The sequence below is a fragment of the Emydura macquarii genome, unplaced genomic scaffold (genome assembly GCF_026122565.2).
Source record: "Emydura macquarii macquarii isolate MOO-44397 ecotype Brisbane River unplaced genomic scaffold, CSIRO-AGI_Emac_v2 contig_2676, whole genome shotgun sequence".
NCBI classification, from domain to species: domain Eukaryota; kingdom Metazoa; phylum Chordata; order Testudines; family Chelidae; genus Emydura; species Emydura macquarii.
Genome location: NW_027132813.1, coordinates 12430830 through 12559138, shown reverse-complemented (window position 1 = coordinate 12559138; position 128309 = coordinate 12430830). Strand labels below are relative to the sequence as shown.

Genomic DNA, 128309 nt, shown 5'->3' with positions numbered 1-128309 from the left:
CAGGTGCCATTCCCTACCCCTGCTGGACCCAGTACAGAGGAGAAGATGCAGGATCAGAAATAGAGCTTCCCAGAGGTTTTGAAGCATCCTCTCCTTTGCCTTTCTCCCTGACAGGAAAATACAAGCACCTTGTTTTGGATTAAACCCATTTTCTCCTCCAATAATGTGTGCTTATCAATGTTTAGCACTCTGGCGAAAAAACTGTTCCCCCTCCTTAAACTCTAGGGAGTTCTGCTGATTATTCTCATTGGAAATTGGATTCTAACCATTACAGAACAGAAATATACCATATGACCCACAGTATGTTCCCTGTCAAGAGTAACGAAGACAGGCTGAATTTTGGAGTATTAAATTATTTCTGTGTGCTGTTAGGGAATGATATACACCTTGAGAATTATCCACAGAAATTATCCTGCAAATAATTTTGAACAACAAATAAACTCAGAAAAATTGTAAGGTGTTGGGGGACAATTTGTGAACAGAGAAAGAGGTGAAATTAAATTGTCTGCTGTTCAGAGCTGAGACTGTCCTTCCACTCTCTTTGTACAGCACCTGGTACAACGGGGCCCTGATCCTGACTGAGGTCTCTAGAAATTTCTGTAATACAAATAATACACACATTATACAAATTGTGACAAAAATTACTACAAATTAGTCACCTTACTCTACATTTGCTCCCACAGCCAAGTTTTGCATAGCTGGCCTAGTAAATTATAAACTACAACTATCCTTTGTATTCCTATATGGTTTATAACCTTAACTGTTGCAAAACCATGCTCTGAGCTATCCCTAGCCTCTGTTTGCCAGAAGCTGGGAATGGGCAACAGGGAATGGATTATTTGATGATTATCTGTTCTGTTCATTCCCTCTGAAGCATTGGCCACTGTTGGAAGACAGGATACTGGGCTAGATGGACCATTGGTCTGAACCAGTATGGTCATTCTTATGCTCTTATGTTATGTTTAAAAGGGAGATCTTAAGAAAATGGAAAAGCTTTGCATGTCCAATAGATACAGAATGGACGTCTGTACTAATTAGCACCTCTTTAATGAAGAAACTTTCCTTTGCTGCAGGGAATAATAAAAATATGTGCACTAAAGCTGGTTTCATTGTGCCTAGTTAATTGGGGCCATTATATAAGTTTGTGTCCTCTGCTGCATTCCACAGAATGAGGATTTTTTTATTTTAATATAGTTAGATATTTAAATTTCACTTAATCAGGTTTTCACATGTCAGGCAACTTCTGTCTTTTGTAGGGTCCATGGTATTGTTTGTCCTCTTGTCTTTGATGTTTAAATCAAAACATTCTTTAATGAAAATTATTGAAAACTTTTTAAGGAGTCAAATTCTATGGAAGTCAGTCTTGGCATTGAGAAGTCATGCAGTGTAACTGGTGAGCAGAATCTGGTTTTTAAAAAATATATTTAATGTTGCTGAGTTGAGCTCTCTGGGCTTCAAACCTTGTATATAGTTAGCCTCGCCTTTTTGTTTAGGGTACTAAGGCCCTCCCCTCTGGATAGTTAAATGCAATCACAACTTATTTGGTTAGAGATAGCAGGCCAGATTCTGCACACAGTGTAAACCCACAGAAATTCCATTTATTTGACTCAAGTAAATGAGATCAGAGTTTGGGCCAAAGACCTTTATACCACTACAGGAAAAATTGAAAAGCTCACTCAGAAAAACATTTCCCAAACCATGGATTTCATTTTCCCAAATTAACTAACTGAAAAATATTCCAAACCCCAGAACTGTAATAATGGTATCTGATAAGTTTAAATCCTCCCTTGAGGTAAATAAAGTAAATTTTAAAAAAGTTTCTTTCTGTTCAACTGTTTGGATGTCTCCTTTGCCAGAGGAAACGTTTCTCTGTATAAAAGCACTTTAATGCTTCTCCCTGTCACTAGTGCGTTCCCTTTCCTGCTTCAGCCAACTGCTCTGATATTCCAGTCTCTTTGCTTACCTCTTTGATCAGTGCACAATTAAATTAGTTTTTGATAAAAGCAATGACTTGCTTTAAAGAAGCTCATTTCATTCATAAGGAATAAGAGTTCAGTATCCACAGATGTCTCTCTGGTAAATTTTCACCATCATAGATGGTGAAAAATATATTTACCTGGAATTCTCATTTGGAGGTCAGATTTTTGAAATCAGGCCCCTCTCTCTTTCCACACAAATCTGCAACCACAAATAAAAGCAGGTGCAATTTTGTGGGAGCAAATAAAGCCGTGCCTAGATTTCTATACAGCCCCTGGGGGCAGAGAGGCCCCTAAGAATGGGATCCAAAAAGCCAGCATGCAATCAGAGATCCTCCTAAAATGGCCAATGGTAGATGCCAAAGAGGTGACTGTGTCCTAAGCTCTGCCCCTGTCATAGAGTTCAGTACCTAAATCCAGGGTGCAGGGAGGCACCTATCATCTCTGCTTGCAATCCATAGCCAGGAACCCATCTCCTGGAATCAGGTGATTTAGGCACCTGTGGAGGAGGTATAGGTGATGCCCACCTTATTACTTTTAGTTTAGTGGCTAGAGCACTCACATAGGATGTGGGAGACCTGAATTAATTCCCCCCACTTTGGATAAACAATTGAATAGTCATTGGAGCAGAGGGACTGGACACTGTATCTCCCACCTCCCTGACTATAGAGCCACTCTCGGTCTCAATCTCTTTGGCCCAATGACTCTTTATGTATTTATCCAAAGTGGAACAACTTCAACAGCAGAGACTGAGGAAAACCTACATCAGAATATCCCGTAGTCTACTAGTTAGGGCACTCACCTAAGAGATGGGAGATCCCTGTTCAAATTCTCATTCCCACTCATGCAGAGAGGGGAATTGAACCCAGGTCTTTGACATCACAGATGAGTGTGATAACCCCTGGGCTAAAAGTTATAAGGCACCATCAACACCACTTCTGGACAGATTTTGAACGGGACCTGATCCAAGAGGCCTGCTATGAGTCTATGTACCAGCTTGGGCCCCAAGCTGGGTATTAGCCCACATCTTCCCCTGGTTTGTGGATCATGCAAGAGTGAGGTGTCTCAATGCCTAGAGGGAGGCAGCAGTGTGCACACCCCAAGAAAAGAACTTAGGTGCCAAGGAAACTTAATAGTGAAAGTTTAGGTGCCAAGTGGATCGATCCACCTACAGAGTTAGGCAGCAACCAAGCAGGGGTTTTGTGGATCACAACGAGCCTAACACTGGGACTTAGTCATCTAAATCCCTCTGTGGAGCTAGGCATAGGTGTCTATTGTACATAACTCCTTTTGCATCAACAATTTTTGCTTGGACAAAAAGGAATACAGATTACGTTTCCTTTAAAAACCAAGTCATTAATGGTAAATTACTCTCAGTTCTGCTGACAACAGGCAATACTTAATGTTTGTCAGCACTAATAAATCTATCCAAGACCCTTTATTTCACTGTGATAACAAGCATAGCCTTCTAACCCAGCTTTTAGGACATGTGTTTGGATCCCTACCACTTTAGGCTCTAACTGAAGTTTCCTTTAACTTTTCATAGAATCACAGAGATGACAAATCCCTACAAACGCATAATTATTTCATCCTGCACCTCATAGTATCTTCCTCTTCAGGTCTTGATCCTCCACCATTAAAGTCAATAGAAGTTTCACCAATAATTGCAATGGGAGCAGGAACAGGCCCTAGGATGAGGAGAACTGATTCAGTTAAAAAAAGAACCTGAACCTTCACCCAAAAATCAAAATGAACCAAAGCAAATTCTTTCACTGTGGTTTGAAATAATTTCCTTATTTCTTGTTGCTTAGCAGAGATGGCCCCAAACAGCAAAATTCATATCTGTATTTTAGTTACTACATTTTATTAATGATAAGCACAATTGTTGAAACAACTTAAATTTAAAGGGTGTTGAAATCAGTTCTTCTGGGGCCACTGACAAATTCAGATCGAGGTTCGGACCCAAATCACACAGTTTACGTATGTTTAATTGTGACTCTTCATTCATTCTAATTTCATTAGATTAATTTCTAACCTCTACCCTATATCTGCACTTTCTGGTTTCTGCTGAGAAATGGCAGGAAATAATAAGCTTTATACTGTGCTATACATTTATCCAATACAACAGGAATAGAGAATCCCACACACTGGTATGTACAATAGGGATGAATTAGCACTGAGATTGGAACCTTAGCTTTTGTATTGCCTGACTTTTTGCTATTTTAAATGTACAATCTTAATGTTGCCTTAACACAGGATTTTGCATGTATAATATAAAATGTTCACTTAGCCCCTCAGTGATGTATTTTTCAGATGACGCGTAAGGAAGTGAGAGCCTTCCTCTAGTCTTCATATTACATGCCCATATCCCTTATTAACTATGACAGCAAGGTTTCAGCACAAGCTAATGCAGCTCAGTAACAGTTTGGTTGAGGATTAACTATGTACTCTAAAAAAACCATAGGTGGCAGGGAAAGAAAATTAGGCATCCATCAGTTAACATCTTTTAAATAATAAATATTCCCATGGAAGCGCCTCTCCCATTTTCTCTTTATTTATTTATTTTTTTTTTAGACTGAGAACTGAAAGGCTGCCTTTTCCTCAGGGAGCTTTGCATTAATCTCATCACTAAGCAAAAGCCGGCAGGTCTCATAGCTGAAGGGAAAATCAGCAATGACAGATTTGCATCTGATGCTTGGCAAAACATTACAACACTATTTGGGAAAAATAAAACTCTTAAAAGTGCAAATTGGTGATTTGTATAAATACCAAGAAAACATTTTTGCTGTACTACTTCAGTGTCATGAGGACCATGTGATGGTTTTGGTGACCTTTAAAATCTGATGTGACACACAGCTACTGTGAGAGAAGAAAATTGGACTTATCTCCTTACTGATTATGGAATCATAGGACTTAAGGTTGGAAAAGATCTTACGTAGTCCATTCCCTTTTTGCCAGTGCAGGATTGTTCCCTGCAATGTATCCTCTGGTGCTTTGTGCAATCCACCTTTAAGGGCCCTATAGTAACTTCAATTTTAGAATAACAAAATCAAATTTGATGTCAAAGTGTCTTACCTGTCTGCATCTGGACAGTGACCAGGTGTGAAGTCTCCAAGGTTCCAGATCAGAGAATAGGCCATGGTTAGCCAGTGGGACTATGAGATAGCTTGAGCCCATTAGCTGGTACACATAAAAGGAAGCCTGAATTTGTAGGGGGGGAGGAAGTGGGAGTGACTGGATTGTAAAAAGGTCTGTTCCTCACTCAGGGTATGTCTACACTAGCTTTTTGAATGTGGCTTCATTGAATTATATTCAGCATATGGTCAACTGTATATGTTTGTGGCCCGGAACAAATGTTTGTGGACCGTTCTTCTTATTAGCATCTACAAATGTCTTAACTAGCTTGAGTTGAATGAATGAACTTGAGTTAAAAACCTCTCAGCGAGCCCAGGGGCAACACTATCAATTCCAAGTATAAGCCTCTGTGGAGCGCACCACTCCACATAGCAGCAGCAATACTCTGAAGGCTGGCCTTCTGCTCCTGGATAAAGGAGGGGAAAAGAGGAGGAGCTGCCCTTTCCGCCCCCTTGTTGCCTCAAAAGCTGGCAGAAAGTCCTATCCCTGCTTCTTGCTGCAGCTTTCCTCCCACTGGAGGATGCTACTGTAGAAGAGACTTGCCGCAGAGGTCTGTGTTGCTGCTGGGATTCAGAGGGCCCAGAACCTAAGCTCTTGTGCTGTGAGATAGGCCTAGGCTGTGGCCTGAGTACATGGCCATGAGGGGCGAGGCTTCTGCTGTATTGCATGCAAGAATTGGCCTCTGCCCAGAGGAAAGAAGCTACCCCTGGGATTAAGGGACCAAGACTGGAGGGGCTATTTGGATTGTTTGATTACCAGTGGAGTTAAAGCTCTTTTGTTCAGCATCTTGGGATATGTCTACACAGGCCAGCTGACTCAGGAGTGTGGAGCTTGGGTTAGGGCTAAGGGGCTGTTTAATTACAGTGTAGATGTTTAGGAGCCTGGGTTCAGGACCCTGTGAGGTGGGAGGGTCCCAGAGTTCAGGCTTTAGCCTGAGCCCAAACATCTACATCAAATTAAACAGCCCCACAAGCATGAGTCAGCTGGCACAGACCAGCAACAGGTTTTCAATTGCAATGTAGAAATACCCTCAGATTCATTTAATTATACTCACATTAACACTTCATTTCAGTGACACAGTCTGAGAAAGGTGTTGGAATAGAGCTTTCTGTTGGAGTGATTCCTGGGTGCATTCTTGCTTTTCCAAAGTGTAGGGTTAAACACCCCAAAATAAGGGTGGAAGTTTGGAACAACATATCTCTCAGAATGGAGCCCCCATCACAAAACTATCTTGTTTAAACATGTTATTTGCTTGCTGTCTTTTTAAGAGGATTTACTTCCTCTGTGCTCTGAAGAAGAAAGGGGCTGAAAGGTGGTGTTTAATTGCAGCCTATTTAAAGGTTGTACTTTCTCCTTATTCTAGTGAAGGAAATGATCCAAAAACTGTATTCAGCCCATTAGAAAGATTTACTCTTGTACTAGCTGTGATAAAGTCAGGCCAGAGGGCCTCAAAAGGGCATACCAGGGCTAGTATGTAAGCCCAAGCATGCCAAAAGCCCTTTTTCCTGCAAGCAGAGGAGAAAGGATTGCAGGGCAATTAGAGACACCTGGACCCAATGAAGGGCTAGTCCAGGTGTACTTAAACCCTGCCTTCCCTAAAGGGGCAGGAGGGTGGGGGAGAAGGAAGCTCTCAGAAGGCTTGTGGTGGCTGGAGGAGAAATCCCCCCTGCTAGAAGACAGTGCCCCTCTGCAGCCTGAGGGGCAGAGAAGAAGACAACCCTTTGGCCCCAGCCAGCAGGAGGAAGCCATAGTAAGGTACCTCCCCTGACCCCGTGGGCCCGCTGAGAGGAAAAGACAAAAGATTTGTTCAGCCTGGGGAGATGGGGTAACCAGTGACTCCCTGGCCCATTACAAGGGGTAGAAGTGTGAGACCCACAGGGTGAAGCTGGCTGGCTGCCACATAACCTAGAGAGGAACAGAGAAACAGACCCAGAGGGGGGAAAAGTCACCTTGGGAAGTTAGGAATATTTGGCCTAGAGTGCCCCAGACTGTAATGCCAAAGTGCAGGGAGAAAAAGAGTTCTGCTCAGCACTGAAGAACAGTTGTAAGGCTACCCTGCTGTTACAAGGCACCTATATGATACTAATGACAGAGCTTCCACCAATTCTTCTGGGATCCTCTTCCACATTAACAGGTCAATTATCAGGACAATTTTCCTGATATTCAGCTTACATTTTCTTTACTTAATTTCACATTATTTATCATAGTTATTATACCGGTTTGTGGAAATCCTAATTAATTCTTCTGCCTGCTTTCACCTTTCAAATATGTTATACATCTCCATGGGTAACCTGCATTTCAGGTCCTCACATCACATCTCTACTTACAGTTCTAGACATTATCACATTCTAGACTCCACTGAACAGGTGCAGTTGTGATAACTGGGCCTACAAATTCACTCTAATTGTGAGCTCAATTGTAAAAAGTATGTGAAAGTTCATTATGTCACATAATATCACAATAACCTATAGTAACAAATGTTGAAGGGAAAAGGTAGGAAAAGGAGACTGACTGAATTAGTCTAAACAAAAAGACCTACTAGTATAACTCAAGGACTGTGTCAAGATCATGCTTCATAAACAAGAAAATATGGGTCTGGAAATCAGTGAACCAAAATTGGTGTGTTGGAAAGTAGGTCTAACTGGTGGACAAAATGATGAGGGAATGAGCTATTCCATCCACCATTATCTTTGTGGGTCTTTAAAGAAAGAAACTTTGGGAGGAAAATGAGGAAGAATAGAGAGAGGCTACTTGAGCAAGCTTCATCATCATAGCCACCATTCCCTGGGACTCCAGGCCTTTGTCATACTGATCCTGACAGATGTTCTGACCAGACCGGGCCAAAGAGAGGGATCCAGATGACATTGCCACCTCTACTGGCTCTGGCTCAAGCCCAAACACCACCTGGGATGTGAGACTTTGTCACAAACCATCCCCCACCTTGTGTGTCATAGAATCATAGAAATGTAGGACAGGAAGGGATCTCAATAGCTCCTCTAGTCCAATCCTTTGTACTGAGGCAGGACTAAGTACTACCTAGACCATTCTGACAGCTGTTTGTCTAACCTGTTCTTAAAAGCCTTGAATAACGGAGAGTCCACAACCTCCATGCTTCCCTTACAGTTAGGAATATTTTCCTAATGTCTAAGCTAAATCTCCTTTGCTGCAATTTAAACCCCTTATTTCTGGTCCTGTCCTCAGTGGTTAGGGAGAACAATTCCTCTTTATAACAACCTTTTATGTACTTGAAGACTGTTTTCATGTCCCTCTCAGTCTTCTTTTCTCCATACTAAATAAGTCCAATTTTTTCAACCTTTCCTCATAGGTCGTATTTAATCATTTTTGTTGCTCTTCTCTGGACTTTTCCAAAGTGTGGTGCACAGAACTGGACACAATACTCTTGTTGAGGCCTTCTCTTTGCTGAATGGAGTGGAAGAATTATGTCGTGTCTTGCTTACAATACTCCTGCTAATATGTCCCAGAATGATGTACACTTTTACTTGTCCTTTTCCTTTCTCCACCTTATTTTCTCTTTCCTAGCCCTCTCCTTTTTCCTTTTGTCTAAGAGCTTGGCTTAGCCAGCCAGAACTGTATATTTTGCAACACTGCTTAAGCCTGTGACCAGAAAGGTAGCCAGTAATGTCCTAAACAGCCCAATGCTGGTACAAGCTTGCCTGGTCTCAGAGTGGCTGATAAGCCCATTTGCCATGCCTGTGTTTTTCCAGCAGTGAGGTCCAGCAAGTGAACATCTGCACCAGAGACATGAAGTGCATTTTCTATCTTTGCTGTTCTGTTCTCTCCCCTTTTGTCTGTTTGTCTTGTCTTATTTTCTAGGAAGCAGGATTGGACTCTAACAGCAGCAGCAACAAAAGCTCCTGCCCATCTTAACTAACTTCTCTCTTCCTTAAAAGGACAGTTATTGCCATCTTTAATACCATTTAAGAAACTATCAACTAAGGGGGCTTTTCCTTCTCTCCAACTAAAGGGATTAGGAATAAGAGAAGTGGTTAAAATTAAAACCTTACTTAATACTTTACATTTCCAAATGCTTTAACTGTTTTTCCTTCTTTTCTGTATCTTTAATAAAAAGTTTAAGGATTTTTAATGGTGGGTTTGCCCTTATACTAAGCAGGCTGAGATCTATGTATGTTAAAACCTTAACTTTGTTTAGAACTGTTTAATGTTGGAAAGTGACAGACTCATGTCCTTTGGCCTACTTATTCCATCTAAATTAATACAAGAGTGGCAACACACCTTGCACCCTATACTCTTTCTCCTACCCAGAAATAAATAAAAATGAGTATCACAACCTCTCAAGATATAAAGGACACTGAATGCCTAATCACTTCACCTGAAAACCTTTAGCATCAGTTTTCCACCCTGTCCAAAATTCTTCTCCACCCCAAGTGATTTCATTTCACTTAGACTGTATTGGTATCACAAGCTACACACGTAGTGCCAAAGCATAAAAAAAGAGACTCTTCAGGCATCTGTCCGGGGTGGTGATGATCTTCACAGGGTAGAGTTACACTCTGTGTTTAAGTCCTAATCCCCTATTGTCCATTTATCCTTACTGTCCACTCCAGACCCAGTGGCTATGTAACATGATGCTCTCTCTTTCCTTGCTCCCAGGGGCAGGCACACATCACTTTGCAATGAGACGTCTTTTATGATTTCATCTCACAAGGGTGACTCCGTCTATTACTTAGGAAAGACTTGAACTCATAATGCTCTCTGTCTTCTTTTTCAGTTCTGTTACCCAACAATCATGGAGTGAACGGAAGACGAGGCTTATTTTTTCTCCAATATAATCAGGGCCTTCAATGCAGGATGATTACACTTTATTTGTATCTGGATACCTTTAGTTTGTAAGAGGAAGTTTTATATTGCTGAATAAAAGACTGAAAATGTTTTCAAGCTTTTACAGCCACACCAATCCCATAGATCAGCCATTCTCAAACAAGAAAGCAGCTAGCAGGTCTGAATCACTGCCTGAATAATATTCCAATTATTCAGGGCAACTTTAGAGATCATTGGCATAGCCAAAAAGAAGCCAAGCTCAGTAGAGATGAACTGAGAAACTGCTATGGCAATTTCACTGAAGGCTTGAAACTCTTCACCCTAGTAGAAGCTGCTGATCCTTCCAGGAAAGGGTTACATGGGTTCTGTTCAGTTGAGATTAGCTACCCCACCAAAAGACTGGATCTCTTGGGAGGAGGGGGGAGAATCTGGGGGCGGGAGGTGAGCTGAGTAGGCCTGAGGCAGGAGCAGCCAAGGCTGGGGTGAAGGCTCAAGCTAATTTTTATTATCTTTGCCGGTAAAGCCACGTCCTGCAAGCAGGTGAGTTTGGACTGTGCATACTGTGTGGACTGTTTGCAAAGTAGGTTGGGACAGGCACCTGCTAAGGACAGGATTTTGATTTGGGCCCATCTCTGCTAAAATTAATGTCAAAACTTGATTTTTTTTTAAACTTATTAAAACCTATACTGTCAATGCCAACCTCCCTTTTACACATGCATTACATGTGCACTTAATAATACAGTGCTGAGAGACTGATTTAGTACTGGCTCAGGGGGAAGTGAACTGTATTATCCACTGAGTGCCCAACAGCACAGAGGCTTCCCAGCGAAGCTCTGCTCGAGTCTAACACATGAGATCACAACACATAGTCTGCCCTCTTGATTCAGCCATTGCTGTTTCCCCAGAGGTTTGTTTGTTTCCCAATATCTATTGAGGAAGTAGGCAGGGAGCCATTCAGAAAGCAGTTGTCGAATCCCATATATGCCTAGGCTGCCAATGCACTGAGGTCCAGTCCTGGAAAACATTTCCACTCACTCTAAGCTTGTCTGCTTTAAAAGACTTCCATCATTCAATAGGGTGATTTAACTGCTGAATACCTTAGACAGCACAATAACTCTAGGAATATACCACATATACATATGGACTCAGTGGAAAAAAAAACTCAGTTCTTTTATTTCTTTTCCTTTTCGGCACTGAGAGGACCATATGCTCAGTGCTCTAAAGGCTAAAAATATTCACATTATTTTCACGTCTCATTTACATAATGCGTGAGTAGTAAAAAAACAAAAACAAAAAAAGCTCAGCGATGCATTAATATCCACTTTAGAGCTTGGACAGAACACACTCTGCCATAATAGGGCAGGGAAAAAATTGCTCCAGTCCACACACGTATTCATGTACTTCTCACCAAGTCACTGGGTATGTCTGCACTGCAGAGTGAAGTTGATTTATTTTAAATTGACTTTCACCTGCCGAATTTTAGAAGTCGCAGGAGCATAATCACACCACGCTCCTTGCCTCAGGATCTTGCATCCCCACTCACCACGCTTGGGTTGACATTCAAAACAGTGCACCGTGGGTAGCTATCACACAGTGCAACTAGTGGCAGAGGCTTTTGGGAAGCTTGTCGATGCAATGTGCTCCCTCCCCCTCCGTTCTTGTCCCAAACAAACTACAAACACTTTTTCGTGCCGTTTTTCTATGCCACGTGCACACCATTGCCGGAGAGGCGTGAAGCCTGCTCAGCTCTGCATTATCATTGTGAGCATCACAAATACCTCACGGCTTATTCTGCAGTGTTTTCAAAAGCGAGACAGGAGCCGCAGCACAGAAAATAGCGATGTTACTGAGGCCGCCCTGTTACAAGCCATACAGCAAAACAATTCCCATTTGTTTCAGGCTGTCATGCATCATCTTCAGTCCGTGGAGTGCCAGTTCTGGTCCCAGGAAACAAGCACAGACTGGTGGATCCCATAGTTATGAAGGTGTGGGATGATGAGCAGTGTGGCAGCAGAACTTTCGTATTTGAAGGCCACTTTCTCTGAACTTTGCATGGAGCTGTCCCCAGCCCTGAAGCGCATGAATATTCACTTGAGACCAGCTCTGACGGTGGAGAAGTGAGTAGTCATCACTACGTGGAAGCTGGCAACCCCAGACTGCTACCGGTCAGTTGGGAATCGATTCGGAATCAGTAAATCCACTGTTGGAGCTGCTGTGATGCAAGTGTGCAGGGCCATTAATAGACTTCTGCTATGAAGGGTAGTGCGTTTGGGAAACGTGCAGGACATAGTGGACGGGTTTGCCACAATGGGGTTCCCAAACTGTGGTGGAGCAATAGATAGCATGCATATTCCTATCCTAGTACCTGACCTGCTACAGAGTACATAAATCGGAAGGGATACTTCTCAATGGTGTTGCAGGCCCTTGTAAATCACAAGGGACGTTTCACTGACATCAATGTGGGGTAGTCTGGAAAGGTGCATTATGTGCACATCTTTAGGAACTCGGGTCTCTTCAATAAGATGCAGGCGGGCATTTTCTTATCTGACCAAAAAATAAATACTGGGGATGTTGAAATGCCAATAGTGATCCAGGGGGATCCAGCCTATCCCTTGCTCCCTTGGCTAACGAAGCCCTACACCGGGCACCAGGACATCAAGAAGGAGCGTTTCAATAACAGGCTCAGCAAGTGCAGAATGGTGGTGGGATGTGCATTTTGGCATTTAAAAGCCAGATGGAGATGTCTACTCACTAGGGTTGACATCAGTGAAAAGAACATCCCATCAGTTATATCTGCATGCTGTGTGGTCCATAATTTGTGTGAAACAAAGGGTGAAAAGTTCCCCCAGATTGGGCCCTGGAGGCTGATAGGCTGGCCACAAATTTTTAGCAGCCAGATTCCAGCACTATGCTCAGAGCAAACCGCGAAGCGCTTCGCCTATGGGAAGCATTGAAAAACCAGTTTTGCAATGAACCGCAGTAATGTATGTCTCCGCTGTGCCTTTCTTTCCCATCCCCACCCCACCCTCGCACCAGCAGCCCCCTTTCCTTTCTTTCCCCGCCCAAGCTATTAATGAATAAAGATAGATTTTTTTTAAGCTGTAAAGTTTTATTTGTGACCTTTTTCAGTGGGCGGAAAGGAAGATAAGTTAACATTGTAAAGTGTCACTGTGCAAGCAACTGTGGTTGCGTGCAGTTCTTAAAGGGGCCGTCGCGTCTTTCTGCTCACCTACACCAGTGTGGAGTGCAGCACATACTGCACCCTGCTCAGCCTCCTCCTAGAGCGCTTTGGGGTGGGGGGGCTGATAACAAAGTGGTAGACGGGTGAGCATTTTGGAGGGGCTGCAGAGGGAGTCTGTCCTGCCGCTGCTCTTCCTGGAGCTCTACCAGACGCCTCAGCATGTCAGACTGATCCCTCATAATACGCAACATCTCCTGTTGCATATCACACTTCTGCTCCTGTGGTGATCTTCCGTGTTCCATGTCCATGTCTAGTTTTTCAGACAAGGACATCCTCCAGGCTCTGAGCTCCGTGTCAGCAGCCAAGGAGGCATTCATTAAGTTCACTGAACATGTCATCCTACTTTTTTTTCTGCTTCCTAATCTGGGAAAATCTTTCAGCAGGAGTTCTGCAAGATGGGCTGAAGGCCGAAGTGTCGACTGTAAGAAAAGCAAAGCACGAAGTTGCCATTGTTAGCTGGCCCAAAGTAGTAAATGAAATGTTACAATGTAAAAAGAACTTCCTTTCATGTTCACAAGGCAAAGCTAGACCTGCATTCCAATCTGTACATCTCGGACGGGTTGGAGTGGTGTTCCAGACGTGGTAAACAACGGGCCCTTGCATCCATTATAGAGAGGTCTCATTAGCACTAAACTCCACAATCCACACTTGAGCAAGGAGAGGGATCACCAAGGACTGGTTTGGGAGGAGGTGGGCGAAACAGATTAGAGGACATTGCAGGTGAAGTGTAGTGGAAGAAAACATAGGGAAACCAGTGTCCCAACTCATAACACCCATAGCAATAATGCCATGACTAGGAATTGTCTTGTGGAGGTGCCCAGGGACACCATCTACAGCAGAGGAATAACACGGAGTGACTATATTGGTCAGGTATTTTTAACTTGTGCCATCTTCCCTAAGTGACCGTGTGTGATATCAGTCTCCTGAGGATAACACAGGCATAAAGAGAAGATTTGCTGAAAACATCAGGGTACAGGCCTGGCCCTTATGCTGCTATGCTGTATCCTGTGATGATGCCTGCTCATATAATAGCAGAGTCGTGGGATAAAGTCTCCTACCATGGCGGAAGAAATAAGGCTGCCCTCCCAGAAACCTTCTGCAAAGGATTACAAATTACCTATATGAAAGTTTTCTTGAGATATCCACAGAGGATTCTTGGAGCATACCTCTGCATAGAAATAGTCTGTTCCGGGCGTAACCTGCCATTGAAGTTTGCCAACACTCAGGAAGCCCATCACCTCAAAAACACAAACTCATTTTAAGAAGCTGGACTGGGGACATAACCACAAAAATGAGATTTGCCACACACACTCACCAGATGTGCCTTCCCTGGCATCGCGATCAGTCCCACTGTCCTGTGTGTGACTGGGCTGATCTGAGGTAATGAACAGATCCTGGCTCTCAAGGAGAATGGATACCCCACTCTCCTGCACCCTGCTCCCCTCATCCTCATCCACAGAGTCCTCCTCATTCGTCCTGGACTGGGATTCTTCAGAGGTATTGATGCTGCGTGGTGGCAGAGTGGTGCGGTCACTGCTGAGAATCGTATGCAGCTCCTCGTAAAAGCGGAATGTTTTGGGTGAGGAGCCAGAATGACTGTTAGCTTCCCTAGTTTTCTGAAAAGCCTACCTCAGCTCTTTGATCTTAACGCGGCACTGTGCGCGTCCCTGTTGTGCCCCTTCTCCAACATGCCACAAGATATCTTCTCGTAGATATTCAAATTTCTTTTCCTGGCTCAGTGCTGAGCCAGAACAGACTCTTCACCCCGCAAACTGATGAGATCCAAGACTTCTGGTCGACTTCAAGCTGGAGCGCGTTTGGACCATGCAATCGCCATGAGCGGTTCAGCTACAAAGCATTCTCCACACTGACCAAACCGGAAATGGAAATTCAAAATTTCCCAGAGCTTGAGGAGCTATTTCCTGTTTATATGGCCACGGTACAGCAGAGCATGAATGTTCATAGCGGTCACAACAGAGAATTATGGGATACCTCCTGGAGGCCAATGGGGTCGATTTATGTTGCACTCTGCCTACACTGATGCTAATTTGACCCATGGAATTCAACTTCAGCGCTATGCCATTTGCAGAGGTGGTTCTATTATGTCGACTTTTACCGCGATTTAGATCAGCGGAACTTACATGCCAGGAGAAATGCTTACTTTAGGGGGTCAACGTAAGCAGCGTTACGTCGACCTCCATGCCAGTGTAGACCAGGCCCCAATCTACACTGCACTGGGAACGGTGTTTTCTGAACAGTGTCTATTGGTAAGGTCCTAAACTAAAACATTATTATTTATTTGTAAAGCACTGACAACGTGCATGGTACTGTACCACTGTACCACTGAAGAAAGAGACCCTTGCGGGAGCCTGTTTCTTTCGTTCACTGGAAAGGTCCACAACTTGATTGGAATGTAACCGCTAACTGCCAATACCAATACTGCTCCTTGTCAGTACAGCAGCCAAGTGTATCCCCCAGACTTACCTGGTGGAATCCTTCCCTGGAGAACAGGCTGTCAGGACAAAATGATGCATCTGACACCATCCCTGCACAGCAATGGCTAAAGCAGCATTTGGTCCTATGCCTACAGCACAATTGCAATTCAGCCATCCTAAAGGGGGAAGGGTGCAAACCAACCTCCACGCTGTGTAACAGTGAGGTGAAGAGGAAATTTAGACGAGGTCCCTGGGACAAATCTTTACCCTATGGAAACGCCATGGGATCCTTAATGTTCACATGACACTTTGTTTATAAAGCCTCCTCAGTAATACTTCCCAACAGTAAACAGAATGATTAACATTCAATATATCTACCTCAGAAGTATGAAGAGCTGAGTCAACCCTTCTGGAATCTGAGCCTGGATTTAAAGAAGTCTAAGAATTGCAAACCTGGGGCCCAGTCATTCCCCCAAGACATATCCACTAGAAAAGGTAGCATGCCCTTTTTCCCCAGTCTTCTGGAGGGCTAACTGAGGATGCATGCATGGGGAAGGTGTGGAAAGAACAGGGCCAGGGGGACAGGCATCATCATCATCTCTCTCCCTTATGTAAACATCTCTTTAAGGAATTATCGGCATACCTATTGGCTATGGAGGCCTTAACAGGACCTGGACTGAGCAGGAAAGAGCCCAGGAACTGGTGTGAAGGCAGGAGAACACCTCATGGCTGGCCCCATGCCACCATGGGATCTTGAGATCCACAGAGATCCTGTGGAGTCTGCATGTTACAGGGGAAGGCCCACTGCTTCTTCCATCAGGTGGGGGAGAGGTGCAAACTTCCTCCACCGCAACAGAAGAGTTTGGGAGAAACTTAATGAAAAGAGCCTCTGTTCTCAGCCCCCTCTATGGCAGTTTCTGTGGGAGAGTAAGTAAGCCCTTGATGTTTAGGGCACTAACCCATTTCCTCCCTCTCCTCATTTGAGACAATACACTGAAAGTGTTACAATTACATCATCATGAGACTAGGGAATAAACTGTAACCTTCAGAACTTGGAACAAAATGTGGGAAAATGGGATGATTTAGTTGGGGTTGGTCCTGTTTTGAGCAGGGGGTTTGACTAGATGACCTCCTGAGGTCCCTTCTAATGTTAAACTGCTATGATTCTATGAAAAAAACTAGAAAGAAAGTTCTCTGTGGGTCTCTCTCTAAGCTCAGTTAAATGGAAAATGAATATCCTTTATCCTGCTAATCTAGCAATATTATTTCTGTACTTGTTACCTTCAACTGCCTTCACAGATAAGAGCCTGGGGGGAAAAAAAAAAGAAAAAAGGAAAAGTGAAATATGGAATGACTGGAGAAAGAGAGTAGGGGCTGCTGGAAATTGTTTTAAAGTACATTATAGCCTTTGTCGCTGCATTTACATATATCTGCCTCTGAAGTTCAGTCAGCCTATGGGAAAGTGAATGTGCTGTGCACACGAGAAAACCCAGAAGGCTCATCCCTGAGCCCTGTTCTGGAACTTTTGTGCTAGTTCTGTGATGCAAAGAAGGAATATAGCTGCCTTAAACAGCCACTTGGGGATTCTCCCAGGTGTAGAGGGAATTATTGGATGGCATTAGAGCCAAAATAACCAGCTCACTTCTGCATAAGGAGTAGGTAGGGAAAGGAGAATTGTGACTGGAGTGCAGTCCTTGACTTGCAGATTGCCACTTCGATCCACTGCAGCCGAGGTATAGTTGGGAACAACCCTGAGGCTGTACTAAATTATGCCATGGGTCACACCTGCCCCTGGCTGAGCCCAGGATTGTGGAATTATAATTGGCTCCACCACCTCTGCTGAACCCAACAGACAACCAAACCGATACACAATACAAGATGTTCAATGTACAAGTTCTCAGTATAGTATGAGTGCTTTGAATTTAGACATCGCCTTTCAACCAAAGAGCCACAAAGCACTTTACAAATATTAAGTGCAAAATACTACCCTTGTGTAGCAGAGGTAGTCAGAAAATTCCTTCAGTCACAAAAAAAATTATAATCATCTGTGGCCTAAAGGAAAAGCAAAACCAATTGTAAATGACTAACTCACAAGCTTGATAAAATCCCGAGTTCTAAAGTAGAACAGGTCAACATTTTTCATTTGGACGTTATGAATGAAAAATGGCTTTTTTGCCAAAACAGAAATTTTTACGGAAATATCAAGTTTCTACAATACTTTTCAGGTTTTTGTCAAAAATCTAAAAACCAAACACCTTTTTTAGTGTTCAGCAACTGAAAGCCAAAAAAAATCTGAAAATCTGGTTTTCAGATGGAATGTTTTGGTTTTCTCATTTGGAATGTTCGGTTTTTAACAAAACCTAAAAAACATCTGAAGAAAAATTTCAACAAAAACCAAAAACTTTTCTCATTTTTTCATCAAGAAGATTTGTGGGAACAAAAGACATTTCCCAACCACCTCTGTTCCGGGGCAATTGCAGAATCCTTTCACCTCCACTCCAGCAGGTAGGTGAAGGGGAAGGTCTGCACAGAAGTGGATCCATCAATGCTGCCTTTGTCTGTGAGACCACCAATAGTTGCTGCATAGGGACATGAAGCTCAGTTCCACACTGACTTGGGCAAGGACACATCCTGCTCAAATCCTGCTGGAAGTGTTCCAGTTCTGCTGCATCAGGAACTTTCTGCTGCCACACAATAGGTGGCAGGATTTGCCCCCGAAAAAATAAGAGACCAGTTTCTGCATCATTGCAGTTAAGCGGCTCTAAGCCTCACAATATCCCAATAAAATGATGTAGGCAATTATAATTATTACAGCCATTGCACAGAAGATTGGAACAAATTTTGACCCTCATTCCAATCATTGTCCACTGCTTCATTAGCATACAGTGGCAGTAAAAGGGGCAGAGCAGCCCACAGGGAATTCCTCCACTGCAGGAGCGGCGTAAGGTCAGCATATGTGACTCTACACTGTCCTCATCATTACCCTTGCTGTCCCTGGTGTAGGGGTCTATCAACGGTTGGAAGAGCAATGGCCAGAGCATTCTGTACTCTTGCATCATAGGCAGCTGTGTAAGGCTGGTGTCAATTTGAGAAACCCCATGGGGCTGCTTTAATTTACATTATTGGCTACACTGGCCCCAGAGCAATCCAGAATCTGTGAAGAACAGAAGAACAGAGGTGGTGTAAAGTTTAACCTAGCTTTACAACAGTGTCCCAGCATTAACTTCCATGCCGTTACACCTGATTTACACTGGTGTAACTAAGAGCATGATCCAGCCCATTAACCATCATTAACTGATCTAAGCTTGAACTGTTCATCCAAAATTTTCAGTGCAATCACTGAGAGAGGAGATTGTCCCTGTTGGCCGAAAAATGCAACTTTACTCATGTTCTTTAAAAATTACGAGGGAGGTGAACCTTCTCCTCCCTCTTTAAAGAGCTAAAGAACAAAGAATTCCACTATGTCTTACAATTAATGAGTTTCATTCAAGCACTGAGCATCAACTCCTGATCAACTCCGAGTGCAATAGATTATCTTGGTTGCATAAATGAAATTGCTGTTTACTAAAAATGCGTGTCATCAATGAACAGATTTGGGTGGGGGGAGTATGGAGCAAAGGAAAAAAATCAATTATCCTGCTTTTGTACACCAAAAGATTGTACTAAGATGACTGAGGGAATATGCACAAATCTTAATGATGGTGTTCCAGTTCACTACCATTTCTATGGGTAATAGTGGTTTGTTTGTTTTTTAACATAGGAAGGGGAAAAAGTCACCAAGAAAGGACAGTCACTAGAGCACCTGGAAAATGCCAAATTTTAAGTGGAGATGATCTTCAAGATCTATTGGAATCCAAATTAAATGGAGTAGTATTTTTCTCTTCAAATCCCCTGTCTCCCTCGGACATGGTGCAGCTTGTAAATGACTTTGGGGATATAAGGGCAAAACAGTTCTCACTGATTTTTTTTTTTTTTGGCCAGGAAGGCAGCATTGTTTGAGTGGTTAGAGCATTGAACTGGATGTTAATCTATGAAAGTATTATTATTTGTATAGTGGTAGCTCCTTGATGCTCAAATGAGATCATGACTCAATTGTGCCATGCACTGTTCATACACATAGGGTATGTCAGCATTGCAATTAAAAACCCGTAGCTGGTCCGGGTCAGCTGACGTGGGCTTGCAGGGCTTGGGTTATGGGACTATACAGTGGTCCCTCGGGCTCGGGCTCAGGCTCAAAGGGCGGCCACTCCGTATTGCTGCATCAGACAACAGTCAATCAACAGTCCATGGCTCTGGAACTCTGTATGGGTCGGAGCAGGGGCAGGCTTTCACCTAGGCCTCCTGTCTAGGCAGCCAACAGACAAAAACTCTGGGCCTCTGGCCCTCTTGGTGGGGGAGAGCAGGGAGCAGTCTATGGACTTTGGCCTGGGAGCAGGGCAGAGCTAGTAAGCAGTTCAGGGCCACCATCCTTTTAGCAGGGCAGAGCCAGTTAGCAGTCCAGATCCTCTGGCCTTGTAGCAGGGCAGAGCCAAGTGTCAGGCCTCCTGGTCTAACGTGAGGTAGCTGCCACCCCAGGGGTGGGATCAGCAGCAGGGGAGGGGGATTTGGGCCCACCCTACTCCACTGGGTCCCAGCCCAGAGCCCTAACAACAGTGGAGTATTCCGCCACTGGGTCAACAGGGATATAGCCGAAACATGCCAACTTGTGCTTCGACAACCAAACTGGGTTAAAGTCTGGTTTCCCTGGGCTACTTCTTACCACAGTCTGGATTGGGGGGGGGTGGGGAGTCTGTAGTCCAAGGGTCCTCTATCTCCTCAGGGTACACTGTGATTGGCAGTCCTGGCAACTCCTCTCCAGGGTCAGCCTCCTCTGGGGGCAGGATGCAACAGAACGCAGGTTGGGATCCGGAGTTCAGCAGCAGCTGGAGACATCTGCTTCCTTCCCTGGCTCCCTGCAAATTGAATTGTCCAGTCCACCTTTTCTACTTCATGTCATGCCCCTCTGCTTCCAGTGGGGGACACAGCTGGTTCAGCTCTGCCCACCAGTGGGAGTGTAGTCGTCCCTCAGACTCAAAGGGAGGCCGCTCTGCCTCACTACAGGCTATTTCATTGTGCTGTAGACATTCAGGTTTGGGCTGGAGTCCGGACTCTGGGATTCCACAGAGCATCCCAGAGCCTAGGCTCCAGCCTGATCCAGAACATCTCCACTGCAATTAAACAGTGGTCCTGAAAGTTAGTGTGAAATGGCTGTAGATTGTAATTGTAACTGTTCCCTAGCTCCCCCTCTTTCCCTTTAGCATCGGACACCCTCCCTGTGCTGAATGTAGAGCATTACATGTGAAGATTGATGAACCTGGTGATGCCTATCATGGATCATGAGCCAGAATCGTTTGGTCTGGCCAACACTCTGACACACTAACTATGTGGAGATGGGTCTGTAATAATCTTTTCATTGAAAAGGCAGGATTTTAGAAACTATTCAGCAACTAGCTCACTATTCTATGAACAAAATGACCTTGTGGAATTTGATCCTATATTATTAAAACATTATTTATGGACATCTGTTTGCAAAAGAAAGCTGGAATGCATTAACTAGCAGACCTTGAGAGGGGTAATATCTGGCATATAACTCATAAATGTGACAGACAGATAAAGGAGCTAGAAAGAGAGGAGAGATGGTCCAGCCTGGACTTCCAGAGACCTTGGTCTGATTCCTACCTGTGTCACAGATTTCCTGTGTGACTTCATCTCTCCATACTTCGGGTCCCCCATCTGTGAAATGTGGATAATAGCTCTTCCCTACCTCATAGGGATTGTGAGGATAGATGCAGTAGAGATTGTAAAGACTCAGATATTACAATAATGGAAGCCTAATACACAGATAGAACTTCTGTCCCAAAAGCAGAGAGGACTTTAAGGAAACCCCTTTGTTTCCTAATAACTACTGTAAAAAGAAAATAATACCCTGACTGATTTATTTTTTTTAGAACATAAGAATGGCCATACTGGATCAGACCAATGGTCCATCTAGCCCAGTATCCTGTCTTCCAATAGTGGCCAATGCCAAATGCTTCAGAGGGAATGAACAGAACAGGTAATCATCAAGTGATCCATCCCCTGTCGCCCATTCCCAGCTTCTGGCAAACAGAAGCTAGGGACACTTCAGAGCATGGTTTTGCATCCCTGCCCATCCTGGCTAATAGCCATTGATGGACCTATCCTCCATGAGCTTATCTAATTCTTTTTTGAACCCTGTTATAGTGTTGGCCACCTTCACAACATCCTCTGGCAAAGAGTTCCACAGGTTAGCTGTGCATTGTGTGAAGAAATATTTCCTTTTTTTCATTTTTCATGCTGCCTATTAATTTCATTTGGTGACCTGCTAGTTCTTATGTTATGAAAAGGAGTAAGTAAGTTACTTTCTTCTCACCAGTCATAATTTTATAGACCTCTATCATATCCATCCTTAGGCATCTCTTTTCCAAGCTGTAAAAGTCCCAGTCTTATTAATCTCTCCTCATATGGAAGCTATTCCATACCCCTAATCATTTTTGTTGCTCTTTTCTGTATCTTTTTCAATTCCAATATATCTTCTTTTTTTTTTTTTTTGGCCAAGCAAAAATGTTACAAATATGGCAAGAAAGTTGTTATATTTTTAGCCTCATTAATCAAAACTAATGAGTCCTTAGTACCTTATGTTTCTCTCAATCCGAGTATTATCATCAGTGACACTACACTAGCCCTTTTCCATCAAAGAGCAGCCAAGGGCCCCTCAAATGAAACTCCAGAGCGATTGCCTTGGAGTTTCTGTGTAAAGTAAAGCTTGCCTAAATTTGCAGAACAGATGGCTGAACTGTGAGACAATCCTTCAGATGGCTCTGAAGAGTTTAATACAATTAAGGATATGCAATCTGGATATGCTCCGGGCACAGACAATTTGTCCAATGATTTCAGCAAAGCTTTCAAAAACAAATCTGCACAGCCCTCTTTTTGCATAAGCTTAGTGATTTCTTGCTAACAGCAAGAGATTCACCCATTAAGGGAAGCAAATAAAGCTCCTTAACTTCTTCACTGCTATGTGGTGTGCAGGAAATGGAGAAGACAGAACAATAACTGTTTTAATAAATATTAATGAAATATGATCAATTATTATTAATTTTGATAATAAATAAATTAATTTAATAATAAATTAATTATTATTAATTTGCAGTTATAATACCTTTTATCCAAGAAACTCAAACATTAATTCTTACAACACCCCAGAGTGGGCTGTAATTACACTCAATATAAAGATGGGGAAACTGAGGCACAAAGCAGTTAACTAATGGTTTTTCCTCTAAGTCACACAGTAGGTTAGCAGCAGACCTGAGACTAGAACCCAGGAGTCCTGCCTTCCTAGCTCCTGCTTGCTCACCAACTGCCATCAAGCCACTCTGTTGAGTTAGCAGTTCCAGGGTGACTGACAGCTTTCAAAACTAAACAGAACCAGCCTGCCTTTGACACCAGAAGAGATAGAAGGCTTGTTAGAAGGAGGCACGAGTATATATGCACACACACGCGCACACTTCTTATTTCTAAACAACAGTGGTAGGTGAACTAAGTGACTATGAATTGAATCATGAAAATACTGTCCTGTAGCATTATCTAACAAGAGTTCTCCAGTTTGAATAGTTCTTTAGCAGATGTCCCAAATGCATTTTGCAGTTCTGTTATGCCTGCAGCATAGTTGGGGGTCAGAAGTGAGAGGAAGAGAGAGAGAAAGACGCCCTCTTTTACCTACAAAACATCCTGTAGCATAGAGGCAGTTGCACTAACCTAAACCCCAGGCGTCATTAAGGTCATGTACTTTAATTTATTAATATTAAATGTCTGTAAACTCCACAGCTTCTAAAGGGACAGTGGAGAAGCTAGTTGCAGATCCCTAAAAAGGATGAGTTGAGTTTTACACTTAAATTAGGGAATCAACCTCTGTTATATATTCAGACAAAACCTATGTGAAGAGGGAGTTAAGGTCGAGGTAACATATCAGTAATTGAAGGTAAGTTTATATTATAAGGATGTTGTAATTATTCCAAAAACAAGCATTATAAACCCAGGAAATTCAGGGTTATGGTTAATCTTAAAAGAAATCTAAACATGTTACTGTATGAAAATGCACAGTGAGGGCACCCAAACCCTGTAATGACATTATGCAATAACCATATGCACATTAGTATGTGAAGACGCAGATTAAAATGATTTTAAAAGACATTTCATTTTTAATTCCTCCCCCCCATACTATCCCCCCCAGGGCAGAGTTAAGGTTGTTTGGGTGCTCTCCCTGCACATTCCCATACCTTACTTACCAGCTGGTTTATAGGCTGGTTCACATAGAGGCTAACATCCCTTTTCTACCCCCAATCCTACAGCTCAAGTGCAAGAGGTATGTTATGTGGCTATGGTGGTCCAGAGTTTAAACACTGCTGAAGAGCCAGGTGGGGGGAAAAATAGTATCTGATCATGTAATTAAGGACTGTGTTCTAATGCATATGCACAAGGGGGATCAAATGAAGGCTATAAGAGTAACTTTAATTCTGCCATTACCTAATGCTTGAGTGCTTGACTTTGCAACCTTTCTTCTTTTCCCATCTCATTTTGTATGTAATATATAGGAAACTCTTAAATTAGTGTGAGAACTATGAAATAATCGTATTTGTATATATGATATATATTGCAAAATAGTGTATCTCAAAGTGAATTGGAATGTTAATATTTGTTTTGTTGTTGTATTTTTATCATTTGTAGTTTAGTTAATGGAAACTGTCCCTTTAAGAACACAGTGGGCCACTTGATTGTAGAATGTGTTTAAAGAGTCTGAGAGTTGTGTGAGAGAGATTTTTGTCTTTTTTGAGAGAGGGAAAGACCCCGCCTGTGTACATTACAAAGAACTTGGTTTACTAAAGGTATCTTTCCAGACATCATGTTTCCAACTGTCATGATTCTATTGTGAGTCTTGCAATGTTCAATGTTTAACTTAAAGCTCCAGCTCCTGGAGACGTGAGTATATGAGACTTTCAGCTTTTCGTTTTTTTAAAGTAAATTTTTAGCCTTCATGGTTGCAGAGGGTAGCTTGAAAACATGAGTCAAGTGTATCCTACAGGCGCAAAAACCAGAAGACAAATAAAAAAACCTCCAAATTTATTACTAATTTATAAATCTCATGATTTTTAAGCCACTTGTGATTTTGGTGGGGGTCAGGAAGAGAGTATGACTGATAAGTTTTGAACACTTTAATATCCGTAATGCATATTAGTACTTGAAGCACACCACCTCCTCAAAGATGTAACAGCAGCCCTTCCTGGGAGACCAGATGCCTTATGGCATTGCTGTTAAAGTTCAGAGCCTTTCATCTGTAGGTCTATTGGTTTGAAGCCCACTCAGCTCAATGGGGATTAAAAGTTTTTCCCCCCCAATGGCTGAATGGTATAAGTTTGGTGGCTCTCAGTTCCAGCTCCTACAGCACAAACTCATCACCACACTTTTGCACTAAATTGGTAGACTCAGCAGAGGGGTCAAGAACTGCATGAGCCATGGTGACTGAACTGCCCTTCTAACCGCTACAAGAAGTTCCCACCCTTCTGCTTGGATTGGGGTTGTGCAAGCTGGCAGGGCAGTGTAGGGGAAGCTTGTCCTGCTGCTGCCTTCTAGATAAACAGAGGAATACATTCACCAGAGCTGTCAAACAGCATGTGACGTGATTTTTATGCAAATTATTTGCAAATTAGTGCAATACATAATTTTCATAAACTGTTGCACACAGAGCTGCAGAAAAGTTGGCAGCTATGCTGTGGAGTTTGGGATCGGCTTTTCTATTTCTCACTAATGCACGTTGTCACAGGATCTCTCTCCTACACACTCCTCACATGACCAGTCTCATACACAAGCTCTGCTCACAAGACCTTTCATTTACACACCTCTACAGGGCCTCTTTCAACTTACTACATGCACCAGTACCACGGAAAACACCTGTTTGAGACCGCTGGCTCAAAAAAATTCCTGTCTACATATGTTTTGATCAACAGCCTATATTCACAGAAGTAGAATGTATCTATTAGGTGGCATAGCTGGTGTTCTGAGTCAGCATCCTTTGACACTTCCATAACATTTTTCTTACTATTATTCAACAGAACTACTGATAAAAGTCAATGGGTGATGAAGATAAACAGTAAAAAACAAACAAAATGTATTAATGCATTCTACCACAGACTTACTTCTAAAGATGTACAGCATCCTGCAAAATGCTGAGCTTCATACTGCATGTGCCCCAAAGGATTAGTGGCACCATATATTAGCAGCTACCTAGCCCTGGCTGGAATGTTAAGGAAAGACTGGAGGGATTATACAAGGAGAAGATATATGCCCCCACTGAGTAGTATGGAGGTCGGTAAATCACTTCATCCTCTAAATCGTTGAGGTCTGACATTTTGGCTGACATAGATATCTCTTTTATTTTCCTTTTGATAGCAATGTTGGACAAATTACAGTGTATGCAGATTTATGTGTTCCGATTCTGACAGCTCTGGATGATGTCTTTCCCTGCACAACAATGACATCTTCAACTTCAGTGCATAATTCAAATCTTATCATTTCATTGAACAATTGCAAATCATGACTCTGAAAAGGTCTTGCTTGTCTCTCTTTTAAAAAAAAAAAAAAAAAAAAAAAAGAAGCCTGCCCTGGAGGCAAAAATGGAAACCTGGGGGAGTATTTGATGGAGGTGTTACTGATGTGATCGGTTACAGCTCTCCCTGTTGTTTTGCTTGCATCATTTAGACTGAAACTAAAAAGAATTATTTCTAATAAATGCTTTCCCACTAGTTAAATGTTGTTTTTTTTTTGTCTACATCAACAATCAAAGAGAGAAATGGAAAAGATGTCAGACACAAGCAGCCCAGTTCCTACACATGGGCACCTTAACAGGATATCCAAATCCTGAATTACATAGCTAAAACTGTCATTCAAAAATGTAGGTCCAGATTGTAGGAGGCCCAGTGCAATTTGAGTTGCCTGACCACTGTCCTACAGGCCTAGCATAGCTTCAGTTGCTTGCTTGGCTATTCTAACCCCTGTAGCATGACATTTTTTGGTTGGCAAAGATGAGTCGGACTAATGAGTAACCTTGCAGATGTTTTAGTTTTTGCATACCATGGCACATAACAAGATGAAATACACAACATGTATGCTGGCAGCTGCACATAGATAATGGTGATGGGAACAACAAGTTATTTTTCAATGTTTGGGGGTACACTTTTTTATTGCCAAAGGGCATATTTTTACACCGCCCCTTTTATTACCAGATGTTGTTTTAACAACCCCAATTATCATGGTGAGAATGGAATGTAGTTAAGGGTAAAAACCCAATGTAGGTAATTAGCATATATAATAATAAGTAAAAAGATAATTAGGTAAAAGTTGTTTATGGAAGGGTATAAGACTTAGACAAAGAGGCGCGCTCCATCAACACCTGACTCCGCAGGAGGTGCTGCCAGTTGGACCAGAGGCCACTGACTCCCTGGCGGACCCCTGAAGAAAGTCGTTCTGTATACAGCCTTCTGAGTGACTGCTTAGCTCTCCAGGCTTAGTAAGTATAATACATTGTAGTTAATTTTAGGTTTTGTATTCAACTAGTATATCTATAAAAAACCTTGCACATTAAACCTTATTGATCTGCAAATCAGGGGTATCATGTCTCACTGGTATTCACACTAATCACTAAGTGTCCAGTATCAACAATTGGCGTCCCTGGGTGGGCTCAATCAGTTGTGAGTGAGATGATCTTTGAGGTGTACGGTGCAAGGGTTTCTCTCACTGCATGTCAGCGGGGTAGCAACCTGTCTGGCACAGTTCTCTGCGAAGCTGTATCTGTATTGGCTTCTGGAGGAGGGCATTATGTCCTCTACAGCAGTGTTTCTCAATTGGTGTTCCGCGGAACCCTGGGGTTCCGCGGGAACACTGTTAGGGTTCCGCGAGCAGCTGTTCTCCAGGCCGCCGATCAGCTGTTCTCCACCGCTGAGAGCAGCTGTTCTCCGTGCCGCCAAAAAAGGGAAGATGTCCCGGATTTTCCGGCGGAGGGTATCCAGTGTAAGTATAATTTAAGTGTAATTTAATTGAGAAATGCTGACCTTTGCTTATTTTGACATTTGAAGACTGTTAAGAGTTTGGGGGGGTTCCGCAATTATTTATGGAGTTCAAAAGGGTTCCGTGGCCAAATTTAATTGAGAAACACTGTTCTACAGGAATGGGTTGTGAGTCAGGCAGTCAAGGGGTTGCCACTCCCGCCCTCCTTTCACTAGAACCAGTCTCAGATATGGAAGCTTTTGTAGATGGCCAGGGAAAAAAAACATGGTCTGGAGGAGCATTTAAGGTTAAAACAGCATATGCAGACTTGTTGCTCCAGTGGGACCAATTCATAGACACAAAGCATTATTGTAAGAAAAAAAGCTTGGCTGCTTTACATGGGCTTGTTTTAGTATCTAAAACCCTTACTGAAGAGTTAGGGAAGTTAGCCAAAGAAAACAAGGAGCTGCATGAACAATTGATAGCATGCCAAGGTCAAGTACAGAAACTGAAAATAAAGTATGAATCGTCAGTGACCCACTGTCTCACTCAGGCTAATTTGCTCTCTAACTCTCAGCACAATGTAGAGTAATACAAAGAGGAAGCTAGACGGTGGGAGGAAACAGCTCATATCTGGGAAGCGAAATGTAAAGACGAGCAAGCTGCAATACGCATTGTCCTGGAGAAGAAAAAGAGGGAAACTGAGGGCCAGTCCCATGCAGTTTGTTGGCAACCGTTGTCTCAGTGTACAAAGCAATTGGCTGCTGCTCAGGGAATTATTACTGCCATGCAGGCATATGGAGGGTGTGATGATGCAGAGAGTGTTGGTATGCAGGACTTTGATCTGTCAGCCCTCTGTTATGCAGAGGCTGTGTGGGATAAGAATCAGTCAGATCAGAGCATAGAATGTCCTTCCCCCTATGCTTCTCTCAGGCAAATAGTAAAGCAGCTGGCTAAGGGGAATATGCCACGGGCTACTGCACCTATGGCTCCTGTGCTTGTGGAGACCAAGAAAGAGACTATTCAAAAGGGGGAGGAGGAAACCACCACCCACACTATCACCAGAGTAAATAAGATACTGAGACCTAAGCAAGTGCAGGCACTGAAAAAAACTTTAGGAAACATCACCCCTGACAATGTGGTTGCCTGCTTTGCACAGCTTACCACAGTGCCTCAGTTAAATTATAGTAATTATGCCTTGCTCTTAAGGGAATGTCTCCCATTAGACACCCTTTTGAGAATTCTCGTGGAGATACAGAGGGGAGAGAGAACACAGAGGGGTACCCTTATGAGGGATGTCTTTAAGGTAGTAGATCCTAGCAAGCACATTAAGGTGCATTTTCATTTGGAATGGCAAGCCCTAGGGAAATGCCCTGATGCTTATTTACAATGTAAAAAGATCCTATGGCAAGCTATGGGGCATTAAGAGGAAGGTCAAGACCTTATGGACACAAACTTTCCAACTCATTTCATAGATGGGCTACGTCCACAAGTAAAAGTTGCTTTGGGTACTCTAAATGTAACAGCTCTGACGTGGAGGCACTGTTACAGAGAGTTTGGCAAGCTCATTGACTAGTAAGCCAAGCTTTCCCTGATAAGCACATAGGGAAAGCTGCTGCACAGATGGAAGGAAAAGTGGCTGCTCAGATCACCTTTCAGAATCAAGGGACCAAGGAAGATGATTCAGTCCCTAAGGGAGTTAACAGAGGGTGTGGCCGAGGGCGAGGCCATGGGAGGATCTATCCCCTGCGCTGGGTACTGTGGAATTGAGCTCTGCAATTATGCCCCTAAAGCTGTAATTGATGGCAAATCAAATAATCAGCTTGCTAACTTAATTCATCAAAAGAAAAGGGAGTCTCACACTCTGGAGAAATATGCTGATGAGGGTCAATGGCCAACCCCACCTCCTGAGGGAAAGCCGTCGGAGGCATGGGGGGGCCAGGTATCCCCAAGTTCCCTGATATATGTGGCACCTTTAATATCTGATAAATGGAGATGACCCACTACCTGGATGGATTTTGAACAGGGGGCGTTCGGACAGTATATGTTTGTAGATACTGGTGCCACTATTTCATTGAGTGATGACCACTTAGTTCCTGCAACAGTCAAGTTTCTATAATGGCTGGAATGGGACTCTTTTAGTGGACTAAAAAATCCCTAAAGCAACTCAAAATACTAAAAGAGCCCTGTATATGAGTGAGGCGGCACTCTGCAATATAACCTGCCAATGAAAAAATGCTAATCATTCGAACCCCAGCTGGGGTGCCTTACGCCATAGTTGGAGGTGTGTATCAAGGAGTCGTCGTGGTGGGCTATTAAGCTATGGCAGCCACTAAGAAGAAGAATGTTGGCGGTCCAGTGCAATTTGAGTTGCCAGACCACTGTCCTACAGGCCTAGCATAGCTTTAGTTGCTTGCTTGGCCTGTAGCATGACATCTTCCAGTTGGCAAAGATGAATAGGACTACTGAGTAACCTGCAGATGTCTCAGTTTCTGCACACCATGGCACATAACAAGACAAAATACACAACTTGTATGCTTGCAGCTGCACATAGATAATGGTGATGGGAACAAGACGTTACCCTTGAACCTGGGGTACACATTTTCATTGCCAAAGGGCATATTTTTACACCGCCCCTCCTATCACCAGATGTTGTTTTAACGACCCCAATTATCATGGTGAGAATGGAATGTAGCTAAGGGTAAAAACCCAGTATAGGTAATTAGCACATATAATAATAAGTAAAAAGATAATTAGGTAAAAGTTGTTTATGGAAGGGTATAAAAAGTCACTATTTAGACAAAGGGGCATGCTCCATCAACATCTGACTCCACGGGAGGTGCTGCCGGTCAGACCAGAGACTAGTGACTCCCTGGCAGGGCCCCTGAAGAAAGTCATTCCTATATACAGCCTTCTGAGTCACAGCTTAGCTCTCCAGGTTTAGTAAGTATAATATATTGTAGTTAATTTTAGGTTTTGTATTCAACTAGCATATCTATAAGAAACCTTGCACATTAAACCTTATTGATCTGCAAATCGGGTACACCGTGTCTCACTGGTATTCACACTAATCACTAAGTGTCCAGTATCAACACAGATCCTCAGCTGGTGTAAATTAGAATAGATCAACTGAAATCAGGATCTGATCCACAAGGAGCAAATATTGTCTGGAAACTAGATCAGGGGCCTGGAAGTAAGAAATTCTAGTTTTTCTTCCCTAGTTTATCACGGACTTGCTGTGTGAAATTGGATAAGTCACTCAACCTCTCTGGGGCAATTCTCCCATTTGTAAAAGAAAGGTAATAACTATTTTATAGTCCTTAATACACAGGCTGGTTATGAGATTTAATGTTTTATACTTGTAAAGAGTTTTGAGATTCTTGGGCAAAAGTGCACAGTACATTATTTTTAATTAATAAGTTCCAGTCTCACATACCTATTTGCTATTTTGTGTGTCCCAATTTAGGATTCAAATGTCCGGAATTGGGATTTGTATATCTATGAAAGCTTCTGGAGCAGGTACTCAATTGGTATAAATTGTCATGGCATCATTGAAAGGATTTATTTGTCTTAGCATCATTGAAAGAATAAATTTACACCAGCTGAGCATGTAATCCTCATTTGAAAATTGGGCCCACATTATCTCAGGAAGAGTTTTTTCCGGCTTCCAAAGTGATATAGATTCCCTGGCCATCTCTACTCTCACTGCCACACCAAGGAGGGGTGGGGCAATGGCACAGGGAACTGGCCCTGGTACATGGGTGGGACCATGTGGGGGAGCCACTTTAGTGTGCGAAGATCCCTAAATTGTCTTAAAGTGTCCCTGAAAAGCACAGCTGCTCTGCAGCCCCAACCTTCATAGAACACATTCCAGTACAGGACTTCAAAGCAGTAGCAGTAGGAACAAGTCGATCTACTGTAGTTCATTTTGAACCGTTCCAGAGGGGTAGCCGTGTTAGTCTGTATACAGCAAAAACAATGAGAGTCCTGTAGCACTTTAAATACTAACACATTTCTGCAGGCATAAGCTTTCGTGGGCTGCAACCCACTTCGTCAGATGCATGAAATGGTAAATCACAGATAGGAGGTATATATATATATATCCAAGGGTAAGAAACAACAATGGGGAGGGTAAGTGTTAACAAAGTCCATTCAGTTAGAGTAGATGAGGCCTATTCACAACCGTTGATTAGAAGATGAGAATGTGTGAACAGTGACAATTACTTCTTGTAATGAGATAACCATTTCAAGTCCCTATTCAGACCCAGTCTGATTGTGTCAAGTTTGCATATGAGTTACAGCTCTGCAGTTTCTCGCTGAAGTCTGTTTTTGAAGTTTTTTTGTAGAAGTATGGCAACTTTCAAGTCAGCCACAGAGTGTCCTGGAAGATTGAAGTGCTCTCCTACTGGTTTATGGATGTTACCATTTTTTATGTCTGATTTGTGTCCATTTATTCTTTTGCGTAGTGACAGTTTGGCTAATTTACATGGCAGAGGGGCATTGCTGGCACATGATGGCATATATTACATTAATAGATGTGCAGGTGAATGAGCTCCTTATGGTGTGGCTGATGTGGTTAGGACCTGTGATGGTGTCACTAGAGTTGATGTGCAGGCAGAGCTGGCAACAGGGTTTGTTGCAGGGATAGGTTCCTGTGTTAGTTTTCTTGTTGTCTGGTGTACGGTTGCTGGTGAGTATTTGCTTCAGGTTGGGGGGCTGTCTGTAAGCAAGGATAGGTCTGCCTCCCATGGCTTGAGCGAGTGAGGGATCATCATCTAGGATAGGTTGTAGATCCTTAATGATGTGTTGGAGAGATTTCAGCTGGGGGCTGTAGGTGATGGCCAGTGGTGTTCTGTTGTTTTCTTTGTTGGGTCTATCCTGTAGTAGGTGACTTCTGGGTACCCGTCTGGCTCTGTCAATTTGTTTCTTCACCTCCCCAGGTGGGTATTGTAGTTTTAAGAATGTTTTATGGAGATCCTGTAGGTGTTTGTCTCTGTCTGAGGGATCAGAGCAAATCCGGTTGTATCTTAGGGCTTGGCTGTAGACAATCGATCGTGTAATGTGTCCAGGGTAGAAGCTGGAGGCATGAAGATATGTATTGCGGTCAGTTGGTTTTCGGTATAGGGTGGTATTAATGTGACCATCCTTTATTTCTAGTGTAGTGTCTAGGAAGTGGATTTCTTGTGTGGAGTAGTCAAGGCTGAGGTTGATGGTGGGGTGGAAATTATTGAAATCTTGGTGGAATTCTTCAAAGGACTCTTTCCCGTGGGTCCAGATGATGAAAATGTCATCAGTGTAGCGTAGGTAAAGAAGAGGTGCTTGGGGACGAGTTTTGAGAAAGCGGTGTTCTAGGTCAGCCATAAAAATGTTGGCATACTCTGGAGCCATGTGGGTGCCCATAGCTGTGCCACTGACTTGAAGGTATTGATTGCCTCCAAATCTGAAATAGTTGTGGGTCAGGACAAAGTCACAAAGTTCAGCTACCAGGTATCAAAATTAAGGCCACAAGTGTGAGGCCTGGTCTACACTGTGAAGTTCCATCGACCACATAAGGTATGCATTCCATTGTCGGGTCCATTCCGCCAACCTAAATCGCCAGAAACTTCAACTTAATAAAACCACCTCCTCAAGAGGCATAGCGCTGAAGTCAAATTGGATGGGTCGAATGAGTGCCAGTGTAGGTGGAGCATTGCATAGTTCGACATCATTGGCCTCTGGGAGGTATCCCACAATCCTCTGCTGTGACCACTCTGGACATTTGCACTCTGCTGCATCACGGCCATGTGAACAGGAAACAGCCCCTCCCCTGATCAAGCCCCGGGAAATTTTGAATTTCCATTTCCTGTTTGGATAGCATGGAGAGAGCTTGCCAGCATAACTGATTGTGGCGACTGCATGCCCCAAACATGCTCCAGCCTGAAGTAGACCTGAGGTGTTGGATCTCATCGGTCTGTGGGGAGAAGTGTCTGTTTTGGCTCAGCTCTGATCCAGCAAAAGAAATCTGGATATCTACAAAAAGATATCGCGCGGCATATTGGAGAAGGGGCACAAGAGGGACGCGCAGTAGTGCCACGTTAAAAATCAAAGAGCTGAAGCAGGTGTATCACAAAACAAGGGAGGCAAACAATTGTTCTGACTCATCACTGAAGACATGCTGCTTTTATGAGGAGCTGCATGCGATTCTCAGCGGTGACCCCACCACTGCCCCCCGATGCAGTGTAGATACCTCGGGGAATCCGAGTCCAGGCTCAATGATGATGAGTCTGTGGAGAAGGAAGAGGAGGATGAGGAGAATGGAGGACAGGCAAGTGGGGTATCCATTCTCCCTGAAAGCCAGGAACTCTTTGTTACCCAGAGAAGCCCAGCCAGATGCCTGACAGCGTGACTGACCGAGTTGCCGGGGAAGGCACATCTGGTGAGTATGTACTGTAAATCTCAGTTCTGGGGTTACATCCCCAGTCCAAATTCAGATTAAAGCTGAAAAAATTACTGTGTGGGGTGCTGGAGATGGGCTTCCTCGTTGTTTGTCCACTTAAGCTGAGGGTTGCCCCTGGAAAACACTATTTATGTGCACAGAGATGGTCCACGAATCCTCCATGGATATCTTCAGGAAACTTTCATGTAGGTACTCTGCAATCCTTTGGAGAAGGTTTCTGAGGAGGGCAGCCTTGATTCTTCCACTGCGATAGGACACTTTTCCCTGCCACGCTGTTAGTAGATGTGCAGGCATCATCGTGGAACACAGCATAGCAACATAAGGACCAGGCCTGTACCCAGATGTTTGCAGGAAATCATTTCTCTCTGCCTGGGTAGCCCTCAGGAGACTGATATTACACTTGGTCACCTAGGGAAGATGGTGCAAGTTTACACTACCCACCTGAAATACACATTGCATGTTATTCCCCTGCCACGGATGGTTTCTTGGATCCCTCCACTGCAGGTCCCTTGACATAAGGTACTTGTGGGTGTCAGGGATATGAGAATGGTGCCCATGTATTCTCTGCAGCGACCCTTACCACCAATCCTCCCTCCCCCAAACCCTTACCTCTACCTCTTGCAAAACCGATTTTTGGGGGGGTAATCGGAGTCACACAATCCTGTTTCTTGGTGAAGTGTGCACTGGTACATCATGCCCAGTGCTCCGGAGATTTCCCAGAAATGAATGCACCAGCCCCTTACTCACCATGGCTGGGACACCCGGCCGAGTTGTGCAGTAGGTAGAGATTGGTATGCGGAGCTAACATTCACTTAGGAATACAAAGGGGAGTCCTTTTTACATTGCAACATTGCTTTTTGTCCATGGGACGAGCTAACAGTGGGAACCTTGTGCTTTGCTTGCCTTACAATGCACATCGTGGCCTTCAGTGCATCCTCCACTCCTGCTGAGTGGCTGTTGCAGATTAGAAGGCAGCAAAAAAGGACTCGGGATAACATGTTCATCAAGATAATGAATACCTCCGCAGCTGCTGATACAGAGCTAAGAGCCTGGAGGATTTCATTTTCTGAAAAACTGAACATGGACATGGAGAACAGGAAAGCAGCACAGGAGCATGAGCTTGCAATGCAGGAGGAGATGCTGCATATGTAAGCAAGATCTGAGTGTCTGAGTAAAGGGGGGCACATTATTTGCATGGGCTTTGTATCTGCATGAGTACAATTAAGTACTTAGCATAATTTACCTAGGTGTGGAGCATAATGGGAAATGGTTAGCAGGGCTGGGTTTGGGTTACAAACCACTTTTGTGTTAACTGCTGGGGTAATGAAATGTTGTCCTGCAATTGTATGAACAGATGTCAGCAAAACTGTGCTTAGTCTGTTATGATAGAACACTTCACCCTAAAGTAGACAGAGCTCCCCAAGGGTGGCAGGCCGATGTTCCAGCCTGGAAAAGGTGGAGGTGGAGGAGTCTTCTATTGGGATTGCAGGGGCCAAGTGAAAGGGCTGCCCCCAGGCAGGGAGTGACTCTCACCTCCCATTGTTAAAAGGTAGACTTAATGACTCACCTTGGAGTCTTTTGTCTCTTGAAAGCAGGGACATTTCCTGTATGACAGCAGAAGGTTTACCTATGAGCTGAAATCACTAAGAGCTGAAATCATTAGGAGCTGAAATCACTAAGAGCTGAACCAGTAGAGGATCTGGAAAACTTTGCCTGACCACTAACAGAGCTGAGTGGGCAACAGGCAACTCTGGTGGGAAACAGGCGGAGGGGCCGGCACAGTCGGTGCCAGCCCAGGGTGGCCAGCGGTCGGCGGAGGGGCCGGCACAGTTGGTGCCAGCCCAGGGCGGTTGGCGGGAGCCAGGTGCGGTTGGTGCCAGCAGTCGGTGGGAGATCAGCGTGGTCGTTGTCAGCGGTGGGGGACTCAGTGAGGCCCACAGGCGATAGGTAAGCAGCAGAGAGGAACTTGTCCAGCAAATGCAGGTCTTGACAGAAGAGTTAGCTGAGCTACGTAGTACCAGGGACCGAGCTAAGACGGTCAGGCCTAGAGAGCCCCTGGCTGTGGTGAAGGAGGAGTCAGCAGTTAGAGCTGCCGTCCCACCCGAGCGGAGGAAGAAGGGACCATCCTTCTGCTACCGGTGTGGCCAAGATGGACACATTGCAGCTAAGTGTCGTAATGAAGAAAATCCCTCCTTGATGCATGGAAAACTGATGGACCATTGGGGAGGTTCAAGGAGCTTCCAGAGGAGCTTGCATAGGGGGTCACCCAGGCCCATGGGATTTGAAGACTCTCCTGGAAATAACTGTCCAGCCAGGATCCCACCAGGGCTGATAGGGCCCAGAGCAGAGGTCACGGTGAGGATTGAAGGGACTGAATGCAGGGCAGTACTTGACACTGGGTCTCAAGTGACTATTATATTTCAGTCATTCTACCAACCGAGACTTGCACACATACCTATACAGCCCCTGACAGGGCTTGGCCTGTGTGGTCTTAGCATGGACGAATACCCCTACCAAGGGTATGTTATAGAGCATCTGGAATTTCCAGAGGAGGTTGCTGGGGTGAGGGAAGATGTGGACACTGCTGCCTTGATATGCCCTGACCCTAAAGGGATTTCCGAGGTGTCTGTGCTGATAGGGACTAACTCCAGTCTCTTCAAGGTACTCGCTGACTACTGCAGACAACGAGCTGGGGATCAGTACATAAACACCCTGATGATCCATACGCTTTGTGCTGAAGCTTATAGGAAAATTGAGAGCACTAAGATGGAGATGTCTGAGCTACCTGTGGGAGCTCTGAAGTACACAGATGTGACCCCCCATAGTAGTGCCTGCAAGGGGGGAGCAAGAAGTGCCTGTCGTGAGGTGAAGGACACGCCCTGTACTCTGGGATGGGTTTGGGCTCATTGAGTTCATGAACTCTGTTTGCACTGTTTCCCAAACCAGTGTGGTGTTATCTCTGTTTTGCTATTAAAACGTTTCTTTCTACACTCAGACTCTGTGCTTGCGAGAGGGGTGCCCAGGGAATAGTGTGTAATTTCCCAGGTGACTGGGTGGGGGCTCGAGCCAGTTTGGTGTTGTATCATTGAGAGGGACCCCTAGATATAGAACCCGGCCCTTGCTGCTGCCGACGCGGTCTGGCAGAAGGGTTACACATATAATGAGGGATCAATCAGATATGGTTGAGCTTCAGGAGCAGCAGCAGCAGGATAGACTCCCTCTGCATCCCCTGCTAAACTATGAACAACAAGCACACTATTTCCACACACCCACCCCCACGCATTCCAGGAGGAGGTTGAGCAGGGTGCAGTATGTGCTCCACTCGACACCGGTTGAGGGGTGCAGGAAGAAGCGGTGGCCTCTGTAAGAACTGGGAATGTGCGGTCTTTGCTGTTTGCATAGACAACCATGGTTCTGTATCCCCAGCCCCAGGAGAATGCTTTCGAACTGTTAAATTATTTTCCTTTCCCTCCACTATTAAGGATGGGAGGGGCAGGGACAGTGCTGCAAGGGTGGAGGATGGGATGGGAAGGCACAGCACAGATAAGTGACGCCCATTACTATGTCTCATTACATAAATGGGTTTTCAATGCTTCCCTGAAGCATAGAGCTCCTCGGTGGGCTCTTAGCATTGCTCTGGTATCTAGCTACTCAAAGTTTGCGGCCAGCCTACCAGCCTCCACGATCCAACCCAACGAGAACTTCTCCCCTTTTGTCTCACAGACATTATGGAGCACACAGCAGGCAGAGATAATTATTGGGATGTTGCTTTCACTCAGATCTAACCTAATGAGCAAACTGCACCAGCGAGCCTTTAAACATCCAAAGGCACATTCCACCACCATTCTGCACCTGCTGAGCCTATTATTGAACTGCTCCTTATCGCTGTCCAGATGCCCGGTGTACAGCTTCATTAGCCATGGGAGCAAGGGGTAGGCAGGGTTCCCCAGGATCACTATTGGCATTTAACATCATCAATAGTTATTTTTTGGTCAGGGAAGAAAGTCCCTGCTTGCATCTTTTTGAACAGTCTGAAGTTCCTAAAGATGCACGCTATCATGCAGCTTTCCAGACCACCCCACATTGATGTCGGTGAAGCATTCCCTGTGATCTACAAGGGCTTGCAACACCACAGAAAAGTATCTCTTTGGGTTTATGTACTCTGTGGCAAGGTGGTCTGGTGCTAAGATAGGGATATGCATGACATCTATTGCCCCACCACAGTTTGGGAACCCCATTGCTGCAAACCCATCCACTATGTTCTGCATGTTTCCCAGAGTCCTACCCTTCTTAGTAGAAGTCTATTAACAGCCCTGCACACTTGCATCACAGCAGATCACACGGTGGATTTACCGACTCTGAACTGATTCCCAACTGACCAGTAGCAGTCTGGCATTGCTAGCTTCCACAGGGCGATGGTCACTCACTTCTCTACTGTCAGAGCAGATCTCAAGTGAGTATTCAGGGCTGGGAACAGCTCTGTGCAAAGTTCCAAGAAAGTAGCCTTATGCATCCGAAAGTTCTGCAGCAACTGCTCATCTTCCCAGATCTTCAGAACAATTAAATCCCACCAGTCAGTGCTTGTTTCCACCAACTGCAGCTGCTGCATGACAGCCAGCAGCAACTGGGAATTGTTTCACTCTATAGCTTGCAGTAGAGCAGCTTGAGTAACATCATGATTTTCTGTGCTGCAGCTCCTGTCTCGGCCTTGGAAATACTGCAGGATAAATTGTGAGGTGTTTGTGATGCTCACAATGATAGTGCAGAGTTGAGTAGGCTCCATGCCTCTCTGGCAATGGTGTGTGCACAGCAGAGACACGGTTTTGGAAAATGGCACAAAAAACTATTCAGTTGTTTGTTTAGGACAAAATGGGAGTGGGGGAAAGGAGGACATTGTGTCATGGGAGGATGAAGACCTTCCCAAAAGCACATGCGGCTAGTTGCACTGTGGGATAGCTACCTATGGTGTACTGCTTTACTTATCGATGCAAGCATAGCTAGTGGGGACGCAATCCCCTGACGCAATGAGCGTGATGTGATCACACTCATCCGACTTCATTAGTTTGGTGGGTGAAAGTCTGCTGAAATTAAATTGACTTCACATCACAGTGTAGACATACCCTGTAGACCTAATTCTGCAGAAGGAATAATGGCACAGGTACTGCTACTTTACCAAAGAGCATTTAAATAGAACAAGCTCTTAAAGTCCCCTTTTATTGCTGCGCAAGAGATAAATGTTAAAAAGGAAATTGGGAGAATAAGAATGGAGAAGGTTTTTAAAGGAATAACTCAAAAATTGAAGGAAAGCGAATAAAGGTTTTTTGATTCTGCCAATTCATCTAAATAACACTGTGATCAAGGCCAAGGATACTAGGATTTTCATCTACATAATCTTCAGATTTACTGGGCTGGCAAATTTTCAGGCATTTCACATGGCAAAGATACATTTTTACAAGGAGGAATATCTTGGCAATAGAGGAAAAAATAATCCCTCTTCCTCCAAAAACCCATACACATGCAGAGGACTCCAGTCACTTTAGCAGCCAGTAACTGATGTTAGTTTATTGAACTCAAGAGAAAACATCAAGTAGAGTGTGTTTCTCTGATGTTTCTTTAAATGAAACTTCATTGATCAACTCTTGCAGAAACACTGTGAGTTTTCTTAAGTGCTCTTGTAAACAAGCTAATTAACAAATTCTTAATAGATTTGATTTATGTATTTTAGTTGTGGCATCTGTACTAGCTAAATCAGACTGAAGAAAACACACTTGCCTCTGGTACTCACACAGGGTGGATAATCAACTATAGTATATTACCTTTAGCTTACATTTTTCTTTCCTCTTCATCCACCCCAATGACTCTATATGACAGGGATTTATATGACCAGCATTAGTAGAAAATGTGCATAAATCAGTAGGATACAAGGGGAATCACTTCACAGTACTGAGTTCAGCTCTTAAGAACAAGCAAGCATTAGTAAGACAACTATAAGAGAAATAGCTGGAGGTTCTCTTGTAACCGCATTAAGATTTGTATCACATGAGCATTTTTGTAAATTAAGGGGTTTTGCGGAGACTACAATCTGCTTGTCCTTCTCATAAAATCACCCTATGTGAGATGGGACAAGTAATCACCAACCCAGTTAAAATCAACAAATTATTCTTTAAATTAACATTTTTTCACTACTATTTAAAAAAAAAAAAGCTAAAATGAATCACCTTCCAGCTTCAGCATTGGAAAGTCTCACAAAGCATAGAGATCTAAGACTTTCCACAGATATTAAGAAAACAAAATATGGCCTCTTCCTAGTCCTATATGTTATCATCAGTGCAGAAGACAGGAGAAAAGATCACAAAGAAATTAAAAATCTGTAGTGGATTGATTTATATTCTAATTATCATTTTGATGCATTGACTTACCTACCTTCTGTATTAAATGCTCTGCTTATTATCATCCATTTCCAAGAGTGCCCACAATGTGTTAGACCCTACACAAATAGAAAAGAAAGAAGTGCCCCTGTCCCGAAGAGCTTCCCGTCTAAGACCCCAAATCTGCAAATGTTGATGCATGTGAGTAACTTTATGCATGAGAGTAGTTTGAGCCAACTCATGTGCATAGTAACTCAAGTGTTTGCAGGGCTGGGGCCTATATTCGTATTTCTGTAGCTTTGTAGAGAAGCCATGCGGCCTCCCCTCCAAGGCGGACACAGAGGGGCTGACGCACGCCACCTGGTGGGCAGGGCAGGGTACCACACCACTTCCAAACCAGAAGTGCAGGTGCAGGACCGGAAGTATAAAAGCCAGGCCCTCTACCTCACTTAGGGGGAAGTTACCAGAGGAAGAACAGGCCTTTCCCCAGGGCTGAGACTTAAGCCCAACCCTGTTAAAGGGCCACCTGAGCTACCCATTGGCAGAAGCCTAGAGGGTCTGTCCAAGCTACTGGACCCCAGTGACTGGGAAGGGTTGCCTGTGGTCCATGACTGGGGAGAGCGGCTTGCTGCCCATGGTTTGGAGGAACTGCCTGCTGCCCGTGACTTGCTGGAGCAGCCTACCCCAAATGATTTGGAAAAGCTACTGGATGCTAGTGATGCCGAGGGCCTGCTGTGGCTGCCCCTCGCCATCCACTCTGAGGAGCTGGACTATGACATGGGCTACAGGTACCTGGGTACCGGGGTGGAGGAAGTGGCCTAGGGATAGCTGGCCTTAGTCCAGCTCTGCCCATGCCAGGCCACTTGTCAGCGTGTTTCAGCAGAGCCCTACTGACCAAGTGGCTGGACACCCCACCACTGGTAGGGCCCTGGGCTGGGATGCAATGCAGTTGGGTGGGCCTCTGTCCCCCTCCCCTTTGGCCACCCCAACCCTGGGGTGACTGGCCCCTCAGCCCTCTAAACCTCGATAGGCTGTAGCCAGTTGTTCTGTTTGTCTTGCCTGCCCCGCCCTGGCCTGAAGACCTGGGTATAGAGATTGTGTATTTTGCCTACCCCATCCTGACTGAGGGCCAAGGCTTCTGACTGTTTGCCTGCCCATAGCAATGTGTTGTGGCCTCCCTCTGAGGCTGGCGCCCTGGGCCAACCCCAAACTATTACAAGTACTCTATCCTGTGAAAAAATTTTAAAGCATTTATATTTATTCAGAGAAGAATCCAAGAAACCCTGAGTCATGTGTCCTACAAAAAACAATAGCTGGTTGATTATTCAAAAGCATCTGGACCTCCTTAAAATTGTTTGATTTTTATCAACACATATTTATTTAGCATATGGACAAAAGTAACTAAATGTAGTTTACTTAAGGGTGTTACAGCTATTTTCCTTAACTGCCTGGAACGAGAAGCCTCTGACCTGTATATTTTGGTAATCTCATGTTATGGATGGATAATATTGACTTTAGTCTCCAATGCTGCTCAAGAAGTGAGACTACTTGACAAGCTCATTAACATTGTTTACAGGAAAGCAAGTCCACCACTGGAAGCAATGCAGCCAGACTCTCTTCATCTAAAGAAGCAGCCAATTCATATAATATAAGTAATCTTCTATGTAAAATGGATTCATTGGGGTTGCACTGGTGTAAATGAGCAGAGTTTGGCCTTTTACAGACTAAACATTCATTTCTCTTACACCATATCCTTGGAACATGAATAATACAGAATTGTCCCACTGTGTCAGGGAAGTGCTGTTAGAAAGAAAAAAGAAGAATTTCTCACATGCATACCAGGCATAGAATATACCTGAATTGGTCAGAGTGATTTAAATGCCTGTAGAACTAACATGTATGAGGATCTAATAAATACACCCTTGTTACACCCCACTTTGCAAATACATTTAAGATGTGTTCCCTATCCCAAAGAGCTTACAGTTTGAACAAGATAAACATAAGATAAGACATAGGACAATGTGTGGAATAAAATTATGTGACTTATATTTGAATTGTATTGTATATAAGCAGTGTATTTCCTACACATTGGACTTGTATGAGCTAGTATATGATCTCCCATGAACTAATATGCGTGGTCTAGATCATATATTGCAATCCATACTTGTATAGAATATATAAATGTATGAGACATACTATATGTAAATTACATGTCCTTTGCACATGAGGCCACTCTTCAGGACAGGGAGGGATGGTGTGAGGATTACTAATTATGGGGGAAAAAAGAAGGGATACATTGAAGAGGTAGCTCTGAAAAGATTAAAGAAATGAAATCCGTCAGATGAGTTCAAAAAGATTGTTCCAGCCAGAGGGGTGTCATAGAAGATGTCATGAAGATTAATGAACGGAAAGGGATGAAGGACCTGATTCAGCAAAGCACTTAAACCCATGCTTGATGCCCACTGAAGTCAATGGGATTTAAGCATGTGCTTAAAGGTAAACATCTGCTTATGTGCCTTGCTGAACTGAGATCTAAAAGTTCAGGCTGTTCTATTTAGGTAAACTGGGCTCCACTATAATATGTGACTTGTACATTTATTTAAGCACCACCTTTATTTGACAAGTGTTCTGATGCATTTTGGCCCTGATCCAACTCCCACTGAAATTTATGGGAGCCTTTCCATTGACTCCAGTGGGAGTCCAATCAGGCCCACTACATACTGTGGAATTCAGGACTTTATACACTCGTGGCCCCTGACACAATTCTGAATGAGTCCCTTCTAAATGTGCTTATATAACTTACATTGAAATTAGCCTTTATCAGTACAGTAAGAGAAGTCTTAATTCATCAGGTACTCAATTGTATTAAGATGTTCTTGTGTTTATTCATCAGCCACATCTCTCTGGCATGTCCTACAGCAGGTCAAGGCTTCCTTTAAATAGATTTCTTTTATTTTAGTAGGGAAATTTATATGAACGTATTAACTTTAAAAAAAGATCTGTCATGTATGAAGAGCAGCTGCTAATATTTATGTCCTACAGAGACTCACATGGAGTCTAATTATAATAGTTTAATGTTCTGATTTATGGATTAGACTCAAGAACAATTTATCCCCACATGCAAATGTGAGGCAGCCTCATCACTCTCTTTTGACATTCTCTGTGGTGCTTTTAAAGCTTTTGGCACATTTGATCCCAGCATTAGCTCAACAATTCTGCTTCAGGGGATTTGTTAAAGCTATCAAAGTTCAGGCTTGAAACCAGTGTTTGAACTATATCACCTGTCTGATCTCCCCACCTTGATTATCCAGCTGAGACCAAGATGATATATCTTTACTAGTAAAGGGTGAGCCAATTTCAATGAAATAAGCACCAATCTGAAACTTTCCATAAAACGTAATCCAAATCTTCCCTGAGATTCAAAAAGGTTTGGCTCGCTCTTTTCCCAATATTTTTTCAGTTCTGCATGACTGATTCTATTTGGGATGGCCAGGAAAAATGTCAAGTACTATAAGCAAGGTATTTTCAACCCAACCAGAAGTAGGAGGAATTGTAAACTAAACCTGGGCCCAAGACACCTTCCTCAAAAAGTGGGATATTCAGATATATAGTTTTGGTTCAGCCTTTTATAGACAAAGGGCCAGATTTTCAAAACAGCTCAGCATCCAGTGTTCTGGAAATCTATCCATAAGTGTCTCAATAGAAGCTTCTGATTGTTGAGCATTTTTGAAAATGTGGCTTTTATTAAAGTCCTTAAATGGGATCTGACCTCTTTTGAATATCTCCCCTCAAAAGTGTGGGCGTGGAGCACTTGAAAACTGACCCTGACCTCTTTCAGGAATCTGGCCATAAAGACCAGCCACTGCACTTAGAAATGGATAAGGATCCAACTGTCCCCAAAGTTCAGGGAAGTTTGAAACTAATGTTTGTTTGTTTTGTTTGTCTTCTGCCAGTTGTTAACATAAATCTCAGATCAGGATATCCATTTCCCACCATTCAACGGAGTTCATATCTAGGGCTCTGATTCTGACCCATCTCTACTGGAAACCAGAGATGTGAGAAGGAAACTCAACAGCATTATCCTATACTAACAGGAAGATCCCAGCAGCAACTCAGCGAGGCTGCATTGCATTGAAGTAATGGTTTTCTGTTCCTGATCACCTGGTTAAACATATTATTCTTTATGTATCATTATTATTCTTAAGTATTCTTTGTTATGAAGTGTGTGTAGCCCCCTTGCAATGTTGGCAGTTCCCATCATGCTCCACAGACAGAACAGAATAGATGCAGAGGCTAGTAAAATGAAACTACCTGCCTAACCAGTGTTTGAGACCTAGCCCAGCGGTGGGAGCTGAGGGACTGGACTGTGACCTAAGAAACACCAAACTCCATGCGTTTAAGCAGAGAACTAGAGAGCGTGACCTCCTAGAAGTAATCCCATAGAACAGGGAGAGAAGCCAGCCCTCCCTTCGAAGTGATCACCTGGCCAGCGCAGAGAGAGGAGAGCCAACCTGCCCAGGTGTAGACAAAGGGGAGAGGAGAGGAGCCTTCAGATTCCATTGTTCAGAAAAGGACCATCTGCTAGACTCACTCAGTATCGTCAACCCTTGACTTTCAAAAGTCATCTGGCAGGCCTCAAATCAGGGATTTTTTAAAAAAAACAAGTTTTAGATAGTTTCTTTTTTGCCTTCTGGCTTCTGAGCTTTCAGGGTCCACTTGGGTCATGCTTCTCCACTTATCTCCACAACCATAAGGGCTATTTGCTTACTTTTTTAAAAGATGAAAACTGAGATCCTTATGTAGTCGCTTGACTCCTGGAGCTGGGACTTTTAGAAAAATACCAAATATTATGAAGCTCCCAATAAAAATCACAAGAGTTGGCAATGCTGCTCACTTGTTAGGCCTCCCTTGCATCAGAAGCCCAGGGAAGACCAGGGTTTGAGCAACCCAAAGACTGGTTTGTTCCATTCTGCAGGGTGGTCTCTGTAAAATGATATCACAACAATGAGTATTACTTATACCCTGTACTGTGCTATTTAGGGGGTGACTACAGAGAGAGCGAAGACTTGGTCCCAGGGGCTCAGTTAAGTGAGGTGAATGCTCTCAGAGTTGAAGAGGTATGTTAGTACTACACTGCATCTAAGCAATAGGTAGGTCTGCAGTGTTTGAGATTATTTATTATTGCAAATGTATCTTTCCTTGGTCTGTCCTATAGAGACTTGGCCCTAGGAACAGTGTGCACACTGATCATCTAAGACCTGCAGATAACCTGTGAATTTGCACCCACTTTGCTTTCATATTGTTTGCGGATTCTGATTCAGTTTGGTTGTTAGAGAGATGTGATTGTCTGAAAGAGGACATATAGGTATTGTTATAGGGCTAACTTATTCATTGGTACCTCTGCTCCCCATGACTTCCCCTCCCTTTTCATTGACTTACCGGACAGAGCACAGAATAAAGGCTCAGGAGACCTGGATTCTGTTCCCAGCTCTGCCCATAGTCTGCTGGATGACCTTGAGCAAGTCACTTCAACTCTCTGCACCTCAGCTGCCCCACACTGTAAAATGGTGATAATGACTGGCCTCTTTCGTAACACACTTGGCAATCTTCTAATGAGAAGCACTATGCATATACACATACATACAGCTGCTCTTGATGGTTAAGTCCACTGACTCCTCCCTCCTAAACGCAGGGGCATGATTTAGGACCGATTGTATAATTTTTCATACAACTAGTATGTGCAATATGGCTGAGTTAATGTTGCTTCTGGAACCATAATTTTGGCATCTTATTTTTTATTAATTGAGAAATAGTATGGGATCAGTGTAATTAAAACTGTCATGCTGTGTGTGCAGAAAAGAGCAGAGTTAAGGGTCCGGGTCAAAACTTAACTTTCACTTTTTTCTGAGATTTAAATGCTTGTCTGTGCAACCTTAACACAGGTTTCCCCACCCCAACATTCAGCGTGATTGACAACCATATTGAATCAATATTTGTGCGTTTGTGAATCCTCCTCCTCTGGTGACCAAGATATTCACAGGTCATAATGGCGCAGAAAAAAACAAACCTGCCCCGTGATCAGAACAGCAGAGACGAGAGAGGTTCATGTCATGATGTTGCTGTAAGCTTTTTATGTCAGCCCACTTGAAATCCACTGAGCCTATTTTTACAATATAATACTTGGCATTCATGGAGCATGTTACAAATAAACTCTTCTCTCCGTGCCTTCGTGGGATAGGTAGGGAAGTGCTGGACAACTGGGAAACTGGGGCAGAGGGATTAAGTACCACACAGAGTCAGGATTAGAACTGAGTCCTCATCATTCCCAAGCCTTGGGCTCATTCCTGCAAGCCCCGCTGCCTCTTCACAAATATTTTGCAAAACCTGCTTTGAATGTGGGGCCTATCCATTTTTAATGTTATAAATCTCTTGAACTGCGCCACCTGAAATCCTTTCCTTGTAAGACCAAGTACCACTATGCAGCTGCTCTCTCAGCCTCATATTCAGTATGTATGCAGTCTGGCCTGAAGACAGCTCACTTAGGTCTGGTCTATGCTCCAGAGTTAGATCAATGCAAGGCAGCTTATGTCGACCTCTCTATGGAATTGTCCACACTTAAATTTCACTCCCACCAATGTAACTGCCCTGCTATGCTGACTTAAGTCTGCTTCCCCGAGCGCTGTAGAGTTAAGGCTGATGTAGTTAGGTTGATGCTGTGTCAGTGTAGACATTGCGTTGATTTTGTCAACTGCTATTGGCTTTCAAGAGTCATCCCACAATGCCCCACACTGACAGTACAATCTATACAAGCACTCCTGGTGAGGACGCACGTTGCCGACACAAGGAGCAAAGTGTAGAAACACGCAAGTGATGTAATTACTGTGGCGGCTGCATGCCGATGTAAGTTAGGTCAATTTAATTTTATAGTGTAGACATGGCCTCATACACAACCCAGAGTAAAGGGGAGTGTGAAGCCACACCAGCCTACATGGAGTTTAAGGATCATCCTGTACCAAGTCCAAAAAGTATGCACAGCAACCTTTAAAATGATGCAGCCTTAGTATACAGAGGCACGTAGACATTAAATCACTTCTTCCCTGCCCACTGTGAGGTGGTTTGAGCTTTTGGAGATACCAGCAGTGAGTAATCCTAGTGTCTTTCCTACCGGTGCCCTGTCCCCAGGCAAAGGCCAGCCACAATCTAGCCCTCTTTGTGCTTTGAAGAGTATCATGTCCTTCAACTAGTAGTTAGGTCCTCTCAGCGTATAAAACAGAGGAGAACTTTTTTGCTGTGATATAAAGAGATATGCAGTGTTTTGCACCCAGGGCATGAAAGAAGAAATGTTCCAGCCTTTTTAAAATTGTGTAGCTGACATAAAAACATCTTTCCCTTGCAGCCATCTCAGCCTGGTGCTTGCAGCATCCTCATTATCATCAGGTCACACAACATTACAATTAAGGACACTTATGACCAACAAAACCTAATCCGACCTGCATCAAAGTGGCATCTGTGAAGTGAACAAAATTAAATTAGCCCTTTCATGTCCTAGGGAAGATGGAGTTATGTAACATACCAAGGTATTATCTCATCAATTTGGGTACTCCAAACTAACAATACTACATTAGATTTAGGTTAGCTCCCTAATAAAAAATACTACAATATTCCAAAATAACAGTCCAAAATAAGGCAGTAATGCTATGATAAATAGTAGCCTTTTTTAGCATTACACTAACATATTGCTGTACTTTATAGAAAAGTACTGATGCTCAAATATAACAAAGATGAGCATTAGAAATGTCTATTTAGATTAAATATATAGCTGGCCCATTCATAGGCAGAGACCCATGAGATAGTGATGAATATAGCTGGTGTCACTTTAGATGAGATTTTTATTGGTAATTATTTCCCCAGACTTCTGTTTCACCCCCACCTCTGTTCCTTAAATCTAAGGATTGTGGACTTTTATCCTTCAAGATCCTAAATCTTAAGTCTGGCAGAGGTGGCAGAATGAAATCCCAAGACAGCAAATCTACAGTGCAGGCTTCTTCGTACTCCTCTTACCAAAGTGGTGGACCCTCTACAATAGGGTTACAACATTTTTTGGAGGAAGAAGAAAGTTTAGTCTCCATGGCTCATTCAATTCTTGGTCTCACTCCAGAGACAGCCAACAAGGTTGCCTATTGTGACAGCATTTCTTTTGTGTGCAATGGGGACATTTGTCCACTAAGAACTAGACTGAGACCACCAAAGTCATTTCACAAAGACCTCCAGACCTGTCTTCAAATGGTTACCACTTTCAGCCATTGCCAGCCTGAGCTAGATTGGAACCAGATGTGCAATCTTGGTCTCATTGAAGTCAACAACAAAACTCCCATTGACTTCAGTGGGGTCAGGATTGCTCCCCAGCACTCTACAGATAGAAAACTTCATAACCAGGCCACTCTGCCAGATGGTGCACAAGAATGAAAAACAACTGTAATTTATTTGTGTTGACTCTTATCTGGCTGCATCTAATGCTTTGTTTTTTCCTTCTGGGTATAATGACCAAATGGATCCTGTCTGTAATTGAAATACTTTAAAAAAAAAAAAGTGCATATCTGAAAACACAGAACAAAGGGCCAACTCCCTCTCAAGTCAATGGGAGTGTTGCCTGAGGAAAGCGAGTAAAAACTGAGTAAGGACCTCATGATTTGGCCAAATGAGACTATAAACCCTCATATCCAGGATAGAAGTCAGAACAAAAGCCATAACTTCAGTAGGTGTTGAGGGTAGTGAACTCCTGGCATGCTTGCCCCATTGGCCTGATCCAAACCCCACTGATTTTGATGGGCTTTGGATCAGCCTCTGTGCTTGTATAGGCCCCAGTACCCCATTAGCACTCAACCACTGATAAGTGAAACTTACTGACATTTTGATTGTGAATTATTAGATTGCTACAGTTTTAGGGACTGGGAGGGGTTGCTCATTTGTTTTTTGTTTTTGTTTGTTTTTTTAAGTCAACAATACTAGATCCTTCAAAAAAAAAAACCAATGGGACTGTGTGAAAAGATAGTTGCTGTCACACACAGGCTGCCAAGTGGCCCTGTTTTGCTGATCTGCATTTATGCTGCGATCATCACTGGCGCATTAGGTTGCCCTGAAGCACCATGATGTGTACATGAAGAGGACAAAGCTAGACAAGACACGACAACCTGTTATGAGGTTTGTAAAGGGAGGCATCACTGGTATTTATTTCTGATTACTACTGCCATCCCAGGCAGGTAGCTGGATTTACGTAACGCGGGGGTCATCTTACAAAACAACAAAATTTGACAGGTAGTAGGATAATTAGTCTGGCAAAGAAGTTTGGAAATCAGGACACTTTTAACATGTAATATGTATTTCAGGGATAGTTTAAAGCCTAGTTATCTGAAGAGACATTTCAGTGGTTTACTTCTCATGCTAGCATTTGAATTCAGAACAATAAAGAAAGATCATATGGAATGTGAGTTCTAAGAGCCCAACTCTGATCTCAGTTAGACTAGTGTAAATTCAGAGTAACTCCATATTTAATCACAAGTTTGCCCTTAGTGTGGAGAAGGACATTTGGGGAATCGAGTGGTTAACAGGATGACTCAACCCATTTGAACAGTCCTTGTCCACTCTAAAGGCAAAACTGTGTTTGATCATGTATTATTTAACACATTTTCTAGCTCAATTCTTTGTCTGCAGTATAGATGAGGCCTAGGATATGCTCCTCAAATCTTGCCCTCTGTAGTGACTCTCTCCAGGAAAAGGAAGCAGACACGTGACACAGCACATAGAAAAGACACCCTTCTGCTCAGTTTCATGTCCCCCTCCAAATACCACTACAAAATCTTCCATTATCTTTCTTTATCTTGCAACAGGCTCTCTTGTAAAAAGTTGTTGTGAACTGACCCTCTGCATGAAGAATGATATATTAAAATGTGTATTGTGCTGCCAGAGTTACATAAGGAGCTTTGCAGGGTGCCCGCTTAAACTGGGTCTGTCTCTAGTCAGGTGCTATTAATCCCTCACTTTTATCAGCACTATCTCACTGAATACCTGAAAAGAAATAATTATAAAGAAAGCATTGAGGTGGTATAGTGAATAAAACATGATTAATCCTCCAGTAAGCCACCAGAGACTTCACAGAGTATATCTAGAATTTGTTCTTTTCTTGTCTGGCTGTTTAATAGATTTTTTAAAAACTAAATTGTTATACTGATTTTTCTTTTATATGTGTGAAATTCGCCCTCTTCGCCTTTTGAATGTGCTAATGCTGTTCTCCCCCCATTCTTTAATACAGTATTTAGGTTCCACCTAGTGGCTTCCAGTAACATCTCTATCACACTGAGGGCTAGATATTCAGGCATGTATGCCTGTGTTAAAGGGCAACTGTATGCATAGATGTTAGAGGCACTTCAGTTGGACTCTGTTAGTATCCATGCAGATTGTCATAGGCCAAAAATGGAATAGGAAAGGGGTGTGTGCGATGGTCTGAAAATATCACAAACATTTGTCTAGGGACCAGTAGAAGACTGCATTTTCGACACACAGTTTAGACAGCCAAGTTTCTTTTTATCTTCTATGTCCCTAAAAGCATTTTCCAGGCCTATTCATGATGTATCTTGGTGACTGTAGCTCTACAAATAATGTAAATATGAGGGGCTTGTCTGTGAGGAAAAGTTTTACCAGTCATACTGATATAGTCGCTGGGCATACACTCATCATATAAGAATGACTTTCTGCTGTTTAGCTGAAAACTTTTTCCAAGCAACATAAGCTGAACAGTGTCTTTATTAGGACCATGATTTTTAATGGTTTACTACAGTAATCTATAATCCACTTGCCCCCCTTTTTTGTCCTGTGACTGCAGGAGTGTTAATGGGCCACTTCACCTTGAATGGTCCCTTAGAATATATGCTAACCACTTATGCTGAACAATCTGTTCAACCTTGTATTTAGCTATGGCACTCTCAGTACCTTTCCCAGATCTGAAAAAGAGCCCTGTGAAGCTTGAAAGCTTGAACCAACAGAAGTTGATCCAATAAGAGATTACTTCATTCGCCCCGTCTCACTACTATCATGGGACCAATATGCCTACGACAACACTGTCAACTCAGGATAACCCCCTTCTTGGGCTGCCTTTTAAATATTGCTTTGTGCTGTATTTCTATTTGCAGCCTTATTGCTGTGGCGATGGCGCTCTCACAGAAATGGTCACTGAATGTTTGGTGGATTTGATTCCTTCAGTCTGATAATTTGATTCCTTCAGTCTGCTAATCTACTGGAAATAACGCATTAGCACATGTTTTACCTATGTCACCTGCAAAGAAAATTATAAACAGGAGTGTTTTGTCCATTCTATTGTCTGGTGTGTACTGTATACCACACCTGATGGTCATGTGCTCTGATTACATAATCAGAGTAGGCAGAGCCTGATACAAACATATCGAGTGTAATGTAAATATCTAAATACTTGTACACTTAACTTAAGCTACTTCATTGTTTTATCTTCAATGCCTTTACACTTGTATTCCTTGTATGACATTGCTGGCCTATAACTTGTTACAAATGACTCATTTTCTTCCAGGTACTAAAACTGTATAAAAACATGTGCTATTATTTCTTTTTTCCTTCTTCACAAAATGATTAAAGGGTGCACATATCACTTATCCTATTACATTGTTTCTTTGTACCCAGTTATTCAAAGATTGAAATAGTTGAAAAAAATTAATGCATCGTTTTTAAGCACATTTCACCTATGAAAAGTAGGTTGAATTGTATAATGAACACTACATGCTCACATCCTCTTGGTTTAGGTACTGACTGGGAGATTTACAATGGATATCATTCATGTTTCACTAACCTGAGAAACAGATATGGAATCCTTGGTGCGTTAGGTTTATAACCGAGGATGTGTCATGATCTTGAACTGGAGAGAGAGAGTGCTTGCATTTCCCCAAACCCATCCAGGCTAAAGGTAGCAACCTGAGCTGAGAACCAATGAACCTGAGAGGAAGCAAGCTCCGAGACAGCCTAGCTAATGTATGTGTTTGTGTAGAAACATGCTGGTTACTTATAATTTCAAACCCCAAGGTAGTGGATTTTGGCTATTTCATTTTCAAATTGTGAAGTAAAATTCACCGGGTGCAAAGATGCAGGCACTGTAATTGAAATAAAGTTCTTGCAAAACCCTTCTATCAAAACTTCTACATGCCACTCAGTTCTAGCTATCAGACCAGCCAGATCTCGTTTGCACACAGGGACTTAGGAAGTTAGAAAGAGGAAGTGCAAAATTAATCTCTCTCACTGAAGGATTTTGCACTAACATTTAAATTCTCTCACAATAGTTGTCTCCGCCTTCCCCTTGTTCTACTTACACTATACCTTTCATTATTTGTACTTCCAGCCTTCCAATGTACCCCATCTAGGACATTGGCCAGAGATGGCAGTGGGACAGGAATCAAGAGATGTTAGGAGACTAAATTAATGTGTATTGAGAGCCTTGAAAGGAGGGTTTTGTTTGATAAACAGAATTATTTTTTCATCAATAGTAATTTTTATTCAATTACTATCAATGGCCATAGTGCTGATGCCATTTAAATTAGTCTGTTTAATGTAAAAGTTGGCTCCAGGTTCTCCCCCACATCAAAGTCTGGGACAATCAGGACGGGGAGTTTCTAACTCAGCTCTGAAAACAAAAAAGTTGTCATTTTTTTTAAGTCCGATTTAAAAAAAAAAATAGTAAAACACCACTACTGGACCAGACGAGTTTTCCCGATGCAGTCGGAAAAAAGCGAATTCTGAATCCAGACTACAGGGCAGACATAGTAATAGCTTATTAATGTGCGCGCGAGACACAGTCAAAGAACAATACCAAGCATTAAGATCAACCTAAATGATAGGTGGCTCCATAGCTCAGTGGTTAGAGCACTGGTCTTGTAAACCAGGGGTCGCGAGTTCGATCCTCGCTGGGGCCTGGCGCTTATTTTACTCGCCAGAGCAGGTTAAACAGGTTAAAATCATTTTAATGGCCACGCGCTCAGCCCGGGGGCTGCCTGCGGCTCCGAACGCAGCCCGCCGACGAGTCCGGCCGGGGCCGGGGTGGCGTCTGGCTTTGCAGGCGCAGACCCGCCGCGGGGCTGGCTCAGACGCGGAGCCCGCAGCTCCAGGCCAGGTGGGAGCGGAGCCGCGGGACCGGCCGAGCCTGCAGCCGATCTGCCAGCACCGCCGGCTGCGGGAGCCCGCGAGTCACCCGCCCAGCCCCTTCGCTCCGCAGCGACCCCCCGCGCCGGGCTGGGGCCAGGCAGGGAGCCGGGGGGGGACGCAGCTGCTCTTCTCCCTCGCTACGGCACCGGCAGCGCCCCGGAAACCCCCTCCCGGCCCCAGGCTGCTGAGACCCGGAGCCTGCGACTCCGGCCCCGGGCACGTGTGTTTGCGGCCCCGTGAGGCCCTAGCGGAGCGCGGAGCGCTGCCCGGCCGCCGCGACCCTTCCTCCAGCCCGCCCGCCCGCTGCAGAGCTGGGGCTCCCTGGCTGGCCGCCTGGGGCCGCGGCCCCGCGCCAGTGCAGACAGAGGCGGGGGCTGAGGGAGGCGGGCACCGCAGGGCAGGTAGCATGTGACTGGCCTGGGCGGTCAGGCAGCTGGAAGGAAGCAGGGTAAGGGCTGAGGAGCAAAATCAGGATCGGGGGTGGGTAGGAGCCGGGGTTAGCCCAGAAGTGAGGTGCTGCCAGCCCATGGCAGAGGGGCAAAACCCCAGCACAGGGAGGGGTAATGGTGAGATGAGCCACCTGTGACCTGCCCTGTTTGCAAAAATACTTGGGGGGCATTTTTGTTTCCTCTCGCACAGGAGTTTATGTCTCAGGGAGACTCTCAGCTCCGGCTTCCCAAGCGCTGGGTTCTTAAAGGCCCAAGCATCCCTGTGCCTAAGAACAGCAGCACCTGTCTGTCGGTCTGCTATAACATTCTGGGGTGCTACAGGGGAATTGATTCCCTGACAGAGTGTAACACATTTGGAGTATTTAAAAGAATCCCTTATCAGTGTATACGTCTACATAAAGTCTCATGATAGCTCACAAATTTGTCTCCGCTGCTGCGATTCCCTGAATCACACTCCTTCCTTCTCATCCATTTTAAGTACAGTTTTGCTCCTTTTAGGATGTTATTTGTATGTCTTATTACTTTTACCACTTCATCATTTACCTTTGTTATCATTGTATGGATGCAAGACCATTGCTGCTAACAAACTGAAGGATGACCCTTGTCTATTCATCACTGAGGACCTCCAGCAACAGCTTAAAACCTTGACAGCACAGCTCGCTGAGTTTATGAAGAGTAAGATGCCTCTGGGATCACCTAGCCAAATCCTTCCACCAACTTTGCTAGAGATGAAGTACCCTCCTTTTCACCCAGGCAGAGTGCGACCACCAAGGAGATTACCTAGATTCCTGGGGCTCTGTGTGCTACTAGCTCAGGGAGGGGGGAGTCAAGGCAGATTCAGAGTCAGCCTAGCAACCAGTAGGGATGGAGATGCCCCTCCCAGGGAGCTCAGGAGAGTGGAGAGACTATATTTGGGAGCAGTCTGGAGCCACTGGGGAAAGGGGCTGGATTGGCTGTGTGTGGAGCTGGTAAGCCCAGGTTTGCCTGCAGGGTTCCCCCTGAGAACTGGCCAGCAAGGTCCCTCACCTTCAGCCCTTCCCACTCCAAGGTGTCTTCCTGTTTGTAGAGTGTTGTTGGGAAAACTTCTCCCAGCAGGCTGAGTTAGCTTCCTAGGTGGGAGAGTCACCCCAAGGCAAGCTCTGCTCTGCTGCTAGGCCTGTGGCCTGCTGTGAGTGTCCCAGGGTGGGAGACTAAAGTTTGGATTTTTGGTGTGCTTTGGTAATGTGCACCTTGAACACTATACCCCTTGGTGTTGAGGAGAAATCCTGAGACCAGAAGCCGCCCAGCACCTGCGTGAAGAAGATCCGTGCCAGCACACACCAGTCCCTCTGCAGTGACTGAGGAATCCAGAGTCATCTCTGAACCTGAGGATCAGTCCTGGAGTTTATGAGTGCACTATAGGCTGAGAGAAAGACCTAAGCCAGGCAGAGATAGGAAGTGATCCAGGGAGGCAGCCAGCAAGGCGTTGGTTTAGCTAGGCCTTGACTTCTTAAAGGGTCCCTGGACCAGAGCAGAGGGTGGGCTTGGGCTCCCCTACTGCCCAGCTGAGCAAGGGGGGTTGGAAATCTCAGGGCACAGGTGGTAAAGACTATAGAAACCCCCTGATATCACAGCTAAGAATTAGTGAGTCAGGTGCTGGACTGAAGTTCCTATGGAAGTTGATAGGCTATTGCTTGCTAGGGCTTTTGGCTTACCCCAGAAGGGGTGGGCCTATGGGACCCAGCTGGAGGGTCCAGTCACAAGCAGCAGCAGATCGCTGGGTCTGGAGTGGCTGCCAAGGGACATAAAAGGAGTAATGCTTGCTATGCCATGCCCAGACTCCAGGGGGCATGTCAACTAATGAGTGCCTTCCTCGCCCACTGCCCTCAAATTATTAGTTCATTAAAATGAGTGGCCATAGTGAGGAGATGGTGGCTGCAGGCATGGCACAGCACTTAATCAAGTCAGAGAGGCGAAGATAGGTGATCCTACCATTTGCACATAGGATTCAACACTTGGGCCACACAGTTTTTATATCAATATAACTACTGGGGGTGGGTCTGTAATTTTTTTTTAAACCAGTACAACCCCTAGCGTGGCTGCAGTTAAATTGGTGTAAAGATGCTGTATACTGGTTTAGCTTATTCCCCTCCCCAAACAGAACTAGCCCTATTAATAGAAACACATTTTTACTGATAACTGCCTCTGTGCTAGGGACCCTGTACAGCTTTAATTATACCAGTGCAGTTAAAGCTGTACAACTGCCCTTAAAAATGAATGGCTGTTGATAGTGATTGGCATAAAATGGGGAAGACATGAAATACTGTGTGTGAGATGGAATACTTAACACAGCAGGACCCCAAACCTCCCTTGACAAAAGCAGTGACAATCAGTGAGACACAAAGAAAAGTGACAGGTCTCTTAGCAAATAGCATAGTCCTTGTAAACACAAACATGACCAGAGAAACCTGAGTGGACACTGCTAAACAGCCAATAAATCTGGCTTTTGTCTTTCTTCATCAGTCTGACAGGAACTACTGTATTTTTAAGTGTGCGATCTTTGTACATGACTAACAGCATTCTTGTTTAAAAGAGAAAAGGAAAAAACTCTGTAAGTCCTTTTACCTACTTGACTCTCACATTTTCTTTCAGAAAGAAAGCACCAGTGATGACTGGTTCAGGTTTTTCTCTGTTTTGAACATTTAGGTCATCCACTCAGAACAAACAATGCCATGTAACTCAGATGATCAGTCATGTAGGGTGAGATCCACACTTGTGCAGCAGACTAGCAAGCGACCTATGCGCCACTTTGCTCTCACCTATGCCTTTAGAGCCTGATACTTTAAACACCAGTCTTGTAAACTCTTGGGCCTTTATCCCAAGTCTTGTGATATTTGGTGTTTTTATTAAAGCCCTAGCTCCTGGAGTCATGTTATTTACAAAGAATCTCTGTTGGTAGTTCTTTTTAAATCTGTTTTAGCCCCTATTGTTGTTGAGCAAAATCTTGAAAATATAACTCAGGTGTATCCTAATGATTCAAAATCCAGAAGGCAAATAAAACTCAATTAAAAAAGAAAGTCTCATGAGTAAATCAATTTAGTTTGTTTTGTTTGGGTCTGACTCATGAGCTTAACACTTGGGGTTAGTAATAATAAAACACAAATGAAGTTGTTTACAAGTATAACTGCAGCATCAGGTCCTCTATTACTAAGTTATTATATTAAATGTTAATATTTCATTTATAAGGCACCTGTAATGCCAAGCTCTCATAAGACTTCCAGACTTCTCATAAGACTAAGAAACTTTACAAGTGTAACCCCCTTCTTTTTCTGGGTTACCTGGGAGCAGGCAACACTCACTGGTGTGCAAGGGCACCAAAGGGTGCTGACAACAAAGGAGATCCTGAGTATCCTAGTGATGATGTAGGATAGGTGGGACTCCTCTATCCACCCCTCTGCTGCAGTCCCTTTACTCTTAAAGGAATTTAAAATTGGCAGTGCCTCCACCTGGCTGGCCCCTGTACATGCTCAATAGCGTGCCTTGGGAGCTTCCAGGACAAAACCTAGTCTAATAATAATCTGAGACATAGGTCTAACTCAACAATTGCAATTATGTAAACTAAACATCCAATATACTTAAATTAGAGTTAACACACCTTTACTTAACACATTAAGGAAATATGGCATAACAGACTGAAATTAAACATCACTACTATCCACAGGGGCAGCTGAATAAATCAATTAATAAAAATAGTATACAGTAATAAATGAAACTTGTCTAGCTGGCATCTACACTGCCACTACTTACCCCACCTCCAGAGTGTACACTCCCCTAGAGCTTAGAGCGCTAACCCCTTGCTTGCGTGGGCATGCTTGAAGATCTGAAGGAGACAGCACTCTGTTGGTTCAGTGTACTAGTTATCACGCTGGAGATTTGGAGTTGGCCCAACCAAATGTCAGCAGTTCTGGCCCTGCTTGAAGGGACTCCCTCTCTGCCTCTTCTCAGGCTCAGTCAAAGTCTCTCTGCTGTGCCCCTTCCTTTACAAGTCCTGCCCCAAACAACAGAAGTGGGGGGACACTCACACCACCTTCACTGCAGGCCCACCTCAGTCAGCTTCAGGCTCAGGCCCTGCCCTGGCTTGGGCAATGACACCAACCTCCCAAGCTACCTGCTCGATCAAAACTCCAGCAGATGCTCAGCAGCAGCTTTGGGACTCCAGCAGCAGCAGCAGCTTCCAACCTGGCCACACTCCACCCCAGCACCAAAACGGAGTCCCCACATGCTTTTCTCTGACTCCCTGGAAGGGGAAGAGTCTCTCTCCTTTTTCCCCCAAAGCATCATGGGAGTTGTAATCTCCCAGGATCTTCCCAACTGTAAAATTCCCAATTAAATCCCCAGGCCCCAGAAGTACAGGGTGCCTACACAAGTGTTCTCAAAAATTCATTTTGCTTTTCAATAGATCCAATAGTCTTTCCCTGCTTTTTTAAAAAGTGTACTCAATATTTAAGTACAAAAATAATTGAGCATAGCTAGCTAAAGAAGCACAACAGAACCTGTCTCTTAAAAGCACTTGTAAGAGGTGGAATGCCCCACCAGAGAGCCCCCTTGAGCCAATATACACATTGCAGGGGTTCTTCCACTCTAGCACCCCCTGTCCTTGGTGAATCTGGTTCTGCTGATCTGTATCTTTTGTGGCCCACCCCTGCAACCAGGTCACTATTCAAGTTCAGTCCCCTGCTGGGGTAACAGAAGAGTTCACACAGAAAAACCCAGAAGTCTAATGGTCTTCATACTAGGCCTCCAGCCCCAACTGAGACTAATCAGTCTTGGCCTCTTTTAATTCCAAGGCTCGTGTTGGCCCTGTTGCTGGGAAGAAGAAGCCAGGCCCATCCTCTTCTCTGGGTTCCAACCTAGGGACCCTGCTACGCATGTCCAATCCCTCACAGCTTTGCTGGGCTGCTCCTACTACTTTCTTTGTCATTGTCTCTCACAGGACTGCAGACTCTGCTCCCCCTGCTCAGGAGTTCTGTCTCCTCACTCCACAACATCTCAGCCCACTACCAAGGTGCTTCCTTAGACTCTCTGGTGGACTCCTGACTCAAAAGTCCTCTTCTGCATTGCTTCAGACCTGTTTCATGGATTCTCCCCCTTCTTCTCAGCAGGGTCTGATCCTAAATTGGTCCTGACCCCAGCCCCACTTGTAATCTAGTGGGATAATTAGGCCCTCTGTCTCCTGTTTATTTGCCAGTGTGGGGCATATGTCCCATCACAGTACTGAAGAGGTGTCTCTGTTTTTTTAATCACAGCTCAACTAGACCCTGCTACTGCTGTGAGGTAAGTAATTATCTGCCAGTTACCAAACCCCAAGCCCAGTTCATGAAATCAGCTAGATATTATTGTTCATTGGGTTTTTAATGAGTCATTCATATGAGTCTTTTCACTGTTCTTTCTGTTTATAGAAAACAGCTGCTGCCAATTTTACTGCACCCAGTTTTGGATTATCTCATTGCATGGTGTTTTGCATAAGGAACAATATCCAACTTCAGAGTTATCAGAAGTGGAGAGAGGGAATCCTTCTCACTGGCCCTGGGGGGGCAGTATTGTCCCTCTGTAGTCACTACTACAGCCTCAGTGACTGCCATGAATGCTCTTCTCCTCTCAGTCACAGATCAACGGGCCTGTTTCCACTGCAACCTTGGCCTAGCACCTAATCCCCTTGTGCATCAGAGCACGGCTCCATTATGCACAGGTGGTCCAAACCCCTGTTTTGGATGCCTAAATCCCATCCCTGTTTGTCAGAACTGCACTGATTCTGCTTTTGGGAAAAGGAGTCAGGATTTGGCCCTCACTTTATGTGACTTGGGAGTGTAAGTTGCCATGACACAGATGTCTGCCAAATTCTCTTCAAAGTGTTTGGTGTTCAGTTTGAGTCACTGCTGGTTTGGGTCATCTTGAATTTCTGTTGAAAACAATTGCCCAGCCATAGTTGGCCTGACTTTCAGATGTGCTGAGCAACTCCAGCTTCCCTTGAAATCAGTGGGAGCCGCAGGTGCTCAGCAACTTAGAAATATTTACCATTATGGGCCTGATTTTCAAAGTAACCTGCTCCTCTGGTGATTTCAAACAACTGCCTAACATAAAACATACACTCAGATTTTCTTTTGGAATATTTAATAGAAAGTGATTCTTTTAAAAAATATATTTTGACAGACTAGAAATTCAATGGGAAAGGATGATAAAATACTGACAAAATAATTGGGCAACTTTAGTGTGTTTATTCCATATGCTGTGATTAAAATGCAAGACCCGTAATAGCCTGCTAAATCCACTGATAGACACCTGCTGCCTAATCCTGCACTCCTCAATCCAGCAACACCCCTTGGAGATTAAGAATCCAAATGCCTGAAAACCAAATCCTGCCCTCAATGCACTTGTGGGACTGTCACTGAAGTCAGTGGAGGCTTTGCATAACTACTAATGTCAGGAGATGGCCTTCAAAGCAAGAGTTACAAAGAATGTGAAACTTAGAAAACTGGGAAAATCTTGATGCAGTTAAATTCATAATAGGATATATAGTCCACTCATGCTAAACTTGTGAAGTAGCAGCCATTTACACCAAGACTGAGTTTGACCCCATGTAATCTTATAAACATGTATGGATATAAAAACTGCATACTAGTCTGATTTCTCTAATAAGGTCTGTGCTGGAAAACATCAGTCCACACAGCAAACTGGTGGTCTTTTTCTGAATCATTTGCTTTCTTTTTGGCCCATTGGAAGTTCAGAGGAAGCTTCTTGATCTGACCCCTTTTTTCTTCTGTTTTTTCTCCTTAGCTGCTGCCGTTTTCTTGTGGAGAAGTTTCTTCTTGGCTCTGGTTAGCTGGGAACCTTTCCTGTCTGGCAAAGATGTCACAAGTGATGCTTTGGAAACCTTTGGAGCCTTTCTCTTCTCTGATGGATCTAGTAGGGTCTTGGATCCTTTGGCCTTGGTTTTCCATGTCACCTCCTCAGTCTGCATCTTTTTGCCAGACACAGTTGGTTTCACTGCTGAGAGCTTGGTTTTGGTGGAGCTTTTTGGGGAAGTAGGCTTCTTGGCTTTTTTGGAAGAAGTTGTTGGGGTGGCCCCATTGGGGAGGGAGGATGTCTTGGGAGGCTTCGTTGTTGAGGGTTCATTAAGCAGTTCAAGAACAGTCTCTGTGAAAAATAATTAAAATGCTTCAACATTCCTGGTTTAATGCAAAACACTAATTCAGACATATCCCTGAAAAAGAGCCATGGCAGACTGACAAGCAGGCATGCAGACAAGAAACATATTTGCCTTTCAAAAGAGATAAGAATTGTGATGCTTGGACACTGCCTCACTTTTCTCATTTTGAATCTGTTTCCTCCATTAAATATGAACCCTGACTACTTCTTACCGGGTTGTTGTTTTCTCTTAGAATAAAAAACAATGATGAAGCATTTGTTTAGAAAAAGACCAAAATGCATAAAGAGAATGATGGAATTTGCAAGCAGAATTTTAATAAAAGAGTAGATAAAATTTCTCTTTGGCAGATTCAGATTTTTGACTGGTTGTTATTATCAGCAGTATTCATTATTTATATTACAGTGGCATCTAAAAGCCCCAGTGGGCCCCTCATGGTTCTGGGTACTGTACAACCTAGATAGTAGGAGGCAAACCACGACTCAAAGATATTCCAATCCACAGATGCATAACAGACTAAGGGCAGGGAAACTGAAGTATTAGCCCATTACAGCTAAGGAAACTGAAGTTCCAAGAGATTAAGGTTTAGAGTCACAAAGGGAGTTAGGTGTGAGTCCATAGGTTTTAGCCCAGTGGTTGGGGTACTTGCCTGGGAGGTGGGAGACCCCCAGTTCTAGTCCCCCCCCACCCCTCCATCAGAGGCAGGAGAAGGGATTCCACAATGGAACAGCTTCACCAGGAGAGACTGAGGGAGATCCATATTAGTGTCCCATATGTGAGTGCTCTAACCACTGGGCTGAGAGATGAGCCAAGCTCCTCGCTCATCCTAGGCAAGTACCCTAACCAGTGGGCTACAAATTATGAGGGAAGTGGATCTCCTCGTCTCCCCTTCCCTGGGTGTCTTGTGTGGAGTTAGGTGGCAATGAGCATGCCTACCAGATTAAGTTAGGTGGAAGATCACCGGTCTTCCCCTGGCTCTGGGGCTGAGGTGGGAGATAGGCATTTGGATGCCTAGTGGGAGGCAGCAGTGCGCATACACAGAGGCAGAAACTTAGGCACCTACGGAGCCTTTACAGCAAAAACTTAGCCGCCAAGTGAATTTAGGCACCTACAGGGCTAGGTGGCAGCCAAGCAGGAATCTCATGAATCACAGTGGTGCCAAAAAACTGGACATAGGTATTTGAGTCTGGGAGGTAGGCATCTAAATACCTTCGTGAATGTAGCCTACAGTGACTTTCCTGTGATCACATAGGGAGTCTGTGGCAAAGCCTGAAATTGCACCCCAGTCCCCTCAAAGTCCCAAACCAGTGCCTAACCACACCACCATCCATCCTCTTGTGTTGTCTGCTCACTTTATTGCTGTCATGAAACTAAAAAACTAACTTTTGCCACTTCAGAACTCTGAGGAGACTAAGTAAAAACAGCATATTTAATAAGCAACAGAAACATGAGTTAACATACTTATTGTATGACATTAACAGTTGTTTCATAATACTTTGGTTTTAACAAATTTTGCACATTTCAACCCAAAATCCCTTTTGAGATTGTATACAGTTGTGCCACAAAATAAAATAAAAACCGAAGGACTTACTTGCCAGTGGAGCAAATGGGATGTGCTTGCTCTTTGTTTTCACTGGAATAGGTTTGCGTTTACACTTCCCTGGTGGAGCTCTCCTTGAAAACCGATTTAAAACATAAAAAGGCACATGTGATATCTAGGAAATGATCAGGAAGTTTACTTTTCCCAGAGACAGATCACACATCAGTCCTCCCCATTAGGCCGTGTGCCCTCAAGAGAAACCAGACCCTTTGCAATTAGAGATGATCAAAGATTAGGAACACTTTTCACAAAGAAGTGTCCCTTTTCTCACTGAAAAATGTCCATATTGTATTATTGTGGAGTAATATTTTTGGTGATATGATTATGAAAGGTGCTAGTTAAAATTCTCTGTTATTTTCTAGCTACCTCTCTCTATAATATCACCAAGGTCCCAAGCTCCTCACATCTGGCCACATTCAACAGAGAAAAGTAGATAAAACAGTTAGAAAACTATGTTAAATTGCAATGAAAGAAAAATCAGGATGGAAGAGCTATGATTGTGACACGATTGAGAGAGCTAGGCAGCTACCCAGCTCACTCCCTGCCCCTCTCTCTTAAGATGCCATAGTGTCTGAAGCCCTAAGGACCTGATTTTTGTGGTGCTGAGCAACCTCAGCTACCATTGGAATTGTGGGTCCTGAGCACTCCTGAAAATCAGGCCCTTACTACAATTATATGCTTAATCACCCAGACAAGAGCAAAGCTAATTGATGAGCAATGAGGCCTAGTTAGCAGGGAAACCAGATAAGGTGCAGAAAGAAAAAAGCTTTCAAAGGACCAAGGGAAAGATTAAACACACAAGTCATGCTTTAGAAGACAGGTGATGGGATGAGAGGAGAAGTTTCTGAAACTCAGCAAAGAAAATTGGTTCATTTCAAACAGACTTTTAGAGCAGCAAGACCTCCTGTGAAGTAATGCTGTCCATTAGTGAGCTATCCCCATGCTCGCTTGCAGGCAACTGGGCATCTGGAAACACTCCTCAGGCTTCTTGGAAAACATAAAGCTGGGTCTCTCCATTTATACACTGAAGCTGGAGAGGATTTATAATCAGCACTGCCTAATGGTCTGGATAGAGACTAATTTACACAGTGCAAAAACCTCCAGCCCATACAATAAATTACAGGGAGTGTTGTTGAGTGGTTACCACAGGGTATGAATTGTCAGAAAACCAATGTTCTGTTCCCAACTGTCACTGGCAAAACTCTTCTTGATTTCAGTGGGAGCCATATTTATTTTATTAATTTTTGAACATCATGTGAAGCATCAGTTCTTGCCACGTGTTCTCACTGATGGGCTCATGGCTAAATTACAGGACTGTGCGTCAGAACACCTGAGTTTAATTCCTGGCTGTATCACAAGCTTCCTGTGTGACTTTGGACAGGTCACTTAAGCTCTCTGGGCCAGGTTTTAACTTACAAAATAAAACAAGGATAAAGGGAAATTTCATCTGTTTTCCATGTGGGGGTTCCTGGGGACACATGATGTAGACTCCAGCAAGCCAGCTTTCCTTACGTGCAAACCCAGAAGAAATCCCAAGTCATAGATGGCAACAATTCAGGAAAGTGCCAGCGTATCACTGCTTTTCAACAGCCTCCTAAGATTATCAACATGTAGCCTACTAGACCCACCCTGGAGAAGTGATTCATAGCTGACCCTGATAAACCCTGTTAACCTTAGATCATAACACTGGAATACTTGGGAGACTTAGACTTGTGTCTACAAAGCATTTTTAATCTGTTTTCAATTTAAATTAGTTTAATTGGGGTTTTTCTCCTTTCTCTGCAGTATGAGGCATAATTTAGACAGGTCACTTAAGCTCTCTGGGCCAGGTTTTCAAAGGTATTTAACTGCCACCTCTCTGTAAGGACCTGCCCCCTTCTTCCTCCACCCTACCCCCGCCCCGAGTGTAGCCCTAGGCTCCTTGATGTAAGTAAAGTGATTAAAGTGTCTCTGCATGTATGTAATGACCATTATCACTGTTGTTCTCTCTGGATGGGACAATGTCTGTATTTGTAAGTGAACAGATAAAAAATTTAAAACGTACTAGGTAATCGATAAGAAAGCATATATAGTTGACCACTGTAATACCATGAAGTTGAAGTTGATTTATCAGACTTCCCAGTATCGTGAATAAACCTCTTCAGTATTGTCTGTGCTGCCTGATTTTTGGAGAAAGAATCCTTCGTGCTTTACAAATTCAAACATCAGTCTAATTCTAGAATTAACTTCACTCGAGCCAGTGGAGTTGCTTGCGATTTACAATAGGGTAACTGAGATCAAAATGTGGGTGGGTGGATTATTGTATATATTCCATATCTATTGAGCCAACTAGAGAATTTGTGTTGATGCATGCAAAGGAAAACTAGATCTTAAATACTAACCTTGCAGGATCAACAAATTTGTAGATAGATCCATGAGGTGCATAGGCACTGGGATAAGAAGTAGCCATAAAATAAAGCTCCCCTACATACCGTAAACAGAAAGAGGAAAAAATAAGAACATAAGCAGTTTGAGATGCAAATTCACAGACTGATTACAGATTTGGTACACTACAATTTCCTTCTTTCTCTTCTCCCTCCATTAAGTCATGCCATCAGAAAGGAAGGCACTATCATAATTGTTTCATTCAAAATCTTTCTTCACGCCCACACTCAGTCCTAAAGTGTGATCCATATGGGCAGATTGTAATGCCTAAACAAAGACCCACTGATTTCAGTGGGACTCTGTGCAGGCACAGCAGTCCCTGTGTGCCAGTCACAATGCAGGATCGGGGCCACTGTGTGTCCCTGCAGAGGACATGCCAAAAGGTTATTTTATTGGTATATGTTATAAGTGTACTTTCTAAAATGCTTGTTTTCATCCAAAAAATCAGCCAGCAATTATAAATAGAGGAAAAACATACCAAAAAAACCCCCAAAATATTTAGCTGGCTTATAAACTACCAAAAAAAAAAAAAAATCAAACAGGCTCTAGAATGGCTAATTGTTTAGGAGAAAAGTCTCTTGTTACTGGACTGTTCAGGTCCGTATTTGGAGAAATTGACAACTATCCCTGGAATTCATATATTTTTATTAGCCATCAGTATAATAACTAGGGAGGTTATTGTAGTTTGAGCAAATACCAGGAAAAATTGTTGTAGTGTAAATTACAGCACTGTGGCAATTTTTAGAGGAAGAGTTGATACCAGAGTTTAATATCCATTCCTGCCATTTATTACAAGAACAAAGGCTAAAGCCTGTCAATGTTTCACAGTAAAGCATCGTTTCTATATTCCCCAGGTCTCTCTCTGTCTCTTGCCTTATTTTTCATATTCTAGAAGTGGTAGCCTAATGCGTAAGAAACTATTATTCCCTGTCTGAGATCATCCAGGATTTTTTCCATTACAAGCACAGGATGATATCCATATTCTGCTGAACCATAGGATATTATCAGAGGGCTTCTTCTTCTTCCACACTCTGCCAGAACACACCTAGCTGCTACCTGAAGCTTGGAGATCAATTTTGTATTCTGCATGGGAGAGCTCTTTGTACTCAGGAAGCCCCAAAGACATGACCAAAGAATCTATTGGTAATTTCACTTTTATTATAACCATGATGACATTTTAAATTGTTGACCAATATCCCTGTGTTTTGAGATATTCCTACCAGATACAGAAAAAGGAATTGTTTTTCCTCTCTCTCCACACCAAGGTCTCTCCAGACCAGAGCTCCCAGTGCTGCCATTGTGAATGACAATGATATATTGATGGGGTAGAGAGTCAGTTGGCACAAGAACTGGAGTGAAGATGCTCCAGTTGCAGTGAAGGAAGGACCCATACTTTTACATTTACTTTTACATACTTTTTAAATTTAAACAAGTGAACAATGTAAATGGGCCAGAATCAAAGCAGGAATTCAACCCTCCCACCCAACTTTAAATCCAGAATCAAATTTCACATGGGCCCCTGAGTTCTATAATGAGCTCTCTTGAGTTCTACGTCACGTGTCTGAGGTAGGTTGGAAAGACTCATAGGTCTTGTGACTGGGCACATTTCTGAACAGGCTGAACCATCTGTGAACCCCACCTGCAATGTGGAGGTATCACATCAGCACTGTGCAGTCAGTCACTCTTCACTAACATTTCCAAAGAGCAGCCAAACCCCATAAAATCACCCTGAAACTCAGAACTCAGTTTCCTATAAAAACATGGCTAGGGAGATGTATTACCTGCCTCGTCTTCAGCAAAGGAGATGATGAACTTGTTATAAGAGCTGATCAGCCCAGGGAAAGCACAGGCTTTAGTGCTTCCAATACAAATATCTTGCGTCTTCCATTTATTTTTCCTCTCATCTTCCTGCAAAGCCATAAGTCGACTGGATGAAAAATAAAACCTTATGTTGTATGATTCCATATTTCCACTCTCCGGGTTAATTCCCACCAAAATCATGCAGCACTCAAAGTAAAGGGTTAGTTGGAACCCTGATCCTTAAACCGGATTTAATTCTGTTTTGTATATGATGGGCCTGAATAAAAACCCCACTCCTGAAAGCTCTAACTTTGGTGAAGTTCAGATCCAGATCAGAACATTACAGATGCTGTTTCTGTAATGGACCAAACCAAACCCTTGATCTAAATACGCTTAATGTCTGGGCCGTTCACTGACTGTCTAGGACTTTCCTGACTATGGGCCAGAGGAGTTCAGAATGCTCAGCTATGCAGACTCTGCCTTGATGGGAGCCATACAAATATAAGGCTGGCCAGTTAGAAAAGAATGGAAACTGTTGTCTCCCTTACCCACTCATGAAATCTCCAAAAATGTAGAGGCCATTCAGGTTCGGGGATTCACACCCCCTGTACACATATCCTCCAGTGACTGACTTCCCCACAGTGTGGCCATAGGCAAATATCGGAAGAATGTCATCTGTTAAACACACAAAAAACCAGAACAGCTTTCACTGAGTAGTTCATCAAAGAGCAGCTGGTCAACAATATTGATGTATACAATGGAGACCAAAAGAGTTAGTGCACATGGGGGTAGCTTGGTTCATTTTGATGGGTTTTCACCCATTTACACCAGCAGAGAATTTAGCCCTGAGGATTTAAGAAGCTTCCTACATGGCTTAACAAGGGTTAGCCAGTGAACTTCATTATCATGCTGGACCCATATTCTTTGCATCAGGTAAATGCTGCAGTGCGAGTTCATGAAAGCAAAGAGCAAAAAGTACCATGAGTACCATGTTACATGTGGCCAAGTGCATCAAGCATTTTAACATAGATTAACATTAAAAATTCTGTTTTTTCTACTGAAAAGACAAAATATGGAAGCAGGAAATTGCAGCTCAGCTCAACAGATTTATACATTGCAACTTCTCTTAGTATAGTAAATGCTGTATGGATGACATGGATGACAGCTGAAAAATCAGGTTCTGCTGCATCATAGATGTTACCAGAAAACAAGGTTACTTACCAGTAACTGCTGTTCTTCGAGATGTGTTGCTCATGTCCATTACACTATAGGTGTATGCACGCCTCCGTGCACGGTTCCCAGAACGTTTTTCCCCTTAGCAGATCCTGTAGAACTGGCTCTGGTGCCCCCTGGAGTCCCACGCACATGCCGCGGTATATGAGGTGCTGCCAGCCCTATGCCCCCTCAGTTCCTTCTTTCTGCCAACTCCGGCAGCAGGGACAGAGGGTGGGTGTGGAATGGACATGAGCAACACATCTCGAAGAACATCAGTTACTGGTAAGTAACCTTGTTTTCGTCTTTGAGTGATTGCTCATGTCCATTCCACTACAGGTGACTAACAAGCAATACCTTGGAGGTGGGCCGGAGTTAGCAGTGAGCTGCCTGCAGCCCAACTCCGCAGAAGCCCACTCCTTTCCGCGCCTTAGACAGAGGTGCGGTGGGACATGAAGGTATGTACCGCCAGTCTGGCAGCTGCTTTGCAGATGCCCTGCCCTAGCACTTCCGCTAGGAAGGCTGTAGATGGAGCTTGAGCTCTGTTGGGTGAGCTGTGGCATCCAGAAGCAGCACCTTCACCTGCTCGTGGCCAAACGCGATGCAGGAAATTATTCCCAAGGAAATTGCGGCAGACAGAGACCAGTGAAGCTTTCATCTGGTCAGAAGCTGCGATGAAGAGCTGCAACACTCTCCGGAACAGCTTCGTACATCTGATGTAGAAGCCAGGGCTCCACTCACATTTTAGCGAGTGCTGCCTTCTGCTCTCCTCCAAAACTTGGGGAGAATATATGATTGGTTCAATGAGCCCGGGCAATCACCTTGGGCCGGGAGGCCCGGTGCAGTCTCAATGAATCTTATCTTATAGACTACAGTATGAGGGAGGAGCTCTGGGGTCAGAGCCCTGATCCTGGAGACCTTTCTTGCTGAGGTAAATATCCCCAGGAAGGCTGGAGTGGAGGGCATGACGCCCTGTGTTTTGGGGGTGGGGGGTGGGCCGGGAAGGACCAGGTCGAGATTCCAGGGAAGCACTGGGTCATGGTCTAGGAGTCCCTGAGACCATGCAGCTCCGCCTCTATGCGGACGAAGAGAAGGCTGACCCGTCCACAGAAGAGCCCCTGATGGGCTGCTGGACCTTTTCAGGATAGCCCAGGATTGCAGCCACTAATCTCTGGGCATGTCAATGGCGGAGGGAATGGCTCTGCCCACCGAATAGGCATCAACTGAGGGTGGCAGGAGTGCTGCACTGATACAGCACTGTACCCTTTGCTCGGGGGGCCACTCTAACTGAGGGAGCCTGCTCCTTGAACAAAATGCCTCTTCACACATCCCGAGCTCCCGCGGTACCCTGCTCTGCAATGGCCTACAGGCTCAGCATCTGCTGCCGGGCAGAGCCTCAGCAAAGCGGCTCACTGAGTCCCCCAAGGGGCTCACCTTCCACTTGCTGGCAGTGCTATTGAATAAAGTTTTCCCAAACAAGTCTGGCTTGCCGTCACCCTTGTTGTCTGGAATAGAGCCCATCTGCCCCACCTATCCTTGTGGCTGGCGGCAACCACCACCAGGGGCCCAGGGCGGGGTGGTGAACAGTATTTCAACCCCCTGGCTGGGTGTAATACTTCCGATGGCTCATTTAGGCATCGGGATACGGAGGAGGGGGTTTTGCCATGAGACCCTCACTATGTTGGGCACTCCTCTGTAGGCCAGGGCGGCTACCACTCTCTGGAGCCCCTTGGTAGCATATTAGAGGTTGTCTGACGCCCCTTTTGCTCCGTCGCCTCCAGCCTCCAGGTGGAGGCCACCTCCTGAGCAGTTCCCAGTGTGCCCCAGAAACAACCAGGGCTCGGGAGCGTGCTTCATCAGGTGGGGAGGGGGGGGCTGAAGGTCGCAGCCCCTCTTCCCGCTGACAGGCGGTCCCCGCAGAAGTTGCTGCCCGTGGGGCTGAGCAGTTGTCCGAGGGCGCGTGGTGTCCTTGTACTTGAGGCACTGACTGCATCCCTGAGGGGTTGACGGACCATGGTCCCGTCCCCCCTGGGGAAACCCCTTGGGCCCCCATACAGCCATTGGGGTGACCATTGCCTTTGAGGCCATCTGCCTGGGGTTCTGGCATCTTCGTTGATGGCTGCTCCCCCAGGTACTGCATCCCCAAAGGGACACTGAGGCACCGTTGACAGACCACTACTGGGGCTGCCCAAAGCCTCTTAGTGTGCAGTACCGTCACTCCAGAGAGCGACCCCTTGGCGACGACCACCTCAACTACCAGGTTCGTCGTGGGTGCCATGGCTGGAGCAGGCATACGGACCACGCTCCGGCGAGCTGGGGTGACCTGAGCATCATCCCTGCACCAAGGACTTTTTGCACTTTGCATACATCTTGGCGCTGAGTCAAGCTCCAGCGACTAGTTCTGCCCGGCCTCGGTGCAGGGCAAACTCCTCGGTGCCGAGGCTGTCTCCGGCATCCAGGTTTGCCTTGGTGCAGGATGACCTCCTCGGTGCCAAGTCCATCTCCGGCATCCGAGTTGGCGCAGCCTCGGTGTGGGGCAAGACCTCGGTACCGAGGCTGTCTCCAGCATCCGGGCTTTGCCTTGGTGCGGGGTCGAACTCCTCGGTGCCAAGTCCGTCTCCGGCATATGGGGTTCATTGCTGCCTTGGCACGAGCCAAACTCCTCGGTGCCGAGCCTGTCTCCGGCATCCGGGTTCTGCACCGCCCGGCTCCTCGGTATTGAGACTGTCTCCGGTGACAGGGATCAGTGCCGTGTACTTGCTGGCAACTCTTTGGTGCCGGAGCAGTGGGACGGACCTCACCCAGTGCCGGGGGGTCGAGACCAGTGTCGGGTGGGCGACCGTGACCTGGGATGACTTCTAGGGGAGCGTTCCTGCTCTACCCTAGGAAACCAGTCTGCAGGAGAGCTTCCTCCCCGTACCAGAGATCTCCTGAGCCATTCAGGGGGTCCCAACGCGGGCTTCCCCGTAACGCTAGCCCCTTCTCTCTTGTGGAGGTATGTGGGTTAACGGCGTATGCAAGGCCAACAAGGCTCTCGCCACCCTTCAGCCACCGAAGCCAGTAGGTGCTGAGGGGCTCCCCCACTCCTCGAGTCAGGGGAGGCTCCCTAGCTGGAGACGCTGGCAGCGGGTCTCCGTGATTCGACCTCGGTGGGGATCAGAGCTCCACCCCGCCTGCTCTGACGGTGCGGGGGAGTCCGAGTGCTTCTGTCTCTGCGGTGTCGAGTCAGGTCAGTGCCAACGGTGCTCTCTGCACCAGCGGTGCACCGGATATCACAGCGAAGCGGTTGGCTCAGAGCTGGCTTGGGGCTCTGTGAGCCGGGCTTTCATGTGGATTTTCCGGAGGTCTGAAAGCCTTATGATCCGTTCTCTTACTTACGAAGAGCTTCCCCCCCACACTTCAGGCAGTGGGGGTCAGTTAGCGGGAAAGCCTTCCCGCCGGAGTGCATGGCTTGAAGTCATGACACCGGAGCATACCTGCTCCCGATAAGAAACTAAGCTAGACCATCTTCAAGTGTCTAACTACCACTACAGCAGTTACTGATCTAACTAACTAATTAACACAAAAAAATCCTAGTTTTAAGGTTTAAACAAAAGGAATAAAGCAGTTGCAATGGAAGCACAGGCAGTTCCAGTAACTGCCACGGGCAGAAAGAAGGAACTGAGGGGGCGTAGGGCCGGCAGTGCCTCATATACCGCGGCATGTGCACGGGGCTCCAGGGGGTACCGGAGCTGGCCCTATGGGATCTGCTAAGGGGAAAAAAGTTCCGGGAACCGTGCATGGAGGCGTGCACTCACCTAGAGTGGAATGGACATGAGCAATCACTCGAAGAAGAAACTTAAGTTACTGCCACCCTTTCTGCATGGCATCATGAAAGGTGGTCCCAGCCCTTTTTTTGGGGGGTGGAGGAGGGTGGAGAGGGGGAGCCTGACATTCTGCTCCTGAAAACTTTTAGTCCTGTCCATGCATTTTCAATATGACTGAGATTTTCTTTTTATGCTGTACAGCACAGACAAAAAAATGTCATTAATTAAAATCTGAAGCCTAGCAGCCAAGCCTAACTCAGGCACATGGTAAATTTTCTGGTTCTTAGGCCACAGAGCTGGACCTTGTTAAGAACTACTGGAGTATGCTGCAGTAATAGCAGCATATGGCAATCACCACCACAGATATGGTGTGGAGATAGATGCTCCATATGTACTCCCAGCTTAGTTCTCAGAATCATTTACATTTTATTGTTTTAAGAGTGGTGTTTGTCAACAAAATCCTTAAGGAACATAATTACACCCAGCTCTTATACTGTGCTTTTCATCATTAGATATCAAAGCACTTTAAAAAGGAGATCAGTATTATTTTCACTGCTTTACAGATGGGGAAACCAAAGCACAGAAAGGTAAAATACTTATCAAAGACAAAGTCACCCAGGAGCAGAACCCAGATCTTCTGAGGCCCACACCAGGGCTCCCACAAGGTCACAATGCCTCCCACATAGGATTTGCTACAAGAGCTCGTCACCAAGCCTGGCTATTACCTGATGTTTCAGAGGAAGGCAAGTATTCTCCATAATGCATTTAGGCCCCAAACCAGTGCCCACTGGACTCAACAGAAAGACTTCTGTTGACTGCATTGAGCACTGGCCCTTCACCATTTGTGCAATGCAGTGCACAACAGGGAATTCTTGAGGTGTCAGGATGCTTTGTATTTTGGATTGGGAAGCTGGAGGGTTGTATGTTTTCTTATCAGACAGGAACATATTCCCCATCCCACCTGTACATGACTTCAGATTACTGACATTCATTGGAAAAGCAGCAGTATTGTGGTTAACTAAACACGTATTGCATGGTGTGTGATCTTTCAAGCAAGGTACCACAAGAAGTTTCTGGCTTACCTAAAGAAGAATTATGGCAAAGTTTTATGTCATAACATTCAAATCCCTCCTTAGCTCTCCAGCCATAGTTCCCTCCTTTAACAATGATGTCAACTTCTTCAAACCTGTTCTGTCCAACATCACCACAGAATATTCTCCCTCGTCCCCTGTGAGTGACAGGGTCCCCTCTGTCAACAGCACAGCGCCACATGTTCCTGACCCCGTAGGCATAGACCTCAGGGAGAGCCTTGGGGTCAGAGACAAAGGGGTTATCTGGTGGGATGCGATACGGCTTTCCATCTGGGCTTTTCCCAGCCACATCTATCCGTAAAACTTTTCCTAGTAGAGAACTCCTGAAAGTAAGGGAAGGCATAAGCAATAGGTTAATGAGACTGTCAGATAAATCAAGGCTCTTAAATGTTAATGTCAGAGCTGGTGGGAAAATGGGAACATTTTTTGGTGAAAATTTTCATAACAGATTAGTCACTTTATTCCTCAAAAATATTTAAAATTAAAATAAATTTCAACCAGTTCTAATAAATATTGTAATGAACCGTGTTGGGGGGTTTGCCCAAGCACCACTGCCCTCTCCTAAAGGGAATCAGAACTGCTTAGCTGTGTGTGATTGCTTGGCTCTCTGCTGCACACAGCTAATGGAGTTTCTCCTTTAGCTCACATAAGATCTGTGTTTTTCTGGAGCAGGGAGATCTCAGGTGTATCTCTGCTTTCCCTATGGAGTTCCACGTGGCCACAGTGCGACAGCTGTGAAGCCCTGTTACAATATTCTTCAATCAACACAAAAAATACCATCACAAACGATATTCATTGACACCCCTTGTTTCATCAGAGGGACCAAAGAATGGATGAACCATGGTAGCAAAACCGGCTCTTTCAGCCCTCAGAGGTGGTTCCAGCAGGTCCAGGCTGAGGCATGGGGCAGCATAGGAGAAGCCTGCACTACTGCTGCATGGGCTGTACTAGCTCTGAGTGTGCGCAGAAAGCTTTCTTTTCAGCAAACATCAGTGTATACCATGGGCACTAACATCACTTTCAAGTTTTTGGCAAAAGCAATGTGTGATTTATATATGTATACTCAGCTACAAAAATAGCTTACATTAAAACTGGAATCACAAAGTGTCTCTTGTAAGGACAGAAGGGCTGAACTAATATAGATATCTAGTGTAAATCACTCACTCATGCTGTTTGGTATGGAAAACAAGGTGATGGCTGCAATCACTGAATATGAAACATCATCAAGTTACAGATTTTCAACTGTTATGTTGCTTTTCACCACCATTGTAGCAAGTACCAATATGTAGTTCTTCCAAAATATTGAGGCTAAGATCTTCAAAACCACTTACAGGATTCAGATCTGAATCTCCTTGGTGGCTTTGAAAATCTCATCCTAAATGCACACTGAGGACACTGCCTGATGTACTGTAAATTGGGAGTGATCCTGGTTTGCAGTGACTAGTCGAGCAGCTTTTTTGCTCTATCAGTCCATGCTGTTGTTTTGCTAAAAAGTCCAAATTCTGTATCATCATGCACTAAGCCAATGCATTGCACTAGCATGAGAGATGCATAAACCTGTCCTCGAGCTTACTTGTTCTGAGCATTCCCAAATTTTCCAAAAGGGTCCCCGGCTTTCCCTCCGTCCCCAGTGAACAGATACATACAGCCATCCAGGCCAAAGAGGAGTTGCCCCCCATTATGATTTGCAGCTGGTTCTTCAAGCTCCAAAAGATTCCTAAAAAAAAAAAAAAGAAAAAAGGAAAGAGAAATAACCAAAGATGCTGCCATTGGACAATATTCAGTGTCTTGTTGGATTACAGTAATGTATTACTATTCAGTCCACACAATAAGCAGAACCTCTTATCTACATAACATATCCTTCCAAGATTTCTACTGTTCCCAGGCTAAGCAAGGACCTTTCATGTCACTGAACTTGTGTATGCTGTAGCCAAGTACTGTGCACTCATATGGACCAGAAGTAGCCATACTTGACTTGTTAATGTCCAACTGAACACTGCAATGTGATGCATCACTGGAACCCTTAAGCCAATCCCAACACCTTGGCTGCCGGTGCTGTCACACATTGCTCTCCCATTGATTCTCTGAAATGCCACAATCCTTCGGGGATTCCAGAGGATCGTGGAAAATGAATATTTTGTCATTCACCAGGACCTTAACAATGTCCCTCACCACCGCTTGAAGCCACATAAGCCCTTTTGGACCAATGCATTTAACCTTTAGCAATGCAACCTCAACCCTGATGAAGCTTGGAAAGTCGAATGCAGTTTACAAGAAATAACAAATAAACACCTTGTAAAAGACCTGACATAGCAGATCCCTGGCTTCGATCTCCCACGAAGCTCATGGGCAACCCTAAACCGCATCTGCACAAACCACGGCAGATGTGGATATTTGCTGCGCACATGGAAAATTAAAGACTCTCCAGTGTGCAACTGTGGTCACCCAGAACAGACCATGGAATATATAACTCCTCAGTGCCCAATTCACAAATACAAAGGAGGCATCACAGCAATACACTCTGCTACTTCCGATGCAACCATCTGAATGTAAAATTATAGTTGTTGGTCTACATTTACATCAACCATACCAAGAAGGGGAAGATGTCCTTTGTTAATCACATCCCTCCAGTTATGAGTATGTCTACTTTTGAGCTGGGAGGTGTGATTCCCAGCTTGTATAGATACACCCGTGCTACCTTCACTCAAGCTAGTGCCTAAAAGTAGCATTGTGTCCAGGGCAGCACAGGTGGCTGCTCGGGCTAGTCATCTCGAGTACAATCTTGCCTGACCTGGGTTTGCGGCTAACCCATGCTGCCAGGGACACATTGTTATTTTTAGGCGCTAGCTTGAACAAAGCTAATGTGACTATGTCTATGTGAGCTAGGAATTACACCGCACAGCTCAAATGTAGTCAAATAAATCTGCGAGGCACACAGCAACCTGGTAACCATAAGTGCATAACCAGAAGGTGGCATTGATTGTTATCATTGATTTCATCTTGCCCTTTCAGCAAATGGTAAAATCAAATAGCTCAGTGGATTTTGTTCTTCTCTTACTGTAAAGGCAGAGCTCCCAGAAAGTTTGACAGGCCAGAGGCACATTTCAGCCATCGTAAATTGTATTCAACACATATCTATCTATATTTACAAATGGATTTTTAAAATCTAATTTGCTGGATGCATTTTCTAGCGCTTGCTAGTGAAGATGTCAGAGGTGTTTTGGTGCCCAGGGAAATGGGCCAGACAGGAAAACCTGCGGGCTGAAGTTCTCTGTTTATCCACAGAACATGTATATCACGGCTGCAGCATTGCAAGCTCGACCTATACTACCCCACCATTGTATTTTCACCTTAACATAGAAGAGTCACCTCGAGACGTGAAAGGACACTTCAGTCTCCAGTGGCCATTCAACCCTTGACCTCTCTGCTCAGACTGTCAACACGGATACTAATGAGTGTCTCAGTTTTGCCATCTGTAAAATGTGGACAATAGTACTTCTTCACAGGGTTCTTCTGAAGCTTATTTCCTTTGCAATTGCTTTGGGTTTCCTCTAGAAGAGGCATTACAGAAATGCAAAATCTTCATGAGTATTATTTATTAGTAGCAGAGTGCTCATCATGCTGGTGGTTTCTGTGATGTGGATGCTTGCCACTGGGAATAGGAATGAGACTCAGTTTTATTTCACTAGCCTGCTCTGCAGCTGTCCAGATGTAACACATTTCAGCCGCTACCCACATGGAATGGTTCCAGTCACGTCACCCAGAACCATATGACTTTTTTAACATGCTACTGGTTGGGGCTTAAAAATGTGACATCATCTGTACCCCTTGTGGCACAGAATCCACCACCAACTGGGCGCAATCCAGCTCCAAGCTCTCTGCCCCACACTCTCCCTCTGTACCTAGCCCAACCCACCCTCACTGCCTCTGCACCAAGGCCTATGCTTTCCACTGCTGCACCTGGCCCCATATACTCCCCTCCTGCCACCCCAACCCTAACCCCATGCTCTTCCCCCACACTGCCCTGCTCCCAGCTCTCAGCTCTGCCCTCTGCACCCACCCCCATCGTCTCCCCACCCCACACCCAAGCTCTTACCCAGAGAGGCGGTCAAGCTGAAGAGTAACATCCACAGCAGGCAACAGGCAAACCCCCCTCCTCCTTCTGAATCTCTGCTTCCCCAGGAAGCACCAAAAAAGCCCAGATCCAATCATCCCACTCTCCTGGGCACTGGGGGTTCCCAGCGCCCCCTGCTCTACTTCCCCTTAGGGGTTGGGGTGCCCAGTGCCCATGGTCAACAGATGGACTTCAAAGGTGGGGGGCCCAAGCAGGCACAACACCACTCAAATTTGGCCTGGCTACCCTAAAGTGGCCAGGCCAAATTTCCAGCTCCAATCAGGGGCCAAGGGGGGCGCAGGTTCCCCCCAGCTTCCTCTTTATTGCACCCCAACCACCAACCAGAGACACAGAAATAAAGTACCAGTGCTCATGCAAAAGCATGAACCTTCAAACAGATTTCAAAGTTTACTCCTGGTAAAAACTGTTTCTTGCCTTTCAAACTTTCATGGTGAGGAACAGGCACTGGGTTTTTGTTTTTATATATCTAGGAAATAGCTGATTAGTTTGTGGCTTCAGAAGCCTTTTGTGTGTCTTTCAGCATGACTGTGATGCTCAGAAGCAACAAAATTATGACCAAATCCTTTTCCATGAGTGAAAGGGACAGAATCAGCCTCCTCCCCAGAAAAGATGTTCTCACTCTGAGCAGTTTAAGTTTTATTAGAAGTGAGAACAAGTTGGTGAGAACAACTAAGAACTTCTGTAGTGCCTGTTAGCCCTGTGACGTGTGTATGATATTTATATTATCATTGCAATAAAATACCTTTGCAGTGAGTAATAAAAGCACCAAGCCTACATAATTGAGGGTATTCCCTTACATTGAGCATTATTGTGTATAAAGCAATTTCAAAGCAGGAGTTAATTCTCTATAGGGTCACAGTTTGAAATATTGGTGTGTTTGAGGCTGCCATGTTACTGCTGCATTTCACAGGGCAGGGACAGGAGACAGTGTGTCTAATGGTTAGAGAAGGAGAATTTCGTCCTATTTTCAGTTCTGCTTCGACTCACTGTGTGACCTCGAACAAGCCATTCACATCTCTATCTGTCTCTGTTTAGTATTCTCCTTAGTGGGCCCATCCAAACACCTGGATCTGAGCAACGTAGAATGGTCCTGAGCTCAGCACTCAGATCCAGATGTTGCAGTTGGGCGGGTTCATATGTGGTCATATGGGGATTTGAAACATTCAGAACGGCTCTGAACAAGCTTTACCTTTCTGAGCGTGGATCAGCTTTGTTGACATCAGACACTGAAACCTTGAGTTCACTGATTCTGATCTTCTCCACTTTCTTCTTGTCCATGTACGAATAATAGATGTAAAATTTTCTGTTGTGTTTGTACTGGGGGTGAAAAGCCATTCCTAGGAAACCCCTCTCATCCCCTATCCATGGGCTAGCCAGCACTATTTTCTTAATATCTAGAAAGGGCTCTGCCAGTCGGCTCCCATCGGGCAAGTAGACCCAGATGATCCCCACCTGCTCAGCTATGAACATGCGGTGGGTGTTGTCATTAGCATGGAGCATCAGTATTGGATTCCTCAGCCCATTAGCAACCTCTGTCAGGCACAGCTGAATGCAGCCCTTGGGGTCCTCCACCACTGACCCCAGGTTGCGATTGAGGTCTGTGTTTTTCAGCACGTTGGGGTAGCAGTAGTCTTGGTCCTGTATGTTAAGGAGGTTACAGAAGCGGGTCTTGTTCTTCTCGCAGCATTCTTGAATGTGTTTATCATTAGTCAGCAGTGAAATAGCGGAGTGGCAATTGAAATGGAACTCAGAGCAGTAGTCAAAACAAAGTCCTGGGAGGTTCCTAAGAGGTGTCTGGGGGTTTTCTGCATCATAGAGGTGTGCAGCATATGGAGAGCACTCCTATAAAAAGAAATGCAAACTAATTACATGTCTGTCTGGGTATGCACATCCCTGATGCACTGAGTAGCCTTCATCCAAGCAAACTGGTCAGTGACATGGAAATAATTAGTAAGACAAATAGTCACAATGAAACAACCTTGGAATATTTAACATTGCCACTGCATTTTTCAGAGATGTTTAAGGCCTTGATTCAACAAAGGACTTAAGCACATACCTAGCTTTAAGCATGTGCGGAGTTCCATTGAAATCAATGCATAACCTTGAATTATGATCAAAGTGAGCTTGGACTGAGATTTAAAACTCTAGGGTTCTATTCCTGGATCCCTCACTGACTGTGTGTGTGATCTTGGACAAATCATTGAGGTCAAAATTTTCAAACTTGCGAGCCCAAATTTCTGCATCTGATTCAGATTTTTAGATGTGCAAGATTCAGGTTAAGCGCCTAACATTAGGCACCCAAGTTTGAACATTTGGGTGCTAACAGCTCTGTGCTTCAGTTTCCCCATCTGTATAATGGGGGTATTAACACTTACCTACCCAGTCTTGCAAAATTCCTTTCACACAGCTGGTTTCTGTGTTGGGCCCTTTAGAAAATAATGTTTCTATTAATACTGGATCTGTATATTTGTCAGCACAAGCTCTACAGAAACTAAAACACAGTTAAATCCTGTGGAGAACTGAGATTACTTAATTGGGTTTCATGACATTAGTATGCACAGTAAATGCAATGTTTGCATTGGTCAGATTGCATTGTAATAAGAACACAACAAGCCCAAGAGTAAAAATGATTAAGCTCGTATTTTTTATGCATCAGTAACCAAATTTTCAGGGGTGATCGTGTAAATGCTCCAGCATTTCAATATTTGAATTGAAAATGGTAGCCTTTCCCAGAATTTCCACATCTGAAGGCAACAAGCCTTGATGTCTAAATGTGTCATCAGAAAGACCTTCCTTTGCTTGACATAGGATAAAACCTGTGGCCAGGGTATTACTGTCTCTTCTCAGCAGAAAAGCCCTGTCCAATCTCCCCAGCTGGCCTGCCAGGTTTTCCACCCTTGCCATTTGAATCAAGAGCGGCCTGTGGAACACAATAACCTATACTGCCTCAGTACCACAGGGGTAAGAGATCTTAGAAGGACCCACTTATGCAGCACATTTAGGGCAGTATAGTTGTGCAGCTGCACCGACATCAGTACTGCACCACATGTATGCCTCTTGCATAGTGGGTTCAGGCTTGTGGATCTGCACGTCTGATCCCTTGCCATTCCCCAGCCCTCCTCATCATGCCCCCAACACTCTTGCCACACTCCTGCAAAGAGAGGCAGTGTGGAGCAGGACTCTGCAGCATGTAAAGGGTGTGGAGTCCCCATGGCCTGCATTCTGCCTCACACTGTGTCTAGGACTTCCAAACCCAGGAATGGGCACCTGGTCACCCCCAATCCAAAGAAGGTCAAGGCAACAGGGGCCTCTGTCCTTGCCTTGTTCTTTAAGGGGGCACTTGCAGTTTTGGAGTCCCTAATGTGAGTGTGGATCCAAGTAGATGGCCTGCATCCCCCAAGAACTGCTACAACCTCTGCTGTCCATGACCTACCTGCTTCTGCATTTGGAGAATCACTAAAGTCAAATCGCGTAGTTGGTTCCATTTGAATTCTGACACTGGGTGGGAGTGACCAGAACAAAGGAGGGGTCACAGGCTGACAGGAAGTTGCTGTGATGAAGTGGAGAACTGGACAGACCCATGCACTGTATGTTAGATCGCGCAAATCCTAGAGTTGGCTCTATGCCACCGGTACTTCCCTGCACTTGGCTCCAAAAAACCCTTTGGTACTCATTTCAGACATCTCTGCAAAGTACTTGGAGTTCGATGATCCTCTCACCCTAGTTTTGCACTGGTGTCATTTCATTGACATGAGGCAGATGGCCCATGGCCTGAGAGCTATGGCAACTGCTATTCTATCCAAATGTGCTTGCATGCATTTCTCGTTGGAGCAAGATGCAACATCAGCACCTCTAACATTAATAAACTTCCTCCAGCCTATAGTCCTTATCACTGTGGCACTAGGTGTTCCGCAATTGAAGGTATTGAACAAAGTGTACCCTCTATATAGAGGACATTCATTTCCAGCCATTCACTTAGTAGCCTTTGCTGTTAAACTATTCACATTTCCCAATCATTGTCTGTGTTGCAAGGAATGGAGACAACAGCCAATGTTTTGGCTAAATGTCTGAGGTGAAGGCATTCATTGTGGCCTGTGTAAAACCACCAGGATTAAGCAGTCTCACAGTAATCACTGATCATCTGCATTTCATTTCATTGCAGGGAGATCCTCAGATCCAGGTGACACTTGCCTGTCATTTTCTAACATTTTCCCTTCAAGAGAAATGACCGATTTCTCACCAAGTGTAACCAATTGCAATTGTGAGCGTAACACAATGTAATTGTGACAAATCTGGGCCACTTAACACATCACAGTTGTCTCACTCCTGCCACACAGACCTTCATGGTGACAGTGGAGATAGAACTCTAATGCTTCTGCTTCAGAAAGCACAGGCCCTTACCACTTGAACAAAAGGAGAATCTCCATTAACTACTAACAGACAGACAGGCCCTATGACGCTCAGTTCTCATTCACAGTATTTACCCACTCATTCAAAAATCATGAGTCAGTCCTCATCCCTCTTCCCCTCCAATCATGATACTAGTTTAAAGGTTGGGGGGTTTGGAGGCAGGAGGGGTTTAAACAGTGAAGGGCTTGGGGTTCGTTTGTTTGTTTTTTAATGATAAATATCATGTCCTTTTTATTTGCCTTTTGGTTTTTGAGCCTTTAGGATTCCCCCTAACACATGCCATGTTAAAGGCAATGTGCCTGATCTGTACCTGAGTCTTAAAACATGCCAACTACAATGTTAGCTAACACATGTTAATATCACACCTTTCAATCTTAGTCTAAACAAGATTTGATTACCTGCACCAGCCAGCTGAGCACGGAAATCTTGCATACTCTCAAAGGACGGTGGAGCTGCCATTCTAGTGTGTGCTACCAGGGATTGCCTCCTGGGAGCGAAAGCTGCCCTGCAACCTCCATGTATCTTTTTCCTGTGCTCTTCTTAAGGACATCAAGGGCAGGGCTTGACCAGGGCTTCACATGAATTGTACGTGGCATAATAGCATAAATCAGACTAGCTACCCATTTACAGCCTCTGAGGATCTGGCTCTTATAGCCCTAAATGTTTTCAATCAATCAATCAGTCAAATAATTAGCAAATATGGCCCAGACTCTCAGCGGGTATATATCACAGCAGCTCCATTGACTTTATACAAGCCGATGAATTGACCTTTTGCTTTCACATCAGCTAAAATTATAAAGAGAAATGCAGGTGATTTTGACTGTGACAGAGGCAAATCTGTTAAGAAAAATACTTTCTAACTCAGTCATTATAAGAGTGCTTGCTGTCTGTATATATGTAAATAATTATCGATAACGTGCCAGTAGATGGCACTCAGGAATGTGTAGCATGGCTCTGGGTTTTGTAGGACCAATAAAAGTTGTTGCTGTGCACTGCAGATAGCTTCCTCTTGCAGTGCATTACATCAGCTCTTAACACCAACTTGCTACCATACCAGGAAGACTATCAAAAATAGGCATCTTTGCTCTCCACTATCCCAAGCATAGAACGGATGCATTGGCTTCCACACACCTGACTGAAAGGGCTTTGGTCATGTCAACACTACAAGCGTTACAGTTGCACTGCAATGGCCCCATAGCTATGCTGCTATAACTCATCGTATAGCAGTATTAGTTAGCAGTTAGTGTTAGCAGTATAGCAGTGTACGGAAGAAAGTGTTTTTTCCATCACTGTAGGAACTTCACCTTGTGGAGGCAGAAGCATTCTTCCATCGACCTAGCTGTGTCTACAGGGGGGGTTAGGCTGGCATAGCGATAGCATTCAGGAACATGGATTTTTCACACTCCTGAGTGCAGTACCTATGTCAACCTAAGTATTAAGTGTAGACGACGTGTTTGTCAATCCAGATCTTTCTGGGAAGTAAGAATAGCAGAGTTATCACTATGCTAAAATAGCTGCTGAATTCTCTTTCATTAGCATTTCAGAAAGATATTTCCAAGGCAAATATAATCAAAAGGCACAAAAATCACCTTGTCTTTTTAGTTAATTATTATTAATTTAAAAAGAAGTGAACTAATAATAATACATTATTACCTCTTCTGTGTCTATCCCTTATGTCTGGAACTTCAGGTTAGCACCAAGGCTAGTCCTTACTTCAGTGAGTAGTCTTGCTATACTTAGCAGTAGGCATGACACCCGACACTAAGTGTTTGCAAGAATCAGATCCTTATATTGTAAACTCTTCTGAGTCTTTTTTTTTTTTGGTATCGAATGCAGCACTCATCACGTATGTCGACATTTAACAATCATTATTCACTATTAATATGTCCTTGATTTGGTGGAATGATGATCTCTTCTTACTGTTTACTTATTGGATCAAAGAACTATGGGTGACTTCACTTGCGGGGGAAAAGCATTATGCAGTAGAACCTTACTGACTGTGCTAATCCAATAACAAAATGAATCTCCCTAAGGAAGCCAGCCTATCCCAGTGTATTGCCATTAACATCAATGGGAGCAAAAGCAAGTCATTAAAAACCAGCAGTCACTAACCACTTCTCATCAAAGAGTTGATGGAAAAGTCATTGTTATAGGAGCTCAGGTTACTAAGACAATTACTTTAAAAAATATACACCAGTATTTTTATAATGTGTTATGAAATATGATTATAATGAATTCAAACTAAGCTACACACTCAGGACTTATGATCAAAGTATAAATATGCAGCAGTCTTAATTGTTATTATTATTGTGTATGCCTATTTTCTAGCTGTCACATATAGGAAATCCTCCACAGGCCTCTCAGTCATTAGTGTGAATTAGGTTCTGTCCTGGACACATTCAATATTTTGGTTTACTAGCTGTAAATGACTAATGAAATGTTGATGTTTTTCTGAAAGTTATTTCTCCAAAGTGACTCCAGACTCTTACCAGTTAGCCAATAAAAGTGGAATTATTTAGTAAACATGAATAATATTTGAGGTCTAAGGAGGATTAGTTGGAAGAACTTTATACCTGTGTGATAAGCAAAAATATGGTTTTTGACTGTTTCGTGTTGACATATAGTAAAATCATGGCCAGCATGACTAGCACAGCTGTTAAAAAGTCAGGTCCTTTCTGCCCAAAAATCATTGTGCAGGCAGGAACCCAGGAAGGGCTTTTACTACTGAACTATGTCTGCTTCCATGAGCCAGGTGAGCAGTGGAAAGAAATCACAGGGGAAATGCTTCAGGAACTTTCAGCTGCATGAATCTTCTGGCTGCTTAATGTTGTTGTACTTTAATGACCACAGCGTTTGCAGTGTACTAGGCAGGAGCACAATCTAAACACGTCCGTCATGGGACCTGGGAATCCAAACACTGCAATTCATGTTCTGGTTTGATTTGGTCCTGTATAATCTGCCATCCAAGTCACCCTGTATTTACGAGCAGAATGAAAAATAAATATTGATCTTTGTAATCCTCCCCTTAGTTACAAAGGGGCTAGTATTGTCCTCCTCCCAAGAGCAGAATATATTCCTCCTTCATTTCATCTGGGGTTACAACTATTAAAAAATAGCAATTCATTATTAACTATTGTTACTGATGTTCTTACATGCATTTATAGGCACCTATCTATCCCTGTGTCTGTACCTGGCCATAGTTTGCATTAGGATCACTTATCATTATCCAGTAACATTACTCCCACTGTCCCTCCCACCCCCTAATAAACACATCCCCACAGCAACACAAATGTAAAAGGGATGACATGCAGAAATCACCTTCTAATGAAAACCTATAGTACATGAGTGTGCGCACAAACAAATGCACAAATATTGTGTGAACTACTTGAAACTCTCCACCCTACCTGACACAGGATATCCTTGATATACCCTCCACACAGCTGTTGGCCCTGGGGATCAATATAATCCATGATCTCCCAGTATTTAGCTGCAATGCTGTTGTCCTTGTCCTGGTCACAGCAGCCAAAGGTCTCATAGGCAGAGCAGAACTCCAGGTGGAAAGGGGGCTGGAAAGGAGGCCCATAGTCCAGACACTGGGGGTGCCCCCAAAGCATGCCTGCTTGGCACAGCAAGGAGACAGAGAAGCAAAAGAAAAAGTTTGGACAGGAGAAGGAAACTCCAGAGCTGCTGCTGTGTGGCCAAACATTAGCCTTCTCCACTGGAGGTTTCCTGAGGTCAGATATATAGGAATCCTGGCTGTCTTTAAGATAAGGCCCATTCATCCTCTGAGCTTTACAAATTGCCAGCTGCAGAACTCAATGTTTGCTCAGGTTTGCTTGCTCACTCACTCCCGCTCTCTCTCTCTCTCTCTCTCTCTCTCTTTCTCTTAAGTTTACTATTTGTGGACTGAGGAGAAACACTACAGGCTGCTTCTTTGGTATTTCACACGTCACATTGCAAGAATCTTCCCCCCTCCCCTCTGCACATTTCTCATGCCCACTCACAGATCTAGTCTCTACAACTTAAAAGGGATCCAAAAATCATTCACTGAATATGTATAATAGATAAACAGTACAATGTGTGATCCAAATATATCCAGCCTGATCTGCTCTCCCCATTTACAATGCAAAGCATACTGCAGCTGTGAAAATACCAGGGAAGGAAAATGATTGAATCACTTGCAGTCAGTACCTACCCTCTATTTATTTTTCAAGATCTGGATCAAACTTGGATCTGATTCTATAGGGATGGAGCAAGGGGTCCTCCACCCTGTTTAAGATTCACTTAATAATCCCATTTTAAATTAATATTAAGTGTATGTGAGGATAAAAGTCTTTACTTGCTATCCCCAAACCACATATTCTACAAATTCAGCACTAGGGTTAAATTTAAAAGCAATCCAAACATGTTAAGGTAAGAAATGCAAATCAAGGCACACAAACAATTTTAACTTTACCCTATAGTGATACCATGCAACAACCATACGTTTAGGACTAACATGTGGGCTCAGATTAGTTTAAATTGGTTTTTTAATAACCATTAGATTTTTCCATTTTTTTCCCTCCTGATGTGCACTGCTAGATTGTGGCCTTATGATACAGTACGTCTTAGCAGTCTAGCTCTCATATCCACCAGGGATGTGCTGGGTTCTATGTATGCTGTGCTTACTGCTGATGACTCAGCTCATTTGTCCAGTACATGAGCAAACATAACAAGCATATGGGGCTACTTCAACCACACTCCAGTTTTGTCACAGCTTTAACTGTAAAGTTTTCCTCGCTCACACGCTGACAATCAGAAGTTGGTACAGTAATAAACATGCAGCTGGTCTGGTTTATAACACTAATAAATACATGGCCACTCAGAACTTGACAATTGCCACTATGCTACATACCATGGGCCATTCAGAATGTCAGACCAACAACATGCAAACCTGCTGCTTCAAACTACAGGCCCCTACCACCTGAGTTACAGGAGAATCTCTTTTAACCTATTAGCAGTGTAGAGCCAATGACACAGGGCTGAGCAGTTCTGATTCCAGGCCAGAACAGTGGTGTGTACACATATGTATGTATATACACACACACACGAGTTCATTACAATGCAAAGCTGTTGAAAAAATAAACATTTGTGAAAAATGTTTAAAGTTGTTTCCATATCCTATCACATCACACTTTGAATGTTAGGTATTTTTAGCAATGGTGCCCGCTGAAATTAGACCTTCCTTCCAAAGAGTCCATTGAAGATGGTAACGCGCATTGAACTTCCTGGGCAGATGGAGGACAGAGAATTAATTATCACTAGAGCTGGTTCAAATTTTTGTCATCAAAAAGTTGTTTTGTTGAAAAAATGGTTTTCCATATGCTAACATCTTGCAGAAGATTTTCATATAGTTTAAGATGTTTTGATTTTTTCTTCAAAATTTAAAATTTAATTTCAACTGGAAACAAAAAATTGAACCAATTCTTTAGGTAATCCTCAGATATCTGTATCCTGCAGCAAATGTTTGAGGAGCATCCGGATTAGCTTTTACAAAGGAGTTAACTCCCTCGAGTCCATTGACAACCAACCCACTCCAGTGAAAATCTTTTGTAGCTGTACTCCATGGCCCCAGTTGGTTTTCTACATAAAAAAACTCATGCAGGGGACAGAACACTCCATGAAGTTCCTCTCAGAAGAGTGTTCCAATAGATCATCTTTTGGGAGGTAATTTACACCTTGCAGAGCAGGCAGAGGTTAAGATCCTCACAGATCTTGAAGAATCCACTACAGCCTCCTGTGATAAGGTCTTTGGTTCTGTGCTGCCCCAATCCCTTAAAGCTCTCCCACAATTTGCTGTGACTCGTCCTCAGCTCCCACTGACTCTGCCTCTCTACGACAGAAGAGTTCATTGTCCCTACCCTTGGAAGTAGGGCTGTCAATTAATCACAGTTAATGCCTGTGATTAACTGAAAATAAAATTAACACATTAATATTTTTAACAGTTAATTGCATACCTCTGGGCGGGGAAAGAGGCATTGGCTGCGGAGGAACCTGACAGTGTCTGGTCAGGCACAGTAACCCAAACTGCCTCCGGAAGGCGGAAAGAGAAGAAAAAAGAGGAAATGGCTCCCATCCTGGCTCCAGCGAAGAGGTAGGGGTCCTGCCCCCAACCGGCCCTTCACTCCAGGGACCAACCTCCCCACACACAGTGCCCATTGCCCTGGCCGGCCCCTTGCTCCGGGGACTGACCTCTCTCCTTGCACCATGCCCTATTGCCCCTGGCCGGCCCCTCGCTCAGGGGGGTACCCCATAAAGAACAGGGGCCTGGCAAGGCCTCCCTGCACCTCCCTGTCCCCTGCTCCTCCCTGTCCCCTGCTGCATGCCGAGTCCCTGAGGTAAAATCCACCCTTCCTTGCAAACAAGGGCTCTCTCAGCTGAAGAGAGCCCAACTAGTTCAGTAAAAGGAGAGCCTGGTGAGCCCAGTACCAGAAACCACCCTTCCAGAGGCAGCAGCAAGACACCTCCCTCACCCTCTTCCTGCACAAGTCATTGCTTACATCCCCTCTCCCTCCTCCCTCTTCTCCCAGGCCCTCCTTTTGCACAAGTCATTGCTTGCTCCCTTCCTCCCCCCAACACTGAATGCAGATTTCTAAAAGTCTCTTCCTCTTCGTTCAGGAGGTGAGCCTGGCGAGCTAAGAAACACAGCCCAACGGGGAGAAGCATCAAGAATTCACCCTTCTCTGCACAACTCGCATCCCTCCATCTCCAGAACACTGACTTTCTGAGGTAAAAACATCTTACCCTTTTAAAGGAGACACATACAAAATAGTATTAAAATCTAACCTAGCAGCAGCCCAGGGGGAAAAAGCCTCCTTCACAAGTCACTTCCCTACTGAATGCTAAAATCCTGAGGTAAAATCTTTCCATATCCATGGCAAGGGCTTTTTTGGACAGGACAAAAATCTATTGATTATATAGAATTTATTGAATTATTCCAGACATTGGCATAGTTATACTGTGTTCTCATGATCTGGAGTGATCAACCGAAAAAGTTAATGGAGCAAAGCAGCAAAAGTTCAGGTCTTTTGAATGGGAAGTTTATTTTTGAAATATTTCCGGATGCTTCTCTGGCTAAAATGATGATTTTCTGTAGCAAGGCTGAGTTCCAATACCTTTGAAGTACTTCAAGTCTGCAGTACCAGCTACACACTAAACATGCTTTCGCCTCCAGTTCTTGTGCTACGGATAACTCACCGACAGCAAATGAATCCTGCCAGCTGTGACAGAGTATGATTACAGAGTTGTAGGATCATTACAAGAGTACAACCACTTAACCTATGCTATTGCAAAGTGGACAGCTATGCTGACCACACAACACTGTAAATGACAGAGGGCTGAGAGATGTTGTTCAAATTGCATCTTCCAATGAGTCATACACTTTGCCCTCCTGCGGAACTATTACATCATGAATACATGACCGTATGATGAGAAGACTACAAAGTGGAGAGCTTCTGAAAAATGTACTGGCTATTGCTTTGACTGGTGATAACTGGACATCCTTGAGCAATCATAGTTATCTTGGAGTCAAGACAACCTGATTGATGCTGCATGGACACTGTGGTCATTTGCTGTAACAGTAATGCATGCTGAAGAGAAATATGCTGAAGCATGTGCAGAGCGTTTCTTGGATGTTGCAAACAAATGCAATATTCAAGAAAAGGTAACAACAATACTGACAGTGTACGGAATATGATAGCAGTAGCCAGTCATTTGTGCATTGCTCACAGTCCTGCAGCTATCCATTACAGTAGAGATCAGTGATGGTGGTTTTGAAAACATGCTGGCAAAATGTAGAAAACTTGTGGCCATTTCAAACATAGGCCAGCTAACAGTACAGAGCTAGGAATACAACAAGCTGCAAATGAACAGAAACAAGAACCTTTTGTACAAGATATTTCAATCAGATGGAACGGAAAACCGCAACTGTGGTATCAGATCAGAAGTACAGAGCACTCCTTAGCTGGGACCTCTTCCAATTTATTAAGTATCATTATTTGTTTAGTGTTGATAATGTGTTCAGGGCTGCACCAGATGTCAAAAATAAAGACAAGTCCTGCCTCAGACCGTTTACAATGTGACAGACAGACATGCAGAAAATGGCTACACTGGGAAAGTGTAGAAGGAGACAGGAAGGGTGGAGACAACTTAGTGTACTTTTTTAAAAGATTAATTATAAGCTCATTGCTTGAGGGCTTTGTAATAGGGGAGATGGATTTTTGTGAGGGACTCAGAAGTAAAGGCAGTGGCTTGGCAAATGGGGCTGGGATAACATCATGGAAAGCAGAAAAATGCAGACTGTAGCTAAAATCACAAATTTAAATCTCTACTTAGATCATAATCAGTTTGTCAGATTACCATTTAAAAATGTTGTAAGGAAAATGGAATATTTGTTGTGAGCTAAGAATGTATATTGGATTTCTGGCTGCAAATGAATTGATCAAAGGAAGGGCTTCTTCAGACCGACTGGGTTTTCTATTATGTATTTTGCTGTCATTTCATTTTACCTCATTGGTCAACACCAGAAGTACCTTGGAAAGGACACTTCATAAATGTATTATCATATAGAAGAAAAATTGGAGATAGGTCCAGGCTGCAAGTTTTCAACACTTCCCTGTGTGTGTGTTCAGATTCACTATTTTATTCAGCATATAACTGATCTGAACACTGACATCATTTGGTAAGAATTTCAGGATCTGAAATTTGCAGCTTGTAATTATTCCTATTATGATATTTTGACAATAGTATAAGATTCCTAACAGAAAAGACCAGAGAAAACGTGATGCAAGGAAGAGATATCACTATCTTTTCTTCTCAGGATACAGAATTTTCTTCACACAACTCAAAAGCAGCTAAGATAAATTCTGCACTCTCCTCCCCACTTCCCAAAAAAGCAATCTCTCCAAAACCGGAGCTAGAACCAGCTACTGATTAGAGAAGCTTTTATTAGGAAAAACATTACTCTGAACACTTTATAAAACCTGAGGATGAACAGATACAAGGGTGGTTGTTGCAACACAAAGTTATTACTGAAGGCAGAAGGGATGGATTCTGTTTTAATTTACACAGCATATATTCACTTAATTTGTACCTGGACTTTCAGAAAGCCTTTGACAAGTCCCTGACCAAAGGCTCTTAAGCAAAGTAATGGTGGTGGGATAAGAGAAAGGTCCTCTCATGGGTCAGTAACTAGTTAAAAAGACAGGAAACCAAGGGGAGGAATAAATGGTCAGTTTTCACAATGGAGAAAGTAAATAGCAAGGTTCCCCAAAGATCTGAGGTGGGATCTGAGCTGTTCAACATATTCATAAATGAAGTGGAAAAAGGAGTAAACAGTGAGGTGGCAAAGATGGCAGATTATACATCATCATCAAAATAGTTAAGTCCAAAGCTTACTGTGAAGAATTACAAAGGAATCTCGCAAAACTGGGCAATAAAATGGCAGATTAAATTCCATGTTGATAAATGCAAAGTAATGAATATTGGGAAACATAATCCCAACAATAAATACAAAATAATGGAGTCTAAACTAGCTGTTACCACTCAAGAAAGATGTTGGAGTCATCATGAATAGTTCTCTGAAAACATCTGCTCAATATGCAGCAGCAGTCAAAAAAATTAACGGAATGTTAGGAACTGTTACAAAAGGGATAGACAAGAAGACAGTAAATATCAGAATGCCAGTAGATAAATCCATTGTATGCCCCATCTCAAAAAAGGTATTAGAATTGGAAAAGGTATAGAGAAGGGCATAAAAATAATTAGGTGTATGGAACACCTTCCATATGAGATTAAAAAGACAGAGACTGTTCAGCTAGGACAAGAGACAAGTAAGGGGGGTATGAAAAAGGTCTATAAAATCATGAATAGTGTGAAGAAAAAGTGTTATTTACCCATTCCCATAACACAAGAATCAGGGATGAAATTAATAGGCAGCAGGTTTAATAACAAACAAAAGGAAGTACTTCTTCACACAACGCAGAGGCAACCTCTGGAACTTGCTGCCAGGGGACATTGTGGATGACAAAAGTATAACTGGGTTCAAAAAAGAATTAGATAAATTCACGGAGGATAGGTCCATCAACAGCTATTAGCCAACATGGCTAACCTCCTGATGCCAGATGCTGGAACTGGATGACAGAGCATGGATCACTCGATAATTGCCCTGTTCTGTTCATTCCTTCTGAAGCAACTGGCACTGGCCACTGTCAGAAGACAGGATATTGGGCTAGATGGACTATTGGTCTGACCCACTGAGACCACACTAAGTGAGGAAAATTTGGCCTATCTTTGTCCCCACATGGTTTAGTCCTGGTTTTCATTTCAATTACACATCACTCCAAATCCAGTATTACTCATAAGAACAAATATAGGGCCAAATTCTCATCCTGCTTAGTCTGGTTTCACACTGGTATAACTAATGACTTTAGTGCAGTTATTGCACATTCATACTCTCACTGCTGTGAGAAGAGACTTAGGGCCCATCCAACTGCAGTTGTGTTAAGGAAAGGAATGTCTTAGAGGCAGTTGATGACAAGGTATCCAGTGAGTGAAGGCGATTTTTCCCCAGGTGAATTGTGGACAGTGTAGTGTTGGCAGATGAGCTTTTCTATACTTCAGCTCTGAGATCATTTAAAGGTAAGAACATTTACTGCACATACTTGCACTGAATGCATGAAAACAGCTGGCAAGTATCATGAGTAACAGAGATACTTCAAAGCCATCAAACTGTTCTCAGTCCTCTTATTTCCCTCACCCCACTCCTTGCAGCTTGTTAGAATATGTAGAATGAATCTCGTCTGTGAGAAGTTCTGCTCTTCTGATGAAAGTCTAACACTAGCAATCATGTAACTTTGAGCTGTAATCTTGTTAGATTTCACAAACGAGGCCTGTTGAAATCTTGGTTTGGAAATTGCAAAAAGGAGTGTTTGCATTCTTATCACTAAGTCAGAATTAAATTAATGTTCAGTTTAGTGATGAGTTTGGAAATAGGAGGGGGGATGGGATGTCTTTCAGATGAAATGTAAAACTAAGCTTCTGACCATTTGATATTATTAAAAATCATCTAACGTATTTCCCAAGAATCAATATTACTGCTGGCCAGATTCCCACTTGGGTAATTACATTCTGCCTAGCTACACTCACCCTCACTATTCACTCACTGTTGTGTTGTTAAAGAGCTTCATTCCCCAGTATTGCAGAAGGAGATTCACCCAAAAATGTTTTACAGGTCATCTATAGAGGAAAGGCCCTATACCTCTGTAAACTGTAAGGATTGGTTATTAGCAGTAACAGTTCTAAGTAACTACTGTGTGAAAGGTAATTGTATGTATTTTATTTTAACAAACAATATGTGAATCTGTTAAAACACCTTTACCAAGTTTGTAACCAGGTTGCATCATGACTGATTTCACATATAGTTCATGACCACGAGATTAACACTTGGGTCCTAAGAAGAGGGGTGTTCCATCTTCAGTCTTGCTCATAAATCAGGACTGACTGCAGCCAGGTTCTACAAGGTTTCTTCTGCAGAGTAGAGAAATCTTACACAGTCCTACCTCCTTGGTCTTTCCAAAGAGAATATCACAAAGAGCACAGCATGAAAAAACATCCACAAACCTCTGTCCATAACATCAGCTATTGAAGCAATATGAGAAAGACTTTCCTAGTCTCTACTGATGCAACCATGCAATGTAATATGGTGTGTGGACAGGTCAACAACATACAGGGGCCCTGGGAAAATGATGTTTGGATATACTGAACTGTATTAGCTGTTTTTACACTAAAGATACAGCAACCATGTTAAATGCAACCAGATTCGGATATGATACAGTTCAACAGATGGTCCACAGTGGCAAACAGTCTAGGATTTCTTACTGATTTTCCATGTTCCCAACTCTGACAATTTTCTAAAGGCTTTACGTAAGTCTGCTACCAAGTATGCCTTCATTATTTTTTTTTTTGTCTGTATGAGTGTGTTCTGCAATGTACTGTAAATAGCTTTGGAAGAACCAGATTTTTATTGGTAAATGTCTGTAAAGGTCATACACACACTGATGAAAAAAATAGATAATAGAAACTTACAGATGGACAAAGTAAGAAAAATGCTGCTTGAAAACTTATTAGAATTTGATTTAAAGATATTTTGACTATTTGTATTTTCATTGTTATAAAGCTTTAACTTTTTGAATTTCAATGTCTACAGTCATTGAATAGTTATTGTCTGACCTCCCCAAAATTTCCTGCAACTGTGAAAATTTAAATAAATAAAAATAGAAAAAATGCTTAAAAACAGATATTAGCCGGTAAACTTTAAAAAAAAAAAAAAATTTGCCAAGCCTAAACATAAGCCACTATTAATTTAAGTCTATGTCCTCCACATGCTTTTTTCCTACTAATTGATTCCACAGATTTCTCAGTGTAGAAGATAATCCCGAGATGGTGTCAACTAGCAACATGTCTTGCTTACTTGTTTAAGTATTTTTCAGACTGCATTTCCTGCAGCGTAACAAGTGAAAGGGTTGAAAGTTCCCCTATGGGAACATATGACTTGGAAAATTCCTGCTGCAGCCAGACATTAAGTATTTCATGTCACTGTCAATCTTGACTGGATTTGAAACATGGCCTTTTTTGACTTAAATGGGAGCAGAATCAGTCCAAATATCAGCAAGTCACAGGTACATTGCTTCCTGATTACTAAATATCTTTCAAATATGTTCTTGAGGCATCATCTCTGCTTATTAAATCTCACACAAACAAACATGGAATAAATATTAAAGAAAGCAGATTCCCTTACAATGGATTTACTTCCCTTTTATTATAAATAAGAATACAAACCAAAGACTGTGGCTGGCAATATACTGAGTCTAGTACAGAGCTAGCAATCCACTCTCAAAGTTCTTTGTAGTGAGAACTTGTAAATAAAAGCCTCACAGAAAAGCTGGAAAAATAATTTAGCATTTTTTATAAGAGGACCTTAAAGACATCTTGCAAACATCAAAAACGTGCAGAGGAATCCAAAATTCCAGATGCCCCCAAATGGGCAGAGCTGTATTTCTTCACGAATTTCTTCAGTGTCCGAAACTTTTCCTTCTTGTCTTTGCAGCCTTGGTGTGAAACATATTTAAAGTATTTGCAATCTAAAAACAAAAATGAAATAATGTTATAAACCACACTGTCATATAAACTGAAGAATATAAAATGCTTTTTATTTACACAAGAGGCATTTCCTTAGCACAAATGATCCCCTAAAAGAAAATTTTCTGTAATAGAAGTCACTGGTATAAGATGCGCATGCATAAGGCATATTGCCACCACCAAATAAGCAGTCATATTTAGACTAAAAAAGTCTCCTACACATCCTCAAAGACAGTAATAAGTTAGGTGTAGGTAATTGTACATTTCATTGGGTTTTTCTGGCAAGTCTAATTTTGTAATGGCCTTCAGATATATTAGAAATTACAAGTGAAGAAAGGGTTTATTTAACTCCAGGAATTAAGTGTATATACAAGTCTTAATAACAGTAAAATTAACATGACCTATTCTCTCTCCAATAGTGCATATAGCTTCCTTTGCTTAATGGGCTTCAAGAAGGTCATCTTACATCTAGAAATAAACTAAACTAGTTAACTGCACACTTATTGGTAGCAGCCAGGTGTTCAGAGGCCACTTATTGGAAGTAAAAGTGGGCTCCTGATATTAAAATTGTTTTCCAGAAGTCTGGAAGGTGTTAGCAATGAAAAACTGACCCATTAAAAGATGAATGACATTGCCTTTCATTGCAAGATCTCAGATACTTTGCAAACTTCAGACTAGTGCCTCAATCATCTACTCTACTGCTATGAGAAAAAGGGACCTTGCTCAGGCAGGTCTCACTCTGGGGTGCCTGGAAGAAGATGCAGTGCTGCCTCCATGGCATTCTGCAGCCCTCCTTAGGAATCCACAAAAAGTCCTCTGCCAGAGCTCCATGGTGAGAGCGCTCTGTAGGAGCAGGGCTGGTGGAGGTAGTGCAAGGGACCAGACATTCTCCATTATAGTCATCCCCAGGCTGACAATATGGATTTTTACCTGGAAGTCCAACTGAGAGCTTATGCTTTTTGCAACTACTCACAGCCACATGAGGATTCTGCTCCTCTGGAATACAGGCCTATTTGTAAAGATGATGGGGAGATGGGGGACTTGAACTGGAGGAGCCTAAGGCTAGTGAAGCAAATCAGAGCTGTGCTCTGATGAGTCACAGGTGATTCACCCAAACAGCTCCACTCCATTCCACTTCTCCATCCTCCCTGTTTCAATTCCACTTCTTCCACGTGTGCACCCACAACCCAGCTCACTGTCCCATCAAGCTACCCACCTCACACAGCTCTGCTTGCCTTGGTTCAATAGACAGAGAACTGCTACACTCCAGTGTCAAGGCTTAGAAATTAAATCAATCATTCTCCTTATATGAAAGTTCAGACATAAAACATTAAGCAGGAAAACACTATATACACATCTTATATTCAAGCACTAGAAAGTTTGTTTGAATAATGCCATGGTAATATCTCTCAAGCGTACTCATCTTCTATACTGGAGACCTTACCCATATCCTAGTGGTTGCCTCAGATCTGTTCTGTTCTGAGAGCCAGTCACCCAACTAAATAACCATGCCCTTAAAGACAGCTTCAGGCAAACCACACCCAAGCTTCCTTAGGATCCTACTGAGATAAGAATATAGTTCTTAAGTACTGAGTAGCTCCCTACATACTCTAACAACAGACAACACTCACTCAGGAAGCTGCTTCCTCTCAGGATTTCTGGAATGATGGCTTAAAGGTTACTAACAGTAATGTGTCACTTGCTAATATTTCTTCCTTGTATTTCTAATATCCTAATTTTATTCTGTTTATTAGCTAATTCTTATTTTGACTGCCAATGGCTCAACAAGGGCAGATTGATAAATTTATCATTCAAACCGGGATGAATGTAACTCAATATCATTCCAAGGGAACTATAGCTGCAGCAAGACCAGTGAGATGTAAACTATACCTCAATGGCAAATACCATTAGTGTCTTTCTTGTATTCACCTCTGCAGGATCAAGCCAGCTTCTTTCTTGAAATCACAGGGCTGAAGTTTCTTCCAGAACACAAATCAGACACTTCCCCTGCCATTAAATCTTGAACTAGTCAATATTTCTGTTCCACAGACTGAAGAAGATTTAAAATTACCTTTTCCCAACAGGATTCCAGCTACCAATGCTTTTTCACAAGCAAGACTTTTATTTTCCTGCCAGTTTCTTTTAGCCAAATGGCAGCTAAAGTGGAAGGCTGGCCACCAATCCTTTCTGGAGTTCCACTCCTCCTTGACCCAGTCAAGTTGCTTTCCAGACCTGGAAAGAGGTAAACAGGTTATAACTAACCTTGGGTTGGGTAGGAGGATTTTTTTTTTTTTTTTTTTTTTTTAAAAGTGGAAGTTACCAAAACATTGCTCTGAGTGATGCACATTTCATACATTGCTTACAGGGACCTGGCATATGCGAGGTACTCAATCCACCACACATTTGACTGCCCTGCAGAGGCCTCTACCACTTTTTTCTGAGTAGCACTGCCAGCTGAAAAACAAGAGTTACAATACAGAATGCAGCATCAGCTCATTTAAAGTCTGCATGCTGGCACAAATTTTAGGGTTTGAAATCAGAGCTAAATTTTATACAGAAAATGGAGTGACATTTTTGCTTGTATGCCAGATTAGCATAATAGCAATAAGCAAATAAGCAATAAGCAAATAATAAGTTTGTGAGATATCTGATACTGAAGTTGTTTCCGTTGAAAAGGGTGTATAAATATGAAGTGACACCAAGGATGAATTTGTCTCAGTTACTATCATCTTAAAATCAGCTACTGAAGGCATTGACAAACTGGCTGCTTTATGGAGGTAATTGTCCAATAAAAGTGAGCATTTCATTCCCAGTTCATTTTGATATACTCTGATGTTGGCTCATGGAACAATTGATTGCAGATAAGACGGGTCTTTTGAACAGATTTCACTTATCATACCACCACCAAGACACTCCCAGTTTAATAGGTCAAATTCTGGTCCTCCTAACCCACAGTGAAGTTATTTTAATTGACCCGCTATGACACTAGCAACATTGGTTGATCTTTAAATAAAGGCTGCATCAGATTGAACACTGGAATAAACGCTTTTCAAACAACACTTCTACCCAACACTAGAGCTATTTGAAAAAAGCATTAGATTTACAGGGTATTTTATATAAAAAGATATAATCCTTCTCCCAGAAAGATTAAGTGTTTTTTAAAGGTGGAGCTATAAACAGAATGGAGCACCTTTTATATACAAAGTGTGCATACTTTGTTACAGGGTACCACTGACACTCAGCCAACATTGTGAATGGTTCAAATGCAGATTGCCTTTGAAGAAGCAGAAAAACCTCCAGGATCACCCCTATTTGAATGTCTTCACTCACCACTCCCCTGAAGTCTACTCATCACAGTAAAGTTCTGATCAGGGTAGGTTGCTTGGAGATGGCTTCTTTTGGAGTTGCAGTTAACGCAGTCAGTGCTGGCCAGAGAAAATACTAATCCCTGGTGGCATTGAAGCTCACTATGCACACAATGATCACCTTTTTAAAAAAAATTCTTGCAGTATTCTAACAGTAGCAGACCAAACATTGTAGTATTGCCACTGAAAGATGCAGTGTTTGGGACTGCAGGGTGCAATAGGACATTCTTTTTAAAAGAGCACCCTGATAGCTGGGCACTGTCAATGAACTACTACAGGATTTGCCAGTTTACCCTTCTGTTCAGTAACATGGAAAGCATGTGAGATGATAGAAGATGACAATTTTCTTGCTACCAAAGTGTACATATCTTAGTTTCCATGTGGGATAACTGATCCACTGTAATGTTTAGCTCCCCCAGTACTGCAATAGCAGATGTACCACACTTACTTCTCCAGGATCTGTGTAATCTGTTTTGCTAAACAGCTCCAAGCTTTTACATGCTCCTTCCACCCAGCAAAATCCAGGACTGTGAAAATTACCTTCAGCCCCAATCTCTGTTTTTTTCTTTTTTCTGGAAATAGAATAGGTCAAGTTAATGAACAATCCTGCATTCACTAATAAGACAATCAGCAACAAGATTTAGTTTGCCTTCATTCTGCTGGCTGTGGTGGTGCCCTCTTCGTAATTCAAGACCTGGTTCTTCCTCCTCTTACTGTAAACCCAGCAAGGTATATCTGTGCTCAAGGACAGCTGCTTAGTTTTTGGAAGATAGCTTATATTGGAGACGCTCTCTGTCCTTTTTAATCCTGCTCAAAGACTGCTGATTGAAGAGGCTGCAAGAGCAACCATCCAGCAGATGCAAGTTCACTCATCCTAGACTGACTGTCTTGCAGTATGGCTGCTGCCTCTGGTCAGTAGATCAGGATGTACTCCTTAGAGCCCACTAATGATGCTCCTGACTGATCAGTAAGGGTTGCTACCAAAGATCACCTGCCCTTCCGAGGAGACTGAACACACTGCTTCTAGTTTGTTCCAAGTTCCTACAAGTCCACAGAGATATAAAACTGACTCAATCACAAATCCCTACAACAACCCACAGACCTCCAGCCTAGTCCAACAACACATTTACTACTGTTTACTCAGTATGATGATACCTTTCTCTTCTAGTCAGACCCATGCTGACTGAAGTTCTTAAATTTCACTTGCAGTATGTCAGAGGAGTAAACTATTGAGGAAGCTATGTTTGTTCCTCATGTGCAGTGACTCACCACTACACACTGTAAAATACAATAATGAACAATAAATCTGAGCACACATGAAGGCTAGGTAGCACACTAGTTTAAATGCACTAGTTCAAAAGCTCTGAAGTCTCTGTTCTGACATACACAATGAGCCCAAATCCTGGTCTCAAAAGCTCATCAGAGTTTTGGATATTGGACTTCAGTAGAACCAGGAATTCACTTTATAGGCTTCCTCCTGCTTGATGCGGTGCACCTCTTGCAAGGTGCAGGGTATCCTCATTGCTGTCCCCCTTGCCTCCTTTGATTGAATTCAAGGCCATGGTTGAGGGTTCTCAGAACTAAACAGGATCAGGTCCTTAGTGCTCACTTGAATCAGAAAGGAACAATGTATTTATTTTGTTCTCAAAGTTGATAAAGCAGAGGCATTCTTCATTAAAAAATACCTACTGGCCAAGTTTGGATTTGTAAACAAGACCATCTGAGTTATAAGAGCAGAAAAAAGTGTCTGAAAAATTATCCTTTATATATGTTCCCTGCCAAACTTTGATAATTCAAAACAGCTAAATGGATTTTCCAAAAATATCATGTATGTGCGGATAACACAAGAGATATTTAAGCCTAAAGGGGAACTTTTCCAGGAACATAAGTGAGGCTGGGGGGAGATGGAAATTAAAGAACCTTCACCACACTTCCTACATGCTACAATACAGTACGTTTTAGAGGATCAATTTAAGAGGAGTGTCTGACTTACAATGTAAGTGACTAGCACGTAGAGATGAGGGCTATGCCAATTCTGGAGATTATTTTCAGATAGATAAAAAGATCCCATTTGAAGGAGATGTGGATTTTGTTCTTGGATCTTTGAGTAATACATACTGAATTCAGGCAGAGTGCTGTACAGTACCTCAATCCTTTCTGAAATTCAGAGGCCTCATTAAGGTATCATGTTGGACACCTGACACTAAGGTACCCAAAATCACTAATCAATATTGAGATCTTGGCTGTGATGCCTACATATTCTGACAATTAGTGCCTGTATATTTTTATTTAGACTAACATTTGTTTGCAAAGGTTAGTAACAGTCTGTCAAAGGAGCTATCCTCTAGGCTCCTGTCTTCCTTACCCCACACTAATTTTTATACACTAAAACTATTTTAAACTGGAAAAAGCCAACAATGATTCTAGGAAACTTATACTTAGAATAAGTTAAGGAAAAGACCAAGGGTATCCAAAGACTTACTTGATTTTTGAAGCATGGCATTATATTCTAACATTAGTTCATGAGAGGGAACAAGCTCGTGCAAAATCTGGAAAAAAATGTTTCTGTTACAGAATCTTCAAAAAGATTGTAGAGTCCACACTCCTGCTTCAGTGAGAAATTGGTTTTTTATTAAAATAAACAAATAATATGGTCCTTTAATTCTGTCATATAGAACAACTCAAACAATTAACACTTAGGGCCAAACTGAAGTTTTAAAACACTTCCTCTGATGGGGAGGCATAGTATATCTTGATGGCAGTTCACAGAGGCACTGTGCCCAATGCAGGGACAACGTTTATCATGAGCAGCCTGAGGCAGCATCCAATACACCCTTTAGCAAAGTGCTACTGCACTCCTCTGTCCTCCCTTTTGTGCACTCACATAGGACTAGGCACAACCTAGCCCACAGTGTTCATTACTTCCCTCTGTCAGATTAATTTCACCCTTCCCCCAGGGTTTTGTTAGTACACTAACTCTGCAGTTTTTTCCATTATGACTGACCCAATCAGATGTTCCAGAAGATCCATTAATAGCCAGTGACAGTGACCTCACTCCCCAATAGCTCAGGAGTGGAAGCAATCAGAGAGGAATGAAGAGAAAAAGAAAATGCATTTATTTTAATGACTGGAGAAAAGAAATCTACTAGGACCAGAAAAGGCATCATCCAACAGCCTGAGAGAACCAAATTAATTATCTGCTTATCCAGATGGTGAGCTTTAAGAGGTATTTCTTGTACTTATAGGATAATTAGACTAAAGAAAAATGCATTATTTAGTAGAAATAATTTCTGTATACTATCATCTAAATCAAAGACTTCAGGTACAGTGGTAAACAGCTTTCTTCTCATTAGGCACTTTTATGGCCATCAGTACCATAGTGTATCGGCATCTCAAACACATGGTGAATAGAAATAACCTTCAAAACCGATAACAAAAAACTAAGAATGGCCACTGACCGATTGGGGAATTCCGGACATGTGACTTCACCTTCCTGAGCTTCACTTTACCTAGCTATAAAAGTGTCTATAAACTATTGCCCTCAAAGGAGCATTGTGAATACTAGACCACACAGCCTTTTAATTAGGGAGGGACTGGGAAGAGACACCTGGTTTCTACTCCCTAACCAGTTACTGACTATGGGCCTTTGGATAGATCGCTCAGTCTGAGTGAACTCATGGAGTTTTGCTGTTGACTACAATGGGGCCAAGATTTCACCCTCTGTGCCTACTTCCCCCACCTGAAAGTTTAGAATATTGGCTTTTTAAAAGCACTGAACCTCAATGATTTATAATGCTATGTATGTGCCTTATAAATACCATGATATGCACACTGTGTACACATATATAGTTACAGTAAAATGATAATTTCTCCCTTTTTCAAACAATATAAGTAATATATACAATATTGATTTTACAAGTGTAAATCAGCTATGCTGAAAGAGAGAACTTTCTTTATTACCATATAGTTTTGTAAGATTTTTCTTTAGAAAAATTGTGACAATCAGAGTAAAAATCGACCTCATGTTCTACCTCAAGAAATCTCAATGCAAGTTTTTGCTTTTACTCTAATTTATAGAAAGGAGGTTAACTTACAGAATATTTGTTTAGTTCATCCCAAACTCTTGGGTGAAATGAAAATCACAATAGTACTGGGAATATTGGATTTTGTAAAGTACAGGCACATTTGGTGCATCAACATATAAACTTAAAAACAAGTCTAAAACTTATGAAGAATTGGTAAAACACACACTAATGATAGTGTTTTGGTGCCATCAAGTGGTTAAAAAGATTATAAAAATGGTAAGCAAAAAGTTACTGAAGTTCAGGGAGCAAGGACAAATCAATTTCATAATTATCCAAAGGGAACAAAATTCGTTTAGTGTAAAGAGAGCACAACTACCAATGGATGGTAGTACTGTAATAGGAAGTTTTACTGTAGCTTTGTTCCACAATTCACTGAAAATGTCAGAGAAACCAATTGATAGGCAGGATGACTGAAATCAGTGTGTGGAAACAGAGCAAACAACAAATTGTTCTCTTTAGTAAATAGAATTTAAAGATAAAACTAGGACAATATCAATTTATGTTGTAAGCAAGACTATTTATTGGTTCCAGAAAGCTACATCAACACCTTCTCTGAATTAATTGAAAACTATTAACATAAAATGGAGAAGACAGATCTGAATTTAGACATACTGTGTGAAAGTAAGACTGTAGAAGATGTTATTTGCTCTGCACTCTATCAATCCCAAATCTGAGTCTGCATTTTGATGTCCTTTCAATCTCACCTAAGCATCCCACTTTCTTTATGATCAGTGTACACTGCAGACTGCAAAATATGACTTACCAAAATGACTGGATAAGTTCCACTTTGCAGCCACGGCATGTACACACTATACAAAGGAGTAGAACAAGATAGCCAAGAGTTCTTATGTGCTGCAGGCTACAATATGAAACTTATTGAATTAATTGTTGAATACAGTGGAGTGAAACAGCATGGAGATAGGACATAACAAAAAGTGGATAATGCTTGGGACTGTAAAACACAAAAAAAAAAACCCAAAAGTAAAATTAACTTTTTCCCGGGACCAAAATCATGATTCAGCAAAGCCCTTAAGCATATATTTAAAGTTAAGCACATGCTTGAGTGTTCTGCTGCATCAGGCCTACATGGGTATGTCTACACTGCAGCTGGAGGTGTGACTGCTAGCTTGGGTACACATGCTAGCTTTGATCGAGCTAATGCACTGAAAATCACAGCAATCAGTGGCATGAGCAGCGGCTTAAGCTAGCTGCCCGAGTATAATCACATCCCAGACCCCAGATAGATACTCGGGCAGTTAGCCTGAGCTGCCATCCACATGGCTACAGCTACACTGTAATTTTCAGCACACTAGTTCGATCAAAGCTAGAGCGTGTATATCTACCTGGGCTGCAAACAACACCTCCAGCTGCAGCATACACATCTCCACTGTGAGAGAATCTGTAAAGGAAAAATAATTTGTATGTGTAGAACTTATTGTGTGCAGGTGTATACCATCAACTTTCCTCTCCTGTCTGCAGAAAGATACCTATCTTGCATCCTCAAATGCCTTGCAAACAGACCCAATGCCTTTTATTTCTGGACAACCTTTGTTAAGTCACAGGCAGATCAATGTTGGTGCTAGATGTACATAAAGAGTTTCTTTCCCCAACAACTCTGTGTGTTTACAATGGCAGGTACTCTACTATTCAGAAATAATTTGTATGGTTAATCTCAGAGGAATACCCTGATATTGTTATATGGTAAATACAAATCTAAAAGGAGATCTACTGTGAGACAAATTCTCAACCCAGCATGCTGCCTAAGTAACCGCTCATGTACTTTTTAAAACTAAAAAAGCAGACTATAACTATGACATACATTAAATGAAACATCAACATCTCCTTCCCTGGAACAGGTTGATCCAGAGATTTCCTGACATTTCAGTTAAACACAAATATAACTCATGGGGGTGTAAAGGATGATCCCAAACACGGGGGAGGAAAAATCTCATTTTAAACTTTTTATAATGGTGTCAGGAGGCTCACAATATTTTAAGGGTAGAATTTGGTTTCCCTTCTGTCCAAGTGTGTTAAAATTTTGGACAAAATCTATAACAGCTGATACAGGTCATCAGCATAAAAACATAGAAAGGCTTTTGAAAAACCAATTTTCAATTTAATCAATTTATATTCTGTAAATCTAGTTACAAAAACATATTGAAACAATCCAAATCTCATACCTGAAGCACAGACATTAGCGTCTTCTTTGATTCACCCCGTCTCTTTAGGAACTGATACAAATAAACATGAGCATTGGGATTGGGAGGAAACTTTGAGTTGTAAGCATACTCGTGTAACACCTGCTGGACTTCATCATAATCCTCATAGAATTCCAATAGCTATGGAAAAGAAAATATGAGCCATTGTTGGTGCTTGACAATGTAATAATGATCAGAAATATTCACAACTAGTTTTAGATTGCCACAAATTGTATTGTTATGACAATCCTGTAAGTAACACCACTAGGATGGAAAGGAGCCTTTTACTATCACCACACAAAGTAGTTCAAAATGTTACTTTTAAGTCGATTTCAGAGTTTATGAAAGGTCCTTATTTGACAACCCTGAAAAATGAAATCCTCTGCAGGTAAGATAGAAGAAACTGCACCGCAAGCTTCCCCATACTTTTCCCCCACACAACCTCTAATGCACCCCAACTTTAACCTAGAGGGATCCTCTTTAAGCACAGTTAGTTCTCCCAATGACCAATTCTATCCTTGACATCTTTGCACCTCTGAAAACAAAGACCCCGATTCAAATCCTACTGGAGTCAATGAAAATACTCCCTTAGATTTGGAACTGGATTGAGACCATAGAGAATTACAGAAGAGCTTCACCACATTTTTCTTTAACTACGTGAGCACCAAATTCTTGATTTTTTAAATTTATTTATTTATTTATTAACAGTGCACAATACAGTAAGCCCAGTAACACTAGATGCTTCTGGACTAGTACTGAACAATGCTAATAGATTTCTATTTAAATCTAATGTCTCTTAATATTGCTGCTCTCACATGCAATTCACTTTCCACTACATACATGAAAATATCGATATCTAGAAGTAATTAAAAGTACTGCAAATATCATAAACAGCTAAATAAATATGTATATATTAAATAATTGCTGTCACTGATTCAATGTTTCTTTTCAGTGAACAGGACTGCTGTCTCTCCATAAGAGTGGTCATCTTAATGAGAGAGCATAACAGACCCCAGGATGAGGTAGAACCTTGTGAGGCAGGCTAGCCCCAAAGAAAATCAGGTGCCATTAGCAACCCTAGAAAAATCAAAGTGTTTCAAATCTATTTTAAGGTTAATTCAATTTTAAAAATTAGTTGATTTAGCAGTTATAATCAGAAAAGTGACAGAGGGATTTCATATTTGTTCTGTGACTTCAGGATCCAACTACAATCAGTTGACAATTAAAAGAAGATTGTTCTGTGTGTGCAGCAAATACAACCTATGATCTGAACAATCAAGCCATGCTCTAATTCTTGCACCATCAACAGTAACAACAAAACTGCAATCAATTTACCTAGTGATTTTACTAGTAGACTTCTGCTCAGATTCTCATTGTTTATGTTGGTCCTGCAATGCCAGCAGGAGTAAAATCTAGCTTTCATTAGCCATGTAAGTAGATATGACATGAAGATACTAGATATAATGTTTAAAAAGGTAGCATTTTCACAGTGTCACTTTCCTAACTATAATTTAATTGCAAGCAGTGAAACATCAGAAAATATTTCACTTTGGGGCTAAGCAAGATTAGTCAAAGGAACATTTAAATAATATTCAAAAAAAGTGCTTACATCCACATAACACTTTACAAAAGGGTCCCAAACTCCAGGTATTTTAATTATCTCCTTGAGATTCACTGCTGCCTGCCGAAAGAAACTGTGCATTTCCTGTTCAACAGACTCTGCAAAATTATACTCATCTGCCAAAAGATAAAAGTTTGTTTTTTTTTCAAAAAGACATTCTATTTTATTTAATCAACCAAGCAGAACACTGATCTGATGGTACACACTAGAGGTGGTCTAACAAAGCCAGGACCCAAGCCATAGTGGGCATTATAGAAAAATGTCAACACCTTGAATCCAACTTCAAAGAGATCAGCTTAACCCAAGAGAATGGAGCTCAGTGAGAGCTAAAAATGAGAAGGACAAAGGAAGAATTAGTATATTCATAAAACAAGTGCAGAAGGTAAGAAATATTTTTATTCTGAATAGAGATTTAAGAAGACAGATTTGAGAGAATTAGATTTTATCTGAAAAGTACCCTCTTCCCACCTCACCACCTCCACCCACCAACAGTTAAATGAAATTAACAGAAGACTCAAATACATTTATTGCACTAACTGTGGAGCTAACTGGTCTCATGGTGTTGGTTTTCTGACCATTAAGTTAATCACCAAATTATATCTGAATCTTATGGATCCCACTTTATAGTCAGCACATTCTGACTAAATTATCCTAAGCTTCATTTTCTGTTACAGCAAAATAGATAAATAAAATGAATCTAAACAAACCTCCATTTTATTCAAATAATATATCTAATCCTGTCAACTAAACAAAGGTAAAAACTAAAGAATTTACAATTAAATATGAATGTCAGCTTCTAAATATATACATATATGGCAGGCAGCTAACACACAGAAAAAACTACTTATAAAAAAAGTTATCTGATGGAAATCCTTTGATTAAGCATTCTCCATTAGGACCCCAAACATTTGAAACTCCTGTTTATGCTGTTGCCAAGTTATGTGAACTCGGGGTAACTGAAAAGTCTCTTTAGTAGTATAGTTCGAGAATATTTTCAAAGGCATTCAGAGCTTTGGGTAGGTGATTTTTTTATTGTATAGTGGTAAAAATCTAAAATAAATGGTATTGCTTCTTTGATGCAGAAAATATTCTTATAGGTAATACTTTAATTTCCATTCAGATAAAAAAGTCTTGGTTGCTGAATGTAAGAGGAATTAAGCTTTCAAACAACTTTTTTAAATTATCAGGCTCCTGAGCTGGGTTTACATTTACCTTTATTTTAACTTGGCTTATAATAAATATGCCTTCTTGCAGAAGTTTCAGGGCACATGGATACAATAAATGACTTTTTAACCAAATTTCAAACAAGATTCCACTGTGACTTTCCACCTCCCTCTCCCAACTATCTGAAATGAAGAAGCATGAAATGGGAATTCCAGAAGTAAGGGCTTGCCACTGAGAACAGGAACCAGTTTCCCCCCTTCCTCATTTAAATCTGGGGCCTGTTAGCTCCTATGTCCCAGATGATCTCTGTTCCTATGGTGGTACACAGAGTTAGCTTCTCAGAAAGCCAAGACATTGCCATTATAAACCTGGCCTGAATCAGATCAAGCTTATGAAGCAGATGGAAAATTCCACCCAGACGTTCAGATTTTTCTCATTGAGAAGGCAGTTCTTGTCTCCTGCAAAAGAACTGTCCTGAGTGGTGGACTTTGCAGACTTAACGAAAAAGTTTTTACTTTTAAAAATAAAAAGCACATATCAGAATTTTAAGAGCTCTGTGTTGCAAGTGATCAGACTGAATGATCACCACCAATGTTCTAACCTATATCCATGTTTCCTTTTTCAAGAATCATCTGCAAGCCATGGTGACTTGTGAGAAAAGAGAAGCTGTTCAGCTCAGTCAATCTAAAGAAAGCAGCGCTGGTACTTACCAAGCTCTAACATGGCTTTTCTCTTTTTGGACCAGTTATAGTAGTCCAGCAGCCCCTTGTAAGCTTGAATGAGTTTCAATTCTTTATCCTGAGCAGTTGTTTGTTCTCCATACCTCCAGCCTTCTGCCAGGGACAGGTTTTGGTAGGCATCATCTACCAGTCCATTACACAGGAGATGAAATACATGCTCTAAACAGACCTACAACAATTTTACACAATTTATAATACTGAATTTTATGTCATACAGATCAGACTGTCATGACTGCACACTGTAATTTTACCTCCTTTCATACACCTGCAGAAAAAAGCCATGTTACTGGCATCAATGAACATATTCTAAATACATTTAAATTAGAACTGTGATTGAATTGGAATATTTTAATCAAAAGCTCATTTTGCATAGATTCTTTCATTCAAATGATAAAGTTGCAGAAAGCTCTGGATATAAATACAGTATTAGGAAAAGGAGAGTGAAAAAAGTATGGATATAGGTAAGTGTAGACATTGCTGAGAAGCTAAAAGATTTTTTACATCGGTCTTCACCAGATGATGTTGGGGAAATACATATTCCAGACCCGCTTTTTTGTTGTAATAAACATGAGGTACTATCAGCGATGGAGGTGTCAGAAGAAAAGGTGCTGGTACAAACTTAGTTTATAAAGCAATAAGCCATCAAGCCAAATGGTATACATTCAAGACTTCTGAAGGAGCTTACGTATGAAGTGGCTGAGCTGCTAGCAAAAATATGCAATCCCTCACTAAAAACAGCTACTGTTCCAGTAAATTGGAAGGTAGCAAGTATAAAAGGGCCTTTGTTTTCAGCTTTTACTGATTTTTACCAAAAATTTCCCAGGTTTTATAAAAGCTATTATTTGGGTTTGGTTTTTTGTTTTTAAACTGATTTTCACTTGAATTTTGGACCATTCCAATACATGAAAATACTAATTATGTTAAGAAAATCCAATACATAGCATTAGGTAGATGTATTTTTGTTAATAAATTTGTCTAAGTGTAAATGAGAAGCTGTCTGTTAATGTAAGGCACTATTGGGGAAGATACAGGGACACACACATGCATGTGTGTATGTAATGGTAATGTACAGTTCACAAAATAAGCCATAGCATTAAACTGCTTTTACTTACTATGCCCTTATGTTTCTCTATTGGTTGCTTTTTTTTTTTTTTTTTTATGTCCTCCCATCCCAATATTAACCCAGGAAAGAGAAGTTAATTTTTGCACTGATTTTCACCCATTTTAAAATTTCTGTAATGAACTCTGATAAATTCCTGGGAAATTTTTAAAAAAATAAAAAGCTGAAAATGCAGGCAATTACAGCACTTGCAATTAACAAAATATATAGTTTTAAAAAAAAGGAAATGGTGGCAATCTGGTTAATTATACCAATAAACCCTGCATCTGTAACTGGTAAATTGGTTTAAAATGATAACTAAAACTAGAACAAGAAAACACCTGTAATCATGATATTATGGGGGCCAAACCAGCACAGATTCAAAAAAGGAAAATTATGTCTCTCTAATCTATCAGAATTTTTCTAACAGGTTGATAAAATAGTGGATAGAGGAGAACCAGATGTACCCTTAGACTTTTAAAAGGCGTTTGTAAAGGTCCCTAACTAGTAAAAACTAGTAAAGAAACTAATTAGACATGGGATGAGAGTCAAAATAAACCCTTGGGGCAGAGACTGTCCTGTAGTTCTGTGTTTGTTCAGCACCTAACATAATGGGGTCTTGGTCCATGATTAGGGTTGCTCAGTGCTATGGCAATACAAATAATAAATAATAATATTGTCATCAATCAAAAATGGGCCAGTAGACAAAAAGTGAAGAATAGATTAAATGGTAAAATTTCATCATGACAAAAGATTAACAGAGAAGTATCTCGAGGTTCCTTACTAGTCTAGTGGATTGTATATTTATTATGAAGCTGGAAAATGCGGTAAGCAGTTAGGCAGCAAAATGTGTAGATGACAAAGTTATTTAGGTTAATCAGGATCACAGTAGACTGTGAAGAGCTACAGAGAGACCTGACCAAACCAGGTGAAGAGGTAAAGTGATGGCCACAAAAGCTCAATGTTGATAACTGCAAAATAATGCACACTGGAAGGGAAAAAATATAGGCTATCCATAAACCTTTCAACGTTCTACATTAACTATCAACTTAGGAAAGGGACCTGTACATAACTACGGACAGTGCAATGAAGACTCCAGAAGAATGTGCAGCTGCAGTCAAAAAAGCAAACAAGATGTTAGGCTGTATAGGGAATGGAATAGAAAAATAATGATGCCATTACATAACTCTAAGGTGCGGTCTCTTTATACTATAATCAGTGATACTACCTCTACCAGAGATAATATTCTTAAGAGTTACTTATAACACAAGTAAGTAAAATTTTCAGACAGAGGTATGATTTTAATAGTCAATAGTGTCCCTTTAAGGCTGTCCTCACCTTTAAATACTTTTTTACTCCTAGATTTTTTATCCGCTCAGCAAAGTAGTTGAGCTCATCAATACTGCTCTTGGAATGATGGCACAAAATTTCAGTTCCTATTCTCCAAATCACCTGCCCAAAAGGAAAAAAAAACAAAAACAAAAAACAAAAAGAATTAAAATTTCAGAAGTGAAAACACTCTGCGCATAGCAGCCAGAATAGCACTAAACTCTCATCACTGCACCACAGCTATTATATCTAGCCATATTATGTATGGTTTAAGTTGCAAATAGAAAACAATTGTGTATTATTTGCTGCTATAGCAAAATATACCTTCATGTAATAAGTGAAATTAAATCTTAAATGCAATGGAACTTCACAAGTGGTCATCAAAATCCTACTTCAACAAAACACACCAAAACTTCATATGAAAACAAGGTCCATCATCATCGTGTCGTCCCACCCCGCCAATGCCCTGAGAACAACTCAAGCAAACGAAATATTTTCCTTTAATGTTAGTACAGATTTTAGTAGGGTATCTTAATTAGATGAAGCTGCAAACAGAAATACATCCCTCCCTCCCGACACCAAATATCTTTGTGATCAAAATTTGTCTACAGAATTAGATCAGCAATTCCAACAAACTGGCAGTATCCAATGGCTCTGCATTGATTTTATTTTTTAAAACTGCTGTTCGTCAATGTAGTTTACCACATTTATCATCTAGTGAGATGCACAGAGGAGACTAGCAAGAGGTACTGGAGAAAGATGGTAGAGAATTAAAAAGAAGATGCAGTTTTCAAACAGATACTGACATGTAGGGGAACCAGTAGCAAATGCATTTGTCATTTCTGTTTCAGAATGAGCTTATGAAAACCTATATTTTAACTGGAACATGATATTGGTGTGATTTGTGGCATATTTATTCATATATGGGCCACGTTCTTATCTGTTGTGCAAAGAGCCTGAACAAACAATTTGTGCAGGGAATTTAGAGTCCAATCTTCAGAAGTGCTGAGCACCCACAACTCTAATTGACTTCACTTGGTGCTGCAGGTTCTCAGCACTGCTAAAACCAGGTCTCTGCAGAACATGGGAATTGATGAGACAATGTTCCGTATAACCCAGATATGTCGCTGCTGTGAAGACAGCCAATGGTAACTACTGTATTTTAACCAATGAATCCATGAAATTTACTGATCCACTAGCTGACTTCAATGCTCCTCCATGCTGCTTCAGAGAAAGCCACATGGATCAGCACTCCAAAGTACACAAGAGGTCCAGCATTTCTTGGTGTGGCACTCCCTGCAACACCTGTGCCAAAAAACTGTGGATACTCATCTTCTTGTTTGGGGCCTTGCCTCTCATATGCTAGAGACCAGTATTTTCTCATGTGATGCTCTCTGGATAAGAGGTGACCATTTATAATATTATTGAACATCAATATTGCAAAATTACAATAATTCATATGGGGCATACTATGTCAGGTACCATTAGAAGGGCTACAATTTGCTGAACATAATAATATTGTTTATGTGTATGTATCATCTTGATACTGTAAGTTATAATTATGTATGGTATATCTGTATTTCAACTTATGCTGTGTTTCTGGGTGACACCCAATGGCAGCAGCAATAAACCGGCTTAATGGCCCATCAAGGAAATTCACAGGTACAAATGAACCCAGGGAGAGAAGCCAGGGCTACACCTGATGATGAGTCACCACTTACCAGGACATGTAAGAACATGCCCTATGGTCAAGAGATTCTCTCTGACTCTGAGGCTTTTCCATGCCATGTGCTGCGGAGGGCTTGTGTTTGAAACAAGCCACATGGCAATCCACTGTGAAGGGCATCTGTACCACATCCATATTGTCTTCAGTCCTGCTTCCTACCTCTGGACCAACTCATCTGCAACTGAAGCTGTGAAACAAAGGACTGAAACCCATCCAGATACTGGATGTACACCTGAGGGACTACACAAGCCTGCAAACTCCACTTCTAATGAAAACCTGATATATATGGACTTTCAAATCATATGAATGTATCTGATTGCTTTAATCATATAACACCTCTCACCTTGTTTGTTTCTTTCCTTTAAAAATGAATCTTTAGTTTTAGTTACTAAAGGATCGGTTGGCAGCTTTTGGGTAAGATCCAGACTCATACTGATCTGGCAAAGTAGCTGACCCTTTGGAGTCAGGAGAACTTTTTGGTAAAGAGCATAAGTTATTAAAACTCTTATCTCTGTACTGGACCTAGTGGCTGACTGGAAGCCAGAGACTGAAATGCAGTAAAAGGGTCTGTATATTTTTTGTTTTAGCTTCTAGATAACTAGTGTGGGGAATCAAAAGCGCTATTTGTGACTGGTTGGGGAGTCTAACTTCAGTGTTACCCACCAGTGCTGGGAGAATCTGTTCTTCTTTTGCAGCCCACCCTGACCGTGGCATTTTCAGATGGTCTACCTTAGGCATGGACCAGCCGGGTCACAGCTCCTCTAAAGCAATCCTCTATAAACCCCCCTTGCATTTTATAGACTATTGCAGACTTTTAAAAACATACAAAGTCTGTGAAGATACTTGAAATTATTAAAACATCTCTGATACAATTAGATTTGTGACATTTTAGGGATTTTTTTAAATTTATTTTTTAAATAAAACAAACATAACTGTGGATCCTGGACTATCTCAGATGCCCCTTTAAATTATTTCCATCAGCTGAGAGAGAGAGTACTGATTATAGCTTTTTCCTTCCTACCTACCTCTGGGGCAGCCATTCGTTTTTCAGCAGAGGTATTCTCCAATGTCTCCAAGTAGTTAATCATGAATTCTGCAGCCCTCTGCCACTGGTTTTGTAGCAGCGCATCCTGAATGTAATTTAAACAAGCTCTCTTAGTCTCCTGAAATTCTGTTGCCTTTCGACCTGCGGTTGCTGAAAAAAGAAGGTTAGTGGATAACTGCTGTCGGTGGTCTTCTTTTAAAAACAAAAACACAACACAGCTGTCACTTTAGTACCTATACCTTTGTCAATAATGAGGCTCTAGTCTACCGTCCTTTGATCCCTAATCTTTTTAGGATCCCTTGACAAGGGAGCAGAGCTAACTCAGGGAGAACGGGTTTAAAAAACCAGCTCCTAAGCAATCAGAGAAGCTAGTGAACAGAAGCCATAAACACAGGAGTTTAAAGAAGCGTGAAAGCCAAATCCAACTAACAAACATACTGTCTAAACTGAGGCCAATAATACCTCCACCCAAAAAAACCACAGAACAATCATAAACCCTGCATGAGCAAAAATCATGCAGGCAGAAGTCCGGCAGCGGAGTGGGAGCTATCCAGTATATTGCACCGAATGCAGCATGTACTGGTGGCAGATATGTGCATTCAGTGCAAGCAGCTCATGGCCATCAGAGATCAAATACAGGCTCTTGAAACTAGAGTTGCTGAACTGAAGGAGCCAGGGGAGACAGAGCGGTACATGGGTCAGACTTTCAGGGATCCAGTAAAGCAGTCTCATCCCCAGTCTGACAGCCTCCGTGCTTTTGAGGAACAGCAAAGTTTTGGGGAAGAAGATCATCAAGCTGGAGCAGAAAGAAATGATCCCATAGTTGAGACCCTCCTTCCAGCTGACGTCACAGTATCCTCTCACACTGAGGATACCCCTTCAGGGGTAGGGAATCCCAGTTATCAGGAAGAGACAGGTAATAGTGATGGGGGATTCAATTATTAGAAATATAGTTGGGTTTGTGATGACCAGGAGAACTGCATGGTGAAATGATGGCCGGTGTGAAGGCTGTGGCCTCTGGAGATCTCTAGATATATGTAAGAGCAGCACTGGGGAGCAGCCGGTGGGCATGGTACATATAGGTACCACTGACAGAGAGAAAGGTAGGAGACTGGTCCTAGAGGCCAAATTAGTCTGCTAGGTGACAGATTAAAGTCCAGGACCTCCATGGTAGCATTATCTGAAATGCTCCCAGTTCCACATACAGGGTCAGTTGGACAGGCAGAACTGCAGGGTCTCAATGTATGGATGACACAATGGGATTCAGAGGACAGATTTAGGTTTATTAGGAACGGGGAACCCAGTGGGAAAGGAGGAGCCTAGACAGGAAGGTTGGGCTCCACCTAAACCAAAATGGAACCAGATTGCTGATATGTAAAATTAAAAAGGCTGTGAAGGAGTTTTTAAACTAAGGGCTTTGAAAAAGCCAACAGGTGCGGAGGAGCATATGGTTCAGAGAGAGACACACCTCAGGGGAGGATTTATTAAAAGGGGACACTCTATATCCTAGTAAAGAGGAGAGGATAGAAGTTGATAAATTACAAGTGAAAAATGAAAAGAAACAGTCTTACAAAAAAGAGAGTCCCCTTTAATTACACCAAATGAAGGCAGACAACTAAATATTGACAAATTTTGTAAGTGTTTGTGTACAAATGCTAGAAGTCTAAATACTAGGATAGGTGAAATTGAATGGCTGGTTGTAAAGAAGGATATTAATAGGCATCACAGAAACTTGGTGGAATGATGATAATCAATGGGGTATGTTGATACCAGTTTACAAAATATATAGGAATGACAGAGTAGAACATACTGGTGGGGCACTGACACTATCTGTGAAAGAAAGCATGGTCAAATATAGCAAAAAATCTTAAATGATTCAAACAGTACCACAGAATCTCTATGCATAGACATTTCATGCTTAAATAATGACAGTATAGTAGGAATAGTAGAACTGACAATCTAACCAAGATGGTGATGGTGACTGTGAAATACTCAGGGAGGTTAGAGAGGCTACAAAAACAGAAAACCCAATAATAATGGGGGATTTCAACTATCCCCATACTGACTGAATATATGTCACCTCAGGATGGGATGTAAGATAAAAAGATGTGAGATGAAATTTCTAAACATCGTTAATAACTGCTTCTTGGAGCAGCTAGCTCTGGAATCCAGAAGGGGAGAGCTAATTCTTGATTTAGTCCTAAATGAAGCACAGGATCTTATCCAAAAGGTGAACTTAGCTGAATTCCTCAATAATAGCAACCATCATGAAATTATATTTAACATGCTTGGGGTGGGGGAGGAGAGCGGTAATACAAAAGAAACCCACCACAGTAGCAAGTCACTTGAACAAGGGGAATGACACAAAAAATAAGGAAGTTAGTTAAACGGAAATTAAAAGGAGCAGTCACAAGAGTGAAATGCCTGCAAGCTGCATGAAACTATTAAAAAGTCCCATAATAGAGGCTCAAACTGAATGTATACCCCAAATAAAAAAAACAGTAACAGGACCAAAAAATGTCATCATGGCTAAACAACAGAGTAAAAGAGGTGGCTAGAGGCAAAAAGACATCCTTTAAAAATTGGATGTCAAATCCTATTAAGGAAAACAGAAAAAAGCATAAACTTTGGCAAGTCAAGTATAAAAATATATTTCGGTAGCCAAAAAATACTTAGAAGAGCAACTAGGAAAAGATACAAAAACTAACAGTAAAAATTTTCTTTAAGTATATCAAAAGCAGAAAGTCTGTCAAACAACCAGGGAGGCCACTGGATGGTGAAGGTGCTAAAGGAGCACTCATGGAAGAAAAGGCTGTTGCAAAGAAGCTAAATAAATTCTTTGCATTGGTCTTCACTGCAGAGGGTGTGAGGGGGAATCTCACACCAAAGACATTCCTTTCAGGTAACAAATCTGAGGAACTGACCCATATTGAGGTGTCAGAGGAGGATTTGGAATTGATACATTAAACTAAATCACCATGACCAGATGGTGTTCCAAAAGAACTCAAATATGAAATTGCAGAACTACTAACTGTAATATGCAACCTATTGCTTAAATCAGACTCCGTACCAGATGACTGGTAACTGCTAATGTAATGCTGATTTTTTTTAAAAGGCTGCAGAGGCAATCCTGGCAATTAGTCGGCAAGCCTAACTTCAGTACCATGCACATTTGTTAAAACTATTGTAAAGAACAGAATTATCAGACACATAGATTAACACAATATGCTGGGGAAGAGTCAACACAGCTTTTGTCAAATTAAATTATGCCTCACCAATCTATTAGAATACATTGAGTGGGTCAACAAACTTTTTGATCCAGTTGATAGTGTACTTGGACTTTCAGAAAACCTTTGACAAGGTCCCACACCAAAGGCTCATAAGCAAAGTAAGCAGCCATGGGATAAGATGAAAGATCCTCTCATGAATCACTAACTGGTTAAAGATAGGAAACAAAGGCTAGGAATAAATGCCCAGTTTTCACACTGGAGAGAGGTGAACAGCGGGATCTACAAGGGTTTGTACTGCGACCAGTGCTTTTCAAGATACTTTTTACCTTCTTTTCTAGATCATTTATGAGTGAGGTGGCAAAGTTTCCAGATGATACAAAATTACTGAAGATAGAGAAGTCCAAAGCTGGGCACAAAGAGTTATAAAGCAATCTCACAAAACTGGATGACAGGGCAACAAAATGGCAGATGAAATCCAATGTTGATAAGTGCAAAGTAATGCACATGAGAAAACATAATTCCACAAAACGATAGGGTCTAAATTAGCTGTTACCACTTAAGAAAGAGATCTTGGAGTCATTGTGGATAGTTCTCCAGGGGATGTAAGGAACACAGTGACACTGCATTGCCCTAACTACATTGACATAAGCCCTACACCTCGTTGATGTAGTTTTATTATGTCGGCACAGCAGGGGAGTTACATTGCTGGGAGGAGCACTTCACTGTGCACACCTTCACTAGTTTGACAACAGAAGCTGACTGTTGTCAACAATACTCTGTAGTGTAGACCAGCCCTAAGTTACCAGCATGTGCTAGTAAGGTTAAGCAGTCAACAGAGAACTACACTTACTTGGATGACGAAGGTACCTTGGGAGTAAAGGTAAATAGATAGCTGCAGGTGAACTGCTTGCTATATTTACTGCAGACTCATCCCAGGCAGACTCTTCTGTAAATTCCTCCGTCCCCCTTTTCAGTTGTTCAACAAAACTGTCCATATCTTAGAGTGAGAGGAAAACTTTTACACCTTAAAAAGATGAACACACACGAAATGATGATGGGTATTGTGTCCTCCCGAAACAGTGGAGGACATACCGCATCGGGGGGGATTTTCAGAATCCTGCCCTTCCCCCTGAAGCTCGCTGCTAGTTGTTTTGGGGGCTACACAGTTTGCTTGCCGGCTGCTTCCAGAACCAGAAGTGCCAAATCCGCCATGTTTGTTCAGGGCATGGGTTGGGCTTGTTTGGGCTGGGTTTTTTGGGGGACGGAAATTCCGCTTTTGTCTCTTGTTGTGACGCAGCCAGTAGCATGGTTCACCCATCCCCCCACACGCATGCAGGGGGTAGCGTCCGGCTGGCTGCACTAGCTCCGTGGGGCAGGGGCTCGTGGGGGATGCTGCCGATGGGGCGCTTCCTGCCCCTTGTCCTACGGGATGAAAGGGCTGGGCTAGGGTGGCTCCCTGGCTCCTGTTTAGAGGGTTAAGAGGCAGTTGCTCTGCACTGCCCCGGGGCTGAACGAGGACAATCCCATGACTCCAGGAGCTGGAGAATTAAAAATCAGTGACAAAACCACGAGCTGACAACACTCCTGGGAATCTCCTTTTTCAGCCCGGGGCAGCGCCCCTCACCAGCCCCTCAGAGTTAGAGCAGCCCCACCGCAGCTCAGCCCGACCCCACCCAACACCCCCCCCAGCACGTGCCGCGGATCGGTGCCGGCAGTGGACCCGCCCAACGGCCATTCCCGCGCAGCTGCAGGCTGCTTCGGGCAACCAACCGAGCCCACCGGGGGCGAGTCCCTGTGGCCGCCGGCTGAGCGCCGGGTTGACACCAACAGGGAGACGAGGCTGTTCTCGGCCCGTTGACAAGGACGGGTCGCGGGACCTCGCACCGACCAGACGCATGCGCAGTGTGGACACGCCGCCAGGGCGCGCGGGGCCCGGCGCTGCGAGTCCGAAACGCTGCACGTGTCTGTCTGTGTGTGTGTGTGTGTGTGTGTGTGTGTGTGTGTGTCACAGACGGCCGGGGCCGCGCCCTCCGGCCGCCGCCGCCCTACGCTCCCTCGCCCCGGTACCGGGACCTGCGGCGGCTGCCCGAGCGACCAAGGAAGAGGCCGGCCCCGCCCTGCCCCGGCGCCTGCGGGAGCGGGCACTCGTCCCTCCGGGGTCCCCTCCAGGCGGGGTAGGGGGCAGGGGAAATGCCGGCTGCTCACCCGACCCGACCCGACTGGGGTCACGCTGGGCTCGGCTCGGCTCCCCGCCCGCGCGCCAAGGGGAGGCGCCGCTCCTCACCGCGTGCGTCTGTCTCCAGCGCATCCTGGAGCGCCGCGCTGAGACCGAGCCCGAGAGCCCCGCTCAGCTGCCGCGGGCAGGCGCCAGGCGGCGGCTTCTTCGGGCTTGGGACGCGACGCCCCGGCCTGTCTGGCGTCCACGGGGAATACTGCGCACGCGCGCTCTCTCTCTCTCTCTCTCTCTCTCTCTGCCTCCGCCCGGATTTTTTTTCCTCCGCAGAAAATACGTTCTGCCGGCGCGGCGCGGCGCGGCGCTGCAGTTACACCTTTCGCCCACCAGGGGCCAGTGTGGCGCCATAACACTGCCGGGCGGGCGGGTGAAAGCGCACGGGGGAGCCAGCCAGCCCTTGCCTTGCGGGTAGAGAAGAGAAAAGGCCGCGTTCCAATCCGCAGCCTCTGCTTCGCCTCACACAGGCCCTGGCCAGGGACTAGCTGAGAGGAGGCGCGGAGCATGGGAGGGGGGGTGAATAGTGTGAGGCACATGGGATTGCTGGAGGGTCACAGACTGGGGCAAGGGCTGAATGGGAGTGGGGCAGGCAGGGTCACATGGGGGTAGGGGAGGGGGCTAGGTGGGGCTGCAAGGACAGGGAGAAGGGGTCACTGAGTGAGGGTACTGTGATATGTGGGGCAGGAGTTGCGGGGCCACATGGAGACGGGGATGGGGCGATGCAGGGACAAATGGGGACAGGGGCAGATGTGCCTAACTGGGGGGGTCAGAGGCTAGGGGGCAGCCTAGATCTGCATGGGAGAGGATCCCCAACTCCCTAACAGTCCCCCTCACCCTCAAAACCTGTTCCATACTTCTCCCACCTACACTCAACTACTCTCAATGTTCACTCCAAGGCTTCTTCCCAGTAATTAATTCCTTCAGCTTTTTCATTACCCCTGACTCCCCCAAGTCTTTCCATTGCTTCTCAGGGGTGTAGGAAATACATTTCTGTATTGTCGTTTAAATTAATTATTGTTCAAAATTCTGTATTAATATGCCTAGTGAGGAATCTGTTTTGTTGTCTGTATGACAGACATACTTGCTCACAGCTATTTTGAAATAAGTTACCAAAATAATTGAAACTGGTGTGATTATATTATGTTATTTTGACAAATAAAATGTGCAGAATATTGCAGAATTTTAAAATGTGTGCAGAATTTTAAAAATTTTAATGCAGAATTTCCCCAAGAAGTAAGCTGCAGTATGCTGCAGGGCTGTGTGTTTTGGAGCTGGAGGATCTCCATTGGGAACCTGCTATTCCACAGAGGCTCACAATGAGTAGCATAGAGCTAGGCATGGACTCCTAGCTGAGCCTGCATCTATTGCATCATATGGGGGGAGGGGGAGCAGGAGTGATTTGTGAAATAGGGAAAAAGCCACACTTCATGTTGTGAAGGGTCTACAGCACAGGGTTGATAATGCCAGTGCTGATACATAGGGAGAGAAAATAATTACAAGGTTATGTACAGTGTTTGTAACTTGGTCCCAGGATACTGGAGAGGCAAGGTAGGTGAGGTAATATCTTTTATTGGACCCACTGCTGTTGGAGAGAGACAAGCTTTCGAACTACACAGAGCCCTTCTTCAGGTTAGGTGGCTGTTTTCATGTCCTATGTGTATAACTAATTTCTTTTAAAATAGTTCTGAGGATCCTTTATTAGCAGAGAGCTATTCAAGAACCTAGTGGCTAGGAGCTGCAAAGCAGGATTACTCAGATCACCTAGATAAGTGATTGATGTCCTACAAGCATGATAGATACCGAATATAAAACCAAATTAAATGCTAAAAAGCCATAATACAGTAGCAGGATGTAATTAAACTGGAATGTATACAGTACGTGTCTAGCAAGGACCAGAGTGACTGCTGAATAGATAGAGAACAGGGTTGGGGCAATAACACAACCTTGCTTAACCCCAGTCTTGATGACAAAAGGGTCCAGCTCCCAGCCATTACAAAGAACAGTAGCAGTCAAGAAGACCATGAAAAAGCCTTAGGACCTTAATACATTTTGGAGGACTGCCAAATCTGGCCAGGATCTTGCACAGGGCTTCACAATTGATAGAGTCGAAGACCTTCATTAAATTGATAAAGGCCATGTACAGGTCCTGATTTTGCTCCTGAGACTTTCTGGATTTGGTGGGCAATTTTGGTGGGCAATGAAGATCATGTTGGTTGTCCCGCAGGATGGTCTGAAACTGCACTGAGATTCCGCTGTAAGGTCTGAGGCCTTGTTTTTTGGCTAAACTTATGCCTTGTTCTTGGGCTAAGCAGTAACAGCCATATTAGAAGACATAGAAGCCATAAGCTAAGTAGCATGTAGTCACATCTTCACATTTCTGAAATTACATCAAGATACATCATGTATTGGGCTGTTAAGAAGGTGCTACTGTCCTAATAGTACCTACCACCACCAGCTAAAGAAACATATCTTAAAAGGTGTAAAGAAAACGTGTTGTGTCTGGCAAGGAATCACTTTTCAATAGTTATGGTTGTAAAATCTACACTTACTGTTCCGTCTTTATGGTACCCAATCTCTATTGTTTATATTAATTATTTCTGTCTGGTTCTTTAAATGATCCATAACTAGGTGTAAAATATTTAAATCAGTTAAGGTGGTCAAGTATGATTGGTCAAAGAATTTTTGTCATGTGATTGGTTAAGGTATAACTAAGCAGGACTCAAGTTTCGCTATATAAACTGAGGTTCACAAGAAAGTTCTTTGGAATCTAACTCCAGGACACAACCCAAGATCAGAGCTGCCAGACCTCAACATCCTGCCAACTCTATTTACAGAAGCTGGAGTCCCCAGATAATCTATTCCTGATTGGCCACTAGGAGAAGTTTGTCTGCTTTATTGGGAGTGGTGAGCATTGTATGCTTAGCATGTGTATTCTGTTTGGTAATTGTTAATAAATAGAGAATAAGGATATTACTGTGTAAGGCTTCTTCACTGGTAAAAGATCCTGCAAACCCGCAGAGAATTACACTCAGAGCCCTACAAATTGTGAAAGGGTGGGTACTTCAATTAACCAGGTTATGCCCGGAGCCCTATGGCCTAAGTATGGGTGACCCTGAGCCCTAGAGTGTGAATTGGGTAAGGATAGGTGCCTTTCCTGCGGAGCCCTATGAATTGGGAAAAGGTGGGGGTGCCTTAATCGAGTTATGCCTTGAGTCCTACGGATTGGGTAAAGGTGGGTGCACTGGTATGCAGGTAACAGGTAATATTTCCTTAGCAAGAGGAAGTAATTGGTTTAAGAGAATACGGGCAAGAATTTTCCTTGCTGTAGATACTAAAGCAATGCCTTGATAGTTTCCACACTCTGACCTGTCTCCTTTCTTAAAGATTATAATATTCTGGACCTCGCTAAAGACATTCTCCCCACTGGAGTTGACATTCAATATAGAATGTGATGGGCACCTTTTAACCTTAGATGTCTCCCCACAAAATCTAAAATACCCAGGGTGTCCATTATAGATCTTCAGTATGCTGAAGATTGTGCTATCCTTGCGCATAATGAGAATTACTTTCAGTCCATAGTGGATTTTTTTGCACAAGACTACCAAAGACTAGGACTTTGACTTAATATTGAAAACACTGATTACTGTCACCACAAATTACTGTCAAGGGACAGACTTTGGAGACAGTCAAGCATTTTTGCTACCTTGGTAGCCAAGTATCTCAAAATGCAAAAACTGACAGATTCAGCACAGGATTCAGAGTGCAGTGCAAGTGCTTCCTTTGGGAAATCATTCTGGCACATTTTCACAGATCATGACCTTTCACAGAAAGACATGGAGATTCAGGTCTATTAGACAGTTGTCATCTCGACACTCCTTTATGAATGCAAAACCTGGGTGATATACCAACAGCATCTTAAGAAAATGGAGAGGTATCACCAATGATGCCTCTGGATGAGCCTTTGCATCAAGTGGAAAGATCACCACACCAGCGCCAGCATCATCACTGAAGCCAATGTCACCAGCATTAAAGCAATGATTATTAGGCACCAACTACGCTGGATTGGACATTGTGAGCCGATGCCAGATTTTCACTTCCCAAAACAAGCTCTCTACTCTCAGCTCCTCTATGGTCAGAGACCTTGAGGTGGTCAGAGGAAATGGTACAAAGATGAAAAAGCATATCGCAAAAAAACTGACGTGGACATGATTAGCTGGGAGGAGCAAGCCACCAACCGACCTCAGTGGCACCATATCTTCCATCAGGCAGTGGCCCACTTTGAGAAGAAGCATCTTGCCCTCAAAGCTGAAAAGAGAACGAGAAGGAAGGAAAAAGAAAGAACTTCCTTTCAGCAGGCAGCTGATCTGTTGGGAAATGTTTGTACCTATGGAGGGTGGATCTGTGGTTCCTGGATTGGACTCCTGACTCATCTCAGGACTCCTATGTAAATCCTGTGATAGAGATCATCTTCAAATCAAGGAATTACCCAATGAATGTACAGTGCAAGGGAAGTATTGATCTGCACTGAGAATTTACATTGGAATAGCTATGTCTGTCAGGGGTCCATACCTCTGAGAGATGTAGCTAAGCCAACCTAACCTCTGGTGTAGCCAGTGCTAGGTCAATGGAAGAATTATTCCATCAACCTAGCTACTGCTTCTCAGGGAGATGGATTACCTATGGTGATGGGAGGGATTCTCCCATTGGCATATGTAGTGTCTACAGTGAAGCGCTACAGCCACACAGCTGCAGCAGTGCAGCTGTCGGATTTTAAGTGTAGACAAGCCCTAAGTGAGGCCCCAATAATGAAAATGTATACACAGTTAACTTTACATATGTGAATAATCCCATTAAATGTGGAAATACTCAGCGGCATTAAGTATATAGAATAATAGTGTTAGAAGGGACCACAAAGCTCATCTAATCTAACCCTCTGCAAAGATACAGGACTTATGTCTAAACCATTCGAGACAGATGGCTATCCAGCCTCCTTTTGAAAACCTCCATTGAGGAGCAGACCCACACAGTCCCTGATCTTTCTTTTTTTTTTTTTTTACATATTTGAAGAACCCCTTTGCATTGTCTCTAAAATTTCTTGCCAGCTATAACTCATTTTTTGCCTGGGCTTTCCTGATTTTGTCCTTGCATACTCGTGCTATTTAATGTTTAATTCTTTGGTGACCTGCTCTTCCGTCCATTTCTTGTACGTATCCCTTTTGGTTTTAGATAGCTAAAAAGCTCCTTGTACAGCCATTTTGGCCTTCGCTGGCTCTTCTTATCTTTCCTCTGCATTGAATAGTTTGATGTTGAGTCTCTAGTATTACATATGCATACATTTTTGCAGGCCTTATTAGATGATAAACAGAATGGTTGACAAAATTGGGAATACTAACACTTGAGAGAAGATTAAATTAGCTAAAGGTTTTAACAAAATTAAGATTTATTTATTTGACAACATTGGAGAGGGCTGAATTGCGGAGCTGGGTCAGGAATTTAATGGGATGGTACAAGTATGTAGCTGGAATGAGCTTCCTTTTTAAAGTGTCTATCAAATTATTTGAGTAAAAAGCAAATTCTACAAATGTAACATTTTACTTGAGGAATCCAGTAGTTCTTTTTTAACAAGGAATAGTAGTTAAAAAAAATGGGGGGAGCAGAGTTAAAGGCTCATTCTGTTACTACAGCGTATAGCAAAGGGGGCTAAAATGTTTCAGAGCTGCATTGTCCATCCCACAGCAAGTGAGTGGAACTGTTTGCTAGTCAGAGTGTTTTGTTAGTTCCTGCAACTGCAATTGAAATGTATTTGTCCTTGTTTGGAGGTGAAGGTGGGGAAGGGGCAGTGTGGGGGACAAACAAGGAAGGTGAAGTGGATAAGAAGAGGGTAGAAGGTTTGGTGGATTTTTGTATGAATGCAGTGGAGGACTGAAACGATGGGGGCGGGGGTCTGTGTATGGCTGGAATGGGGTGAGGTAGTGCATGGGGGAGGATACAGGTAGGGAAAAGATGGAAACCACTTTCTGGATATATGTAGGGTGTAGAACAGGAGTGCAGCAGACTAGAAGTGGGGAAATGTGGGTAGGTAGGGAAGAGGCACAGGGGAAGATGGCCTGTGGCCAGAGCAGTGTGGGGATGTAGTAGAGGATGTTGAAGCAAGGGATAGGTCTCTGTGCACAACTAAAGGACAGAGGGTTGGATGAAGTGAGTCCATGAATTCGTAAGGACTAGTAATGCTGCTGGGGACTGGAAAGAGAGGGCCTTTGATTGGTAGTGGGAACAGGTGTGTGTCTATGGGGACAGGCAGGGAGGCAGGGTTTGGAGGTAATGTTTGAGAACCCCTCTGTGACCCTTCCGTACCCAGGGTAGCCACATGATAATGCCAAGGTCAGGAAAGGCTGCCAAAGGGGAGCAGACTTTCCCAGCACTGGTGGACGACACCGAAGTCAGACTTTCCAACCAGCCACAAACTGGGCTTCTGATTTCCCACACTGGTTATTAAGAAGCCAGTACACAAATACACACAGCCCCCTTTACTGCATTTCAGTCTCTGGCTCCCAATCAGCCTCTAGGTCCAGTAAAGAGACCACCTATTTAAACTCTATGCTCTTTATTAAAAGGGTTCCTCCTGACCCCAAAGGGTCAGCCACAGAACCAGATCAATATAAGTTTGGATCTTACCCAAAATACAATGTTGCCAGCCAATCCTTTAGTAACTAAAACTAAAGGTTTATTATAAAAAGAAAGAAATAAACCATAAGAGAAATGTTAAAGGATTAGAGCAGTCAGATACATACAAGTGATTGGAAAGCCCATATGTATCATGTTTCTAGAAGGATTGTGGAGTTTGCAGGCTTGTATAGTACTCTGGTATACATCCAGTACTTGGATGGGTCTCAGTCCTTTGTTTCACAGCTTCAGTTCAGTTGCAGATGAATTGATCTAGAGGTAGGTTGGTAGCGGAAGCTGAATCCCGACTGAAAGACAAAATGGATTCCCCGGGCCTCTGCCTTATATACCTCCTGGCCCTGGCCATGCTGTTTGTGGAGTTTTATAGGAACTAAAATGGAGTCCAGAGTCACATGGGCAAGTCCTGGTGATTCATCAGGTATATCCCTTGCTTCTCCCCCTGGGCCCCTTGCACCTGGGAATGTCTTAATGGGCCATTAAGCAGGCTATTCTGCAGCCATCCTGTCTGAGTGTTACCCAGACAGCACAATTTGAAATGCTGATATATCAAACATATCCATAACTCCCATCTCACATATAACACATGAACATAAACATCATCATCTTACTTAGCACATTATAGCCTTTCTAACAGTACCTGACATGGCATATCTCACATAAATTATTATGATTCTGACATACTGATGTCAAACAATATACTAAATGCCTCCCTCCCCCCACATCCAGCCAGCGTGACACCACCAACGCGAGACTGGTGTGGGAGGGAGTAATCAGAGCTCCTGAATACACCTCAGGGCCCCCCCCCCCTTATCCAGAAAGCGTGACACCCTCCGTGGTAAAGTGTTACAAGAATATCTTGATTTTAATATGTATATCCTGGTTCACCAAAGAATATTGTGTGAGGAGTCAAAGGAAAGCCAGTGTCAGACTGGTTATGAATATCGTTGTAAAATATGTGTACTGCTACTATGTAAGGAGTTATGTATATGTACTGAAAATGTTCCTACAGTTTGTATCAAGGTGTTAATCCCCATCAGAAGTGGAAACGCTGACTTCCTGCCAGACTAGAGATGTTTATCCATTATCTGTGAATGAGACAATACTCAATTTTCAGTTAATCAATCAGCAGTCTGAGCTAAATGCAGATGAAGAATTGTGAGATTTAACAGAAAGAAGAACAAGCAGGGAGGAAAGAGTATAAACTGGGGTTGCACCTCAAATGTTTACTGGACTATACCGAGGGGACAAGGAAAGCACCCTGTTATCCTGCACCTAGGAAGTAAATTGACAGCACATTTACATTCACAAAAACAGGATTTCAACAAGCCTTGGTTGGAAGAATTGCAAAGGGCTAAGCATGAGATAAGACAGCTCTAGACAGGAATTTAGCTTATTAAGGTTTGGTGTCTAGAAAGCATGTATTGATTTTGTTGTATATGTTACCCTTCTGTTTCCATTATCCTTAATCACTGCTCACTTTAATCTTTGAATCTCTGTTCTTTGCTAATAAACCTATTCTTGTTTTCAATAAAATATATATCTAAGTGCTGTGATCCTGCACAAGATGCTGATCTGAAGCTGAATCACTCAAGCTGATGTGTATACTATTCCCTTGGGGACAGCATACCTGGTATTACTGTGAGTGTTCAGTGTATGAAGAGCTGAATGCTAAAGGGGAGCACTTCAAAGGACTCAGGGACTGGGGTGCATCTATTGTTAACTTGCAAGGCAAAGTAAGGGCTGGCAAAGCCAAGAGACTGTTCGGGTATTATGATGGGCTGGTAGTGTCAGGATGCTGACACCCATAAAGCACAAGCAAGTCTCCCTCTCATAGGAGACAGAAGGGTAACAAGGTGACTCATGGTCTTGGGCACCCTGTGAACACTGACAGAGGTGAGTGGAGGATACTGTCAGCGGCTTTTGAAAAACTAATCAACTTTTATTTTGAAATTACAGTACAATTTATCAGCTCCTAAAAAAATGATGGACTGCAATGAATTTGAGCTCTCAGAGCTGGCCTTTCTCACTGCTTCCTGTATGTTTGGTTTATTGCATGATTTACTTAACCAATTAATTGATAATTACATCTGTATTTCTTGTGGCCCTGTGAAGATGACTGTTGGTTTTTTGTAGATGTTGTTTCCAAGTAAATACAAGACCTCATAAAATGGATAAAATACTTATCAGTATGGTTAATATGTCTCATTTTGATACTTGTTGATTTGAGTTTACTTGAAATATTGGGTGAGGTCTGAGAATTTAAACAGAAGCAGTGCTGGAATGCTACTCTAACCCATTTACTAAATAATTCTTTGGCCTATGTGTTTGTCCACATGGTAAAACATTTTGTATCCCAGAAATACTTGACACTGGGTAATGCAGTTGTGGACAGAATGCCAAAAGGGAAGAGGCTAGCAAAATCAGGCTTCTCTGTATCACCATGCTGAATAAGCAAGAGGACTAAACAAGGGTGGCTTTCCCAATACAAAAAACTACTTCCAGAGAAGCCCAAACATGTTGGAGGAACTAACTGCCAAATCAGATAAAATACAAAACATCACTGATGAAAAATGTGAAGCTCTGGACATGTAGCAATTGCTATACTGGATCAAACACATGGTTCATTTAGTTCAGGATCCCATCTCTGACAATGGCCAGCACCAGATGATTCAGAGGAAGATGTAAGAAATGCCACAAAAAGCAGATATAAGATAATCTACCTCCTAAGGGAGTATCTCCCTGACCTCATAATAGTTGGAGTGGCTTAAACCCTGAAATGTGGTTAGATATTCTTCCTACAACTTT

At 43.0% G+C, this 128309-nt stretch overlaps 2 protein-coding genes, 1 non-coding gene and 1 pseudogene across 3 annotated transcripts; 2 read left to right on the top strand and 2 right to left on the bottom strand.

The window, feature by feature from the left end:
* Window positions 1-53400: 53400 nt before the first annotated feature.
* Window positions 53401-53473, top strand: TRNAT-UGU (transfer RNA threonine (anticodon UGU)). Its single transcript has one exon. It is a non-coding gene; the product is annotated as a tRNA-Thr (tRNA).
* Window positions 53474-59539: 6066 nt separating this feature from the next.
* Window positions 59540-85594, bottom strand: HHIPL2 (HHIP like 2). The gene is made up of 9 exons (XM_067565397.1): window positions 85217-85594; window positions 78592-79244; window positions 74841-74984; window positions 73259-73590; window positions 67707-67833; window positions 67140-67285; window positions 65316-65397; window positions 62926-63008; window positions 59540-61324 (listed from the first exon to the last, which is right to left on the bottom strand). The coding sequence occupies exons 1-9, from the start codon at window positions 85592-85594 to the stop codon at window positions 60912-60914; spliced, it is 2358 nt and encodes a 785-aa protein (XP_067421498.1). The 3' UTR covers window positions 59540-60911.
* Window positions 85595-88849: 3255 nt separating this feature from the next.
* On the top strand, window positions 88850-90786 carry LOC137164160 (uncharacterized; annotated as a pseudogene).
* Window positions 90787-94648: 3862 nt separating this feature from the next.
* On the bottom strand, window positions 94649-119009 carry TAF1A (TATA-box binding protein associated factor, RNA polymerase I subunit A). Its single transcript, XM_067564915.1, has 11 exons — window positions 118875-119009; window positions 117441-117614; window positions 113341-113510; window positions 110599-110712; window positions 108132-108330; window positions 106246-106373; window positions 104619-104777; window positions 100836-100902; window positions 98802-98925; window positions 97060-97220; window positions 94649-94990 (listed from the first exon to the last, which is right to left on the bottom strand). The coding sequence occupies exons 2-11, from the start codon at window positions 117583-117585 to the stop codon at window positions 94848-94850; spliced, it is 1410 nt and encodes a 469-aa protein (XP_067421016.1). The 5' UTR covers window positions 117586-117614; window positions 118875-119009; the 3' UTR covers window positions 94649-94847.
* Window positions 119010-128309: the final 9300 nt, after the last annotated feature.

Coding starts and splice junctions, on each gene's coding strand:
- TAF1A (XM_067564915.1), bottom strand. CDS start 117,585: ATGGACAGTTTTGTTGAACAACTGAAAAGGGGGACGGAGGAATTTACA. Junction 106,374..108,131: donor AAAAGCCATGTTAGAGCTTG/GTAAGTACCAGC, acceptor ATCTTTTGGCAG/ATGAGTATAATTTTGCAGAG. Junction 94,991..97,059: donor TGGAATCCTGTTGGGAAAAG/GTAATTTTAAAT, acceptor TTTTGTTTTTAG/ATTGCAAATACTTTAAATAT.
- HHIPL2 (XM_067565397.1), bottom strand. CDS start 85,594: ATGAATGGGCCTTATCTTAAAGACAGCCAGGATTCCTATATATCTGAC. Junction 74,985..78,591: donor GCTGATCCACGCTCAGAAAG/GTAAAGCTTGTT, acceptor TTTTTTTTTTAG/GAATCTTTTGGAGCTTGAAG. Junction 73,591..74,840: donor TTTGGGAATGCTCAGAACAA/GTAAGCTCGAGG, acceptor CCTTACTTTCAG/GAGTTCTCTACTAGGAAAAG.